Source organism: Papio anubis, chromosome 12 (genome assembly GCF_008728515.1).
Source record: "Papio anubis isolate 15944 chromosome 12, Panubis1.0, whole genome shotgun sequence".
NCBI lineage: Eukaryota > Metazoa > Chordata > Mammalia > Primates > Cercopithecidae > Papio > Papio anubis.
Window position 1 is genome coordinate 48,198,549 of NC_044987.1, and position 144,179 is coordinate 48,342,727.

At 41.1% G+C, this 144,179-nt stretch overlaps 2 protein-coding genes, 1 long non-coding RNA gene and 1 pseudogene across 17 annotated transcripts in view; 2 read left to right on the plus strand and 2 right to left on the minus strand.

Annotated features, from left to right (window-relative positions):
• Positions 1–8,876: 8,876 nt before the first annotated feature.
• LOC101012076 lies at positions 8,877–10,084 on the minus strand (annotated as a pseudogene).
• A 7,757-nt stretch (positions 10,085–17,841) lies between these two features.
• On the minus strand, positions 17,842–89,371 carry CCDC83 (coiled-coil domain containing 83). Of its 6 annotated transcripts, XM_003910504.5 has the most exons (12): positions 89,245–89,371; positions 84,439–84,561; positions 76,495–76,579; positions 61,556–61,718; positions 57,884–58,051; positions 48,793–48,884; positions 45,163–45,231; positions 26,770–26,891; positions 25,433–25,525; positions 22,690–22,769; positions 21,955–22,160; positions 17,842–18,496 (listed from the first exon to the last, which is right to left on the minus strand). In XM_003910504.5, the coding sequence occupies exons 2-12, from the start codon at positions 84,531–84,533 to the stop codon at positions 18,335–18,337; spliced, it is 1,335 nt and encodes a 444-aa protein (XP_003910553.2). In that variant the 5' UTR covers positions 84,534–84,561; positions 89,245–89,371; the 3' UTR covers positions 17,842–18,334. The 6 variants fall into 6 exon arrangements, with proteins under 6 accessions (XP_003910553.2, XP_009185315.2, XP_003910552.2 ...); XM_009187051.4 differs by lacking the exon at positions 25,433–25,525 and having other exon boundaries at positions 21,955–22,157; positions 89,245–89,367; XM_003910503.5 differs by lacking the exon at positions 25,433–25,525 and having other exon boundaries at positions 89,245–89,366.
• A 375-nt stretch (positions 89,372–89,746) lies between these two features.
• LOC103877785 lies at positions 89,747–97,191 on the plus strand. Its single transcript, XR_637616.1, has 3 exons — positions 89,747–89,965; positions 90,507–90,604; positions 96,863–97,191. It is a non-coding gene; the product is annotated as an uncharacterized LOC103877785 (long non-coding RNA).
• A 33,121-nt stretch (positions 97,192–130,312) lies between these two features.
• Positions 130,313–144,179, plus strand: part of SYTL2 (synaptotagmin like 2) — a 122,576-nt gene continuing 108,709 nt past the window's right edge. For 3 of the 10 annotated variants that reach the window (XM_009187049.4, XM_021926374.2, XM_031653068.1), the window contains exon 1: positions 130,313–130,547. The gene's annotated coding sequence lies outside the window, so the exon portion shown is untranslated. Of the gene's footprint in view, positions 130,548–139,989; positions 142,800–144,179 lie in introns of those variants that run through there. The other 7 variants (XM_021926391.2, XM_031653069.1, XR_002517147.2 and 4 more) reach the window with 4 other exon arrangements.

Sequence of the window (144,179 nt, forward strand, 5' to 3'; positions counted from 1 at the left end):
AAGAATGTATTGACCAAGTCCACCACATAGTGGTACTCTCCCAATTTCATCATCAAGGGGTCCATCAAATCCATGATAGAGGGTACAGCTGCATGTAAAAGGGGTGTTACTTTATTTAGTTCTCAATAATCCACCGTTATCTGCCAAGTTCCATCAGGCTTCTTGACTGGCCATACTGGAAAATTGTAGGGTCCATGGTGTTACACACTATCTGCACCTTTTCTAACTTCTTAATAGTCTCAGTTATCTTTGTATGCCCACCTGGCAAGTGGTATTGACAGGTGGAAGTAATCCGTAAGGGTTGTGGCAGGACATGGAGCTAGTGATGAGTATGTCTGCGGAGTACCAGCTTAACCACACATACTCGGAGTCTGAATTCTCTGGCCGTGGTTTGTAAAGCCAAGCTATGTAAAATATCCACCCCCAAAATGTATTCAGGTATGGGAGAAACATCATAGTTTATAAGTGGGGAGCCAAGCAGCCAATGCCAAGGTGCAAAGATACAGGTTTCACTTTCACTGACTGGCATCCATAGCCATCTATATATGCAACCTTGACTGGAAATGTATCAAAGTTCCCATAGACAAGACTACAATCTGTGTCAGTGTCTACCAGCACCAGCACCCGCTGTATGTTGGTGGGGGACCAGTGGATTGTCAATTCCACATGTGGCCACTGGTTGTCCAGTGTCCCCCCAAGCCAGGTACCTCTGCCAGTTCCCTAATCAAACACAAAAAGTTCTGTACCTCCATCAGTCTGCAAGTAGTGCTTGAGCTGGAGTGTCCAGGGGGACTGAGTTGAGCAGCAACATCCTGCCACCTCTTGGGCATTTTCCAGAACTGCTGCTCTAGGGACAGTTGCGTCCACAAATTTAACGGCACTTCATTGGGTTGCCTATCAATTTTCTCTTGGTCAACCCTATCCAAAATCAAATCAATCCATATCTGGTGACTTGCAGGTCATCCACTGGGGCCCGTTTTTGTCCCGTGAGGTGGCCCCCCGCAGAAGGGATACTGTTCCTTTTTTCATGGTGTAGATTCCTAGGTCCCACTAATGGCCCTTTGCTTCCCCAAGGGCCGCCATAGCAGCAGTCACTTCATGTATGTGGCACCCCATATATGGAGTGAGGAGAGCAGTCAGGGAGCCGAAGGCACTCGGCGGGGCAGAGCCCAATACAAGGTCCCTCATGTGGGAGGTAAAGCGTTCATCATCTGGCCCTCGGGTATTCAGATTGAACATAGCCTGCTGTATGCCCGTCTCCCAAATTACTTTGCACCAAATCTGTATACGACTGCCATTTACTCACAGTTTCTGGTATTTCTCTGGTGTCATTCCATACCATTTGTATGGCCACCATCAGCCATTCAATTAGGGTGTGCTCACCTTGTCCCTGGGATAACTGCCTGCTCACCTGCAACTGCTGATGGAGGGAGGGATGGGTCATAATGGAGTCCAACTTTTCCATTTCAGAGGCAGGGGAGACGATACCTTTTGTTCCCTCATTCCAAAAGCAAAGCATCCAGGTGGGTAGGGGTTCCCCTAAGTGCTGCCAACACTGTTTACCTAATTCCTGCAACTCAGTTGGGGTATAGTTAGTGTATGACATGTGCTCCATCATGGTAGGGGGTCTGTGAACCACCCCTGGGATCCCAATGGCTGTTCATGCTCTGTTTCCTGATGGACCACTGGGTGAGCCTATAATAGAGGGTCTTCCTTCTCAGTATCAGACTGAGTTGGGGTCTCTGACTGAGATGATAGGCTCAAGCCCACACTAACAACAGCCCCTAATTCTCATTCCAAGCTGTGTATCTGGGACTCCAGGTACTCTGCTTGCCCCTGGAGGTCCCTGACCTATGTTGTATCCTACAGGGCCGAGTGCACACTTCCCACAGCGCAGTCAAAAGCGCCCATCCAATTCTGCCAGCAAAGGCGTGCTCCTTCTTGGTGCTCTCTGCTACCAGGTATTTCAGCACCTTCTCCATGCTCACAGAGGACCTGTCCACTGCTCCCCATGTTTCCACCAGGGCCCATCCCAGCAGCACTGCTGCCACTGGGTGCCATAACATGTTGGGGCCACATGACTCCTTACCCTGGATCATCAGGGGCTGAGGGCTCATTCTCCTCAGAATCCTGCCGACTATGACAATTATCAGGTTCCAACTCAGGCTGGGGTCTGAAGGGAGCTGGTGGATGGGTGGCAGGTAGCTGAAAGAACACTTGAGGGACCATAGGCAGTTGGGACATGACTTTATTCTCTCCCCCTCTACTACAGAGTCAGTAGTGCAGTTATATTTGTCACAGGGAACCGTGGCTTAAAGCCAGATATAAGCTCACACAAACAGGTTACATTAAATGGCTACATAAATGTGATTACATAGGACATGGGATTGTGTGCCTCTGCTCCAAACCTGCTGTGTCATGCTGTATCAGATGTCTGCCTTGGCCTACTCCTGACTGAAGCACAGCCATTTTCTTTTTCTTTTTTTTTTTTTTTTTTTCCAGTTTTAGAATTTATTGACACTATTAAATGACCACTTAATAATAAACCAATGGGCTTTTTATTACCAATATTAAAATTAGCATGTAGTAGCTCCTACTTTATCTTTTTTTTGTTATTATACTTTAAGTTCTGGGATACATGTGCAGAACATGCATGTTTCTTACATAGGTATACACGTGCCATGCTGGTTTGCTGCACCCATCAACCCATCATCTACATTAGGTATTTCTCCTAATGCTATCCCTCCACTAACCCCCACCCCCGACAGACCCTGGTGAGTGATGCTCCCCTCCCTATGTCCATGTGTTCTCATTGTTCAGTTTCCACTTACGAGTGAGAACATGCAGTGTTTGGTTTTCTGTTCCTGTGTTAGTTTGCCGAGAATGATGGTTTTCAGCTTCATCCATGTCCCTGCAAAGGACATGAACTCATCCTTTCTTATGCCTGCATAGTATTCTATGGTGTATATGTGCCACATTTTCTTTATCCAGTCTATCATTGATGGGCATTTGGATTGGTTCCAAGTCTTTGCTATTGTGAATAGTGCTGCAATGAACATACATGTGCATATGTCTTTATAGTAGAATGATTTATAATCCTTTGGGTATATACCTAGTAATGGGATTGCTGGGTCAAATGGTATTTCTGGTTCTAGATCCTTGAGGAATCACTACACTGTCTTCCACAATGGTCGAACTAATTTACACTCCCACCAACAGTGTAAAAGTGAAAGTGTTCCTATTTCTCCACATCCTCTCCAGCATCTGTTGTTTCCTGACTTTTTAATGATTGCCATTCTAACTGGCATGAAATGGTACCTAAGTGTGGTTTTGATTTGCATTTCTCTAATGACCAGTGATGATGAGCCTTTTTTCATGTTTGTTGGCTGGAGAAATGTCTTCTTTTGAGAATTGTCTGTTCATATCTTTCACCCACTTTTTGATGGGGTTCTTTGTTTTTTTCTTGTAAATTTGTTTAAGTTCCTTGTAGATTCTGGATATTAGCCTTTTGTCAGACGGATAGATTGCAAAAATTTTCTCCCATTCTGTAGGTTGCCTGTTCACTCTGATGATAGTTTCTTTTGCTGTGCAGAAGCTCTTTAGTTTAATTAAATGCCATTTGTCAATTTTGGCTTTTGTTGCCATTGCTTTTGGTGTTTTAGTCATGAAGTCTTTGCCCATGCCTATGTCCTGAATGGTATTATATGTGTTTCCTTCTAGGGTTTTTATGATTTTAGGTCTTACATTTAAATCTTTAATCTATCTTGAGTAAATTTTTGTATAAGGTGTAAGGAAGGGATTCAGTTTCAGTTTCCTGCATATGGCCAGACAGTTTTCCCAACACCATTTATTAAATAGGGAATCCTTTCCCCCATTGCTAGTTTTTGTCAGGTTTGTCAAAGATCAAATGGTTGTAGATGTGTGACGTTATTTCTGAAGTCTCTGTTCTGTTCTATTGGTCTATATATCTGTTTTGGTACCAGTACCATGTTGTTTTGGTTAGTGTAGCCTTGCAGTATAGTTAGAAATCAGGTAGCATAATGCCTCCAGCTTTGTTCTTTTTGCTTAGGATTGTCTTGGCTATATGGGCTCTTTTTTAGTTCCATATGAAATTTAAAGTAGTTTTTTCTAATTCTGTGAAGAAAGTCAATGGTAGCTTGATGGAGATAACACTGAATCTATGAATTACTTCGGGCAATATGACCATTTTCATGATATTGGTTCTTCCTATCCATGAAAATGGAATGTTTTCCCATTTTTTTGTGTCCTCTCTTAATTCCTTGAGCAGTGGTTTGTAGTTTCCCTTGAAAAATCCTTCACATCCCTTGTAAGTTGTATTCCTAGGTATTTTATTCTCTTTGTAGCAATTGTGAATGGGAATTCACTCATGATTTGGCTCTCTGTCTATTATTGGTGTACAAGAATGCTTGTGATTTTTGCACATTGATTTTGTATCCTGAGAGTTTGCTGAAGTTGCTTATCAGCTTAAGGAGATTTTGGGCTGAGACAATGGAGTTTCTAAATGTACAATCATGTCATCTGCAAACAGAGACAATTTGACTTCCTCTCTTCCTATTTGAATACGCTTTATTTCTTTCTCTTGCCTAATTGCCCTTGCAGAACTTCAATACTATGTTGAATAGGAGTGGTGAGAGAGGGTATCCTTGTCTTGGAAGCACAGGCGTTTTCCTTATATAGTCACTTGATATTTTCTTCTGACTCAGATTGTGCACTGAAAAACGGCCACAACTAACAAATTAGGTGGGATTCTTACCATGTTATGACTGACTTGCTTTAATCTCATGATCCAAACTCTCCAAGTGAGAGAGAAAAAATCAATTTCTGTTGACCTGCTGAAATCAGAGTTGCCACATAGGCTGTTTTTGTTGGTTACTAGAAGCTGTTTGATTTGCCCCAGTTTGATTTGTCCCAGTGGAAAGTAATTTTTTTTTTTCTGAGAAAAATAGAGATAAATTTTATCTATAACAAGTTTACCATTCTTTAAAAAATGGCAACTTCACTCCATTTTGAAGTGTAAGATCCACCCGTCAAATACACAAACCTTAAGAGTACTGCTTGATGAATGTTTACAAAGTGAGCACACCCAGGTTAATTACCACTGAGATCAAGATAACCAGAAAAGCCCTTCATGTCTCATCCTAGTCATTACCCGCCACAAAGATAGCCACTGTTTTGACTTCTGTCATCATAGATTTGTTGCTTGTCTTCTTTTTGAGCTTTATTAAATTGAATCATACTGTATGTCTGCCTTCTTTCAATATTACATCTGTAAGATTCACCTATATATTATAGCTACACGTGTCAGTAGTTTATTCTTCTTCATGTGGTGTTATATTCCATAGTGTGATTAGCACAATTTACTTTTTTTTGTTGTTGTTGTTGAGTGCTTAGTAGTGGGAATAGCACAATTGACTTACAGGTTCTATTACTGATAGTCATTGGGGTTGTTTCCAGTTTTTAGCTATTATCATTACAGCTGCTGGGAACAGTCTTACACATGTCTTCTGGTGAACATAAGCATTCATTTCAGTTGGATATAAAGCCCAAAGTGGAATTGCTGTATCATGTAGTATATATATATATGTGTATATACATGTTCAGGTTTAATACATACTGGCAAAACATATTTCAGTGTTCATTCCCAGTTACATTCTCGCCACCAATTATATGAAAGTTTGAGGTGCTCTGTATTCCTGTTGATGTTTAGTTTCTTCAACATTTTCCTTTCTTTTTTAATTTTTACTTTTTTTGGGGGACAAAGTCTTGCTCTGTCACCCAGGCTGGAGTGCAATGTCATGATCACAGCTCACTGCAGCCTCAACCTCCAGGACTCAAGCAGTCCTCTCACCTCAGCCTCCCAAGTGGCTGGAACCACAGGCACATGCCATCAAGGCCTGGCTAACTTTTTAATTTTTATTTTTGTAGAGATGGGGTCTCACTGTGTTTCCCAGGATGGTCTCAAACTCCTAGGCTCAAGCAATCGTCCCACCTCAGCCCCCCAAAGTGTTGGGATTACAGGTGTGAGCCACTGCTCCTGGTCTATTTTTACTTTTTTAGAGACACGGTCCCCCTCTGTCACCCAGGCTGGGGTATAGTTGCATGATCATAAGTTACTGTAACCTCAAACTCCTGGGCTCAAGCTATCTTCTGCCTCAGCCTCCTAAGTAGCTAAAACAAACGACAGGTATGCACCACCACACCCAGCTAATGTTTACATTTTTGTAGAGATGGGGTTTCACTACATTGCCCAGGCTGGTTTTGAACTGAAACTGCCTTTGCAAAGATTATGACAGTGAGAGAAGTCTATCATGGTTGACTTCATCCTGCTTCTAGACTCACAGGCAGGCTGGCCTTGCTTATTCCTCAACATAGGCCAAGCTAACAATGGGAGAAATTTAGTTTATAGTTTAGCATTGAAGCAAAAATAATGACAGTCCTCCGTAAAACTCATCCCCTCTTTGTTCTGGGACTGAAACCAGCTTTGTAAGACCAATGAAAAGTCACAAGATTAGGGTTATGAGAGGAGACTGAATTCTACTAAAATGTAGGTGTAAAGATAACTAACCATTGTTCCCTAGATTGCTTTTCTATAATCCCTTACTGCTCAGGAGTCATGTGGCCAGAGGTCACAAGATTTGTGACTTCTCCAATCGCTCCTATAGAAAACATCACTATTGTAGAACCTAAGATGGGTCTTTTGAGATGTTTTCAGACTTTTGCACTCTGGCTACTGACTGACTCCACATGGACCTGTGGCTCATGACTCTTGTGGCCCCCACGCAGAGGCTGACACAGCACACAAGGACTGGTTTCTACATTTCTACAATGTAATCTCTAACCAATCAGCAGCACTCATACCCTAGCCCCCTGCCCACCAAATTATCTAAAAAAACCCTAGCCTCTGAGTTATCTGGGAAGCTGATTTGAGTAATAAAGTCTATCTTCTGCTTGGCTAGCCCTGCATTAATTAAACTCTTTTCTTTCTTTCTTTCTTTCCTTTTTTTTTTTTTAAGACAGAGTCTTGCTCTGTTGCCCAGGTTGGAGTGTAATGGTGTGATCTCAGCTCACCACAACCTCTGCCTCCCGGATTCAAGAGATTCTCCTGCCTCAGCCTCCCATGTAGCTGGGACTACAGGCATGTGCCACCATGCCTGGCTAGTTTTTGTATTTTTAGTAAAGACAGGGTTTTACCATGTTGGCCCGGCTGGTCTCAAACTCCTGACCTCAGGTGATCCGCCCACCTTGGCCTCCCAAAGTGCTGGGATTACAGGCGTGAGCCACCATGCCTGGCCTAATTAAACTCTTTCTTTGCTGCAAAAAACCTGCTGTTCTCAGTGTGTTGGGCTTTCTGGGCAGCAGGTAAGATGAACCCATCAGGCACTACATTAGGGTTTATCAGAACCAACTTTTGGGTTTGTTGATTTTCTCCTGTGTACATCAGCTTTCTCTTTAATTGGTTTCTGCTTGTGGTGTTATGATATATAGTTTCCATCTGTAATTCCTGGTTCATCATTCCCATATCCATTGTTGCGGTTTTTTTTCTTTTTTTAAAAATTACCTGTTCTAGGAACACCTTGTTACAATCTTTTGTTGTTATAATGTTGGATGTGTTAGACCCAACCAGCAGGCCGCAGTAAACAGAATCTCTCTTCTGTCTTCCTTTCACTTGCCCCAAGGCAGGACTCTAATGTTTCCCCGCCACTCTGATTTTGGGGTTTAAGGGGGGCAGTCTTGGGGACTGAGCCCCCTCAACCTGTGGGTTCTGACACCATCTCCAGGTTGATCGTGTTGGAACTGAATTGGAGAACACCCAGCTGGTGTCTACTGCTTGGCATGTGGCAAAAAAACCCACATTAGAGCACAGAAGTCTTCTGTATTATTGACTATTTTTGTTTTGGGTAAAAAAATATAAAATTTTTAAAACAAGGTCCTCTGTGTTGATTGTTGTGGTGGGAAAGTAAAGGAAAAACACAGTTTGAGACAGTTTTTCCTGAAACAGTGTTCTCATCTGTATTTTCTTACCTTTACTTTGAATTTATTTTTTTCCCTTGATCCTGTGAAAGGAAAATATCTTGGGCCCCCAAAATCACAAACCTAAAGGGAAAAGTCAAGCTGTGAACTGCTTAGGGCAAACCTGCCTCCCGTTCTATTCAGTCATCCCTCTACTCACTGAGATAAATGGGTATCTGATTGCCTCCTTCGGAGAGGCTAATCAGAAACTCAAAAGAATGCAACCTTTTGTCTCTTATCTACCTATGACCTGGAAGCCCCCTCCCTGCTTCCAGTTGTCCCACCTTTCCAGACGGAACCATTGTTCATCTTACATATGTTGATTGATGTCTCATGTCTCCCTAAAATATATGAAACCAAACTGCCCTGACCACCTTGGGCACATGTGGTCAGGACTTCCTGAGGCTGTGTCATGGGTGTGCGTACTCAACCTTGGCAAAATATCTTTTTAAAAAAATTCTGCCTTGGCACGCTGGTCCTGAGAGTGGTGGGTGCCACCCTGTCCTGGGTGGAGGGAGGGCCTAAGGGCCAGTTAAGGCCAAAGGCGGGAGCCGGGGGGTGTAGCAGACCCTGGAATGCGGAGAAGCCAGGGGCAGGCCCAGAGGCAGCAGTGATAGGCCCATGGAGGGTGAAAAGCACGGGACTGGGACCCAGGCCACAGGGCACCCCAGGAGGCGGGGCACCGGGTCACATGACACAGAACCTGAAACACAGGCACAGGCTCACAGTAAGCACATGGACAAGTAGGCACAGGTTCACAGGCCAGATGCATACCAAGCATGGCTGGGCCAGACACTGGGATACAGTGGTGGTGTTACACACAGACCACAGGGGAGACACGGCACTATGGGACACATGGACTTGATGGCCACAATGCACAGACCAGATCACAGAGCTCGAGGGATGTAGGAAGGAGCCTTTTGGCACTACTGCACTGGAATCATGTGAGACAAGGGTGGTGGGGCCTCTGGAGGTGCCTGGGGCGGTCCCCTGTGGCCCCACTGGGCTTAGTCCGTCTTCCACACTTCGTTGAGCAGCTTCACCACCTCATCATAGATGATAAACACTATGGCCACAACCAGGCTGACCTGCCCCGGAGCGGGACAATGCCCTTGTAGAATCCTTGAGCTCCTCCTTTCTCAGGATCTGCCAGAGGCAGTCCATCGAGTTCCAGTATTTGTGCGCCTCCAGGCCCTACCTGCGGGTCTTAATCACGTCCAGAGGAGTGTTTCCAAAGACGCTGGCTGTGCACACCATGGCTCCGAAGACCCCAGTGATCAGCACGTTCATAGGCTTGTTGGGGTTGTCCCCTCCGTACCAACTGTGCAGGGAATGTCATGACGAAGAAGCAGATGGCCTGATTCCAGCCCTGCTTCAGCACCGTGACTGTGAGGCCCTGATACAGCCCCTTCAGTCCTTGTTACCGCACAATCTTCCTAACCCGCGGAAGAATCCTCTGTACTGGGGGTTTAGGTAGGTGTGGCGGCTGAACTTCACCTTGATGGTCTTCATGGGGCACATGATCACCACGGCCTCAGCCACTCCAGCGCCCAGGCAGCACAGCAGCCCGCGTGTGCTGTCCAGCGTCCCTGGGAAACCCGCATGTGGTTGCTGAGGAACCAGAACATTCCGAACCTGGCGGTCGCCTTGGGGATGGAGCCGTAGAGCAGGGAGCTGAGGCCGCGTACAGGCCCAGGACGCCATGGTTGCAGACACTCGGCCACACCGGTCCCGGATGCTCTGGTACCGCAGCGGGTGCGAGCGCTAGTCCAGCTGCCCTGCGTCTTCACATACTGGGTGGGGAAGGTGATGTAGATCTCGATGCCGCCCGCCAGGCCGCCTGCCAGGATCGTCTTCCCCAGGAGCGTCAGCTTGACCTTGCCAGACGCGGGCGCGGCGGCCGCCAGAGCGCGTGGGGTTCGAGGCGCGGCCATGGCGGGCAGGAGGCTGCGCGCAGTGGCGGCCTCGGGTCCGAGACTTTTGAACTCCGCCCTCGAAATGAACTTTCTAAATTCACTGAGACCTGCCTGAAATTTTTGAGGTTCACAATCCTTAAGGTAACAGCTTAAGATTTTTCAGCCTTTCTCTTTTAATACATGAATTTAAAGTTACATATTTATCTTTAAATCCCTATTCGGGGATTCAACTTCTTCCTGGGTTAGTCTTGGGAGAGTGTATGTGTCCAGGAATTTATCCATTTCTTCTAGATTTTCTAGTGTATTTGCACAGAGGTGTTTATAGTATTTTCTGATGGTAGTTTGTATTTCTGTGGGATCAGAGGTGATATCCGCTTTATCGTTTTTTATTGTGTCTATTTGATTCTTCTCTCTTTTCTTTTTTATTAGTCTGGCTAGCAGTCTATTTTGTTAACCTTTTCAAAAAACCGGCTCCTGGATTCATTAATTTTTTTTTCTTTCTTTTTTTTTTTTTGCCATGGAGTCTTGCTTTGTCGCAAGTCTGGAGTGCAGTGGTATGATCTCAGCTCACTGCAACCTCCGCCTCCCTGGTTCAAACCATTCTCCTGCCTCAGCATCCTGAGTAGCTGGGACGACAGGCACATGCCACCACGCCCAGCTAATTTTTATATTTTGAAGGGTTTTTCGTGTCTTTATCTCCTTCAGTTCTGCTCTGATCTTAGTTGTTTCTTGTCTTCTGTTAGCTTTTGAATGTGTTTGTTCTTGCTTCTCTAGTTCTTTTAATTGTGATGTTACGTTGTCGATTTTAGATCTTTCCCACTTTCTCCTGTGGGCATCTGGTGCTATAAATTTCCCTCTAAACACTGCTGTAGCTGTGTCCCAGAGCTTCTGGCACATTGTGTCTTTGTTCTCATTGGTTTCAAGTAACTTATTTATTTCTGGCTTAATTTCGTTATCAGTAGTCAATCAGGAGCAGGTTGTTCAGTTTCCATGTAGTTGTGTGATTTTGAGTGAGTTTCTTAATCCTGAGTTCTAATTTGATTGCACTGTGGTCTGAAAGACTGCTTGTTATGATTTCCGTTCTTTTGCATTGGCTGAGGAGTGTTTTACTTCCAATTATGTGGTCAACTTTAGAATAAGTGCGATGTGGTGCTGAGAAGAATGTGTATTCTGTTGATTTGGGGTGGAGAGTACCGTAGCTGTCCATTAGGTCCACTTTGTCCAGAGTTGAGTTCAAGTCCTGAATATCTTTCTTAATTTTCTGTCTTGTTGATCTGTCTAATATTGACAGTGGGATGTTAAAGTCTCCCGCTGTTATTGTGTGATAGTCTAAGTCTCTTCATAGGTCTCTAAGAACTTGCTTTATGAATCTGGGTATTTCTGTATTGGGTGCATATATATTTAGAATAGTTAGCTCTTGTTGCATGATCCCTTTACCATTATGTAATGCCCTTCTTTGTCTTTTTTGATCTTTGTAGGTTTAAAGTCTATTTTATCAGAGACTAGGATTGCAACCCCTGTTTTTTTTTTTTTTTTTTTTTGCTTGGTAAATATTCCTCTATCCCTTTATTTTGAGTCTATGTGTATCTTTGCACGTGAGATGGGTTTCCTGAATACAGCATACTGATGGATCTTGCCTTTTTATCCAATTTACCAGTCTGTGTCTTTTAATTGGGTCATTTAGCCCATTTACATTAAGATTAATATTGTTATGTTTAATCCTGTTATTATGATGCTAGCTGGTTATTTTGCCCATTAGTTGATGCAGTTTATTCATAGTGTCAATCGTCTTTACAATTTGGTATGTTTTTGCAGTGGCTGGTACCGGTTTTTCCTTTCCATATTTAGTACTTCCTTCAGGAGCTCCTGTAAGGCAGGCCTGGTAGTGACAGAATCTCTCAGCATTTGCTTGTCTGTAAAGGGTTTTATTTCTCCTTTGCTTATGAAGCTTAGCTTGCCTGGATATGAAATTCTGGGTTGAAAATTCTTTTCTTTAAGAATGTCAAATATTGGCCCCCACTCTCTTCTGGCTTTGTAGGGTTTCTGCAGAGAGATCTGCTGTCAGTCTGATGAGCTTTCTTTTGTGGGCAACCTGACCTTTCTCTCTGGCTGCCAGTAACAATTTTTTCTTCATTTCAACCTTGGTGAATCTGATGATTATATGTCTTGGGGTTGCTTTTCTCGAGGAGTATCTTTGTGGTGTTCTCTGTATTTCCTGAATTTGAATGTTGGCCTGTCTTGTTAGGTTGGGGAAGTTCTCCTGAGGAGTGTTTTCCAACTTGGTTCCATTCTCCCCATCATTTTCATATAGTTCCATATTTCTTGGAGCCTTTGTTCATTCCTTTTCATTCTTTTTTTCTCTAATCTTGTCTTCTTGCTGTATTTCATTAAGTTGATCTTCAATCTCTGATATTTTTTCTGCTTGATTGATTCTGCTATTGATACATGTGTATGCTTCACAAAGTTCTCGTGCTGTGGTTTTCAGCTCCATTAGGTTATTTATGTTCTTCTCTAAACTGGTTATTCTAGTTAGCAATTCTTCTAACCTTTTTTCAAGGTTCTTAGCTTCCTTGCATTGGGTTAGAACGTGCTCCTTTAGCTCAAAGGAGTTTGTTATTACCCACCTTCTGAAGCCTACTTCTGTCAATTCATCAAACTCATTCTCTGTCCAGTTTTGTTCCCTTGCTGGCGAGGAGTTGTGATCCTTTGGAAGAGAAGAGGCATTACGATTTTTGGAATTTTCAGCCTTTTCATGCTGATTTTCCTCATCTTCGTGGATTTATCTACCTTTGGTCTTTGATGTAGGTGACCTTCAGATGGGGTTTTTGTGTGGAGGTCCTTTTAGTTGATGTTGATGCTATTCCTTTCTGTTTGTTAGTTTTCCTTCTACCAGTCAGGCCCCTCTGCTGCAGGTCTGCTGGAGTTTGCTGGAGGTCCACTCCAGACCCTGTTTGCCTGGGTATCACCAGTGGAGGCTGAAGAACAGCAAAGATTGCTGCCTCTTTCTTCCTCTGGAAGCTTCATCCCAGAGAGGCATCTGCCAGATGCCAGCTGGAGCTCTTCTCTATGAGGTGTCTGTTGATTCCTGAAGCTGTACCCAATGTCGCCCCTTCTCCCAGGTGCTCTGTTACAGGGAGATGGGACTTTTTTCTATAAGCCCTTGACTGGGGCTGCTGCCTTTCTTTCAGAGATGCCCTGCCCAGAGAGAAGGAATCTAGACTGGCAGTCTGGCTACAGCGGCTTTGCCGAGCTGTGGTGGGCTCTGCCTACTTCGAACTTCCCAGTGGCTTTGTTTACACCGTGAGGGGAAAACTGCCTATTCAAGCCTCAGTAATGGCGGATGCTCCTCCCCTCACCAAGCTCGAGCGTCCCAGGTTGACTTCAGACTGCTGTGCTGGCAGCAAGAATTTTAAGCCAGTCGATCTTAGCTTGCTGGGCTCTGTGGGGATGGGATCTGCTGAGCTAGACCACTTGTCTCCCTGGCTTCAGCCCCCTTTCCAGGAGAGTGAAAGGTTCTGTCTTGCTGGCATTCCAGGCACCACTGGGGTATGAAAAAAAAACTTCTGCAGCTAGCTCCGAGTCTGCCCAAACGGCCACCCAGTTTTGTGCTTGAAACCAGGGCCCTGGGGGTGTAGGCACCTGAGAGAATCTCCTGGTCTGCAGGTTGCGAAGACCATGGGAAAAGCAGAGTATCTGTGCCGGAATGTACCATTCCTCACTGTACAGTCTCTCATGGCTTCCCTGACCCCTTGTGCTTCAGCCCCACCTTGTTTCAGCTCCTCTTCTGTGGGCTGCACCCACTGTCTAACCAGTTCCAGTGAGATGAGCTGGGTACCTCGGGTGGAAATGCAGAAATCACCCACCTTCTGTGTTGATCTCACTGGCAGCTGCAGACCAGGGCTGTTCCTATTTGGCCATCTTGCCAGCCACCATATAATATTATTCTTAAAGTCCTAGCCTACTGACAAATAGCTGGATCATCTGTGGGCATGCCTTGTTTGCTTTTCCTCCTGATTCTTAGTCTTATTTTCCTGCTTCTTTGAACTGTACATGCACACGCACACACAGGTATAAAGTTTAGTGTGCTGAACATTGTGTATACAAGGTGCATAGTGTCTGGGTTGGTATTCTTTATTCCCCAGAGAAAAAGAATCTATCCTCTGTAAGTTATATTAGGTGAGGGGAAAATCATCTCAAACCAATCAAGAATTGAGTGGGGGAATCGAGAGGCTCTGATGAGGAGTAGGTGCCATGTGCAGGTGGTGAGTGAGGAGGGAGAAGGGAGGGAAAGAGAGGAGAGCGAAGAAAAAAAAAAGAATTGAGCTGGGTCAGGGCTAGTTTGCCGTTTTACTTAGATTCAGTCCACCTCTGCTCTGAAATCTCTTGAGAGTGATACCTTTTAGTTTCAAGGCCCACACGTACAGAATGAAGTATTCCAGGTGTATCCATGTCTCTCTTCTCTATTGACACTCAGTCCCTAGGTTATGTCATTTAGGTTTTCATGGCTTTAAATTCAGTTCTGGGCTGTTGATTCCCAGATCTGAATCTCCAGCCTTGACCTTTCCTAGCAGGAAACAAAGGACACATTCAAACAGGATACCTGGAGAAAATTTAACAAAGGCAATATATAAAAAGGTGTGGGCAGGATCAAGGAAAACCAACAGGAATGGTAACATTCCCTGGGGCTATCAACAGATGGGAACTGTTCCACTCCTGGGTCTAAAGGGGCAGAGGGAGGGAGCACTTACCAGACCTAGAGAGTAGCTATACTGATTATTTCTTGTCTGAGATGATTGGGACAAAAAGTGTTTCAGGTTTCAGATTTTTTAGGATTTTGGAATATTTGCATATACATAAGATATCTTGGGGGTAGGACCCAAGTCCAAACGCAAACTTCATTTGTGTTTCAGATACACCATATACACATAACCTGAAGGTAATTTTATATACTGTTTTAAATTATTTTTTTGTGCACAAAACAAAGTTTTTACTGCAACCCATCATCACATGAGGTCAGGTGCGGAATTTTCCACTTCTAGCATGGTGTCAGTGCTTAAAATGTTTCAGATTTTGAAACACTTTGGATTTTGGATTTTCACATTAGAGATGCTCAACCTTTGTTAGGTGACCCTTCCAACAGGAATAGTGGCCTTTGATGGAGGGACCCTGCTAATCTACATGACCTGGTACAGAAAGAGCTGGGGGAAGAAATCTCACCCTTCTCACTTTCTTTGATCTCCTGCTAAAAACTCCCATTAAACAAACTCAGTTGGAGGTTAGAAGCAAAGGACATTGATGCAGTCCATAAAGGTCACCATTTGGGACACAGAGATAAGAGTAGAGAGTAGATCTGGAATGGTCAAACGGAAGCACACATACATGCAAAAATTTTATATTCATGAATGTCTAATAGGTATCTCAATAGATGGATATGTTAGGGAATGGAGTAGAGTGGAAAAGAGGCCTGTGAACCAGGTGCCAAATTAAAGATTATGGAGAAGAGTGATAAGAAGAGTTAGAAAATTATAGCAAAGAATAGTAGTAGAGGGTGACATATATACTGAGCTTCAAAAGGCGTGTTTTTGCATAAGACTGGTGGAATTGTGGTCTACAAGAGGCATTGCATTGGTGAAAGCATGTAAGCCCCACAGAATGTGGGGGCAGAGAAGAATCAATACCATCCACTAGAGAGGGCTACAGGGGAAGTGAGGTCTTTCTGGGGAAAGCCAGGTGCCAGTCAAAACCAGAGAGTAAAAGAAATCTTCAACAGGCTGGACGTGGTGGTTCACATCTATAATCCTAGCACTTTAAGAAGTTGAGCCAAGAAGATCACTTGAGCTCAGGAGTTTAAGACCAGCCTAGGTCACATGGTAAGACCCTCCCACCCTCCCCCCAACACCATCTCTACAAAAAATAAAAAATTAGCTGGACATGGTGGTGAGCTTCTGTGGTCTCAGCTATTTGGGAGGGTGAGGTGAGAGGATCCCTGAGAGGCTAAGACTGCAGTAAGCCATGATCATGCTACTGCACTCCAGCCTAGATGGCAGTAAGACCCTGTCTCAAAAAGAAAAGACACCTTTGAAACCGCCTTTGCAAAATTATGACCGAGACAGCAAAAGAGATCTAATTTAATCGACTCCATCTTGCTTCTAATCTCCAAGCTGTCCTTTTCATTCTTGGGCAGAGGCCCAACTAACTTTGGGAAAAACTTAGTTTATAGTTTAGAACAAACATGATAACAGCCCTTTCCCAAAGCAGACCTCATTCTTGCCTACAGAGTAGATTGCATTTGTAGGACTAACATTAGCCATAAGATTAGAACTTATGGCTTAGGAGTCATGCAGCTGGAGGTTACAAGATTCTGATTGTCTCTAAACTGCTCCTAAGATCAGTGCTTGAGATATTTTGCAGACCCTGCACATGATGAATCAGCTGGCACTACCTAGATTGATAAAATGGCTCATCTGATCTTGTGGCCCCCCCCCCCCCCAACCTAGGAACTGATTCGGTGCAGGAGGACAGCTTTGACTCCCTATGATTTCATCTCTGACCAATCAGCACTCCCGGCTCACTGGCTTTCCCACACCTACCATGTTGTCTTTAAAAACTCTGCTACCCGAATGCTCAGGGAGACTGATTTGAGTAATAATAAAACTCTGGGCTCCCGCACAGCTGGCTCTGTGTGAATTACTCTTTGTCTATTGCAATTCCCCTGTCTTGATGAATCGGCTCTGTCTAGGCAGCAGGCAAGGTGAACCCCTTGGACATTTACACCTTCAACAGTGGCGTTTGTCTTGTTTATTGATTTTTTTAGAGGTTATGGTTGGAAGGTTTGGGAGAGAATGGGAAGAGTCCAGGAAAGCACTGAACACAATGGAGATTAAAGTACAGGAGAGGCTAAGCGGTGGCTCACGCCTGTATTCCCAACACTTTCGGAGGTTGAGGCATGATGATACAGACCTGCAGTCCCAGCTACTCGGGAGTTTGAGGCAGGAGGATTGCTTGAGCCCAGGAGTTTCAGGATGCTGAGAGCTATGATAGTGCCACTGCACTCCAGCCTGGGTGACAGAGTGAGTCCTTGTCTCCAAAAATTAAGTACAGGAGAAACTCAAAGGTGTTCAACTGGTGATGGTACTACCACGTAACACGACCAGTATTTTTGACTTCTACAATGAAGAGTGTTAAGGTAGCAGCATTTGAGATTGAGGGAGCAGGAGTGCTAACATCCTGCAGGCTCAAGACAGTGCCACGCAATTGTCCTTACTTTAAATGCCAATAACATCCCCCACTGATAATTAATTAATCCTTATATCACTAAAGATTACAGAAATATGACATATGATGGTATTATCTGGTCTCGAGGATCCAAATGGAATGCTGATGTCACATCCAGGTAGTCACAGTGTCTTTGGCTTGTGGTAGCCCTGAAAGAAGTGGTATTTTCTTGGGATAGGAACATGGTAGTTTAGGCTAGATATAGCTGGAGGGAGGGAGTGCTCCCTATCAGTGGATATTTTTATATGACAAATTAACACTCTCAAGTTTGTTAACATTCATTTTTTATATTCATTATAAACAGGGTGATATGGTTTGGCTACGTGCCCACCCAAATCTCATCTTGAATTATAGTTCCCATAATCCCCATGTGTCATGGGAGGGACCTGGTAGGAGGTAATTGAATCATGGGGGCAGGTTTTTCCCATACTGTTCTTGAAGTTGTGAATAAGTCTCACAAGATCTGATAGTTTTATAAATGGGAATTCCCCTACACAAGCCCTCTCTTGCCTGCTACCATGTATGATGTGACTTTGCTCCTCATTCGCCTTCTGCCATGATGGTAAGGCCTCCCCAGCCATGTGGAACTGTAAATCAATTAAACCTCCTTTATAAATTACCCAGTCTCAATTATGTCTTTATTAGCAGCATGAGAACAGACTAATACACAGGGTTAAACTAAGAAGAATTGACTTGAATTACAGACTGGCTGTCTATCACATTGCGCATCCTCAGAGGGAAAGATGTGTAGACAATGCTATACAAAGATTTTCTTAGAAACATTTCTAATGGAACTATTTCATATTGGAATCGCAGATTAATCAGTGAATGTTTTGTGTGTGAAAAGGAACCTCAGAGACTACCTTGAAACTACTGTCATGCTTCTGAATACTTCAATGTAGAAATACAAAGTGTGCTTCCATTTTGGTCACTCATACCATGCAAGTAAATGAATAGCTGAATACCTTTGATTTTAAATGTAATTATGACCTTTAGAAATAACAGCTGGTTTAAAAATGAGCCAAAGCGTAAGTAAAATGGGCAACGGATATACTTCAGTTCCCAAAAAACATTTATAAGAAAACGTCGTGTTTCCTTTGCAGCTTTCAGTCTTAGAGAAAGGACTTCATCATCTTATATGTGATGCGACTTTCCGGGCTCCTGACATCTTTATAGAGTTTGACTGGAATTTCCTTCTCTTGAAAATGAATGGGCATTTTCTTGCTCTCCACACTCATAAGCTTCACTCCCAGGGGGCCCAAGTTTACATAATCCTATGGTGAACAGACACAAAAAAGAATAGGAGAGGTGATTCAGCAAATTACCAGCTTTGATAGATTAGGCTTGCTTTATTACAGTTGGCCTTTATCTGACAGAGTTCATTGCCCCCTAATTGCCTGATGCTGTGTAAAACATGAAATATGAGAGCTACTATAAATGAGAAAAAAACAAAACACTCAGTAAACTTATATACCCAGTAAGGCATACACAGTAGGAAAGATCTCCTAAAAAGCAGAGAGCAAGGCTAGAAAGCTTGTCTCATAGTGAGTTAATGGGGGAGGGATGCTGGCTATAGTTAGTGCAAAACTACCTACAGTCTGTGAAAGGAAAACAAAAACATGGGACCCCAATTCACTTTGCCAAAAGGAAAAAATTAAGCTGAAAGCTGAGTCATGTAAGCAACTGCCTTTCCTTTTGTTCCTAAGCAGATACATACAGATAAAAGGTTAACTATCTCCACAGGTAGCTACTCTATGTTCACCTGATCTTTTGTAAAGTGCGAGGTGAATACATAGTTGATGGTTCCCCTACCTGCTCCTTTTCTCTTGCAATATGTGGATGACTATAACTTCCTGCTTTCCCCTCCAGCCCACTTTTCTCCTCTAAATATTGAAGGCCTCCAAGTCATCTTTGGAGACAGGCACAGACCACACACTGTTTCTGTGATTTCGAGGTGTGTTTTTTTTGTTTTTTGTTTTTCTCCCAGGTATTATCCTTAACAATGGCAAAATCAACTTCTAAATTGATTGAGACCTGTCTCAGCTACCTTTTGGTTTACAAGTCTAAGATATCAACAAACAGAATTAGAAGTCTAACTGACATGAAATCCATAGCCAACCCAAAACTGGGTGGACAGAGCTCACGCCCTACCCAATGTCCCTTCCTCCAGGAAGTCTCCCATGCCATAACTCTTGCTTTTTAATTCCTTCGACACATCAGTTTAGCAAACCTCTCCCAGGTGTTGACTATATGCCAGGCCCTGTATCAAGTGCTGGGGTGCAATGATAAGCACAGACTGATCAGGGACACAGGTACAGGTGGTCTGTTTACTCTTATATGGTAATTGTTGATTTTCTTACCTGTCCTCTACAAGTCTATAAGTCATTTGGGTGCAAGGCCTGGTGTATAGGCATATTTGAGATTTCATTTCTTGCTGTTCTCTCCCTTAAACGCACAAGCATTTAACAAGGACCTGGCATGTTGTAGGGTTCTCAATAAATATTTATTTGAGTTTAGAAGAATCAAATAATGAAAAAGGAAGGTGATGTCTTATTTATCAAAATACATATAATTCTATTTAGCTTTCAAAATATGTAGTTGTGATAAGTGAAAGATAGGAAAAAAGCAAGTTGATGGAGACCTACCACGTATTTCAGAATCACTGGGAAGAGGATTCTCAAGTAATACACCATGGCCATAGCAGTTTGACTACATCAAAAACTTTCATGGAAAGTAAGGTCTTTCATTCAACCAAATGGTATGCAATTTCGGGATTTTGTAGACAACTGTCCACTAGCCTGAGATCATCAAGACATTCCAGGAGTCATGATTCCAAGATACTCATGGAGGTGTTTCAGTGCTAGAGGAACTAGAACTTTAGTCTTTAAATAATCACTTGATGGCAGCAGGATTGAATTGTAGTTAGTTAAAATGGTTTGTGTTGGTTTATTCAGTTTCTTCTGCTTTCTTATATCATTTTTTCCACTACCAGACTTTAAGTTCTAGGAGAGCTTTTAAAGTACCAAGAGGGAAAATAACAAGGAATGGCTATGGGAGTAACTGGAATGTACTAGAAAGAAGTTTTAAAATTAAAAGGCTTAATATTCCAGGTTTTAATGAATGGTATATGTGCAATCTGTACTTTCCAAAGATAGCCTAATTCATATCCTATTCCAAGTTCCTTCTTTCTTACAATGTGATACTGACCTTCTCTCCATCAAGATGTAGGAGCTATGTTCCTTCTCTCTTTCTTTCTCTCTTTCTTTCTCTCTTTCTCTTTCTTTCTTTCTTTTTTTCTTTCTTTCCCTTTCTTTTCTCTTTCCTTTTCTTTTTTTCTTTCCTTTTCTTTTTCTCTTTCTTTTCTCGCTTTCTCTCTCTCTCTTTCTTTTTCTTTCTTTTCTTTCTCTCTCTCCTTCCTTCCTTCCCCTTCCTTCCTTCCTTTCCTCCCTTCCTTCCTTCCTTCCTTCCTTCCTTCCTTCCTTCCTTCCTTCCTTCCTTCCTTCCTTCCTTCCTTCCTCTTTTTCTTTTCTCTTTCTTTCTCTCTCTCTCTCTCTTTCTTTCTTTTGAGACAGAGTCTCACTCTGTCACCCAGGCTGGAGTGCAATGGTGCTATCTCTGCTCATTGCAACCTCTGCTTCCCAGGTTCAAGCGATTTTCCTGCCTCAGCCTGCCAACTACCTGGGATTATAGGCACGCACCACCATGCCCAGCTAATTTTTTTTTATTTTTTTGAGACGGAGTCTCGCTCTGTCGCCCAGGCTGGAGTGCAGTGGCGCGATCTCGGCTCACTGCAAGCTCTGCCTCCCGGGTTCATGCCATTCTCCTGCCTCAGCCTCCCAAGTAGCTGGGACTACAGGCTCCTGTCACAATGCCCAGCTAATTTTTTTGTATTTTTAGCAGAGACGGGGTTTCACTGTATTAGCCAGGATGGTCTTCATCTCCTGACCTCGTGATCCACCCTCCTCAGCCTCCCAAAGTGCTGGGATTACAGGCATGAGCCACCGTGCCCAGCCTAATTTTTGTATTTTTAGTAGAGAGGGAGTTTCACCATGTTGGCCAGGCTGGTCTCAAATTCCCGACCTCAGGTGATCCGCCTGCCTCAGCCTCCCAAAGTGCTGGGATTACAGACATGAGCCACCACAGCCGAACTGCTGCTTTTATCTTGGTCTCTAGGATTGCTTGTTTTGGGAGAAGACAGACACTATAACAAAGGAAATTCAAAACACCCTGTGGGGAGGCACATGTGAAGAAGAAGTGAGGCCCTCAGTTTAGCCAGCATCAACATGCTAGCCATATGAACAAACCACCTTGGAAGTAAAGACTTCTGCCTCAACCAAGCCTTCAGATGGGTGCAGCCCTAGCCAACATGTGGTTGCAACTGACTGAGAGTCCACCAAGTGAGAACTGTCTAGTGGAGCCCTTCCTAAATTTCTAACCAACAGAGCCCTAAGGGAGAATAGTTAATGTTATAAGCTACTAGGTTTTTGGGATTGTTATGTAGCATTAGATAACTTACTTTGTATACTATTAATGAAGGCCTATAAAGGAATATAGGAAGAAAATTGGGCAAGAGTAGGAGTGAAAATGGTATCCAAATGAGAGATATGAATGGTAGGCCAATTTTACTAATAATTGCAAATGGAATTTTCAATATCCATATTTTAGGTTAATTTTCTCAATCAATAAAACAGCATTTTCTTGGTAGTCAAAGTAACGTTCTTATGAATCTTACCTTGAAATCCTTCTCATCCTCATATAGTAAGTACTTTATATCAGTGTCCCCAAACTCTGTGCATGAGTTTTCCTCTTTATCTGTCTTTACATACTGGAGATCTTCGATGCTATTTTCATGACTAAGATGTAAGGTACTGCTCTCATCTGATGAGGACATCAAGTCTCTACTTTCTACTTCTATGGGTTGCAATTCTGACTTCTCTTCTTGGATGAATACAAAGGAATTAATTATGTATACATTTTGAACATATAAAAATAAAAATGCAATTCATACTTTGTCACATTTTTAATTGGATAGAACTTTGAGAACTGCAAATGTAGAATTTATGTATTATAGTAAGAGGGAGTCTCATTTGTAGAAACTCCAAGTTGTATTTCTTTCTGTTAGCTAATAAGTTACAGTAATTATATTGGTGCCTATGTATATGTTGCCATTTTGGTTGGCTAAATAGGGCCCTAAACCTTGCCAGTGTAGATAGCAGCCTCATCCCTCTCCGCCAGTATTTATTTAATTTACTGTGAAACATAGTGACCTTCATTTGAAAGTGGTACTACAGACAGGAGATAGATTAGGACAAGCACTGCAAGAGGAGAAATTGAGAGAAGCTGGCAGGTAACTAGTCTCTGAATAACTTTTGTATGTGGGGCCCCTGCTCACAATAGTTAAGTGTATTTTAAATAGAAAAACAAGAGTTTGAAAAAAATCACCATCATTATTGCAATTAAATAATACCTATATGTGTTTCTGGCAATTCCAAAGGCATTTCTTCAGGTGGCACTTCTAGTCCAGCAGCTTGGGTAAGATATAGTCGCCTAAAAGAACAAATAAGAAAAACAGTCTATCAGTCAATAAATATTGTATTGCATGCTTACTAGGGTCTGTCTCTCTACTAGGTGCTAGAAATGCATGATGAAAAATGATACATAATTTCTACCCTGAGGAGCATAAAGTCCAGTGGGGTGACAGACAGCCTTATAGAGTATTTTTAAGTCATGGTGTGTACCATGATGGGTAATTAGCATAATGTGAGAATGCTGGGATGCAGAAAGCAGCAGCACCTGAGTCAGCTTTAGGAGGAAGCAAAGTTTTCCTGGATGAAACCTGAGCTTAGTCTTTGATATGGTTTAGCTAGGCCCCACCCAAATCCCATCATGAACTGTAGTTTGCATAATCCCCATGTGTTGTGGGAGAGGGACCCAGTGGGAGGTAAGTGAATTACCGGGGCAGTTACCTCCATGCTGTTCTCATGTTAGTGAGTTCTCATGAGATCTGATAATTTATAAGGGGCTTTTCCCCAGCCTTCGCTCTGCACTTCTCCTTCCTGCTGCCATGTGAAGAAGGTCATATTTGCTTCTCCTTCTGCCATAAATCTAAGTTTCCTGAGTCCTCCCCAGCCTGGTGGAACTGTGAGTCAGTTAAACCTCTTTCCTTTCTAAATTATCCAGTCTCGTGCAGTTTTTTTATAGCAGCATGAGAATGGACTAATACAGTCTTGAACCTGGAGGTGCTTGCCAGGGAAGAGCTAGGGGTGAAAGAAGAGCATTCCAAATAAGGGAATAGCACACTTAAAGTTCAAAAAAAATGAGAGTGAGCATGGCACCAGTCAGGTCACTGTTGTAGTATTTCAGGTGTGGAATGATAGTGGCCTGAAAGACATGGTTTTGAAATGAAGAGAGAAAGAGAAAGCGAGCAGGAATCCAAGATGCCATCTAGGTCCTGACTTTCGCTTAGTGATAAGCTTCACCTACAAGCAGTGAATTGATGTCCATATGCTGTTGTAGCTCTCTCTACATTGTTTAATTCTGTGCTCTCCTTTTTAGAGTGTCCGCTGAATTTTTAATCAGAAAATATGATGCTTTGAAAACTCTGTATGGCATTTCCATGAGGTTTATCTGAAGACAGCATGAAGTAATTGAACACTTGCAAATGTGCAAGCCACCCTTCATGCTTAGCAGCTAAGCAACCAAAGTGAGTCCCCTAAATTAGAGGCTATCAGTTATTTAAGAACATGAATAAAGTGTTATCCAGATGCGAATGGCTCCAGCAAATACTGTAACTACATAAAATATTTACACCTATGAAACCTTCTAAAAACTTAACTTTAGTTAAGGCAAGTTTAGAAAGGTACCTTAGTAAAGATAAGTTTCACATGTAGCTGTGGTCTGCAGGGAGACAATATCTGAGGCTATAGAATTCTTTTCTTTCCTAGTTTTACCATTGTGAACAATTAAGATCTTTCTAAATGCCATAACCTTCAGGAATCTAGCTTTTTCTATTAATCACTAGTTTACTGTCACTTCTGTACTACTACAGGGTAACAACACTTGATACTTAATGATATGGAAAATAGTTCAAAAGATGTTCTTATGGTAAGTTAGTGTTAGATTTGTAGGTATTGGCCCACTTAGCCTCAGCCCTGTGGCGCTGGAGTCCTGGGCAGTCACCTCTGGCTGACAGTTTCCTCATCTGTTTGTCCCAGTGTGTCAAACAAATCCTATGACATTCTATGTGAGTTGTGATGGGAAAAAGTTTGAGTAGCTCTACATAGGAAATGTGGTAACTCTGTTAACCACAGTATCCCATTCCTCATCCAAATAGGAAAGTAGAACTTCTTCTGTGTCCACTGGAGACAGTTCATGTCTATTTCTTAACACCCTACTAGTATTTTACAAAACTTAATTCTCAACAAAGAGATGGAGGGGGAAGTTACCATAAAATATAATATGTGTAATATTCCTTTGGCTTGGAAATGGGTACAGTAAAAGCTCCTGAACGCCCTCAGGTTGTCTTTCTGCATAAGAAGTCTAGTAGATAACTGAGGGCTTTCACATTTTCTGGTTTCTTTATGCGGGTCTTTCTAAAGTGTCCAAAAACAGTTGCCTCAGGAGTTTACAAGCTAGTAAAGCAGCAGACATTAAATAAATAATCAAAAGTGTGATAAAGGTTGGTTACAAAGGAAAAGTTCAGGGTGTTATGGAAGCATATAGCAAGGACACATATATCAGTTCCTATAAATGTCACCCATGCTGTTTCTTTTCCCTTGGAAATATTTTGACTTCATTTCTTCCAACTCTGAAGCTAAACTAAGCATTCCATTCCTCTCAGTAAGGAAAGCCAGCCCCTAAAGCACTGATGAACAATGTGGATTTTACGGAAGATTTTTACGGGGAAGAGCGAGGATGAGGTTAAATTATATACTGCACAGTAAACAACCCAATGAAAAATCCCCATTAAAAGTTTCTCAATCTCCCATTCTGTTCTTGCCAAGTCCCCTCTGGCCTATGAAATAATTCCCTTTTTTAGAATTATTAGCACTTTACAACCATATCAGAACAAAATCAAATATACCAGACTGAGTTGATCCAGGTAGAGACATGGGTCTGGCAGTTTAGAGGGTAGCTCTTTCCTAAAGTTTAGCCAGTTCAGAAAAGGCGGCAGTGGACGGCAGGTATAGCAGTAGTTAGAAGCCACATACCAGCAGTGCCTGGCAGAGATTAGACATGATTCCAAAGGCAGCAGCAGCAGATGACGAGGATTAGAGGTAGGACAGGAATGTAGCACTGGAGACCTGATCACAGAGAGGAGGGCTGGCAAAAGCGAGCACTGCCTACTGGGCAACAGTGAGCACCTACCCCCAAGGGGCTCTCTAGGGCACCGGCTGAAGAGACTGGAAATACAGGAGTTCAGTAATCAATCCTCATTCAGCTTCACCTCATCTATATTGGTGTCTACTCTCTCTGAAGCACACAAGTAATCATGCAAAGGGGGCAGATGGCCTCTTTCTCTATCCTGCCCCACCCAGTTTATCTCCCAATTTCTCTAATCTTGTATCCTGACACCCATCATTTAGCTTGGCAAAGAAGAAACCCATAATTTACCTGTATCCACCTTTCTTGGAAAACAATAGAAAGTTTAAAAATAACAAATACATGATCATGTCTAAAATAGTAATTTTCCATGTCACACAAACAATAGGAACTACTTGTGTGGAAAATTTTTCCTGGCTATTCCCCCAGGTTCAACTTAACATCTGCTTTAATTCCTAGACCTAGACATTTCTCTCCCATACTTGCACACATGCACCCTACATTTGTGTGACTTACCCTCTCTTCCTAAACATGCTACTATTAGATTTTTTTTTTGGTTTTGACTACTTGTCTACATTATGAGTGCCATTTTGAATTTTAATTTTATATTCAAGGGCCCTAGGTTACTGTCAGGATTAATATATTAAGACTTTTTTTGTCAGATAAGGAAAACAGCTAACCAAACATATAAAGGTGTATGCACCACTTGGTTTCTTGTGTGCAAGAACAAATGTGACTTGAAATGCCAAGCTCTTTTCTTGGCCTCCAGAGTAGTTTTGACTCTTTCAACCAAAAGAAATAATTCTACAATATATAGGAGCCCAGATCACCTCCATGAAGCTTCCGGCAAGTGGATCACCTCCTCCTCTGTGTTAACTCTCTACCTCCTCCATCTTCTGCTGTACTGTTATGTACTTACTTTCATGACCATTCCCCCTGCTGGTCTGGAGGCTCCAGAATGTTGGCAGTTATGATATTCATGTTATGTGCTGGCTATTGGGACTACAGTGCGTTGCAAGAAAAAACAAGTCAAACTTTACATTGTACCAATGGTCAATAGTAATAATCCTATACCTTCATCCATTTTATGTGTCCCTTTCTTTTTGACTACTGCTGGAGCACTGAAGAATTAAATCATCTTTTTTTTTTTTTTTTTTTTTAAAGCAACTTTTTACAATAGATACAAATGTTTACAAAATACTCTATATATATTAACAATTTTCACCTGGGTATCTTGAGATCCACAAGTCTACAGTTGAATAGTTGATCAATAAGCACCAAATTTTCTGCTTCCAGTTCATGAATAGCATTTTCTAATTCTTCAACTTCCTTCCTGTGAATTGCAACCTGTTCTCAGAAGGAGGGAATGAATGTTGGTACTTACTGATTCAATTCTATTAAGTTTTCTTTTCTTTCTTTTTGTTTTTTTAAGACAGAGTTTCACTTTTGTCGCCCACACTGGAGTGCAGTGGTGCAATCTTGGCTCACTGCAACCTCCACCTCCCGGGTTCAAGCAGTTCTCCTGCTTCAGCCTCCTGAGTAGCTGGGATTACAGGCATGTGCCACCATGCCCAGCTAATTTTGTATTTTTATTAGAAACAGGGTTCCTCCATGTTGGTCAGGCTGGTCTGGAACTCCTGACTTCAGGTGATCTGCCTGCCTCGGCCTCCCAAAGTGCTGGGATTACAGGTGTGAGCCACCATGCCCTGCCAAGTTCTATTAAGTTTTCTATAGTAAACTCAACTTCTAAAAGTGCATTTGCCTGAGGGGAAGACCTATTGTGTATCATTTATTACTGGGCTTGCTTTGTTCTTCCTCCCTAAAAAGGAATAGGTGGAAATCATTTTTAGATCATCAGTAGAACTTGTCTGAATAGTTAGGCAGTTATTATAGAATAGCAGGAATTGTCCTTTTCTACCCTTCAAAAACACTGCTGAACTTAGATATGAGACAGAGGCAGAGATAACTAAGAAAACATGGCTTAATGTTTACTGAAGAAATGGACTAACTTTGGTACATCAATTGGGCCTGTAAAAAAGAAGAAGAAAAATAATGTGGCTAATTCAAATAGGAAAAAATGTCCTGGTTCTGTTGGCAGAGTTTTCATCTGTTTTTATTTTTTATTTATTTATTAATTTATTTTTTATTATACTTTAAGTTCTAGGGTACATGTGTACAACGTGCAGGTTTGTTACATATGTGTAGATGTGCCATGTCCATGTGCTGCACCTATTAACTTGTCATTTACATTAGGTATATCTCCTAATACTATCCTTCCCTCCTCCCCACACCCCATGACAGGCCCCGGTGTGTGATGTTCCACATTCTCTGTCCAAGTATTCTCATTGTTCAATTCCCACCTATGAGTGAGAACATGTGGTGTTTGGTTTTCTGTCCCTGCGATAGTTTGCTTAGAATGATGGTTTCCAGTTTCATTCATGTCCCTACAAAGGACATGAATTCATCCATTTTTATGGCTGCATAGTATTCCATGGTGTATATGTGCCACATTTTCTTAATCCAGTCTATCATTGATGGGCATTTCAGTTGGTTCCAAGTCTTTGCTATTGGGAATAGTGCCTCAATAAACGTACGTGTGCATGTGTCTTTATAGCCGCATGATTTATAATCCTTTGGGTATATACCCAGTCATGGGGTTGCTGGGTCAAATGGTATTTCTAGTTCTAGATCCTTGAGGAATCGCCACACTGTCTTCCACAATGGTTGAACCAGTTTACAGTCCCACCAACAGTGTAAAAGTATTCCTATTTCTCCACATCCTCTCCAGCACCTGTTGTTTCTTGACTTTTTAATGATCACCATTCTGACAGGTATGAGATGGTATCTCATTGTGGTTTTGATTTGCATTTATCTGAGGGCCAGTGATGGTGAGCGTTTTTTCATGTGTCTGTTGGCTGCATAAATGTCTTCTTTTGAGAAGTGTCTGTTCATATCCTTTGCCCACTTTTTGATGGGGTCGTTTGATTTTTCCTTGTAAATTTGTTTAAGTTCTTTGTAGATTCGGGATATTAGCCCTTTGTCAGATGGGTAGATTGCAAAAATTTTCTCCCATTCTGTAGGTTGCCTTTTCACTCTGATGGTAGTTTCTTTTGCTGTGCAGAGGCTCTTTAGTTTAATTAGATCCAATTTGTCAATTTTGGCTTTTGTTGCCATTGCTGTTGGTGTTTCAGACATGAAGTCTTTGCCCATGCCTATGTCCTGAATGGTACTGCCTAGGTTGTCTTCTAGGGTTTCTGTGGTTTTAGGTCTTACATTTAAGCCTTCAATCCATCTTGAATTAATTTTTGTATAAGGTGTAAGGAAGGGATCCAGTTTCAGTTTTCTACATATGGCTAGCCAGTTTCCCCAGCGCCGTTTATTAAATAGGGAATCCTTTCCCCATTTCTTGTTGTTTTCAGGTTTGTCAAAGATCAGATGATTGTAGATGTGTGGTATTATTTCTGAGGGCTCTGTTCTGTTCCATTGGTCTACATCTCTGTTTTGGTACCAGTACCATGCTGTTTTGGTTACAGTAGCCTTGTAGTATAGTTTGAAGTCAGGTAGTGTGATGCCTCCAGCTTTGTTCTTTTTGCTTAGGATTGTCTTGGCAATGTGGGCTCTTTTTTGATTCCATATGAACTTTAAAGTAGTTTTTTCCAATTCTGTGAAGAAAGTCATTGGTAGCTTGATGGGGATGGCATTGAATCTATAAATTACCTTGGGCAGTATGGCCATTTTCACAATATTGATTCTTCCTATCCATGAGCATGGAATGTTCTTCCATTTGTTTGTGTCCTCTTTTATTTCATTGAGCAGTGGTTTGCAGTTCTCCTTGAAGAGGTCCTTCACATCCCTTGTAAGTTGGATTCCTAGGTACTTTATTCTCTTTGAAGCAATTGTGAATGGGAGTTCACTCATGATTTGGCTCTCTGTTTGTCTGTTACTGGTGTATAAGAATGCTTGTGATTTTTGCACATTGATTTTGTATCCTGAGACTTTGCTGAAGTTGCTTATGAGCTTAAAGAGATTTTGGGCTGAGATAATGGGGTTTTCTAAATATACAATCATGTCATCTGCGAACAGGGACAATTTGACTTCCTCTTTTCCTAATTGAATACCCTTTATTTCTATCTCCTGCCTGATTGCCCTGGCCAGAACTTCCAACACTATGTTGAGTAGGAGTGGTGAGAGAGGGCATCCTTGTCTTGTGCCAGTTTTCTTTTTTTTTTGAGAGGGAGTCTCGCACTGTCGCCCAGGCTGGAGTGCAGTGGCCGGATCTCAGCTCACTGCAAGCTCCGCCTCCCAGGTTTACGCCATTCTCCTGCCTCAGCCTCCCTATAGCTGGGACTACAGGCACCCGCCACCTCGCCCGGCTATTTTTTTTGTATTTTTTAGTAGAGACGGGGTTTCACTGTGTTAGCCAGGATGGTCTCGATCTCCTGACCTCGTGATCCGCCCGTCTCGGCCTCCCAAAGTGCTGGGATTACAGGCTTGAGCCACCGCGCCCGGCCTTGTGCCAGTTTTCAAAGGGAATGCTTCCAGTTTTTGCCCCTTCAGTATGATATTGGCTGTGGGTTTGTCATAAATAGCTCTTATTATTTTGGGATACGTCCCATCAATACCTAATTTATTGAGAGTTTTTAGCGTGAAGGGCTGTTGAATTTTGTCGAAGGCCTTTTCTGCATCTATTGAGATAATCATGTGGTTTTTGTCTTTGGTTCTATTTATATAATGGATTACAGTGATTGATTTGTGTATGTTGAACCAGCCTTGCGTCCCAAGGATGAAGCCAACGTGATCGTGGTGGATAAGCTTCTTGATGTGCTGCTGGATTCGGTTTGCCAGTATCTTGTTGAGGATTATTGCATGGATGTTCATCAGGGATATTGGTCTAAAATTATCTTTTTTTGTTGTATCTCTGCCAGGCTTTGGTATCAGGATGATGCTGGTCTCATAAAATGAGTTAGGGAGGATTCCCTCTGTTTCTGTTGATTGGAATCATTTCAGAAGGAATGGCACCAACTCCTCTTTGAAACTCTGGTAGAATTTGGCTGTGAATCCGTCTCATCCTGGACTTTTTTTGGTTGGTACGTTATTATTTGCCTCAATTTCAGAGCCTGTTATTGGTCTATTCAGGGATTCAACTTCTTTCTGGTTTAGTCTTTGGAGGATGTATGTGTCCAGGAATTTATCCATTTCTTCTAGATTTTCTGGTTTATTTACATAGAGATGTTTATAGTATTCTCTGATGGTAGTTTCTATTTCTGTGGGATTGGTGGTGATATCCACTTTATCATTTTTTATTGCGTCTATTTGATTCTTCTCTCTTTTCTTCTTTATTAGTCTTGCTAGCAGTCTATCAATTTTGTTGATCTTTTCGAAAAACCAGCTCCTGGATTCATTGATTTTTTGAAGGGTTTTTTTGTGTCTCTATCTCCTTCAGTTCGACTCTGATCTTAGTTATTTCTTGCCTTCTGTTAGCTTTTGAATGTGTTTGCTCCTGCTTCTCTAGTTCTTTTAATTGTGATGTTAGGGTGTCGGTTTTAGATCTTTCCTGCTTTCTCTTGTGGGCATTTAGTGCTATAAATTTCCCTCTATACACTGTTTTAAATGTGTCCCAGAGATTCTGGTATGTTGTGTCTTTGTTCTCATTGGTTTCAAAGAACATCTTTATTTCTGCCTTCATTTTGTTATGTACCCAGCAGTCATTCAGGAGCAGATTGTTCAGTTTCCATGTTGTTGAACGGTTTTGAATGAGTTTCTTAATCCTGAGTTCTAGTTTGATTGCACTGTGGTCTGAGAGACAATTTGTTATAATTTCTATTCTTTTACATTTGCTGAGGAGTGCTTTACTTCAAACTATGTGGTCAATTTTGGAATAAGTGCGATGTGGTGCTGAGAAGAATGTATATTCTGTTGATTTGGGGTAGAGAGTTCTGTAGATGTCTGTTAGGTCCACTTGGTGCAGAGTGAGTTCAATTCCTGGATATCCTTGTTAACTTTCTGTCTCGTTGATCTGTCTCATGTTAACAGTGGGGTGTTAAAGTCTCCCATTATTATTGTGTGGGAGTCTAAGTCTCTTTGTAGGTCTCTAAGGACTTGCTTTATGAATCTGGGTGCTCCTGTATTGGGTATGTATATATTTAGGATAGTTAGCTCTTCTTGTTGAATTGATCCCTTTACCATTATGTAATGGCCTTCTTTGTCTCTTCTGATCTTTGATGGTTTAAAGTCTGTTTTATCAGAGACTAGGATTGCAACCCCTGCTTTTTTTGTTGTTTTCCATTTGTTGGTAGATCTTCCTCCATCCCTTTATTTTGAGCCTATGTGTGTCTCTGCATGTGAGATGGGTCTCCTATATAAAGCACACTGATGGGTCTTGACTCTTTATCCAATTTGCCAGTCTGTGTCTTTTGATTGGAGCATTTAGCCCATTTACATTTAAGGTTAATATTGTTATGTGTGAGTTTGATCTTGTCATTATCATGTTAGCTGATTATTTTGCTCGTAAGTTGCTGCAGTTTCTTCCTAGCATTGATGGCCTTTACAATTTGGCATATTTTTGCAGTGGCTGGTACTGGTTGTTCCTTTCCATGTTTAGTGCTTCCTTCAGGAGCTGTTGTAGGGCAGGCCTGGTGGTGACAAAATCTCTCAGCATTTGCTTGTCTGTAAAGGATTTGATTTCTCCTTCACTTGTGAAGCCTAGTTTGGCTGGATATGAAATTCTGGGTTGAAAATTCTTTTCTTTAAGAATGTTGAATATTGGCCCCCACTCTCTCTGGCTTATAGAGTTTCTGCCAAGAGATCCACTATTATCTGATAGGCTTCCCTTTGTGGGTAACCTGACCTTTCTCTCTGGCTGCCCTTTACATTTTTCCTTCATTTCAACTTTGGTGAATCTGACAATTATGTGTCTTGTAGTTGCTCTTCTCGAGGAGTATCTTTGTGGCGTTCTCTGTATTTCCTGAATTTGAATTTTGGCCTGCCTTGCTAGGTTGGGGAAGTTCTCCTGGATAATATCCTGAACAATGTTTTCCAACTTGGTTCCATTCTCCCTGTCACTTTCAGATACACCAATCAGATGTAGATTTGGTCTTTTCACATAGTCCCATATTTCTTGGAGGCTTTGTTTGTTTCTTTTTACTGTTTTTCTCTAAACTTCTCTTCTCGCTTCATTTCATTCATTTGATCTTCAATCACTGATACCCTTTCTTCCAGTTGATTGAATTGGCTACTGAAGCTTGTGCATGCGTCATGTAGTTCTCATGCCATGGTTTTCAGCTCCATCAGCTCATATAAGGTCTTCTCTATGCTGTTTATTCTAGGTAACCATTTGTCTTTTCTTTTTTCAAGGTTTTTAGCTTCTTTGTGATGGGTTTGAACATCATCCTTTAGCTTGGAGAAGTTTGTTATTACCAGTTATCTGAAGCCTTCTTCTCTCAACTCATCAAAGTCATTTTCCTTGCAGCTTTGTTCCGTTGCTGGCGAGGAGCCACATTCCTTTGGAGGAGAAGAGGTGCTCTGAATTTTAGAATTTTCAACTTTCCTGCTCTGGTTTCTCCCCATCTTTGTGTTTTTATGTACCTTTGGTCTTTGATGATGGTGACGTACAGATGGGGTTTTTGGTGTGGATGTCCCGTTTGTTAGTTTTCCTTCTAACAGTCAGGACCCTCAGCTGCAGGTCTGTTGGAGTTTGCTGGAGGTCCACTCCAGACCTGTTTGCCTGGGTATTACCAGCGGAGGCTGCAGAACATCAAATATTGCAGAACAGCAAATGTTGCTGCTTGATCCTTCCTCTGGAAGCTTCATCTCAGAGGGCCACCCAGCCGTATGAGGTGTCAGTCGACCCCTACTGGGAGGTGCCTCCCAGTTAGGCTACTTGGGGGTCAGGGACCTACTTGGGGAGGCAGTCTGTCTGTTCTCAGATCTCAAACTCCATGCTGGGAGAAGCACTACTCTCTTCAAAGCTGTCAGACAGGGACATTTAAGTCTGTATAAGTTTCTGCTGCCTTTCGTTCCACTATGCCCTGCCCCCAGAGGTGGAGTCTACAGACACAGGCGGGTCTCCTTGAGCTGTAGTGGGCTCTACCCAGTTCAAGCTTCCTGGCTGCTTTGTTTACCTACTCAAGCCTCAGCAAAGGCGGGTGCTCCTCCCCCAGCCTCACTGCTGCCTTGCAGTTCGATCTCAGACTGCTGTGCTAGTAGGGAGTGAGACTCTGTGGGTGTGGGACCCTCCAAGCCAAGTGTGGGATATAATCTGCTGGTGTGTGATTTGCTCAGACTGTTGGAAAAGTGCAGTATTAGGGTGGGAGTGACCTGATTTTCCAGGTGCCATCTTTCATAGCTTCTCTTGGCTAGGAAAGAGAATTCCCTTCCCCTTTGCACTTCCCAGGTGAGGCAAAGCTTCTCCCTGCTTTGGCTTATGCTCCATGTGCTGCACCCACTGTCCTGCATCCACTGTCTGACAAGCCCCAGTGAGATGAACCTGGTACCTCAGTTGTGGTACCTCAGTTGGAAATGCAGAAATCACCCATCTTCTGGGTCACTCATGCTGGGAGCTGTAGACTGGAGCTGTTCCTAATCGGCCATCTTGAGGGGGGAATCCCAGTTGTCATCTGTTTTTAAGAAGTGTATTTTGTTGGGAGGCTGAGGCAGGAGAATCACTTGAACCCGGAAAGTGGAGGTTGCAGTGAGCTGAGATCACACCACTGCACTCCAGCCTGGGTAACAGAGTGAGACTCTGTCTCATTAAAAAAAAAAGAAAAGAGTGTATTTTGATAACTTTTGTCCAAAGAGGGCTTGATAGTGGGAAGAGTATATAGAAGAATGTTACTAGATAGAACCTGCAAACCCACCTCTCCACCACCCAAAGCAGCATGAGCTACACAGGTGCTGGATCAGGAGGTGCTCATGGGGACAGAACAGAGCAACAGGAGAATTAGAAGGAAGAGCATATAATAGAAAGAGGTATGCTGGTGAGAATAGTGGTGATATAAACTGGAGGAAGTAATAAAAGTCTTGAGGGAATATGATGAAAGAAAGAAGGCACAGGGGTTTAGATTCAGTATCTTTTGTCAAGAGCTGCCAAGAGTGTAACTGAGATGGGTACTTAGAAGGAGATGATAACATTTTCTGATTTGTCACTGAGATTTAACTGTATTTTGGTATCTTAAAGCATTCAGTATGTTACCACATGCATATCTCTATCACATGATCATTTATTAAATGCATGAATTCTTAGCAAATAACAGAGAAACCAAAAATAAAAATAAAAAATTAGCCAGGTATAGTGGCGTGCACCTGTAGTCCGCACTACTTGGGAGACTGAGGCAGGAGGATTGCTTGAGCCCACAAATTCAATGTTACAGTGAGCTTGATTGCACCATGACACTTCAGCCTGGGTGACAGAGAAAGACCCTATCTCCAGAAAAAAAAACAAAAAACAAAAAACAAAAACATGAGATAGGGCTTGCTCTGTCACCCAGGCTGGAGTGAAGTGGTATCATCTCAGCTTACTTCAGCTTCAACCTCCTGGGGCTCAGGTGATCCTCCCACCTCAGCCTCCTGAGTAGCAAAACTGCAGGTGTGCCACCACACCTGGCTAATTTTTTTTTTTTTTTTTTTTTTTTGGCGTTTTTTGTAAAGATGGAGACAGGGTTTCATCATGTTGCCTAGGTTGGTCTCAAACTCCCGGGCTTCAAGCAAGCTGCTTGCTTTGGCCTCCCAAAGTGCTGGGATTACAGGCATGAGCCACCCGGTCAATAATTCTTTTATTTATTTATTTATTTATTTATTTATTTATTTATGCTGTGTCGCCCAGACTGGAATGCAGTGGCGTGATCTTGGCTCACCACAGCCTCTGCCTCCTGGGTTCAGGCGATTTCCTGCCTCAGCCTCCATGGGTGCCTAACACGGGCACCGGCCATCATGCCCAGCTATTTTATTTTTATTTTTATTTTTAGTAGAGACGGGGTTTCATCATCACACCTGGGATTATAGGCGTGAGCCACCACACCCGGCCATAAATTCTTATTATGGGCAAGGTTCAGAGCTAGATGTAGAAGGATGCAAGGGTGAATAAGCCTTGGCTCCTTCCCTTAAGAGAGTTTATAATCCAGTGATAAAAACCACCAATAATTATAAAGCAATACCAGTCCCATGGAAAAGGCTCAAATATTGCTGGTGGCTTGAAGTTACAAAGAAAGGCATATATTATTTATCTGCCTCAAACAATTTAGTAAAACCATTTAAGTCCATAATACTAAATTGCAAAGCTAGGGTTTGGTGTTTTAGGATCTCATATGTTGAGAGATAATTATGTTGATTACAAGCTTGAATGCCTTAAGGAAAATTTATGACTTTCAGATGTCAAAGGATGAGAAAAAATATTATAGTTAGACACTGTAAACAGAAGGAATTAATACAATATTTGGGAGATGTTTGACCTAAGGGCCGGCATGCTTGGGAGGTAGCACACACAGTTCTTGGTCTCTTTCCAAAGCTGGAAATAGGGGCCCTTTTGAGATGTTGCATCCACTCTTTCAGGCTAAGGCTCTCCTATGACATCACGTATCCCTTTAGAATAGTAATATGCTCCTCAATAGCTATCCCCCTCAGTCTTTTGAAATGTTAGGGAATAAAAACTAGTTCTTTTTCATAACCCTACAGACACCTTTGGATTTCTGGGGTCAGAAAGTAAAAAGGAGGAAGAAGCGGAAGACCATATTTCCCTCCCTGCCTCAGCTGCCCCCCAGCAAAATGCCCAAGAAATGTACATAGAAACTGGGAGAGATAATTTAGTTAAAACATTAAGTTGGGGACCTGGGATCCTGATTAAAATATATGTTCTTGAAATTTTCTCCTGAAAGATACAAGTTAGCCTTATGTCTCCTCATACTTGAAATCCTGATGGTAACTTCCTTGATTCCCTTTGTCTAGTTTCTCCAGCTTTCCATTTGTTAATCTCAATCATTTGGAAATTCCAGTTTCCTTCATTTTCTAATAAGCATGCTAAATAAAACCAGATAATTAAAATCATGCAGTGTTACTTATTACAACTAATACATGAAAAAAAGAAAATAATTATAAATTAAAACAACAAGAAAGACAATCATGTAACAAAACAGCTCTGTATCCTTCCCAGTGATCTAAATATTTCTTTATTGCTGAGATATAAATGGAGAAATATTTTCATTAGTTCCGTTATTAAATATCCTTTGTTACTCTTTCTAAACTTTCCCCAAAGAAATTAATTAACATGTATTGTTCTGTTTCCAGGCAATTTTCAATTCTTGTGATGGTACCAGAAATAGTTTTAATTACTTTTGCAAGTAAATTTAATAATGTTAAAAATGAATATTTATTAAAACAAAGACAAATTAAATCTATTAAATTTCCATAAAATGATTTGTTGTTTTATTTTATTTTATTTTATTTTATTTTTTTGAGACGGAGTCTCGCTCTGTCGCCCAGACTGGAGTGCAGTGGCCGGATCTCAGCTCACTGTAAGCTCCGCCTCCCGGGTTTACGCTATTCTCCTGCCTCAGCCTCCCGAGTAGCTGGGACTACAGGCGCCAGCCACCTCGCCCGGCTAGTTTTTTTTTGTATTTTTTAGTAGAGACGGGTTTCACCGTGTTAGCCAGGATGGTCTTGATCTCCTGACGTCGTGATCCGCCCGTCTCGGCCTCCCAAAGTGCTAGGATTACAGGCTTGAGCCACCGCGCCCGGCTTTATTTTATTTTTTGAGACAGGATCTCATTCTGTCACCCAGGCTAGAGTATAGTGGCCTGAACATGGCTCAGTACAGCCTCAAACTTCCAGGCTCAAGTGATCCTTCCATCTCAGCCTCATGAGTAGCTGCGACCACAGATGTGTGCCACCATGCCTGGCTACTTAAAAAAAATTTTTTTTTTTTTTTTGTAGAGATGGAGTCTCACTATATTGCCTAGGTTTGTCTCAAACTCCTAGGCTCAAGCAATCCTCCTGCCTTGGGCTCCCGAAGTGCTGGTATTACAGGTGGGAGCCGCCATGCCCTGGTGATTTGTTCTTTATTACAAAGTTCTTTTTGTTCCTGATGCCATTAAACTTAGACTTTTTTTCCTGTCATTTATTTCCATTGAACTGTGAGAAGCAGAAACATAATTTCTGGCTTTAGTAGGAAGAGTCAAGTCATGAAAACAGCCCTTATTAGTCAAATGCAAATTTTTTTGTAGTCATTTTCCCTAAACCTAAGATTTATAACTTCTCATGAGATTAAGTGAATTGAGGCCAGGTGAGGTGGTTCACACCTGTAATCCCACCATTTTGGGAGGCCGAGACTGGTGGATCACCTGAGGTCGGGACTTTGAGACCAGCCTGACCAACATGGTGAAACCTCGCCTCTACTAAAAAATAGAAAAATTAGCCGGGTGTGGTGGTGGGCGCCTGTAATCCCAGCTACTTGGGAGGCTGAGGCAGGAGAATCGCTTGAACCTGGGAGGCGGAGGATGCAGTGAGCCGAGGTTGTGCCATTGCACTCAAGCCTAGGCAACAGAGTGAGGCTCCGTCTGAAAAAAAAAAAAAAAAAGTATTGTTAAATTATTTGATTAGGATCATACTTTGTATTTAATAAATGTATAAGAAGTAAATTTCTCTCTAATACTCTTTTTCTTTTTTTGAGACGGAGTCTTGCTCTGGTCGCCCAGGCTGGAGTGCAGCTGCACGATCTCGGCTCACTGCAAGCTCCGCCTCCTGGGTTCACGCCATTCTCCTGCCTCAGCTTCCCGAGTAGCTGGGACTACAGGCGCCCACCACCACGCCCGGCTAATTTTTTGTATTTTTAGTAGAGACGGGGATTCACCGTGTTAACCAGGATGGTCTGGATCTCCTGACCTCGTGATCCGCCCGCCTTGGCCTCCCAAAGTGCTGGGATTACAGGTATGAGCCACTGTGCCCAGCCCCCCCTAATATTCTTTAACTGTTGAGCTCACCTTGAGGTTTTAAAATTATTACCTTTAAAAAAAATTTTTTTTTTTTTTTTTGATACTGAGTCTCACTCTTGTTGCTCAGGCTGGGGTAAAGTGGCACAATCTCTGCTCACTGCAACCTCCACCTCCCGGGTTCAAGCGATTCTCTTGCCTCAGTCTCCCATGTACCTGGGATTATAGGTGCACTCCACCACGCCCGGCAATTTTTTTTTTTTTTTTTTTTGAGACGGAGTTTCATTCTTGTTGTCCAGGCTAGAATGCAATGGCACGATCTCGGTTCACTGCAACCTCTGCCTCCCGGGTTCAAGCAATTCTCCTGCCCCAGCCTCCTGAGTAGCTGGGATTGCAGGCATGCACCATCACGCCCGGCCAATTTTGTATTTTTAGTAGAGACAGGGTTTCTCTATGTTGATCAGGCTGGTCTCCAACTCCCGAACTCAGGTGATCCTCCTGCCTCAGCCTCCCAAAGTGCTGGGATTACAGGCGTGAGCCACTGCGCCTGGCCCACGTCCAGCTAATTTTTGTATTTTTTGTAGAGATGAGGTTTTATCATGTTGGCCAGGCTGGTCTTGAATTCTTGACCTCAGGTGATTTGCCTGCCTCAGCCTCCTAAAGTGCTGGGATTATAGGCATGAGCCAACAAAATGCCCAGCCTTAAAAATTGTTAATACCTTTTTTAAAATTGTGAATTCATCCTAGTTAGTTTGGGGAGATAGTATGAACTCCTATTCACCATGACTTAATAATGACAATTTAAAGATAATTGTCAATTATCATAGAAACTATATGGATGTTTAAATTCCTTGTTTCCTAGATTCACTATACTCAGTCAAATAGAGAGCAAGAAAAAGGAAAGAGTAGAAGCTGACAGTGACATTTTTATCTTGAGTGTCTGGGCAGATGGTGAAAAAGGAAATGTAAGGAGGAGAGAATATTTGAGAAGAAACTTAATGAGTTCTGCTTTAGGTACATTGAATTTGAAGTGTCTTTGGGACATCCACGTGAAAATATTTGGCAGGGAAAAAAATGTAGTTTCGGAGATGAGGACACACACCAGTTAGTGCTGAAGATGTACGTTTGTGAATCACATAAGAATAACTCATTAACAAGAACTGCGTGTAGCTGAAGTGCGTCCCCTCAAAAGGCAATGAACTTTGTTTCATAGATGGCATTGAAGCACAGGTTGGGTGGCTACTTTGTATCTAAAGAGAATTTCAAGTAGAAGGGTAGATTGGGCTAGATAAGCTTAAGGTACCGCTGTCCTCATAAACCGGAAACAGGCTACTAAGAAATAGAATTCAATGACTCTATTTGACTGCTAGAGTTCAAACTTCTCTGCATGGCACATAATGTGGGCCAGACATACTTCTCCATTTATTATGATAGATGTGCCATACAATGTAAGATGTCAATAATAGAGGAAACTGGCTGTGGTGTATGTGAGAACTCTCTTAGTATCCTTGCAATAATTCTGTAAATTTAAAACTGATTTTAAAAGTTTATTTTTTAAAAAAGCAGTCAAGAGCAAAACCCCTTTCATGCTTCCTGGCATCTCTGAACTTACTGGAGAGTCATTCATTGAACAGTTTTATGCAGAAGATTGACAAGACCAGGTTTATGTTTCATTTATTTATTTAAGTATTTAATTATTTAATCATTTATTTTATTTAAGTTCTAAATTTTTTTAAAATTTAATTTAATGTTTTGAGACAGAGTCTCACTGTGTTGCCCAGGCTGGAGTGCAATGACACAATCTTGGCTCACTACAACCTCCACCTCCTGGGCTCAAGCAATCCTTCTGCCTCATCCTCCCAAGTAGCTGGGACTACAGGCAGGTTTATGTTTTAGAAAGAGGACTCTGAGGCAGTGTGAAGGAGAAAAGGGAAGATTCCAGTCTAGGCAGGAAAGAAAACCAGGTAAGACACAATTGAAAGATCTGGATGAGAGATAATGAGGCCTGAAATAGGACGATGGCAGAGAAGGAGAGGTGGTCAAAGTAGAACTGATGGGATTTGGAGGCCTTCTGAATGTGGTGAGTGAAAAGAACATTTCTAAAATAGTTGGCTCTTTGGCCGGGGATGGTGGCTCACACCTGTAATACCAGCACTTTTGGAGGCCGAGGCTGGTGGATCACTTGAGGTCAGGATTTCGAGACCAGCCTGGCCAACATGGCGAAACCCCGTCTGTACTAAAAATACAAAAAAAAAAAAAAAAAAAGAAAAGAAAAATTAGACGGAGCATGGTGGCATGTGCCTGTAATCCCAGCTTCTTGGGAGGCTGAGGCACAAGAATCACTTGAACCTGGGAGGCAGAGGTTGCAGTGGGTCGAGATCATGCCACTGCATTCCAGCCTGGGCAACAGAGTAAGACTCTGTCTCAAAAATAAATAAATAAATAAAATAAAAATAAAATAGTGCTTGAACAACACATGCAGATTTTTTGTTTGTTTTAGATGGGGTCTCGCTCTGCCACCCAGGCTGGAGTGCAGTGGTGCAATCTCAACTCACTGCAACCTCTGCTGCCTAGGTTCAAGTGATTCTCCTGCCTCAGCCTCCTATGTAGCTGGGATTATAGGTGCCCACCACTACATATGACTAATTTTTGTATTTTTAGTGGAGATGGGGTTTCACCATGTTGGCCAGGATCCACCTGCCTCAGCCTCCCAAAGTGTTGGGATTACAAGCGTGAGCCATTGTACCTGGCCAACATGCCAGTTTTTTTCAACCAAACACAGATAAAAAATGCAGTATTCCTGGGATGCAAAACCTGCCTATACAGAGGTATATACTATAAACATGCTATAACCCATGCTATATACTATAACCCATGCTATAAACATGGGCTTTGCAGGGCTGACTGCCAGATTTGAGTGTGCTTGGATTTTGGTATAAGTGGCAGGGTGGGGGTGGGGGTCCTGGAAGAAATCTCCTGAGTATACACAGGGGGTGACTTAACTCACAAGTTTCTGGCTTGGGTGACTGAATAATGGTGGGATCCTTAAGTGGGACAGATAGAGTAGGAGAGGAGGCAGTTCTGGGAAAAAGGGAAGATGCAGTCAGTTTAGGAGTTTGAGATGTCTGTGGTGCATTTAGGTGGAGTTGCACAGCTGGTTGTTGAATATGTGGGTTTAGAGCCTGGGATTGAGATCAGTTTCAACTTGGACGGCATGCTTTTTAGGCCTGCAACATAATTATCATCCTCAGACACTTCTTCCCTGGTATACTGGGAAGTATACTGTTTCCTGTTTTTCTCTTCATCAGTTTACTTTCTTGTTTTGCTGACATACATGGTTAAGTAAATTCTTGAGAAAGCATGAGAAGTATTGTGAGCCCTTGCATTTCTGAAAATAGCTTTATTTGTCCTTAATCTAGTTTAGCTGAGTATAGAACTCCAAGTTAAAAATAATTTTTCATCTGAACTTTGCTATTGAAAAAATCAAAATGTCAGTTTTGGTCTTATTCCTTTGTAGTTAACTTCACCCCCACCCCCACCTGCTTCTGCCAGAAACTTTTATGATTTTCTTTTTGTTCTTGGTGTTCTGAAAATTCATGTCCTTTTCAGAACCCTGATATTTTCTTCTATTATTTCATTGATGATTTTCTTCCCTCTATTTGCCCTTTTTTCTTTCTTTTTTCTTTCTTTGAGAAAGTCTATCACCCAAGCAGGAGTGCAATGATGTGATCATAGCTCACTGCAGCCTTGACCTCCTGGACTCAAGTGATTCTCCCACTTCAGCCCCGCTGAGTAGCTGGGACCACAGGCATGCACCACCATGCCTGGCTAATTTTCTTTTATTTTTTGTAGAGCCAGGATCTTGCTCTGTTGCCTAGTCTGGTCTTGAATGCCTGGGCTCAAGCAAGCCTCCCACCTCAGCTTCCCAAAGTGTTGGGATTACAGGAGTGAGCCACTGCTCTGGTTCTTATTCTGTCTTTCTGAAATTGCTATGTATTAGTTGGATATTGTACATCTTACATTAGTACTCTATGTCTCTTATTTTTCCTCTTCCTTTTTTTTTGTATTGTGGTCTTCCCTGTTTTGAGAGTTGTTCTCTGTTCCCTATTTTATTTTATTTTATTTTTGAGACAGAGTCTCAATGTGTTGCCCAGGCTGTAGTGCAGTGGCTTAATCACAGGTGACTGCAGCCTCGACCTGCTGAGCTCAAGCAGTCCTCCCACCTCAGCCTCTGGGGTATTTGGGACTACAGGTGCTCACCACCATGCCTGGTTAACTTTTCTAGTTTTTGTATAGATGGGGTTTCACTATGTTGCCCAGGCTGGTCTCAAACTTCTGGGCTAAAGCGATCCTTCTGCACTGACTTCCCAAAGTGCTGGAATTACATGTGTGGGCCACCACGCCTGGTCTTTTCCTGTTTTATATTTTATTTTTGTTCTTAAAACATCTTGTTCTATAAATAAAATACCTTCTCAGATTTAAAAAGTATATATATATATATTGAGATGGAGTTTCACCATGTTGCCTAGGCTGGTCTCAAACTCCTGCACTCAAGTGATCTGCCTGCATTGGTCTCCCAAAGTGCTGGGATTATAGGTGTGAACCACTGCACCTGGCCAGCTTTTGTTTTGTTTTGTTTTTTCCACTCTGTTGCCCAGGCTGGAGTGCACTGATGGCATGTTGGCTCACTGCAACCTCTTCCTCCTGGGCTCAAGCGATTCTCATACTTTAGCCTCCCAAGTAGCCTCCCAAGGTGGCATGCGCCACCTTGCCCTGGTAACTTTTGTAATTTTAGTAGAGATGGGGTTTTGCTATGTTGGCCAGGCTGGTCTTGAACTCCTGGCCTCAAGTGATCTGCCCTTCTTGGCCTCCCAAAGTGCTGGGATTAGAGGTGTGAGCCACTATGTCTGGCCAGATTTTTTTGATTATACTAATAAAAGACCTTTACAGTTCCCTAAATTTTTTCTATTTCTTCCACAGGCTGTTTTTGTTGTTATTGTTTACTTTTTATTTTGTTGTTAATTCACTTGGTCTTTCTCTTCTGTTGTGCTAAATGTATTCAAATGCCTGGTGGTCCTTGGATGTCTATTTATATTAAAGAAAAGTCTAGGGAATGGCATGGATTTTCCCCACCACTGTGTAAACAGGTCTGTTTTCATACCAAATTTTTCCTCTGAATGGGAATGTGGACTGGAGACTGTATGTGGTATGGCAGGTGGTGTTCACTGGCAAATCCCAAAGGATGAGAAGGCAGGAGAGGGATATTAGGTTATGGCTTCCTAAATGCCAACATAGGAAGGATTTTCTGTGGGGCACAGAAATATCTAATGTCTACACTAGAAACCTTTGCCTTTATCTGATAATTTGTTTAGTGTTCTCAGAGGACAGTCATCAGGTTCTTAGTTCAAAAGTAAACACTTTGGTGGTATGTGAGGGAAATTGTAGAGGGTGATGGTGGATGCTTACTGATACAGATGTTCCCTATTCAGACCATCAAGTAACCCTCTTGTTTTCTGCTTCAGTTCCCATTCCCACCATCTATAGCTCACACAGACTCTGAGCAGAGACTCTCCCAGGTTTCCAAAAACATTGAGTTTTGCACATCCTCTGTAGTTCTCTTGTAACATCTGGCCCAAGTAATAGCTTCCCGTTTCATCCAAGAACATACTCTCACATCTGCTTTTTGTCTTTCAGAAGATTTCTGAAATCTCACCTGCTAGTTAACTCCTCTTGTTCTCTTTGTGGATGAGTTCTTTTTGTATTTTTATAATTTTTATAATTTTATTTCAGTGGGCCCTCAGGAGAGGTAGGATGCAGCCTACCATCTTGAACTACAATAAACAATTCACAAAGGTTTTAACCTAGCTGCTTCCTTCACCTATGATCTAAGCTGTTTATTTGATTAATGCCTTCAATGAGTATATCTATATTCATTGACATTCATTCATTCAATAACTAATGAGCACAGATTATTTATCAGGTGCCATGGACATATAGTTGAAAAGCTATAGCCTGCTCTGTGTATTAATGAGACAGATGCATAAATAGACAATTTCAACATATTTTAGCAAGAGTCACAATAAAGTAAGGAAACACTGGGGAAGGAGCACCCAAGATTTCCTGGAGGGATTACAGAATGATTCACAAGGAAATTGGTAATCAAAGTCCAAGCCTGAGGATGAGTTGGAGTTTTCTAGACAGATGAGGGTAAGGAGATATGGAAGTAAGAGCAGAGGACCGGCATGTACAATCTAGGGAAAACAGTACAGTACCTCGTAACAAAGAATTATCTGGTTCAAATGTCAGTGGTACAGACCAAAGGAGACCATGTCATCCAAAAGAGGCAATTTAACCCAGCAGAGAATCAGCTTAGAATGGTCCTTTAGACTTGCCCCATCACCCAGGAGGAAGTAGGCTCATGAGGAAGACCAAATCAAGTTTTAGGACATAAAGAAACTTTGCACATTTGAGTTTACTGTGTGAATTATAAACCCCAACTTTTTTTTTGGTTATTATTGAGATTATTTATGATATTTGTTGAGTAACAGCTTGTAGTGAGATGAGGACTCCGCTTGAATTTTATTTTGTCTCAGTCAGTCAAGGTACCATGCTTTTCTCATGACTTCAGTTCATAATGAAAAGTCATTTCTAGTTTAAAAAAAGTGAGAACGAAGAAATTGCTTTTGATAAATTCCACTTACCTCTTTTTTGAGCCAGTCATTCTCCCAGATCTCTAGATAGCTGCCCTTGTCAATGAGCTTTACAGCATTCTGAAAGAAAGTTTCCGGGTTAAGGAAGAGTTGCCACATGCTGATTCATAATTTTAGCAACAGTGATGTGCAGTTAACCTGCATTTAGATTGTGTCTGCAATTACTTTAGGAACATACTTAAGAACTTTTGGTTTGGTTGTTCATTCTTTACTATCCTATTATATTGCTTTTTCTGATTTACACTGTCTATTATAGGTGATTTGGAGAACTGGACAATGTGTAACTGACCATTCAATTGACCTCCATTGTGACCAAATCTGACTGCTATGGTGAAATCATGTTTCACAATTCAGATGGTTAAACTGCAGTGATCAAACATTCTTTAAGTTTATAGTCACAGACATAATCCAACATATAACAAAAACATGAAGAGATTACTATCTTTTTAATTTGAAAAGATTTTGCATGTCAGTAATAACAACATACATATTTATAAATCTAACAGCAAGTAGTTTCAGGATAGGCTGTAGCTGGATAGTCTCCTGAAGAAAGGCATTTTAGACAAAGAAGGCAAAAATGTCTTACTTTGTCAGTAGGTTCATAAAATATAAATTTATTTTCAATTACATGGATATTGAAAAGAATTTTATAGTGAATAACCAACTATATTTCTCTGCAAGATGATTTTATATGGATACCATGGTACAAGTTCAATATTTAGTAACTGAAGGGCACAACCAAAAGAAGAAAAATTAAGAAAAATAATCTAGATCATAAACATGGACAGAAATGATTGAAAAGTGTGTTAAGGGTAAATTTATGTTAAAGTCTTTTTTTTTTTTTTTTTGAGTTGGAGTCTTGCTCTGTCACCCAGGCTGGAGTATGGTGGTGTGATCTTGGCTCACTGCAACCTCTGCTCCTGGATTCAAGAGATTCTTCTGCCTCAGCCTCCTGAGTAGCTGGGATTACAGACGCCTCCCACCATGCCTGGCCAAGTTTTGTATTTTTAGTAGAGACGGAGTTTTACCATGTTGGCCAGGCTGGTGTTGAACTCCTGGCCTCAAGTGATCCACCCGCCTTGGCCTCACAAAATGCTGGGATTACAGCCCTATTAAAGTCTTTAAGAGTTGAAAGATTTGCCATAAAAATTTTTCTTTAAGTCATGCTTAAATTACCAGTGGACCTATATTTCTTAGGAGCCAGGAATTTTTATACTCCAGCTACAACTAATAATTCTAGTTTCCTCCAACATAGAATTTCATTTGGACAAAAGCAAGAAGCTACTCCCAACTGAAGTTAATTGGCTAATGGCTGGATTCACTAACAGTGGATCGGCGATTTCAACCTTAGTTACACATTTGAATCTCCTAGAAGCACTGAAAAATCCAGAAGCCCACACAACATCCCAGGGCAATATATCAGCCTTCTCTGTGGGTGAGATACAGGCATCACCTGGGTTAAAAAAAATTTCTCAGGTGACTCTACTGTGCATCTGAGGTTGCACAGCATTGTGATTATAGGATGTTGAACTGTATGATAAAATAGCCAGCTAAAATGAGGAAAATTCATTCAAGCATGTGAGTGTTTGACATTATGTGGAGAAAAGAAAATGTATAGTTTAGTGATTAGGAGCAGTGATCTGAAGGAGCCCTCCTGAAATGAATCTGGATTCTCCCACTTGCTCTGGGCAAGTCATAAAACTTCTCTCTGTTCCAGTCTCCTCATTAGCAAGTCTCTATAGTTTACTGGATTGCTGAGGGAGTTAAATGTGAAATGTTTGAAAGAATATTTAGAATAGTCCTCATGATATATGCTTGAAGCTATATGCTTATTTGGCCTATATATCTACTTTGAATCATCTTAACTATGGTCAGATTACTTAATGGTTGATTTCACCATGTGAGTGAGTCAGATTCACTTACAAAGTGACTGAATTGCATGAGCAAACAGATTGCTGATCAGTTTTCCAAAACCTTCTGTATTTGTGTAAATTAGTAAAAATAATGCAATAAGAGAGTAAGACTAAAAGAACAACTAAACCAACAGGGATGCAACAAATAACAGCAACTGAAATTCAGTAAGGAACCTTTTTGAAAAAGACCAGATGTTTATGATTCTGAGAAAAGAATGTCCCAGATGAACAGACAATCTCAGTGGGGACCTCGCCGAGGTGAGGATAGTTTGAAAAGAGGTCAAGACTGTTAAAAAAAAATTTTTTTTTTCAGGTATTTTGTGTAAAAACAAAGGAATTAGAGAACATATAAGATTGAAAATTATGCCTCAAAAATATATTATGTCCCAAATTTTTAAAGTGCCAGCAATGTAGAGTATACTCTTCTAGGTTTAGATATATAAGAAAGTACTTTTTAGACAAATCATATTTCATTTTATAATTCATTCAAAACTTTTATTTTAATATTTTGTTACAACCATTATTACAGGTTGAACATGCAAAATCTGAGAATCTGAAATCTAAAATGCTCCAGTGAACACTTCCTTTGAGCATCATGTTGGCACTCAAAAAATTTCAGATTGTGGAGAATTTCACTTTTTCAGTTTTGTTTGTTTGTTTGTTTGAGACAAGGTCTCACTTTGTTGCCCATGCTGGAGTGCAGTGGTGCAGATACGGCTCACTGCAGCCTTGACCTCCTGGGCTCAAGCAATCCTCCCACCTCAGTGCCCCAAGTAGCTGGCACTACTGAGCTGGGACTAGCTGAGACAGGGTTTTGCCCTGTTGCCCAAGCTTGGTCTCAAACTCCTAAGTTCAAGCAATCCACCCGCCTTGGCCTCCCAAAGTGCTGGGATTGCAGGAGAGTGCCACTGCACCCAGCCCGGACTTCTTTGGATTTTGGATTTGGGGATTTGAGATGCTCAACTGGTATGATACAAATATTCCAGAATCTGAAAAAATTCAAAATCTGAAACATGTGTCAGATAAGGGATATTCAACCTATATTTCTTATACTTAAAAAAATAACTGATTAATAATTCACTGATTAGCCAAGAGTGGTGGCACACACCTGTAGTCCCAGCTACTCAGGAGGCTGATGCGAGAGGATTGCTTGAGCCCAAGAGGTGAAGACTGGAGTGAGCTGTGATTGTGTCACTGCACTCCAGCCTGGGCAATACAGCAAGATCCTGCCTCGAAAAAAAAAAAAAAAAAAAAGAAAGAAAAAAGAAAAAATTCACTGAGCTCTTGTTTCTTGTGAGAGATTATAGTACTTAAATCATCTCATTTAATCCTCACACTATTTCTTTAAGGTAAATACTAGTATTATTCTCCATCTTATAGGTTAGGAAACAGAAGCCCAGAAAAGCTAAGTAACAAATTCATTATACAGCCAGTAAGTGTAGAACTGTAATTTGAACTCAAACTGTCTACCTTCAGAATCCACATTCCTAGGTTTGGATATAAAAGAAAGTATTTTTTAGACAAATTATATTTCATTTTATAAATCATTCAAAACTTTTATTTTAATATTGTGTTACGGCCATTATTACAGGTTGAGCATCCCAAATCTGAGAATCTATCCAAAGTTCTTAACCACTATAATATACCCAAAGAAAAAATAGCAGGAAAATGTTTGTTTTGTTCTGTTTTTAAGAAAATTGAATTATACCTGTGTGGCCCATTCCTTCTTTTGGTCCAGTTGCAACAAAGTTTCTTTGGTTATTTTCTTTCTAGCATCTTCCAAAGTGATTTTATAGTGTTCTTTTTTTAAAAAAAAAAAAAAAAAGAAAGAAAATTAAAAGACTTATCAAGGCTGATTCTAGGTAAAACTATGATTCAGTAAATTTTATTTTCCATCATCCTCAGTTCTCCTTTCTACACATTTTTTTTTCTGAATTTTCAGGGTACATTTTTACTGAAGAATCTAGTTCCTCCAATTGGAAGATAGACTCTAAGAATTTACTAATACGTTAATGTGAATTAGTTTAAGACCTCTTACACAAGAACATTTGTATTTTCAAAGGACTGTCTCTCCAAAGACAGAATTTCAAACAGTTTAGCATTTGTGTGGCAGTCTACCCTTCATACACACAACTTACTACTCCACAACAGAAATATGAAGACTTTATTATCTATTCGAGTAGCATTCTGTCTGACTTCATCTAACTAGATTTCGACTATTCTTGGCATGTGTTTCCTGGGGCAGGAAAGACAGAACAAGGAGAGGTGAGTAGGGAGGGAGTAAGGGTGCTGAGAAAGGTGATAGACCTGGTCATAAGTTAGGCTCAGGTGAGAAAGACAGACAGAAAATGAAGCACAGGATTCTCTGTCCTCTCAAGATTTTCGTATGCTCACAAATGTCATTATTGAGAGAACAAAGAATCATAAAATTTTAGGCCTTGAAAGATGCTTGGAGATCATGTAATCAGTATTCCTTCTTAAGGACTATGAGACACTGTGACAGCAAGGCTGCTTTAAAGAATGGAGAATAAGAAAGCTGGACAGATGAGTCCAATTTTTTCACTCCTTTTTTCAACAAATAACTATCAAATTCTTTCTGTATGCCAAACAGTATGTAAGACACTGCAAATATTACTGGTTAAGACAGAAAAAAACCCTGTCCTTGTGATATGTACATTCTAATGGGGAAGCCAGATCATAAATAAGTAAACAGGTAAATAAATAATATTTCAAGTGGTGATGTATGTGAGGAAGAAAAACTAAAATTCTCAATTTTAGATTGGGTGATCAGAGAAAGCTTTTTTTGAGGAGGTAATCAGGGACTGAGTTAGGTAGTCAGCAATGTGAAAAATGAGGAAACTGTACTACTCCAAATGAGTTAATCTAGGAAAAATCAAGATTAGTTGTGTTTTATTAGTTCCATGTTATATGTTCCCATTAGTTGTGCTTTATTTATATAACATAGGCAGACAATTATTTGGAATTCAGAAAGTGTTTTTCCATACAAAGGATGTTGAAAATCATGGCTGCTAGATTTCTGGACAGGTTCAGAGGCTTACTAAACTTATTCTACAGCTAAACAACAGTATTGTACTAACAGTACCATAGAACCTTATTTCCATTTAGGACAGCAGTCCCCAACCTTTTCTGCATGAGGAACTGTTTTCATGGAAGACAATTTTTCCCCAGACTGGGTGGGAAAGGGGGATGGTTTTGGGATGATTCAAGTGCATTACATATGCACTTTATTTCTATTATTATTACATTGTAATATATAGTGAAATAATTATACAACTCACCATAATGTAGAATCAGTGGGAGCCCTGAGCTTGTTTACTTGTAACTAGATGGTCCCATCTGGGGGTGATGGGAGACAGTGACAGATCATTAGACATTAGATTCTCCTAAGGAGCATGCAACCTAGATCCCTCACATGTGCAGTTCACAATAGGGTTCGCGCTCCTAAAAGAATCTAATGTTGCTGCTGATCTGACAGGAGGTGGAGCTCAGGCAGTTATGCAAGTGATGCAGAGCGGCTGTAAATACAGATGAAGCTTCACTTGCTTGTCCACTGTTCACCTCCTGCTGTGTGGCCCGGTTCCTAACAGGCCACAGACTAATATTGGTCTGTGGCCTCGGGGATTGGGGACCCCTGACTTAGGGCATTGTTTCAAAGGGAAAATTTTCTTCACAGACCAAGTTAGCCAAAGCAGAACCCTCAGGGATTTTATGCTGTAGGGAAGGACATCTGCAGGTCTGGTCTTTCAACTGACCAGGAGCCCAACTAAGGCATCTACCACCGGAACTCTGGCCAGAGAGCTGGGCAAGAGTTATTCAGCCCTCATCTATACTTTGTACTAGCATAGCAGTTTCTCCTATTAGATGAAAATGCTGAGAGCAGAAAGTAAACATTTCTCTTCCATATCTTTTCATTACTGTATCCCTGGGACACAATACATGCCAAAAAATATTTTGAAGAAAATCAAACTTGGTAAACTGCAAGTCTTTGGTGGGCAGTGATCTGAGGCTTCAGCACCAGAAAGCAAATATTGGCTCTTCCTCTTCTCTGGCAGCTTTGGTGGGGAAGGGAAGAGGGAGTAGAGAGAGAGAAAGGGAGCATTCTCCTAACTTGTGGGGTGGCCAGAAAAGGTGGTCAGGAGAGGGCAGTTTCTGCCTCTAACAGAGATGGACTAGAGTGAGGCAGTAGTTCATAAGCAAGAATTCATTAGGTTTTTGGAGTTAGTCTAATTTGACATCTAGAGAATAAGAAGTGGAAGGCTTTATTATTCCAACTTACATATTCCCGTTTATACAGCCTGCATTTTTCTTACTTATATAAACTAATCTCATGAATATTTTAATCCTTTCAAACTCATTTCTGATGGAATTTCTTTTTTCAATTCACCCCAGCCCATCAGCTTAATGTTGGTTATTAATTTGAACTTCTACCCTACAAAACACAATAATCAATCTAAAAGTTGCAATGGATCAGGAGCATAATGGATTTTACATTCTTAGCATCTAAAAGAAACCATAAAACCTAGAGCTTGATAACATGAAATATTAATTCTTTGCTATAAATAATTTAAAAATAGATTATCAAATACACTCTGACTAAAGATGTAGCTTTTTCTATTGCCTTATTAATACTGAAAAAGCAATATTCATATTTGATTCTCTTCTAACTTCCATATAAAACTGTATGGACCGTTTTTCTTCTTAAAAACGCAGTACTCAGCACAAGGGTGAATGTGAGAATCTCATTGTTACCCTTTGTGATTCAGATGATGCTTCTGGTAACAATCATTTATTGGTGAATGCAGCCAAAGAAAGTGGGGGCATGTAAAAGTCTCCTTGTAAAAGCTCCAGACACTGCAAGTGGGAGCTTGGGAGATTAGGACTGTACAGAAGACTCCTTGCTTCTCAGACATCCCATCTAATGGGGTCCTTTCCCAGAAGCTGACCCCAAACTGTACTGGCTAAAGTTTGCTTTGCACTGTTCCGCCTTTCCTGCTCTGTCTGGCTCTGCTTTGGTTTACTCCTCCATGGCCTGTTGAGAGCTTTGTTATCTACTCTTCTCTGACTTCTGGGGTCACGTAGCTCCATTGTGGTGACCCTCTCCTGTGGCAGTGGCCTCTTCTCAGGCCCTTTTGGAGCAAACTGAGCAGGAGCTAGCAGAAACACTGGCCAGGTAGCAATCTCTTTAGAGCCGCCCCAACTCACTGAATCAGATTCAGGGGACTATTTGAAGCAGATGGATTTGGGGCCTAACACATCTTGGTTCAAATCCCTGTTCCATTTGTTACTAACATTGTGAGTTTGGTTAAGGCAGTTAACTTCTCTGGGCCTCTGTTTTCTTATCTTTAAACTGGCCTAATTATATCTAACTCAAGGGAACTTGTAAGGATTAGACAAGACATGGATAAGCAGATGCTAGAAATATAAGTCCTCTTGGAGATCACCTAGGGACTCTGATTTTAGAGGGAAGAAAAGTAACATTCAAAGAATCAATGTTACTTTTTTGTAAGGAGTCTTGAACCTAATTTTAAAAAATTCACTGTTAGTGTACAAAGAACTCTTAAGAATCCCTGTCCTGTGCCCCAGTAAAGGACAAAAATAAAAATGCTCTGTGACTGTAGTTATCTAATGACTTGTAATAACCTCTCACCTTCTGTATTCCTGGGCTTAATCTGAGGTTCCTTTTCCTTTTATTGAGAAGTAGCCTTGGCCTGGATATATTAGTGACTGTTTTCTATACTGGTATCCCAATATCCCATTCTAGCTAAAGTTCCGGGAAGCAGATCTAAGTGTTTTCTGCTCCCACCCCTGGGTTTCAGCGGAGGCTGCTGAATAAGGCAGGTGACTGAGGAACAGTTTGTGCCGGGGCTGACTGGTGACCCATGAGGTGGCATTGACAAAGACTGTTGGTCATCTTTGATGAGGTGGATGATGGCACCAGCTGTCTTTAGAACTGGGCTGGAGAATACTGCAAGAACTGTTCTGTGGGAAGTAGAAGAGAAGGGGGACACGTATGCAGAGCAAAGCAGTGGTCTCAGTGAGAGGGACAGTCACAGATCAGGGGAGAGAAATGTGGGGAGGAGCCATGCCTAGAACCACCGCTGATATTATTCTGTCTTCAGTCTTCCCTTTCCTATTTGTGTTACAGCCAATAAGCATTACTCTTGGGAAGTCAAGCAACTTAATTTTTGTCTCTTTCCTTTAAAACTCATACTGTGAGGCTATTGACTTCTGCTCAATAAAATATATGGTAAATCCTATCACTTCTGGTTTCTTTGTGGTACAAAAGGTCCTCCAACAAGTAATTAATATGTCCAGAATATTGGAACAATTTAAGCTTCTTTCAGAGTTATGCCAATCCCCTTTCCTAACTTGGGCCTGCTGCCATTTCCTCTGCCTTGAGCTTCCATGATTCCTCTCTCAGTGCTGAAGGGAAGAGGGGAGTATGGAAAACGGTAAGAAAGCTCTCACTTGACTGATACTGTCTCAAGCTCATGTCCACTTTCTGGACCTAGATGGCATTTAAGGGTGATGCATTGTCTCATGGGAGTGTTTTAGTAGGTTCTTTGGAGGACAAGCTTCCCATTTCAAATGGTATCTGCATTCCCTTGATCCAGGGCAAGTACTGTCCTTAGAAGTTGGTAACAACTTTTCTGTTGGTCCCTGGTTTTCAATTCTGTACTCCCCTCCCACACAAACAAAATCCCTATTTTTCTGTTGGGGACCTATCACCGGCCCCCAACACCCTAGTCAGCTGTCTCAGGCAAGATTCCACATGACTGTTCCCCAACACTCTCTCATAACAAGTTGACAAGAAACACTCCTCCATTCTCTGCCCTGACAAACTCGGGAGTGCAGGCCCAGCCCAGGGCAACAGCCATCTCTTCTGTGTTCTGCTGTCAGTGCCGTTAGCTCCTCAGCCATGTATTCCCTAGATTTCTCAGGGATGAGTCATAAACTAGACCTGAATGCCCAAACTATAGGGGACACATACTGAACCATCTGAGAATCTCTCTGAAGACCTTTCACCCAGATTTGAGATGGAGGATGAATTACCTTTTACCTACTCCTCGGTGGGGGAAAGAGTAGGACTGATAGCACACCAAGAGCTCTTTTCAAAAGTTGTCCCCTAATTTCTAACAAACTTTTCGTCTCTAACTTCTTGTGTAGACTGGAATTCGATGGTCAGAGGTGTGAAACTGGTTTTCTTCTTCATCAAATTGCAAATCTATGTGGCGGTATCTCATCTCATTTTGCCACCTCATTGTAAACTGAGACTTCAAAAAGTTTTAATATCCTGTTTCACTTACAGCAACCTCCCAGCGCCCAACAATAGCCTGAGTCTATCTCTGTTCTTTGCATATAAAGCAGCCTAACTAACACAAACCCCGTAATCATTGGAGGAGAATTCCAGGAAAATCATGAAAGAAGGAAGCCTGTGTAGAAGGTAGGAGAAAAAGAGGGGATGATGGCAGTAAGCCTTCAGATAGATTGATTTAGGAGTCTTGCTCATATTCATTGTGTCTAGTTAGTGGTCCCCAACATGTTTTAATAGTTCCCCTGGTGGAGTGGCTGCTGCTACCTGGATGGTTAAGAGAAGTCCCTAAAACTAATGGAAAATAATACAAGCCCATAACAACCATTTTCTTATGGCTGCGCCCCATGGCTTGACCAGCAAGTAATTCAATATATAAATGTTTTTACCACCCCAAAGTTGAATACAACTACATGAAAATTTAAAGTCAAAGAAATCATCCTAGTTAATAATTAATTCATTAATTTAAGACAAGGTCTTTGTCTCCCAGACTGGAGTGCAGTGGTGCAATCTTGGCTCACTGCAACCTCTGCCTACTAGGCTCAGGTGATCCTCCCACCTAAGCCTCCCAAGTAACTGGAACTGCAGGTGTGCAGCACCACACCCAGCTAACTTTTCTATTTTTGGTAGAGATGGAGTTTCGCCCTGTTGCCCAGGCTTGTCTCGAACCCCTGAGCTCAGGTGACCCACCCACCGTGGACTCCCCAAAATGCTGTGATTACAGGCGTGAGACACCATGCCTGGCCCAATCATCCAAACTTCTGATCAAGATAATGGGTTAAGTTTATATGAGAAGATCACTTTTCCTACTTTAAAAATGTAAAATAAATACTGGCTAAAATATTTAAAAATTTGGAAACTACCAGAACAATAACTTTTAAAAAGTATTCTACTGTTTAACAAATGCATAGGCAGATCAGTGAATCAGAATAGAGAGTAGAGAAAAAGATTCATATATACATGAGGAATTAAAGTGTAATAAAGTTAGCACTTCAAATCAGTAGGATAAAAATTGATGATATATGATGTTGGAACACCTGGAAAACCATTTGGTAAAAAAGTAAAGTTAGATTGCGCTCTCACACAAAAACAATGACTTAAATGTGAAAACAAAACCATAAAAATTGTAGAATAAAATATTGGAGAATTCATTCGTAATCTCATAAACATAAAATCAAAGACTGATAAGTTGGGCACTTTAAAAGCACAACATTTCTTCATTAAAAAACCCACAAACAAAAAAACTAATGACAAATGGGAAAAATATTTGCAATTTATATCACAGTTAAACAGCTAATTTCTTTAAAATGTAAAGAGTGCCAAAACACAATAGAAAAATGGGTGACGGATGTGAACAAATGGTTCATGGAAAAGGAAATTCATATGGCTCTTGAAGTTATGAAAAGACACATTCAGTGTCACTTTTAATAAAAGAAATGGAAATTAAAACCACAATGAAATAACATTTTCTATCCATAAGACTGACAAAGAACAAAAATTTGGATACCACCCCCTGTTGTTGAAGATGTGGGAAAATAGGTATCCTCATGCGTACATGTAGAAGTACCACTTGGTACAACCTTTATGGAGGGCCACATTTATCACAGTAAAATAAACAGTCTGTTTCACACAACCATTTCTTTCAGAGATACACATAAGTGAAATGACATAAATACAAGAATATTTGTCACAGGACAACGAGATATGTGTAAGGATAGTCATTGCAGCATTATTTGTAATAGTAAAAGACTAGAAACAACCTTAATGCTTATGTGTAAGAAACTGGTCAAAAAAATTATGGTTACCAGCCTGGGAAACACAGTGAGACCTCTACAAAAAATAAATAAAATTAGCTAGGTATGGTGGTACATGCCTGCTCTCCCAGCTACTCAGGAGGCTGAGTTGGGAGGATCGTTTGAGCCTGGGAAGTTGAGGCTGCAGTGAGCTGTGTTCACGCAACTGCACTTCAGCTTGAGTGACAGAGTGAGACCCTGTCTCGGAAAAAAAAAAAAAGGGTACGATAAAACAATGCAACCACTGGAAGAATGAGGCAGTATTAAGATATACTGATTTAGAAGGATGTTCTTATTGTTATGTGAAAAGCAAGTGAGCCATCATATATATAGCATGCTATTTCTGAGAGAGAGAGAGATATATATATATATGCATAGAATATTTCTGACTGCTACATAAGAAACTGGCAATAGTGGGAGAGGATTTGAGTGAGGACAGAGGGAGTAGCAGGCTGGCACTCTCATTCTCTTTTCAGAAGAAGAACCTTTTGACAAATTGGAACTCCAAGCCCAGACTGATATGGGGCCAAGTTTACATGACCACTGTGGTGCAGAGGCCCTAAGCTGAGAAACTTACATACAAATTGGTCCACAAGCAGAAAGCCCTGACAGGGGAACATGGGAACCACCCACAGGAACCCCTCCACAATGCAAGGCACTATTTCCAGCTGGGTCCTGGACTGTCATCCACCCAGAGCAACTCTTTTGGGTTAGATTTCCCCTATTAATTTTGTCCTATGACTCTTCTGTGTCTGGGTCTCTGGTGTTCTTTGAAGCCACTATGCTTGCCTCAGTAGCAGACAGCTGGCCCTCATCGTGTCCATATCCAGTCCTGGTAAGCTTCATTGCTCCTGATGGCATCCTACTCTATAGCCTTTCCACTTCTCATCTCATGTTTGTTCCCCAGTTTTTCCCTGGTTACAACTTAATTGACTTTGACATTTCTCCATGATGATTCTGGCTATCCAGCGTGGCTAAGCTGAATTAGCTTGCCCCACGTGAATTCTCTTTCTAATGTAACCTGGCCTCAGGACACTTCTATCTTAGTGGAATTGCTCCTGCCCCCAGTGTGGAAACATACAGACCCCATCCATTGAATGAAGCTTCTTTCTTCTTTTTTTGAGACAAGGTCTGCTCTGTCACCCAGGCTGGAGTGCAGTGGCACAATCGCGGCTCCCTGCAGCCTTGACTCTGGGGCTCAACTGATCCTCCCATCTCAGCCTCTCAAGTAACTGGGGCTACAGGCATGAGCCACCATGCCCAACTGATTTTTTAATTTTTTTGTAGAGATATGGTCTCATTATGTTGCCCAGGCTGGTCTCAAACTTCTGGGCTCAAGCGATCCTCCAGCCTCAGGCTCCCAAAGTGTTGAGATTACAGGCATGAGCCACCGCATCCAGCCAGAAACTTCTTTCTTAAAGTCAGTTGGTCACAGGGCTTCTCCACACCACGCCCCGCCCGCCCATTTCTTCATTTCCCCTTCTCAGTTTCACAGGTGGTCCTGGGATCATTCTTCTTCTTCCTCCCTCCACCTTTACCCTTAGGCTCACAGCTGCTTGTGCTGACAGCAGAGTAATGAATGATTCAGGGAGTACACACTTTTTTCTTCCACCAATGTATGCCCTACTAAAGATGTTTTTTATTGAACTAGAACTAGTTTTGTTGCAACTGACCTGACATTTTCTCTGCATTCTCTTTAACTGTGTTGATGTCATTTTGTAAGGAGGTAATGAGTTTAGCATGTCGTTCACTCCCTACATTCTTGTACTCCTCCCAATATTCCTTTTCACTGAGTTTCTCAAGAAATAGTTTCTCAGCATTACTTATTTGCATGCGCATATCTGTTGAAAAAAAGACACTGTGTCATTTCTATTTTCCTTGTAACCATTATATGTTGCAATCTGGTTTTAAGAAGTTAAGATCTGATATTAAAATACTGTTAACTCATAAGTACTATTTGATGTCTAAAATTTACGGAATTCTAAACTATTCAAACTATTGTTATCTATCTCTCCTGATTCAAAATCTAAGTAAAATTAAACTTCTGATTATAAAGTAGATGTGTGGTTTGATGGTTGATTGAAATACATAATAGACAACCCATATGCATAGGAAGCTGCAAGTTTACATCATTCCTGTGATAGCTTAATAAAGGTCCTATTTTGTATAGTGTATCATATGATGTGTATTCTTTATTAGTAAAATATCATTTTTCTGGCCATTATACCCTCTGAGCAAAAGTGATTTCAACTTGTGTCCTTCCCAGGTCCTTGGCAACCATTTTTGTAAGTAAATTGTTTGATGCAGTCATCTAAACTTCATTTGTTTGGATTTCTCTTGTATGAAATAATAGCCTCTGATGGTCATACTAACATGTCTTCTCCCACCCCTCTTTGGTAAAACCAGAGTGATAGGTAAGTTCCCAAGTTAAATATACAAATATTGAACTATTTCAAGGATATAAACTTTGTTTGCTAAACATGATATTCTATTCAATCTTTAGGCCAAATATCATGTTGCTGAATATTTTTGAAAAAGAAGCATTACAAAAGAGTCAAGTACAACGAACTTAATGGCTGTTTGTCTCATCACCATATATCACCTTGTTTGAGAGTTCTTTGAAGGCAAGACTACATTATATTCATCTCTGTAAATCCAGCACTTAGCACAGAGCCTGGCAATTAGTTGGTGCTCAATAAATGTGTGTTGAATGACTGAAGCGTTTCAATCAGGCCAGGGTGATATTCTTCAGTTCAGAGGTCCAGAAGGACTCAGGACTCATCTTTTTCCAAAGATGTACACGAGATACTAATTTTTTTTTGGGGGGGGGATGTAGTTTCACTCTGTTGCCCAGACTGGAGTGCAGTGGCATGATCTCAGCTCACTGCAACCTCCGCCTCCCAGGTTCAAGTGATTCTCCTGCCCAGCCTCCCAAGTAGCTGAGATGACAGGCACCCACCAACACGCCCAGCTAATTTTTGTATTTTTAGTAGAGACAGGGTTTCACTATGTTGGCCAGGCTGGTCTCGAACTCCTGACCTCAGGCAATCTGCCCGCCTTGACCTCCCAAAGTGCTGGGATTACAGGTGTGAGCCACCGGGCCTGGCCACAAGATACTATATTTAAAATCTCTTAACAAATGGTGCTTGTTATTTTCATTAAACAATTATTAATACTACTATAACCTAGATGGGCAGTTGCTCTCATTCGAGCAGACTGCTACTGTCTCAGCCTGTGCCCCATTTGGCCTTTGAGGGGAGGGTTGGTAGATGTCACTGAAGATTGTAAAAGGGAGATGGATGTAGTGGCTGTTTTTCTACTTTCTTAGAACCTTTTCCCTTCCCTTCTAGTAACACACACGCCCCAGAGATTTTTGTTTGTTTAAGCTGAGATCTGACAGCATATGAGGCCTTGCATCTAGGTGAGAAGCACTCTGTCTTTCTGTGTTAAGTGATGTGAAAAGACTAACATCCCCTTTATGCTTAAGCTAGTTTGAGTTAGATTTTTTATCCTTGCAACTGAAAGAGTCCTTACTAAAAGTTGGATGAAAAGGGTTGCAGCAGTAGTTTTCAAACCTTACTGTGCATAGGAATCCCCCAGGATCTTGTCAGAATGCAGATTCTGATTCAGTAGGGCTGGGTGGGGCCTGGGAATTGGCATTCTAACAAGCTGACAGGTGAAGCACCTGCTGCTGCTCCACACCAAAATGAGTTGCAAGGGACTACCTGGGACATAAAGTGACTACCTTGGAAATGTTTTCCAGACACTTCTGTTCTTTTACTTTCCCTTTCTTCCTGCATGTCTGTGAGCTTCCTTTCTTCCCATACATGTCCAGTCCTCCTCTACTGTGCTTAGCCATGCAGTGTGGCCCAGTCTTGTATGACACATCCCCATGCTCAGCCCAAACCATAAACAGGCACATCTCAACTAACTGGGCCCATTCCTTTAGAAGGCAGTTTAGCGAGTATACCTGAGCATCCTTTAGGGTCTCACTCCCATCTCAAGGGACTTATTAAAGTATTCCTTCCAAACATAAGCAGAACTCTCTTGGAAAGAAGTCGTGCAAAATATACTATCTACCATGTCATGACATCCCTATTGCCAGTGAAGAGACTTGGGTAGGAGGAGGTCTATGGGAACAGTTTTGGACTCCCCTAAAAATGAAACTTGCCTATTGATGTTTGGTCTTGGAAATGATTTCACTCAAAACAACAAATATCTATTGAGTGGAGGGTCTGCTTTGTGCAAAGTGCTCAGCTAAGTAGGCACTTGCAGAAATCCAGAAATACGTGGATTTCCTAAGGGCTAACAAATGATAGCACTTTGGTCTCTTTCTCGTGTTTTCCAGCTTCCTAGCAGGGATGTTATTTATGGAGGTTTTGGAAAAAGTGGTCCTAGAAATCTTAGCAGCAAGTTTAGAATGAAGGAATAGGAATTTCAAAATGAGTATGTCAGAACTGCATGATTTACCCTCAGTACCATAGTATTTCCTAAGCCTACAACAAGAGTATGCCCTGGGTCTTTCATTGCCTGCACCTAGTGTCATTACTACCCATGTTCTCCAGACTTCCCCTTTCCCAACTCTAATCCCTATTTCCCCCTAATGGGGTGCTTGGCTCCCTTAGAGATATTGGGGGAAACACTTTTCATGGTTATATTCGCCTTATCATTCCCAAATCTAAACTGAAGCTGAAGCCAGTGAAACCACCAAACAACAGAATTAAAAAAGAAAAAGAAAAAGAACAAAACCCTACTATGAGTAACGGTGTTTAACAGGATACTGTCCTGTTGTAAGAGTCAGATGAGGCCGGGCGTGGTGGCTCATGCCTGTAATCCCAGAACTTTGGGAGACTGAGGTGGGACTATCCCTTGAGCCCAGGAGTTCAAGACCAGCCTGGGCAACATAGCAAGACCTCATCTCTACGAAAAAGGAACAAAATTCCCAGGCATGGTGGTGTGCACCTGGAGTCCCAGCTACTTGGGAGGCTGAGGTGGGAGGACTGCATGAGCCTGGGAGGTTAAGATTGCAGTAAGCTGAGATTGCACCACTGCACTCCAGCCCTGGGTGACTGAACTATACCCTATCTCAAAAAACAGTCAGATAAATTTCATCTGTTTTTGATCACTACCCTTCTTCCACCTCCTTGTTTGGCTTAATTACCTCTACTCACTTTATTATTTCCCTCTCCTGCCCATTTACCTACATGTGTTTGTGGTTGTGGTGGTAATGATGCCATTTAAAATACACTCACAGCACTTTGAACATATTGGAAGAATAAAGCATTAATATATTCAAGAAATAGCTTGGCACAACTCTATGATAGTTTTCTATGTTCCTAAATCACCTCTCAAGTTTTTTTCCTGGTCTCTTTCAAACTTCCATTTTTCCTTCATTGCTTCTTCAACATCCTCTCTTGTTACAACTGGCAATCCCTCTGCCTTCTCTTCACTCAGTTCCTTTAGTAGATGCCGTATGTGCCAAATCTGTTCTTCTTTTAAGCGGCTATTCTATCATGAAAATCAACAGTAATTCACGTTTGATCAACTATGTACACTGTTTTTCCTCAAAATAGAGTCAAGAAGCTCCCCGCCTTTGGGTGTCACGGGAAGCCAACTGGGAAGCCTGGACTTCTACTTCCACCAGGCATGATGAGGTGGTATCCCTACTTCCGCTGGCAGAGCAATGCCAATAAAAGCTAGGTAAAACAGAAGATTACAAGTAAGATCTAGAGTCTTATGACATTATACAAAAATGTCCTACTAAGGTGGCTGACATTTTAGAATTATTATTTTTAATCCTTTTTTTTTTTTTTTAGAGATGAGTTCTTGCTATGTTGCTATGCTGCTCTGAAACTCCCTTGGCCTCTCAAAGTGCTGAGATTACAGGTATGAGCCAGCAAGCCTGGCCTATAACAAAAGATTCATGTTATTGGAGTATTAGAGGGAGAGAAAGAGGGTGGGACTGAAAAAGTACTCAAATAAATAATGGCTGGAAACTTCCCAAATTTCCAAGAGACATAAGCCTATGAATTCAAGAAGCTGAGCATACCCCAAACAAGATAAGCAGAAAGAAATTCATGTTAAGACACATCATAATCAAACTTCTGAAAACTAAATACAAGGGAAAAGTCTGAAAAGCAGTCAGAGAAAAGCCACACCTTACCTACAGGGGAAAAAAAATTAGCGTACAGGGCATACCTAATTAGAATATTCAAAATCTGGGCAGCGTGTAGTGGTTCATGCCTGTAATTCCAGTGCTTTGGGAGGCAGAGGTGAAGGGATTACTTGAGGCCAGAAGTTCAAGACAAGCCTGGACAACATAGTGAGACTCTATCTCTACAAAAAATTTAAAATTTAGTCAGGCATGGTGGTGCCTGTAGTCTCAGCCACAGGCTGAGGGAGGCATCGCTTTAGCCCAGGAGTTTGAGGTTACAGTGAGCTATGATTGCACCACTGCACTCCAGGTTGGGTAAGAGAAAGACCCGGTTTCAAAAAATAAAAATAAGAAAATTCAAAATCTGAAATGCTCTAAAATCCGAAACTTTTTTTTTTTTTTGAGATGGAGTCTTGCTCTGTCACCCAGGCTGGAGTGCAGTGGTGTGATCTTGGCTCACTGCAACCTCTGCCTCCCCAGTTCAAGCGATTCTCCTGCCTCAGCCTTCCAAGTAGCTGGGATTATAGGCGCCCACCACCACACCCGGCTAATTTTTTTTTTTTTTTTGTATTTTTGGTAGAGACGGGATTTCACCATGTTGGCCAGGCTGGTCTCGAACTCCTGACCCCAGGTGATCCATCCGCCTTGGCCTCCCAAAGTGCTGGAATTACAGGCATGAGCCACTATGTCCAGCCTAAATTCTGAAACTTCTTGAGTACTAACATGATGCCACAGATGGAAAGTAACACACCTGTTGTCATGTGACAGGTTGCAGTCAAAATGCAGGCATGTCAAACACAGTTTATTCAACATCCCCAAGGGAAAAATAAAGTTAACTTCAGGCTATGTGTATAAGGTGTATATGCAACATAAATGAATTTCATGTTTAGACTTGAGTCCCACCCCCAAGATATATCATTCTGTATATGCAAATATTCCAAAATCTAAAAGAATCTGAAACTGGAAACACTTCTGGTCCCAAGCATTTCAGTTAAGGGGTACTCAAACTATGTCAGCACATGTTTCATCAGAAACCATGCTAGCTAGGAGAAAGATAATAGGAAGTGGCACATTATTTTTTATGTGATGAAAGTAAAGAACTGTCAATCTAGAATGCTAGACCCAGTGAAAATATCTAACAAAACATGTATAGGACTTGCATAGTGAAAACTAGAAAATGCTGATTTAAAAAAAAATCAAGATCTGGGCCCGGCACAGTGGCTCCTGCCTGTAATCCCTGCACTTTGGGAGGCCAAGGCAGGTGCGTTGCTTGAGCTTAGGAGTTCAAGACCAGCCTGGGCAATATGGTGAAACCCTGTCTCTACAAAAAATTTAAAAATTAGCCAGGTGTGGTGGTCCATGCCTGTAGTCCCAGCTACTTGGAAGGCTGAGGTGGGAGCCCAGAAGGTTGAGGCTGCAGTGAGCCGTAATTGTGCCACTGCACTCAAGCCTGGGTGCCTGAAGGAGATCCTGTCTCAATAAATAAATAAATTAAATAAAAATAAAACAAGGTCTAAATAAATGGAGAAACATATCATGTTCATGGATTGGAAGACAGCATAGTAAAGATATCCCAATTTTGATATACAGCTTTAATATAATCCCTATGTAAAACTTAGTAAGTTTTCTTTGGGTGGGGGGGCAAATATATACAAGATAATTCTAAAATTTATATGGGAAGACAAAGGAACCAGTATAGCTAAGATGATTTTGAAAAACAAGAATAAAGTAAGAGGAAATAATTTACCTTATTTCAAGATGTATTATATAGCTATAGTAATCAAGACTATATGGTATAGACAGAGGGATAGGCATAGAGATCAACTGAAGAGAACAGAGAACTCAGAAACAGACCCACACAAGATGGGGCGTGGTGGCTCACGCCTGTAATTCCAACACTTTGGGAGGCTGAGGCGGGTGGATCACTTGAGGTCAGCTTAAGATCAGCCTGGCCAACATGGTGAAACCACATGTCTACTAAAATTATAAAATTAGCCGGGCATGGTGGCCAAATAGGAACAGATCCAGTCTACAGCTCCCAGCGTGAGTGACGCAGAAGAGGGGCGATTTCTGCATTTCCAACTGAGGTACTGGGTTCATCTCACTGGGGCTTGTCAGATAGTGGGTGCAGGACAGTGAATGCAGCCCACCGAGCATGAGCTGAAGCAGGGCAAGGCATTGCCTCACTCGGGAAGTGCAAGGGGTCAGGGGATTCCCTTTCCTAGCCAAGGGAAGCTGTGAAAGATGGCACCTGGAAAATCGGGTCACTCCTGCCCTAATAATACTGCACTTTTCCAACGGTCTTAGCAAACGGCACACCAGGAGATTATATGCCGCACCTGGCTGGGAGGGTCCCATGCCCACGGAGCCTCACTCCCTACTAGCACAGCAGTCTGAGATTGAACTGCAAGGTGGCAGCCAGGCTGGGGGAGGGGCGCTCGTGATTGCTGAGGCTTGAGTAGGTAAACAAAGCAGCCAGGAAGCTCGAACTGGGTGGAGCACACTACAGCTCAAGGAGGCCTGCCTGCCTCTGTAGACTCCACCTCTGGGGGCAGGGAATAGCCAAACAAAAGGCAGCAGAAATCTCTGCAGACTTAAATGTCCCTGTCTGACAGCTTTGAAGAGGGTAGTGGTTCTCCCAGCTTGGAGTTTGAGATCTGAGAACGGACAGACTGCCTCCTCAAGTGGGTCCCTGAAACGCGAGTAGCCTAACTGGGAGGTACCCCCCAGTAGGGGCAGACTGACACCCCACACGGGTGGGTACCCCCCTGAAACAAAGCTTCCAGAGGAACGATCAGGCAGCAACAGTTGCTGTTCAGCAGTATTCGCTGTTCTGCAGCCCCTGCTGCTGATACCCAGGCAAACAGGGTCTGGAGTGGACATCCAGCAAACTCCAACAGACCTGCAGCTGAGGGTCCTGACTGTTAGAAGGAAAATTAACAAACAGAAAGGACATCCTAACCAAAACCCCATCTGTACGTCACCATCATCAAAGACCAAAGGTAGATGAAACCACAAAGATAGGGAAAAAACAGAGCAGAAAAGCTGGAAATTCTAAAAATCAGAGCACCTCTCCCCCTCCAAAGGAACACAGTTCCTCGCCAGCAACGGAACAAAGCTGCAAGGAAAATGACTTTGATGAGTTGAGAGAAGAAGACTTCAGACGATCAAAATTCTCTGAGCTAAAGGAGGAAGTTCGAACCCATCGCAAAAAAGCCAAAAACCTTGAAAAAAGAATAGACAAATGGCTAACTAGAACAAAGAGTGTAAAAAAGACCTTAAATGACCTGATGGAGCTGAAAACCATGGCATGAGAACTACGTGATGCATGCACAAGCTTCAGTAGCCGATTCAATCAACTGGAAGAAAGGGTATTGGTGATTGAAGATCAAATGAATGAATTGAAGCAAGAAGAGAAGTTTAGAGAAAAAAGAGTAAAAAGAAACAAACAAAGCCTCCAAGAAATATGGGACTATGTGAAAAGACCAAATCTACATCTGATTGGTGTACCTGAAAGTGACGGGGAGAATGGAACCGAGTTGGAAAACACTCTTTAGGATATTATCCAGGAGAACTTCCCTAACCTAGCAAGGCAGGCCAACATTCAAATTCAGGAAATACAGAGAGCGCCACAAAGATACTCCTTGAGAAGAGCAACTACAAGACACATAATTGTCAGATTCACCAAAGTTGAAATGAAGGAAAAAATGTAAAGGGCAGCCAGAGAGAAAGGTCGGATTACCCACAAAGGGAAGCCCATCAGATAATAGTGGATCTCTCGGCAGAAACTCTATAAGCCAGAGAGAGTGGGGGCCAATATTCAACATTCTTAAAGAAAAGAATTTCCAACCCAGAATTTCATATCCAGCCAAACTAGGCTTCACAAGTGAAGGCGAAATAAAATCCTTTACAGACAAGCAAATGCTTAGAGATTTTGTCACCACCAGGTCTGTCTTACAAGAGCTCCTGAAGGAAGCACTAAACATGGAAAGGAACAACCAGTACCAGCCACTGCAAAAATATGCCAAATTATAGAGGCCATCGATGCTAGGAAGAAACTGCAGCAACTAACGAGCAAAATAACCAGCTAACATCATAATGACAGGATCAGACTCACACATAACAATGTTAACCTTAAATGTAAATGGGCTAAATGCTCCAATCAAAAGACACAGACTGGCAAATTGGATAAAGATTCAAGACCCATCAGTGTGCTTTATATAGGAGACCCATCTCACGTGCAGAGACACACATAGGCTCAAAATAAAGGGATGGAGAAAGATCTACCAAGCAAATGGAAAACAAAAAGAGGGGGTTGCAATCCTAATCTCTGATAAAACAGAGAGAGACAAAGAAGGCCATTACATAATGGTGAAGGAATCAATTCAACAAGAAGAGCTAACTATTCTAAGTATATATGCACCCAATACAGGAGCACCCAGATTCATAAAGCAAGTCCTTAGAGACCTACAAAGAGACTTAGACTCCCACACAATAATAATGGGAGACTTTAACACCCCACTGTTAACATTAGACAGATCAACGAGACAGAAAGTTAACAAGGATATCCAGGAATTGAAATTACCTCTGCACCAAGTGGACCTAACAGACATCTACAGAACTCTCTACCCCAAATCAACAGAATATACATTCTTCGCAGCACCACGTCACACTTATTCCAAAATTGACCACATAGCTGGAAGTAAAGCAGTCCTCAGTAAATGTAAAAGAACAGAAATTATAACAAACTGTCTGTCAGACCACAGTGCAATTAAACTAGAACTCAGGATTAAGAAACTCACTCAAAACCGCTGTATGACATGGAAACTGAACAACCTGCTCCTGAATGACTACTGGGTACGTACCAAAATGAAGGCAGAAATAAAGATGTTCTTTGAAACCAATGAGAACAAAGACACAACATACCAGAATCTCTGGGACACATTTAAAACAGTGTATAGAGGGAAATTTATAGCACTAAATGCCCACAAGAGAAAGCAGGAAAGATCTAAAACCGACACCCTAACATCACAATTAAAAGAACTAGAGAAGCAGGAGCAAACACATTCAAAAGCTAGAAGGCAAGAAATAACTAAGATCAGAGCAGAACTGAAGGAGATAGAGACACAAAAAACCCTTTAAAAAATCAATGAATCCAGGAGCTGGATTTTGAAAAGATCAACAAAATAGATAAACCACTAGCAAGACTAATGAAGAAGAAAAAAGAGAAGAATCAAATAGACACAATAAAAAATGATAAAGGGGATATCACCACCGATCCCACAGAAATAGAAACTACCATCAGAGAATACTATAAACACCTCTATGCAAATAAACTAGAAAATCTAGAAGAAATGGATAAATTCCTGGACACACACTCCCAAGACTAAGCCAGGAAGAAGCTGAATCCCTGAATAGACCAATATCAGGCTCTGAAATAGAGGCAAATAATTAATAGCCTACCAACCAATAAAAGTCCAAGACCAGACAGATTCACAGCCGAATTCTTTCTACCAGAGGTTCAAAGAGGAGCTGGTACTATTCCTTCTGAAAGTATTCCAATCAATAGAACAAGAGGGAATCCTCCCTAAGTCATTTTATGAGACCAGCATCATCCTGATACCAAAGTCTGGTAGAGACACAACAAAAAAAGAGAATTTTAGACCAATATCCCTGATGAACATCGATGCAAAAATCCTCAATAAAATACTGGCAAACCGAATCCAGCAGCACATCAAAAAGCTTATCCACCACGATCAAGTTGGCTTCATCCTTGGGATGCAAGGCTGCTTCAACATACACAAATCAATCAACGTAATCCATCATATAAACAGAACCAAAGACAAAAACAACATGTATATCTCAATAGATGCAGAAAAGGCCTTCCACAAAATTTCACAACCTTCATGCTAAAAACTCTCAATAAATTAGGTGTTCATGGGACATATCTCAAAATAATAAGAGCTATTTATGACAGACCCACAGCCAATATCATATTGAAGGGGCAAAAACTGGAAGCATTCCCTTTGGGTTTTTGGGACAAGGATGCCCTTTCTCACCACTCCTATTCAACATAGTGTTGGAAGTTCTGGCCAGGGCAATCAGGCAGGAGATAGAAATAAAGGGTATTCAATTAGGAAAAGAGGAAGTCAAACTGTCCCTGTTTGCAGATGACACGATTGTATATTTAGAAAACTACATTTTCTCAGCCCAAAATCTCCTTAAGCTCATAAGCAACTTCAGCAAAGTCTCAGGATACAAAACCAATGTGCAAAAATCACAGGCATTCCTATATACCAATAACAGACAAACAGAGAGCCAAATCATGAGTGAACTCCCATTCACAATTGCTTCAAAGAGAATGAAATACCTAGGAATACAACTTACAAGGGATGTGAAGGACCTCTTCAAGGAGAACTACAAACCACTGCTCAACGAAATAAAAGAGGACACAAACAAATGGAAGAACATTCCATGCTCTTGGATAGGAAGAATCTATATCGTGAAAATGGTCATACTGCCCAAGGTAATTTATAGATTCAATGCCATCCCCATCAAGCTACCAATGACTTTCTTCACAGAATTGGAAAAAACTACTTTAAAGTTCATATGGAATCAAAAAAGAGCCCACATTGCCAAGACAATCCTAAGGAAAAGAACAAAGCTGGAGGCATCACGCTGCCTGACTTCAAACTATACTACAAGGCTACAGTAACCAAAACAGCATGGTACTGGTACGAAAACAGAGATGTAGTCCAATGGAACAGAACAGAGCCCTCAGAAATAATACCACACATCTACAATCATCTGATCTTTGACAAACCTGAGAGAAACAAGAAATGGGGAAAGGATTCCCTATTTCATAAATGGTGCTGGGAAAACTGGCTAGCCATATGTAGAAAACTGAAACTGGATCCCTTCCTTACACCTTACACAAAAATTAATTCACGATGGATTAAAGACTTAAATGTTAGACCTAAAACCATAGAAACCCTAGAAGACAACCTAGGCAGTACCATTCAGGACATAGGCATGGGCAAAGACTTCATGTCTGAAACACCAAAAGCAATGGCAACAAAAGCTGAAATTGACAAATGGGATCTAATTAAACTAAAGAGCTTCTGCACAGCAAAAGAAACTACCATCAGAGTGAAAAGGCAACCTACAGAATGGGAGAAAATTTTTGCAATCTACCCATCTGACAAAGGGCTAATATCCCGAATCTACAAAGAACTTAAACAAATTTACAAGGAAAAATCAAATGACCCCATCAAAAAGTGGGCAAAGGATATGAACAGACACTTCTCAAAAGAAGACATTTATGCAGCCAACAGACACATGAAAAAATGCTCATCATCACTGGCCCTCAGATAAATGCAAACCAAAACCACAATGAGATACCATCTCACACCAGTCAGAATGGCGATCATTAAAAAGGTAGGAAACAGCAGGTGCTGGAGAGGATGTGGAGAAATAGGAACACTTTTACACTGTTGGTGGGACTGTAAACTGGTTCAACCATTGTGGAAGACAGTGTGGCGATTCCTCAAGGATCTAGAACTAGAAATACCATTTGACCCAGCAATCCATGACTGGGTATATACCCAAAGGCTTATAAATCATGCTGCTATAAAGACACATGCACACGTACGTTTATTGCGGCACTATTCCCAATAGCAAAGACTTGGAACCAACTGAAATGTCCATCAATGATAGACTGGATTAAGAAAATGTGGCACATATACACCATGGAATACTATGCAGCCATAAAAACGGATGAGTTCATGTCCTTTGTAGGGAAATGGATGAAACTGGAAACCATCATTCTAAGCAAACTATTGCAGGGACAGAAAACCAAACACCACATGTTCTCACTCATAGGTGGGAATTGAACAATGAGAACATTTGGACACAGGATGGGGAACATCACACAGGGGCCTCTTGTGGGGTAGAGGGACGGGGGAGGGATAGCATTAGGAGATATACCTAATGTAATGGGTGCAGCACATCAACATGGCACATGTATACATGTGTAACAAACCTGCACGTTGTGCACATGTACCCTAGAAATTAAAGTATAATAATAAAAAAAGGTCCACAGAAATCTCCAACTGTTTTTTTAAAAATTCTGCTAAAATTTAAATATTTATTTTAAATTGAACAATTCATTGGCATTTAGTACATTTATAGTGTTGTAGAACTGCCACCTCTATCTAGTTCCAAAACATTTCCAGCATTCCAAAGTAAAACTCCTTAGCCATTAGGCAGTCTCTCCCTCTCATCCCTTTCCCCCAGCCCTTGGCAACCAGCAATCTGTTCTGTCTGTATGAATTTATCTATTCTGGATATTGGAATAAATGGAATCATACAACATGCTGACCTTTTGTGTCTGGTATATTTTACTCAGCATATTTTGGATGTTCATCCACATTGTAGCACGTATCAGTACTTCATTGCTTTTTATGACTACATAATATACCATTGTATGTATATACCACAATTGGCTTATCCATTCATCTGTTGATAATGAACACCTTTGGGCTTTTTCAGTTTGGCTGGGCATTTATTCCAAAGAAATGGAAACTTTTGTTCATACAAATACCTGTCCATTAATGTTTATATTAGCTTTACGTAAAATGTCTAATAACTGATGCTATCAGAATGCATGTAACATGTACTCGAATACTTGTTTTTCATTCTTTTGGGAGTAGAATTACAGGGTCACATGGTAATCCTATATGCCTTTTTGAGGAACCGTCAAATTGTTTTCCAAAGTAGCTGAACAATTTTACATTCCCACCAGCAATGTATGAGCGTTCCAATTTTTCCACATCTTCATCACCACTTTGGTTACAGCCATTCTAGTATCTGCAAAGTGGTACCTCATTGTGGTTTTTATTGGCATTTCTCAAATAACTATGTTGAGCATCTTTTCTTGTGCTTGTTAGCCATTTGTATGTCTTCTTTGGAGAAATGCCTATTCAATGTTGAACTGATTTTTGACAAAGGTGTGAAAGCAATTCAATGCAGGAAAGATAGGTTTATCAACTAATAGTGCAGATGCAACTGGACAGCTGCAAGTAAAAAAAAAAAAAGAAGAATCTTGATCTAAGCCTCACACCTTATACACAAGCTAACTCCAAATGGACCATGATTTAAACGTAAAAGGTGAAACTACAAAAATTTTAGAATAAAACGTAGGAGAAAATCTTTGGGATTTAGGGCTAGGCAAAGAGTTTGAAAACTTGACACTGAAAGCATAATCTATAAAAGGAACAATTGATAAACTGGACTTCATTAAAATTAAAAACTTTTACTCTGTTACCCTTTTATGAGGATGAAAGACAAACTACAGACTAGGAGAAAATATTTGCAAATAACATATCCAAGGAAGGATTGGTTTTAGAAGATTTTATATATATATGTAAAGCTCAAGAGTACAACAAGTCTAATTATAAAATGAGCAAAAGACAAACAAGCACATGAAAAGATATTCAATGTCATTATCCATTAGGGAAATGCAAATTAAAACCATACTGAGATATTACTACACACCTACCAAAAGGCTAACATAAAATAGTGCATAGTGACATCACTAAATTCTGGAGAGGATTAGGAGAAACTGGCTCTGTCATATATGATGGTGGGAATGTAAAAGGTACAGCCAGTTTGGAAAGTAGTTCAACAGTTTCTTTAAAAACTAACACTATCATACTACCCAGCAATTGAACTCCTGGGCATTTATTCCAAAGAAATGAAAACTTTTGTTCATACAAATACCTGTCCATTAATGTTTATATTAGCTTTATGTAAAATATCCAATAACTGGAAACAACCCAGATGTTCTCCAGGTGAATGGTTAAACAAACTCTGGTACATCCACACCACGTTACTAGCCAGCAATGCAAAGAAACTAACTGATAACATACACAACAACCTGGATATACCTCCAGGGAATTATGCTGAATTTTAAAAAGCCAGTACCAAAGGGTTACTTATTGTATGATTCCATTTGTATAACATGCCTGAAGTAACATTATAATAATGGAGAACAGATTAATGATTGCCAGCGTCTAATGAGGGGGCAGAACTGGGAGGGGAGTGAGTGGCTATAAAGGATCACATGAGGGATACTTGTGGTGATGGAAATCTTCTGTATCTTGACTTTCCATGTTAATCTTGTCAATATCCTAGTTATAATATTGTACTGTGATTCTGTAATATGTTATGAGAAACTAGGTAATAGGTACATAGGACCTTTCTCTCATTTTTATAACATTTTTATAACTAAGTTAATCTATACTTATTTCAAAATGAAGTTTAACTAAAAAATGAAGGCCAATGAATATTAACAACTGAAAAATAAATAATTTACTACTCTTTAACCAATTCTCAGATATTCTGTTTTCTGGAATGAAATAGATTCATGTTTTATTTGCTTATAAATAAATTGAATTATTTTAGTTTGACATGTTATTTTAAAATGAAATATAGGAACTTGAATAATAGTAATGGAAATATCACTTGCCAAACTATTGCACTGCTAATACTTTTTCTAAATATGGACTTCTGCACTTATTTTTGTAGAAGTAGAAAATTCCTTTATCAGGTATGTTTTGAATCCTAAGTAAAGATATATGATTTTACTTATGTTAATTTTAGTAAGACAACAATAGCCTCTAAATTCAATCCCAGCTCAAAAATATTTACCATTATATACAGGCAAAAAAAAAATCCACAGATAGTGATAATTTTAAAACCACTACATACAAGTGACAAATAAATGTATATAATGTACAAAGACTTACTTTTCTTTCCACACTTGGCACAATACTTCTTAAAATAAATCCAGTTCTCCTAGATCAAATATTTAACACAATGACTATTCTTTTGAAGCATGTGATGGTTTTCATTTACAAAATTAAAAAAAAATTTTGTTTAATTTTTACGTTTTTAGAGACAGGATCTTAGTCTGTTACCCAAGCTGGAGTGCAGTGGCATGGTCATAGCTCACTGTAACCTCAAACTCCTGGGCTCAAGCATCTTCCTGCCTCAGCCCCCTGGGTAGGTGGGACTACAGGTGCACACCACGGCACCTGGCTACTTTTTACAATTTTTTGTAGCGACATACAGATATGAAAATTATTAACAAATAGATGGTTATTTGAAGCCATAGTGTTAAGTGAGATGACCCCAAAAAAGAATTAGAGTGAGAGAAAAGGGTTGAGATCAGAACTCTGGTAAATGTGATAATTAAGGGATGTGTCTAGGCAAAGAGCAGTAAATCAAAAATGAGAAGAAATGTTCAGAGAGGTAGGAGAAAAGTTAAGATAGAGTGAGGTCCTGGAACCCAAAGGAGAAAAGGGTTTTAAGATAAAGGGAGTGGCTGCTGAAGAGATGAGAGGTAAAGTAAGGACTAAAAAGAGTCTATTGGATCTGGCAAATTGGTCATTAATAACTTTTGCTAGAGCAGTTGTGGTGGAATAGTAGGAATGAAAGAATGAATGGAGAGTATGGAAGTAGACAGAGTGAACTATGGAACAGCTAATGAGGTAGCTGGAGCAATGAATGCATACTGAGAGAAAGAAAGGTAATAAATGAGGTGATAATCCAAACAGAACTAAATATACATAGGAAGAGATGATGTGTGGAAAAGAAGAGGGGCATTTCTGATTTTGGAATAACTGAAGAGAAAACATGAGTCATGTTAAATATCTATGACCTCAAAACATTTTTCCTTTTACTAGTGTTAGCATGAATTAACTCAACAAATATTTATTGAACACCTACTCAAGCTGGACTCTTCCGGAGAAACAAAGAAGTAACACTGAATTGCTGCTGCCTAAAAAGCTTGCAATTTAATAATGGAGATATAATTTTACACAATATTCCAACTTAGGTTGGCGGAATGAAAAGGAGCTAGCCAAGAAAAAAGCATTCCAGGAAGAGGAAACAGCATGAGTAAAGGCATAAATAAATAGATTGGTTTTTCAAGATTTCAAATAAGAGGTGGTAAAAGGTGGAGAAGTGATACAGGCAGGAGGCAGACAAATGCCTAGGCAGCTGGGGCCTGTCCCCTGTGAAATCCAACCTTCAAGCTGGAAACTTGGGTAAATCCTCCAACCAGATTGAGAACACACCTTCCTGTTTGGCGTGCTTTCCTCTGATTGGTCTTCATCCTTCACCTGTTTTACATATACCTACCCTTTCCTAATTGGTTTTCTACACTATTGTGCCCACCTTAACCTTTTTTGTATACTCAGAAACCAATCAGCACACACTCTCTACCCTGAACCCATAAAAAGCCCTGGGCTCAGCCATATTGGGAACCCTCCTGCCTTTGCGTAGGGGGACCACCCCTGCATCCCCTCCCTGCTAAAAGCTGTTTCATCACTCAGTAAAATTTCCTGCCTTGCTCATTCTTCGCATGTCTGCATGCCTACTTCTTCCTGGCTGTGAATCAAGAACCCAGACCTAGCTGAGCTAAGGAGCAAAAAATCCTCCACCAGCAGCTGGAGACAAGGTTTGAGAGGTGAACAGGGGTTAGATTTTGAAGGACCCTGAAGACTTTAGTGAAGACGATAGGTTTTATTCTCTGTGCAATAGGAAGCCACTGAAGGATGTTAAGAGATGAGAGGTAAAGTAAGGACTAAAAAGAATCTATTGGGCCTGTCAAATTGGTCATTAATAACTTTTGCTAGAGCAGTTGTGGTGGAATAGTAGGAATGAAAGAATGGACCTGGTTTACAATATTCAAAAGGTAATTCTGGTTGCACTGTGGAGAATATACTTTGAGGGAAGGATGAGTAAGAAATTGTGGTTTAAATTATAGCAATAACAACATAAAAGGAAAGAAATGGATGATGTTCAGTTACAGAGTTATAGTTAGAATCTACCTCTCCTTGCTACTCACTGCTGGGTCCACTAATGTGCATTCTTGAGCCAGTCCTCATGGAAACAAGAAGTTTAACTATTTCTGGCTCTAAATGATGGGCTAAGGGGAAAATGATTACTCAGTCCTGATTTGTTGTACTTTCCACAACTGAGTCCTGATCTACAAGTCCCCGTGCTGATCACTGGAGGATGTGCATGGGTGCCTTGATGGGACTCACTTCTCTTTAGTGCTCTGGATCTCATGTGGAGCCTGCATTCAGGCACCAGGCCAAACTGAGCTTCTGTTTTAGTCCCTATTACAAGTGAATGAACCTTGAGAATTGTGACAGTGTCAGAGTCACAGTTATATTACTGGCTTGTCTTGTCCACTAAATATTTACTGAATGAACAAACAAATTAGCCCTGTAGGGGAGACAGGAATCCCCATTTTAGAAGAGTGAAATTGAGGCTCATACCAAATCTGGCCAAAATGACATCAGCAGTAAGCTGTACAGTCAGGATGCAAACTCAGGTCTCTGACTCCAGACTCTATTAAAATTTGTAGATATATTCTTTTTAGACAGAAGCCAAAATAAAACAGTTAACTGTGGAAGTTTCAGGGCCCATGTAAAATAAATGTGTTAAAAGGGGGCACCCTCAGTATTTCTTCATTCATAAGATACCTTGAGGGATAAATTGTGTTAATTATCATTGATTGCTTCCAAACTTTATTTCTGTTGATCTTTAGTCCCGATAGTCATATATAGCACCTTTTTGATATTGATTTTAATCTGATTTTCTAAAAACAGTATATCATCTTAAATATGCAATTAATAATTTTAACAACTGAGATTGTGCTTTTCAGATGGTATTTACATATGCTTACTCTCTGAAAATCTGAAAGAAAAAAGACAGATTTAAAATGGAGAACCAATGTTTTATAGTTTGGTTAAATAAAAAGTCAAAAGACAAATGTAGTTTCAAAGCTTTAAAATTTTGAACATAAGATTCAGTGTCTTCAGGGTCTAAATAACATAATTCAACCCAATTTCCACTGACATTATAACTAATATAATGGCAACAGCAGTACCCACCTGCCTCACCTGTACAAAGAAACTGAAATAGATTGTAAATAAATCAATTCCAAGCTTTGAAGAAGATAATTTCCTACAGTATATTTCACCATAATCCACAAGTTTTTAAAGTCTGAGTGTAAATGTTTAACAACTATATATAGGTTCTAAATTTTATACTCACTCTTTCATGGTATTTTTGGTTTTTTTCCCTAAGTGTCTTTATTTGAAACATAAATCGCTCCACTGCATTTTCCTTTATTTGACATCTGAGAATCAACAAAGATAAAATGTGTTAGAGTCATTTATCTTAGGAAATAAGAAAAAAATTTTAAAGTATTTGAAGTGAATTATTAAAAGTATTATGAAAACACATTTAGGGATAAAAACCTCTCCTGAATGGTTCTGAATCTATTTTACTCACTAAAATATATATTGTAGAGATAACTTCAAGGTTGTTTTTTTTTTTTTTTGAAAAAAATCTCTGTTCATGTTTTATATTTGTAATTTTATACTTTCTAATTGTTTATAAATAATTTAGCCTAAAGGAAAACTAGGAGAGGGCAAACAGAAAACATGCTTTCTAGAATTCTAAAAACATTCAGACAAAAATGACAAACAAAGCTAAGAATTTATAAGGGCAAGCTCACCTGCTTGAAATACTAAGGTAAACTAGGTATGCCTATTGGTTCAAGTTCATTAGTGTGCTATCTCGTCTACAAATAATAAAAACTTCTTTCCTGGCACAAATACATTTCTTTAACACTCAACAAGTATTTGTTGAGTGGCTGTAAGGTATGAAAGAGAGATAGAACAGTGCAGAAAGACTTCCTTATAGGCTATTTGATAGCTATTTGAGGGGTTTAGTATATCTCTTTAAAAATGGGCTGGGCATGGTGGCTCACACCTGTAATCCCAGCACTCTGGGAGGCTGAGGCAGGTGGATCTGGTTTTGTTTATCTGTTTGTTTTTGAGACAGAGTTTCACTCTGTTGCCCAGACTGGAGTGCAGTTGCATGATTTCGGCTCACTGCAACCTCTGCCTCCTGGGCTCAAGTGATTCTCCTGCCTCAGCCTCCCGAGTAACTGGGATTATACGTGCCCGCCACCATGCCCGGCTAATTTTTCTATTTTTCGTAGAGAAATAGAGTGATCTGCCCGCTTTGGGCTCTCAAAGTGCTGGGGTTACAGGTGTGGGCCACCGTACCTGGCCAGCAGGTGGATCTCTTGAGGACAGGAGTTCCAGACCCGGCTGGCCAACATGGCAAAACCCTATCTCTACTAAAAATACAAAAATTAGCCAGGTGTGGAGGTGAATGCCTGTAGTCACAGCTACTCGGGAGGCTGAGGCATGAGAATCGTTTGAACCCGGGAGGCAGAGGTTGCAGTGAACCAAGATCATGCCACTGCACTCCAGCCTGCACGACAGAGTGAGATCCAGTCTCAAAGTAAATAAATAAAATAATTTTTAAAAATTTATAGTATATCTTATATCACTATGATCTAATAAATCTTATAACTTTAAATCTGAGATCAAAATAAGGCAACAGAAATGTGTTACCTAAACCCTTTGGCTCAATTAAAACCAAAATAAAACAAAAACAGAAATATAGTACCTCTGTAGTAGAGCAAGAGTAGTTAAAGAATGAGAAACTCTGGTTTCAAATCTTGCCCTTACCACTTCTTGTCTACATGATCTCAGGCAAGTCAATTCCCTGGGCCTAAATGTCCAAGCTGTCAAATGGGATAACAATACCTAGCTCTGCATATTATCATAAGGATTAAAATAAGAAATCATATGTGAATGTTTCTAGCATAAAGTAAATGCTTAGTAAATTTCAGTTGAATTAAACCTTATATCCTTAGCCCTTTCCCCTAAACATCAATTATATTTGTAACATTGTATACTCAGTAGAGAGAAAAACTAGGCTCTTTCTTTCCCAATAATGAGAAAATGCAACATTAAAAAAAAAATCCTTTACTGGTCAAAAACTGCTCTGTTTGGATACTATGGAACTTGAATTTTAGAGCTGATTTTCCAGTTCTCTAAGGATATTTAACCTCCAGAAATAAGAGGATTGATGGAGATGAACTCTATACTTCCTTTTCAGTTACAAAATTCTGCAATTTAAATGGACCAATATTCCCTTTCAAACAGTCATACATATAATGTAGATTTAAAGAGCGGAAAGGTGCCCAGCATGGTTTTAGGCATTATATAGTTTTTTTTTGTTTGTTTGTTTTTTTAACAGAGTCTTGCTCTGTCATCTAGGCTGGAGTGCAGTGGCATGATCTCGGCTCACTGCAACCTCCCACTCCCAAGTTCAAGTGATTGTCCCACCTCAGCCTCCCCAGTAACTGGGATTACAGGCACATGCCACCACACCCAGCTAATTTTTGAATTTTTTGCAGAGATGAGGTTTCACCATGTTGGCCAGGCTGGCCTTGAACTCCTGGCCTCAAGTGATCCACCTGCCTCAGCCTCCCAAAGTGCTAGGATTACAGGTGTGAGCCACTGTGCCTGGCCTACAGAGATAATTTTGAACAACCCTTCATGATCCTTGCCTTCAAGGAGTACCTTTTACTGGATGATAAGGAGTAAACACATAAACATATTGAAACATATTGTTTACACATTATGATAAATACCATGGGGAAAAATAACAGGATATAAGAAGGACCATAAATGGAGGGAACTACTATAGTAGATAGGGCAGGCTCCACAAAATAATAAGAAAATAAGGCTCTATGCTGCCCAGGCTGGGCTTGAACTCCTGGGCTCAAGGAATCCTCCAGCCTTAGCCTCCCAAGTAGATGGAGTTACAGATGTGCACCACCACGCTTGGCTCATCTTTGACTTCTTACCTAAAGCTTACATTTGTTCAAAGATTTTGAAGGAGTGCCTTCTCTACCTCCCATTTTTCAGGAGATTAAAAAAAGTATTATAAATGAAAATTATCGGAAAAGAACCTATGCAAATGTCCAAATTACTCATATAATTTCTGCAATTATAAATATAGTAATACTATTTCTTTACATGGGTAGAGCAGGCAAATGAATCTCAAGATGTGGTCTTCTTTGGTTAAACTGAGTCTACAGATGGGCTCGTTAATAGACCAATTCCCTGGGTGCAGCTGAGAGCTTCCGTTGGTGATGACTGGGCATGCAATGATTGGGCTGGAGACCACGTTCAGCCCCAACCCCATTGCATGGGTCATATTTATACTAAAAAAATTATTTGCTGTTTATCTGAAACTCATATTTAATTGGGCATGCTTTATTTCTATTTGTTACATCTGGCAACCCCACACTTAAGCCCACCACCCCTCCCTCAGAGCATTTAGGAGCGAATGGCCTCGGGCTTTGTCTCTTCTCCATTTGTGGAGTGAGCAGTTCAGGATGATGTGAGTGGCAGCAGCAGGCCTCAGAGGGGAATTCTGAGATGCCCTAAATGTTTTGGCAGCTTCACTGGCCCTCTTGTGGAGCTCATGGTAGCTATGGGTCTAATTTAGCTGAGCCTCTCTTTGAAATCAACTTCAGCCTTCTCTGGCTTCACGAAGAGGTATGTTTTACCAGGAAGCAGATGAAGCTTAACTTCAGAACTCAACGCTTTATGGGGACTTCAAGCATCATTGTTCCTTAAACACTTTTTCCTTTTTAATATCTCCCCCATCTAGTCTCCCACCTAGAATCTGACATGTCATACTAGGTGCTGAAGCAAGTGGGGTGATAATACACCAATATACATTAAAGCAGTTTGAAAAGGATATGGTACAATTCTAAAGCACAGTGATATTAAATTGTTAGTAAGACAATATGTCATCTTTCTCCCACTCTCTATATTGTTAAAATGTTAGTAATGTGTCAATGTTCCCTTCAATCATGCAATTTCATTGAAAATTCTGGGAAGGAAAACAAATACATTTGAATTCCAAAAAAACCTATATTTTTGTGTTTTGTTCTTTAAACCCATAACCATATTCACATGTTTTTATATATCTATCCATATTCATTGTAGAAAACTGGGAGACAACAAGTATAAAGGAGAAAATAAAAACTACCATTACTTAGAGATGATCACTTCATAGATTTAGTATTGACAGTATCAGTTCTTCATAAACAACCATAGAAGTTCATGACCTATGTTCTGGGAAAGACTTCCTATATCCACGAAATTACCTGATAAAAGGGCAGGATTGCTTTGTTGCAGATGTTTTCAGAATATTTGAACAATTTATACTCAAGAGTGGGTAAGAAAGAGCTTGTTTATTGGTGGACATTTCATCACCGAGTTTAAAAATTTGTTTCCTGTATCAACAGGCAAAAATAACATTGTATTTGTTTCGATGAGTGTGATTTTGCTTTCAGACAAGATTCAACAACATTTACTCAACAAAGAAATTCTGAGCTCATACTATAAGGCTGTGCTAGATACTCGAGGTAGAGAGAGGAGTAAAGAATAGTCTTCAAGGAGCTCACAGTTTGTTGAGGGAGAGACAAACACAAATGACCCACCATATTTTTTCCTTCACTTCAAATATTCTAACTGCCTTATCCATATAAAAACACAAATCTGGGCTGGGCACAGTGGCTCACGCCTGTAATCCTAGCATTTTGGGAGGTTGAGGTGGGCTGATCACCTGAGCCCAGGAGTTTGAGACCAGCCTAGTCAACATAGGGAGACTCTGTATTTATAAAAATAAACAAACATGGCTAACACCTGTAATCCCAGCACTTTGGGAGGCCAAGGCAGGAGGATCTCCTGAGATCAGGAGTTCAAGACCAGCCTGGCCAACATGGCAAAACCCTATCTCTACTAAAAATACAAAAAATTAGCCGGGTGTGGTGGCGCATGCCTGTAATCCAGCTACTGGGGAGGCTGAGGTGGGAGAATTGCTTGAACCCGGGAGGCGGGGGTTGTAGTGAGCCGCGATCATGCCACTGCACTCCCGCCTGGGTGACAGAGCGAGACTCTTGTCTCAAAAACAAACAATCACTGATCGAAATAAACTTGACTTTCAAAAAATCTATATCATAATCTCCATTTTTTCACTCACGACCATATTGTCACCTATTTCTATATCTATATTCATACTTATTATAGAAAACTGGGGGCAAGACAAGTATAAAGGAGAAAATAAAAACCATCATTATTCAGAGACAATAATTTTATAGACTGAACATTGGTAGTATCAGCTCTTCACAAACCACCATAGAAGTTCATGACTTTCTTTTCTTGGGATAAATTTGAAAAAAGGTCAGGTGCTCAAAAACCATGAATTAACTAACTACTACATGCTCATTGATTTGTTAGGAGCTGACAGAGATATAAGAGGCTGCCAGGGAAGTCCTGGACAATCCTTCCTCTGATGGTGAGAGGGAGTGTGTTGGCTATTTGTCATGTGACAACAGTTCTGTCACCGAGGAATACATGGAATGCATAAACTGTCATCAGTAGAGCATGGTACAGAAGACCGTGGCTGTTCCAGTCCATGAGATTATTTACTTAGTTTTAACAAATACAAAAGAACAAGGGTATGAGATGTCCGTTATGCACTGGATCATGATAATTTTTAAATGTATGCCTCTTTGTAAACCTTTGTTAAAGAGGGGAAAGACTGGTTTCTGGTTGACCCAAAAGAGAGAGAAACAGCTGTTAACTGGATGCCACCAGTTACACCATGGGAGCAAATTAGAGACCAGGTTGCATTCATAGAGTCTGGCTTTTTGTCCACTTCTCCTAAGATGAGATGAAGGAAGTTTTCAGTTATGTTGAGAAATGAGTATGAATAGTATCTAGTTATTAATGTTACTTCAAGCAGAAAGTAAAAGGAAACAGATGAAAGCCTCTTCTCTCTTGGTGTTCTGATCCCTTCACTCACTGCATCCTAAAAAGTATATACGAATATATTGGGGTCTCCGAAGGAGATAGATTTTCCCTGAATGTTGTTAAGAACACCATACATTTTTTATGGTACATTTTAGAATAAATCCTTCCTTTAGATTTTAAAATCGAAAATCTTTCTTGGCCAGGTGAGGTGGCTCATGCCTGAAATCCCAGCACTTTGGGAGGCTGAGGCAGGTGGATCGCTTGAGGCCAGGATTTTGAGACCCAGCTCTACCCAAAATTTAAAAATTAGCTAGGCATGGTGGTAAATGCCTGTCATCCCAGCTACTCAGGAATCTGAGGCAGGAGGAACACTTGAGCCCAGGAGTTTGATACTGCAATGAGCTATAATCAGGCTACTACACTCCAGCCTGGGTGAGAGACTGAGACTCTGTCTTTAAACAACAATGACAACTCTCTTAAACAAAGACCTAGTCACTAGCATTATGGGCTCTCCATTTTCAACCTTATACTCCTCTAATAAAAACTTAAGTGTTCTTCTTGATCTGATCCTTGCCTAAATCACCAGTGTCTGCTCTTGCCCTGCCTCCCTCACCCTCCCTTCTCTCAGTTCCCAGTCTGATAAGCTCTTTCCCACCCTCCTGTCTTCCATAAGTCATGCTCTCCACTGTTCTGTGTCTCCATAATGCCTGTTCCTTTTCCAGAAATCAGCTCAAAGCTTTCTCAAACAAGCTTTTCCTAACTACTCTGACTAGGTCAAGTCCTTTAGTTACGCTGTTAAACAGCAACCTACAGTTTTCTTTCATAGTACCTTTGTTATAGCCATGGGTTTTTTGTTTGTTTGTTTGTTTTGAGACAGGGCCCCTCTCTGTCACCAAGGCTGGAGTGCAGTGACACAATCATGGCTCACTGTAACCTTGACCTGCCTGGGCTCAGGCGATCCTCCCATCTCCACCTCCTAAATAGCAGGGACTAATTTTTATTTTGTAGAGATGCGTTTTCATCATGTTACTCAGGCTGATCTCAAACTCCTGGGCTCATCCACCCGACTTCGCCTCTCAAAGGGCTGGGATTACAGGCATCAGCCACCACACCATCCTGTCACTTTCTTAAAAGCTCAAATTCGTGGTTTATTGTCTGTCTCCCATGCTTCATCAAGGCAGGGACCATGTAGTCCTGCTGCTACACTCCAGTACCCAGCACTTGACTTGCACTTGGTAAACACTCAAGTGCTTATTGAATGAGTACATGAATGAAGTACATTTCAGCCTTATGTAAGAAAAGACTAGCACTTATCTATTAATTCTCTAAGAATTACACATTAAAACACCTACCTCGTGCCAAAAGCTAAGGTTCACAGACCCTCAAGGAGCTATTTGTTGGAATAAAACATAAACATAGAATAAATGTTACCTATGGTTTTGTCTCCAGCTCCTAGGATTGAGACATTATAAAAATTTATTATTATTAAAAAGAATTTTCTGTAAATCATTTGGATTTGATATGTAGCCATTTAGGAATAATGTAAGTCAGAATGTCTAAGAAATAAAGGGTCACATAAAGGGAAATTTTCTCTTCTACTCTCTCTCTCTCTTTTTTTTTTGAGATGGAGTCTCAATGGAATCTTGCTCTGTTGCCCAGGCTGGAGTGCAGTGGCATGATCTTGGCTCACTGCAACCTCTGCCTCCTGGGTTTGAGCAATTCTTCTGCCTCAGTCTCCCGAGTAGCTGCGATTACAGGCACGCACCACCATGCCTGACTAATTTTTGGATTTTTAGTGGAGACCTGGTTTCACCATGTTGGTCAGGCTGGTCTTGAACTCCCAACCTCAGGTGATCCACCCACTTTGGCCTCCCAAAGTGCCGGGATTACAGGCGTGAGCCACCACACCCGGCCTCTTCTACTCTATAAATGCAAACTAACCATTCTGTGTTGTATTTTAAGAGGTAAGGTAGCAAGCTGTTGTATGCATAGGTGAGAGTAACCAATAAACAACGGAGGGAGCCAATACTACATTAATGAAAGCTGTTTCATAGCAGCTCTCATTTCATTTCATAACATAGTCCAAGTAGTTGTAGCTACTACTTGGACTATGTTATGTTCAAAGTTTCAAAAACCTTTAAAAATATGTGCATAGCACAAGAGTGCCATTAGGCCTCCAAATCCACCTCTATTCTTTTGGCAGCTGCTGCATGCATTGTTTGCATTTGGAGTTATATGAGCCTTAACAATGACTGCCCTTTATCTATGGCAACTTTTGGATTTCAGAATAAAAACTTACTGATAGTCTAGAAGTGCTTCACTGGTAGGCAATTTAACTTCTTTTGGTGGCCCATCATGTGTATCCTTTTTATTTGCTTTCCCTGAGTTTTCCATTGTGCTTGTTAGCTATTAAGAAATATACCTGTTTAGAAAAGAGACACAGGAAAAGTGAAAAATTCCATCTTTGCCTCCCTACTTTTGTTTACTCTAGATAAGGTACCTCTGGGACTTAATACTGGCTTTCTATCCTGATTGCTTCCATGACCCCAGATCTAACATTCACCACAATGGTGGAACATCATGAAGTGATTGGATTCTTGATTCTGGTGAATTCCATGTTTATCTCAGGTATAGCATTCCCTCCACCCAAAACTTTCTAAGATACTCCTTCTCTTATGTTTTTCATCTATATCTGTTGCCCCTATCTAGCTCTTTTAAGAGCAAAGAACTGAGCTTTTTCAATCATTTTATTTCTCCACAGTGTTTGGCAGGAGAGATTAATTAAATGTCTATTAAGTTTTCAAAGAAAATGAAAACAAAACCACAATTTTCTATGAGCACAAAGAAGCTAGGATCCAAAAGACTAAAGAATTCTAATCAAGATCCAAAAAAAATTAGGTTTGGGCAGGGTTCATATAAAGAGCAAATAAAAGCACACATTGAAGTACTTTTAAAATGATTGATATTTACAAATGCGAATAATAATGTATTAATAATAACTGCTCATCAGCTATTAATTGGTTTAATACCTAATGATAATAAATCAAAAATACATTTTAAAAGGGAAAATCAAGACGCACTGTTCACAGATGTTTATAGTAAGCAGGAGTACTTTCATAGGTTTGGTTTGGGTACTAACGTAGACTTTTCAGATTATGGTCTTCCTTAATATACTTTTATCTTTTAATTTCCACTAATCTTAAAAGAATAAGTACCTAGCCTTAAATAAATGTATCAGTAGTTAGGTATGGTGGAAAGCATATAATATAACCTTTGTAATTATTTCTTTAGATGGCTGGAAACTCTCATGAGAGTAGGAACGATGTAATTCTTGTGCACTATTGTATTTCCTCACCAAGCACAATAGACACACAATAAGTGCTTGTCAAATGAACACATGAGTGGATGCATGAACGAATCAGGCAGACATGGGCTTTAATCCTAGATCCATCACTATTTTCTGTGTGACCTTGCATAGGTTAATCTTTTTGAAGAACTTCAGTTTCATCATCTGTCAAGGGAGAAGGATAACAATTCTACTCTAAGAGCTATTGTAAGGATTAAATAAGCTAATATTTAAAGCACCTAGCATAGTGTCTGAGATATAGAAAAAGGGCATATATCTCTAGCTCTATCTCCGTATAGTGCCCCTTCCTCTTTCCCTTCAGTTGTTTCTCCAGGTCAAGCTTCTTCAGGTTCTGGGTAACTAAAGCATAGAATGTCTGCCTGCTGCAAGTACAATGATGTGTGGGAAGACTAATCCATGAGGCTTGCTATTGTCAACCTTCATTGATTTGGATCACTGAATTGGCAATCCATGTAAATCTTTGTAGACCATTCAGCTCCAAAGTGGAAAAACTTGTTAAAATGAAAACACGCTTTTTCTCTGTAGACATGCTGCCTGCACACTCAGACTTCCAGTAAGGCTGTCTTTATGTCTGCGACTTTTCAAACCAAGTTTGCACTACTGTGTATGCTAATTAATTTGAGCATATACATGAATGCAAATATACCACAATACTTTCCAACTGAAAAGCACACAGATGACACAACAAAAAGATTTAATACATTGGTACATTAGTGTCCTCTAAAATATGAAAGTGTTGATAATAATTTAATAGGCTCCACACCAAAAGGTGTCATCATGATACCACCACAATTCACAGAAATTATCAGTTAAGAAAAGATTATTCTTTTGTTTCAGATGCAGAGTTGAATTTTTATATTATTTTCCATTTTAGAATTAGAATTTTAAACTTTATGGTTGCACAAAAAGCATAGTGACAAATGTTTCATTTTAAAACAATAACTTACTATTTAGTAATAATTTTTACCATAAAATATTTTATTTAAAAGTTAAAACAAATGTCAACATTTATCTCTTTCTAAGTCCCATGGAAGAGATCAAGTGTTACAGTTTTTACCCGCGGTACCCATTTGGTGCTAGAGGAAAAATGACCTCATCCTGCTCAATTACCTCAGTTACCTGGCTTTTATGTTTTTAACTTTCTGACTAATGTATAATTACTTTCCTAACTGCAGCTTATGGCAAAGGATTTTAATAAGATATGAGTGAAAATGTGGACCCATTAAAGCACAAATGCTTCATGCATAAACTCTATTAAGATTCACTGTTTCACACACTTCAAGAAAATTGGTAAGCCAATTGGACTGCCTGCTTAATAGCTGCATTTTTGCAATGGGCTAATGATAGTACCTCAACATCTATTTTTGCATTTGATAATGTGCTATAAGCCATGGGGACTTTCATAAACATTTACAAGGATTCACAGTTCCTGACCACCCAGAAGATTTCTCTCAGTAAAGGGTGAGAATCCTAGAAAAATATTCACAAAGTAAATGCAGTTATCTTCCAGGAAGGTTACACTTAGAATATCTGACAAATAGACGTCGAATCTGTCAGTAACTACAAACATCTATTCAATGCCTGCTCTGCATGGTGCTTTACCTGGCCCCCAGTTACAAAGTATAGATGAGGCAAGACGCTACTCAGACAGATAGGAAGAAAGAAGCGCACTGCAGCAGAACTTTAAAAAAAATGCCCTACAAGAGCTGTGGGTACTTTGTGTGGATGAGGTTGGTGGGGGCCCCAGCGACATCCAGAGTCATGTTGAGGAGCCTGTCTTTGAAGTATAACGTCTGCTTGGTGCACCACAGCTACTCCTCCTCCTTTATTTCGCCCTTCCAGGCGAACAACTGGAATGCCAGCCTTGGCAATGGCAGCTGCCACATGGTCCTGGGTGATGTTGCAGCTGGACCACTGCAGCTTGGCGCCCAGGGTAATGAGGGTCTCAATGAGGATGGCCATATCCATGGGTCACATGGAGGCAGCTGGCAATGTGGGTGCCCTTCAGGGGCTTGGAGTGTTGAGTACAGCTCCCACAAGCACATCAGGGCCAGCACCTGGTTCTCCACGATATCCAGGGTTTTGCATCCCGAGGAGGCCAGGCCAATGTTGGCGACTTTGTAGGGCAGTTTGTCAGACACGCTGGTGGTGCTTGTGATAGACACAGCTGAAGGGGCCCAGGCCTTGATCTGGGGACAGGCACTGGGGATATGACACCGGACAGGGGGTTCCTAGGTATTTTATTCATTTTGTGGCTACTACAAATGAGATTGCACAGAACACATTTTTAACTCCATTAGAATTGGTCTCCAGTAAATGTTTTTAAAAATCCTGAATTAATTTAAAGCCATTCAGTGGTAATAGTACTGCCTAAGCATTACTTTTAAAAATTGAGACATCTTTTTGTATTGATTATGTATATATGATAGGGCCCAAAATCATTAGTGTTAAAATGTAAAATTTGTCTTGTTTGGAAATATGTTAAAATCATGTATTAAAATCAAGGTATTTAAAAATATCTAGATGAGTGACATTTTCAAGTTTCACTTGGATGATTGATGAGGTACATTACATTAGCATGTATTTTCTTCACCAATGCAAATCCTTTCGTCATGGCACATTTTTCTACTGCAGTACCCAAATTATATTGGAGTCTTAGCTTTAAAATTAGTCTGTCTTCTGATCCAGAATTGCTAATATCAAATAGTTTGAAATGCAGTATATTACACTAACTTCTCTAGTAACCAGAACTACATTTTTTCCAATTCTTACTGTCCTTCAGTTTTAGAATTATCAACAAAGAAAAGAAAAATAACTGTGAGAATATTATTATTAGGATAAGGGAAAAATATGCAATAATGATGGTATCTCAAAAAGGGTTTCTTTCTACCTTCAAATAGCAGTAGTGAGTCTAAAGAGGATCTTCTGGAGGTGGCTGTAAGGCAATCCATGAGCCATTATCACATAGACTGATAAATATCCAGTCATTATTTTTCTCCTCTGTCATTACAGGAATCTTTCTTTTCCTTTTTTTTGGGGGGGGGGGGCGGGCGCTTAGATAGGGCACCCTTTCCCATCTCTTAATCACTTCCTCAACTCTCTCTTGCCCAGCAGAAAATTATGGGATAAGGGAGTGAGGAAACAAACATGGTACTGTACAAATGTGACAAATTCATAAAAGAAGCCAAGTTCTCTTTAGAAGAATGTTGTGGTATCCAGAGCAAGAAGTTGAAACCAATCTATGAATTGGGATATGAGGGTAAAGGACATCAGTAACACACTTAGCACATATGAAGTACCTACAGGGGAAGACCATTGCACTGATACTGAGAAGGATGCAAGAATATGTGAGGTTCTCACTTAGAAAGCATTCACTAGACTCAGAATTTGGTGAGAGGGGCACTAAGAGAACAAGACCGAGCTTGGTCCTCGCTCCTGCACGGAGTTGTATAACCTCGGCCAAGTCTCTGAACTTCTGACCTGTTTCCTCCTCCATCTGTCCTAGCTGCTGTCCGGGCTATTATGAGGCTCCAGACACTTTGGGAAAACTGTCAAGTGATAAAGCCTGCAAGAAGGGAAGGCATTCTTAGTCTGCTCTGCGTCTGCTGTGTGCTAGCGCCTGTGTGGGGGCACCGTGAAGGTTACAAACCTGAATCAAATTCAGAGCCTGCCTTTAGAGAGGGCAAATAATGTATCCAGGGATTCTACCGCAGTGGAGAGATGGGTTGACATTCTTACCAGATTAAAAAGGCCTGCCCTCCTTCTCATCTCCTGGGTGGAGAAGAGGGGTAGGCCTATCAGAGCCCTTCCCAGCAGCTCCTAACGGCCCAAGAACGGCGCTTCGCCACAAGACCAGGAGGGCGCGACCCCCAGGCTGATCTCGAAGCGGCGCAAGCCCAGGCCCGGGGACAGGGGCGCCCGTGGACAGGGGGGCCCGTGGACAGGGGGGCCCGTGGAGGAGGGGGGGTCCGTGGAGGGTGGGCCGGGGATGCTTATAAAGTCTTCAGTGTCACACTGGAAGGAGTCGGGGACCAAGAAAAGAGGCCAGCCAGTCTCCTCACATCCCCTCCACAGCCTCCAGCGGTGGATACCCCGCCGTGGGCCGATAGTTAGCACTTTCCTTCAGCCCGCGGACCAGGCCCACCCACTACACCGCAGCCGGTGCCGCGCCCTGCGTTTCCAAGGCAACCGACGTCCTCCTCCCCACTCCCTCCCCACCCGCCCTAGCTTAGCCGCGAACGGCGGGCCAAGCGCGCCATCTGGTGGCGGCGCAGGGAAGCGTCCCGGCCGAAGGCCCGCACCGCCGCGGTGGTAGCCGCGGTCGCTCTCTCCAGCCTTTTTCCGCTGACTCGGCTGGTCTCAAACGCTCACGAGCTGCTTGGCTCCCTTTAGTCGCAAGCCCGGAAGTTGGTGACTGTAGACACAAGACCCACGGACTTTGTGCTGTTACCGTGAGCAGGTCATTTGAGTCTCAGAGTCTGTGTCTTCTGCTGTAAAATGAGACGCCTGGACTCGGTGGTGGTTTCTGCACAGTTCGGGGGACGCCGACGGGGACGGGGACGGGGACGGGGACGAGGCCCGGTGGTCTGTGAGGCTTCTGCGCGCCTCTACCCCGCTCCGCTCCTTCCAACGTGGCGGCTTCTCTTCTTTCCACTTTTGTGCACTCATTCTTTGGTTTTAGCTCTTAATAAGAATGGCAGATCCCTGGACTAAATGCTTATAGGACAACTTCCTGCTGTACAAGTCCTTGATTCTGTTTTCCTTTTCGCTTTCCTTTTTTGTTCCTAAACCTTGAGAAAGGAATTTAAGTCCAGTATTTCCCACTCTTCGCTTTTTGCTGTTCTCTCCTCCGAGAGAGAGAAAGAAAATCCTACACGTAACCGCCTTTAAAGTTCCTTCTTCCTCTCCTGCATTATTTCTCATTATCTGCCTCAAGATAATTTTCTTTGTTTTGTACTTTGACACTGGCTCTAAATGGACAATTTTCTTTTACATCCTAGGAGCGTCTATGTCCTGGTAGTTACATTTCAGTCAATTACTTATCCTTTTGTCCCAGGAAGACAGAAATGAGGCTCCTTTAGGCTTCCCTGCTCCCTTCGTAAGTCACCTGTTTGGCATTCTTGAATTTGTTTTTTTAAAAATGGATTATAATATTTTTTATTCATGCTGTGTTATATTAATAATGTATTAAGAACTTAAAGAAAGGGAACTGAAGCAGTTAATGAAAATATTAAGCAGTTTTTGGTTAAGGGAGGTTTTCTCATCAGTAAAATACCAAAAATTAACCATTATTAGAGATAATTTATGTGTTCCACCTCATTTAAACCTCCCTTTAGTCTATCAGTGTTGTATTTATTAAGTGCCAGGAATTTGCTATGATCTACACATCTGATATAAAGGTTCTTCTGTTAACCTGGTTTTCCCTAAAATAACATTGTCAGATGGGATTATAGGATAAAATTATTAAGAGTGCAAATTCAGGAGAAAAAGCTACCACTGGAAAATTTTTAAAGCATGGAGATTTTTTAGTCAAATATAAAAGCAATTTGTGATTCTTCAGCACTTTGAATTCATTCCTACATCATTTCCTATAAATCTTAGGCCTGCTTCTTTTATGAGAGCCTGGGCCCATAGTGAAAAACTGTACTTCTACCTATCATTTGGATCCTGCACAGTTTTTCTTATGGTGTTTACCAGTTGGTGGTCAGTGTGAAGCCAGATAAAAACCATTTGCTGAGTTTCCTCATTTGACCTTGATTTTCTGTTAGCCTTGCCGTGTTGAATGATATAGAAATAGACATAGGAAAGTATCTATGGTAGAAAAAGCCAAATACGCTGTCTGTTTTGGCAAAACCACAAAGAACCTGTTTGATATGAGCAATTGCTAAACAAAAACAACTGCAGGGTCTTATTATTATTAAATCTCACAATAGTTTCTAAAGACCTGAACTAGAAATGAACTTACTGCCTTTGCGAACCAGTTCAAACTTTTGGTAAATCAGACATTTTACCTACAGTAGTTACTTTTGAGAAATAGAAAAGCTGTGCTACAACTTCCTATCCAATAACTTTATTCCTCACAAATTTGAAACAATTAAATAGATGCTTTGCAAAAATAAATAATTATGAACTAAAATATTCTCTTAAGATGAAAAAAGTATATGCTACCTTTAAGAAGGAGATTGTTTTAACCCAACATCCATTGTCACGTTGCAATATTATATTACAAAACGGGATGGTGTCTCACTATTTATAAGGGTCATATTTTTTCACTTTAAGCCAGAGACGTGTACCTGCAGTTCACTTTTTTTTTCTTTATCTCTCCAAACCAAGTTTAACTTAAATAACCAGAATTCCAGCAAAAAAAAAAAATCACATCTCTTTTTTTTGCTTCTTACTTCCTCTGCCTAATTAATTTTTGAAATTACTTTTATGATCTCTCTGTTTTCTCAGGTATAAGAGGAACCCAGGACAGTAAGCTGGAGCCAGGGTTTCTTATCCCAGGAACCTGGGCTATATTATTTGAATTGTGCCTGAGGGTTTTAGCATGTGACATCACAAGAGCATTTAGCAACAATGAATTGCTGCATGCTTGCTGTAGTTTTAAAATATGAACACAAAAGGACAAACATATAGACCAATAGAATATAAAAAATCAAGAAATACACTTGTACGTATATGATCAGTTGCTTCAGACAAAAGTGTAAAAGTAGCTCAATAAGCAAAGCATAATCTTTTGAACAAATGCTACTGTAACTATTGGATATCTAGTTGGGAAAAAAAAATGAAGCTTCACTCTGACCAAACACCATACAAAAAATTAACTCAAAATGAATCATAAAGGTGAAAACAATAAAACTTCTAGAATAAGACAAAAAATCTTTTTGACTTTGCATCAGCCAAGTCTTACATAGGACACAAAAAGCATGATTCAAAAAAGAAAAAAAGAACTTGAACTTCATCAAATTTAAATTTAAAACATCTGCTTTTGAGGTTTTTTTTTCTGTTTTTCTTCTTTTGGTTTGTTTGTTTTTTGAGTCAGGGTCTTGCTCTATCACGCAGGCTGGAATGCAGCAGTATGGAAATGGCTCACTGCAGCCTCGAACTTTCAAGCTTAAGTGATCCTCCTGCCTCAGCCTACCAAGTAACTGGGACCACAGGCACGTGCCACCATGCTCAACTGATTTTTTAGTATTTTATTTTATTTTTTTGTAGAGATGGGGGTCTTGTCATGTTGCCTAGGCTGGTTTCAAACTCCCAGCCTGAGGCGATTCTCCTGCCTCGGCCTCCCAAATTGCTGGGATCATAGGCATGAGCCACCATGCCCAGCCTGTTCTTTAGTTTTAAGAAGATGAAACGGCAAGCCACGGTCTGGAAGAAAACATTTGCAATACATATACCTGCCATAAGACTGTGATCTAGAATTTATAAATAATTCCTCAAACTCAATAATAAGAAAAAAACCCAACTAATTACAAATGCTTAAAGATTTGAATAGACATTCCAAAAAGTAGATATATTCATGGCCAATTAGCACATGAAAAGATGCTCAATATCATTAGTTATCAGACAAATGCAAATTGAAACCACAGTGAGATACTACTACACACCCACTAGAATGGCTAACCCTAACAGACTGACAATACCATGTGTTGACAAGGATGTGGAGTAACTGGAACTTTCATATATTCCTGATGGAAAAACAAAATGGTGCAACCATTTTGGAAAACAGTTTAGCAGTCTCTTATAAGGTTAAACATATATTGTATGACCCAGCAACCCCACTCTTATTTATCCAAGAGAAATGAAAATGAATGTTCATAGCTGCTTTATTTATAATACTACTTAATAAAAAAAGGAATGTTGCCAGCACTTAGGAATGGAAAAAAAAAGGGGTGGGGGGGAATGAGCTATTGATACATGCAGCAACCTGGATGGGTCTCAAAAGAATTGAGCTAAGTGAAGAAGCCAAGTGTGAAAACCTATATGGTGTATCATATGAAATTCTAGAAAAGCCTGGAAGCAGATCAGTGGTGGCCTTGAGCTGAGAGGCTGGGGTGTGGGATTGACTGCAAGGGGGCAGGAGAGTACTTCTGGAATAAAGGAAGTGCTCTATATCTTGATTATGGTGGTGGTTACAAGGGTGTATAGATTTGTTAAAACCCATTGAACTATGTATTTAAAATGGGTACATTTTATTGTAAAGGAATTGTACTTTAACAATGTTCCTAACAATTTAATTTTAAAAATTTAATTGTACTTTAACAATTTAATTTTTTAAAAATGGTTTCAGGCTGGGCATGGTGGCTCACGCTTGTAATCCCAGCACTTTTGGAGGCTGAGGCAGGTGGATCACCTGAGGTCAGGAGTTCGAGACCAGCCTGACTAACATGGTGACACCCCGTCTCTACTAAAAATACAAAATTAGCTGAGTGTGGTGGTGCATGCCTGTAATCCGAGCCACTTGGGAGGCTGAGGCAGGAGAATCGCTTGAACCCGAGAGGTGGAGGTTGCAGTGAGGTGAGATCGCACCACTACACGCTCCAGCCTGGGCAACAGAGTGAGACTCCGTCTCAAAAAAAAAAAAAAAAAAAAAAGGTTTCAGCTTGGGCGTGGGCATGGTGACTCACCTCTGTAATCCCAGCACTTTGGGAGGCTGAGGTGGGTGAATCACCTGAGGTCAGGAGTTCGAGACCAGCCTGACCAACATGGTGAAGCCCCATCTCTACTAAAAATTCAAAATTAGCAGGGTGTGGTGGTGTATGCCTGTAATCCCAGCTACTTGGGAGGCTGAGGCAGGAGAATCGCTTGCACCTGGAGGCAGAGGGTAGAGTGAGCTGAAATTGCACCATTGTACTCCAGCCTGGGCAACAAGAGCAAAAACTCCGTCTAAAAAAACAAAACAAAACAACAACAACAGCAAATAAATAAATGTTTCATATTCTATTGGGGGAACCCGCCCCTGATAGTTAACATGGGTTCTTTTCTATTTCCCTAAGTGTCCGCTGATTTGAGAAATAAAGAGAAAGAGTACAAAAGAGAGAAATTTCAAAGCTGGGTGACCGGGAGAGACATCACATGTCAGCAGGTTCTGTGATGCCCCTGAGCTGTAAAACCAGCAAGTTTTTATTAGCAATTTTCAAAAGGGGAGGGAGTGCACGAATAGGGTGTGGGTCACAGAGATCACATGCTTCACAAGGTAATAAAATATCACAAAGTAAATGGAGGCAGGGCAAGATCAAAGGACTTACAGGATGGGGCGAAATTAAAATTGCTAATGAAGTTTTGGGCACGCATTGTCATTGATAACATCTTATTAGAAGACAGGGTTTGAGAGCAGACAACCTGTCTGACCAAAATTTATTAGGTGGGAATTTCCTCCATCCTAATAAGCCTGGGAGTGCTGCAGGAGACCGGGGCTTATTTCATCCCTTCGGCTTCGTCTGTAAAAGACAGCCACCCCCAAGGAGGCCATTCATAGGCCTACCCTCAGGGGCACATTCTCTTTCTCAGGGATGTTCCTGCCGAGAAAAAGAATTCAGTGATATTTCTCCTATTTGCTTTTGAAAGAAGAGAAATATGGGTGTGTTCCGTCCAGCTCACTGGCAGTCAGAGTTTAAGGTTATCTCTCTTTTCCCTGAACATTGCTGTTATCCTATTCTTTTTTCAAGGTGCCCAGATTTTATATTGTTCAAACACACATGCTCTACAAACAATTTGTGCAGTTAACGCAATATCACAGGGTCCTGAGGCGACATACATCCTCCTCAGCTTATGAAGATGATAGGATTAAGAGATTAAAGTAAAGACAGGCATAGGAAATCACAAGGGTATTGATTGGGAAAGTGATAAGTGTCCATGAAATCTTCACAGTTTATGTTCAGAGATTGCAGTAAAGACAGGCGTAAGAAATTATAGAAGTATTAATTTGGGGAACTAAGAAGTGTCCATGAAATCTTCACAATTTATGTTCTCCTGCCATGGCTTCAGCTGGTCCCTCCGTTTGGGGTCCCTGACTTCCCACAACAATATTCTTTAACACTCCTCTCTTCAAGAGGTAGCATCTCTGTTCCCTCTCCTTGAATCTGGGTGGTCTTATGACTACTGTAAGCAAGAGAGTATGGAAATGACTCTGTGTTCCCTCTGAGGCTAGTTTTTAAAAAATCATGCAGCTTCCTCCTGGTTCTTTTGGGATACTTGCTCTAGAGGAAGCCAGCTGCAATGTAAGAAGTCCATCTCCTGTGAGACAGCCATGCTGGAGTGGCCAAGTATACGTACTGTGGTCCACCATTCTAGCTGACCCCACCTTATAACTCACAAAGTGCCAGACATGTGAACAAAGTAATCTTGGACTGTCCAGCTGGCCCATCCATCAGCTAAGTATTGCTGAGTTAATCTCAGTTGAAGCCACAGGAGCGAGAGATCACCAATTACTAACCTACAGGATCTGTGAGCTGTAATAGAGTGGTGGTTGTGTTATTTTATTTTTAAATTTTTTTGTAGAGACCAGGTCTCACTGTGTTGCCCAGGTTCATCTTGAACTCCTGGGCTCAAGTGATCCTCCTGCCTCAGTCTCCCAAAGTGCTGGGATTGCAGGCATGAGCCACGGCACCCAGCCCAGGTTGTTGTTTTAAACTAATTAGTTTTGTTAGTGTATTTGTTGTCTATTATTGCACAACAAATTCCTCCAAAATGTAGCAATTCAAGACAGTAATAATCATTTATTATCCCACAGTTTCTATGGATCAGGAATTCGGGAGCAACTTCACTGGGCAGTTGTAGCTTGTTGTAACTCATGAGGTCAGATGTTGGACAGATTCTGTCTCTGCCTGAAGGAGTTCTCATTCTAGGGGAAGTGAGGAGCTATCAAGTTATTCTGCAATTATAAAACAGTTGGATACTTTCCAGAAAAGGGGTAAAAGCAAGGTGCCATGGAAAACCTAATCCAGTCTTGCGAGTCAGGGAAAATTTTCCAGAGGAATTGAGATATAAATTAAAACTTGACAATGAGCAGGAAGTTTGGAGCATTGAGTGGGAGGGCCTGGGACAGAGGGCATTGCAAATACAAAGCCCTAGAGGTAAAAATGAAAATGATGAGTTTCTAATGAAGCAGAAGAGATTACCATGGTTGGATAATAGGTTCCCAGGGATAGGAGAGAAGTTGAGACAGGAGGCTGGAGAAGCAAGTAGGGACAGATCATGGTGGGTCCTCTGAGCCATACAGAAGATTACAGGCTCTGTGATGATGACAGAAGTTCACTCTGGCAAGTGTGGAGGAGGGTGGGAACAGGCAGGACAGGGTCAGGTTCCAGAATGAGTTCCACTGACCACAGTTTCAATCTTTCTTTTGCCTAAGGGTCACTCACTTGGTTCCAGTTTCTGGTCCAAGGAGCTTGTCTCAGGCTCTGCCCTTTGCAAGATTGCAGTGACTGGCAAAAAGAATGACCTCATCTCTTTGGCTGAAGTTGTCAGCTTGCCTAATCTCTGGAACCTTCTATGGCTCAGGTGAGATGCCCACCTCCACACCAGGAAGTAGTCTATGAAACTACTATCACCACACCACCAGAGAATATGTGGAGTAACACTACCTCACATCTGGAGAATGAGGCAGTATACACTCTAACTTCCATATTTTAAGAACTGTATTTGTTTATGGAAAAGAAAATAAAATTACATTTTCAGGAATATCTACCAATATTAGCAAACCCAAGGTAGTGTGCTCCACTTTTAAATAAGGGAGTAAGAAGTTTGTGAATTACTCCCTACACACTTCATATGGTTTTGAGGACATACTATTTTACCCTTTATACAGCACACTACCTAAGAAAATCCATTGCCAGAAGACCACTTTCTTATTCTATGTAAATGAAATGTCTAGAAAAGGCAAATTTACTGAGACAGAAATTGAGAGGCTTCAGCTAGGGCTTACATGATAGAGTCACCAGCAGGCGGACTGCTTGGAGAGGAAGCTGTCCAAGTGAAGCCATGAGCAGTTGAAAGGGGTATTGCAGAGAAGAATAGTCTTTGACCCTGAAATTGAAAAATCCTTCTTCTGTCGAATGCCCCTGACTTTGGGAAGTACCCATTGAGGCATCTGGTGAGACTGAGAGATATACTTCCCATAAACATACTTTGTTGATGCTTATTTTGTTTAAGAACATGAAATTTGGAGTCAGTTCAGGGTTCTGAAACTGCTTACTAGTTGTGTGACCTTGGATGAGTTACTCTACCTTTCTGTATCTCAGTTTCCTGATCTAGAAAATGGACATAATATTGCATACTTCTCAGGGCTGCTCTGAAGATTACTGGGTACAATTCCTGGCACACTGTATGTCCTCAATAAATGTTAATTCTTCCTTGTAGCCTTTTAACTGTTATATGAGAATGCTGGAAAGTAGGAGAATGTGAAACTTTTCTGTGTCATATTTTCCGTGTAGCCAGAGAGGGCTTTCTCCACCTAGTTAGTGTCTAAATTTGATGGGACCCAAATATGCATCTTGGACCCAGCTCCAAGACTACACACACACACACTCAGCATCAGTTAGATGGCTCACAGTCACACCATGCCCCAAACTCATTATCTTCCACCCCCTCCAATTTGCCCCTTCTCCTTGAGGCTATGTTCCATATTTGGAAAATGACACCAGCCTCCACTTAGCTTTTCAAGCCTGAAGATTAGGAGTCATTCTAGACTTTTATTTTATTTTATTTTATATTTTATATTTTATTTTATTTTATTTTGTTTTGTTTTATTTTATTTTTTGAGATGGAGTCTTGCTCTGTCACCCAGGCTGGAGTGCAGTGGCGTGATCTTGGCTCACTGCAAGCTCTGCCTCCCAGGTTCAAGTAATCCTTCTGCCTCAGCCTCCCAAGTAACTGGGATTTCAAGAGTGTGTCACCACACCCAATTTGTATTTTTATTAGAGACAGGGTTTCACCATGTTGGCCAGGCTGGTCTTGAATTCCAGACCTCAAGTGATCTGCCCGCCTTGGCCTCCCAAAATGCTGGGATTATAGGCATGAGCCACCATGCCTGGCCCATTTTAGACTCTTTAATTTTCCTTACCTCCAAATCTAATCAAGCTTCAAGTTTCAATAGTCTATTGACAGATTCCACTGGCCACAGCTGGAATTGAACACATTCTACAGTAGATTTAACCTAGTCATTAATTTTCATCCAAAAGTATTTTAGATTATATTTGTTGGGCAGCTACTATGAGCTAGGCACTATGTCAGGCTTTCTCTTCACTACCTCCACCCTAGTACAGGTCCCAGGCTTTCCTGAGTTGACTGATGAAATAGTTTCCTATCTAGCCATCCTGAATTCAGTCCTTTCTTCACATTCTTCCACAGACCCATTCCCTTAAGACCATAAATGGCTTTCCACAGATCTCTTAGGAAAGGGTTTCTGACATGGCTGATAAGGCCCTCCAAGATCCAGGCCCACCCAGGTCTAGGTCAGGTCCCCTTGTTATATGCTCCAGTTGGGTTCCCCCAGAAACACCTTTATATGGGGGTTTGAGTGCAAGTAGTTTATTAGGGAAGTAGTCTTGGAAAGCTATGGTAGGAAAATGGGGACATGAGGGAGGAATAAAAGCCAATTCAGGATATGTTAGCAAACAAGTTATTGGGAGATGGGTAACAGGAGCTTGGTTTCACTGGAAACCCTGGGAGATAGCAGAGAATACACTCAGAATTGTCCCACTCAGAGGGTGAGGAAGCTGGGTGGTTAACTCTCATTTGTCATCAGTTGAGGACGCTCCTGAGGGCATTGATTCCCAACCCCGATAGCCTGCAGGGGCTAACCATGCCCCTACCCACTGCGGGTCAGAGAAGTCCTCACTCAGGACTGAGTGTTGAGGTGCTTGCAGGAAGAAGCCCTTAGCTTGCCTGGTGAATGCTGTGGGGATAGGGGCAGCCACTAGTGTGACCACAGCTTTCAGAATGCACTTGACCTCCCCTTTGTAGCTGTCCTTGCCCTTGAAATGAACTCATTCAGTGTCAATCTTTCAAGCTAATATCTTAGCTCTGTAAGGGTGTAGACCATGTCTCTCTGCTTCACCATTATACCACCAGTACCTAGCACAGAGCCTGACATGTAAAAGGTGCTCAGAGATATTTAGCAAATGTTTGGATAAATGAATAAATGGTTATTCTTTCCAGAAAGTAAACCAGGCATGCCATACTGTGAGAATGCCAGAAAGTAGTACCTGACAAATAAGTTACACATGCATGATAACACCTCTATGTTATTGTGACATCTGAATTCACATAAATCACTGATTTTTAAAAATTCAACTTTTATTTTAAGTTTGGGGGTACATGTGCAGGTTTGTTATATAGGTAAACTTGTGTCATGGGGATTTGTTTTACAGATTATTCCGTCACCCAGGTACCAAGCCTAGCACTCATTAGTTATTTTTCCTCATCCTCTCCCTCCTCCCACCCTCCATCCTCTGATAGGCCCCAGTGTGTGTTGTTCCCCTCTATGTGTCCATGTGTTCTCATCATTTAGCTCCCACTTATAAATGAGAACATGTGGTATTTGGTTTTCTGTTCCTCCATTAGTTTGCTAAGGATAATGGCCTCCAGCTCCATCCATGTCCCTGCAAAGGACATGATCTTGTTCTTTCTTATGGCTGCATAGTATTCCATGGTATATGTGTGCCACATTTTCTTTATCCAGTCTACCATTGATGGTAATTTAGGTTGATTCCATGTCTTTGCCATTGAGAATAGTGCTGCAATGAACATACGCATGCATGTGTCTTTATAACAGGACGATTATATTCCTTTGGGTATATACCCAGTAATGGGTTTGCTGGGTTGAATGGTATTTCTGTTTTTAGGTCTTTGAGGAATTGCCACGTTGTCTTCCATAATGGTTGAACTAATTTATACTCCCACCAACCTTGTATAAGCATTCCTTTTTCTCTGTAACCTCACCAGCATCTATTTTTTGACTTTTTAATAACAGCCATTCTGACTGATGTGAGATGATATCTCATTGTGGTTTTGATTTGATGATCAGTGATGTTGAGCTTTTTTTCATGTTTATTGGCCACATGTATGTCTTCTTTTGAGAAGTGTCTGTTCATATCATTTGCCCACTTTTTAATGGGGTTGTTTTTTGCTTGTAAATTTGTTAAAGTTCCTTATAGATGCTGGATATTAAACCTTTGTCAGATGCATAGTTTGAAAATATTTTCTCCCATTCCATAGGTTGGTCTGTTTACTCTGTTGATGGTTTATTTTGCTGTGCAGAAGCTCAATTTTTGTTTTTGTTGCAATTGCTTTTGGTGTCTTTGTTGTGAAATCATTGCCTGTGCCTATGTCCAGAATGGTATTACCTGGGTTGTCTTCCAGGGTTTTTATAGTTTTGGGTTTTACACCTAAGTTTTTAATCCATCTTGAGTTAATTTTTATATGTGATGTTAGGAAGGGGTCCAGTTTCAATCTTCTGCATATGGCTAGCCAGTTTTCCCAGCACCATTTACTGAATAGGGAGTTTTTCCCCATTGTTGGTTATTGTCAACTTTGTTACAGAACAGGTATTTGTAGGTGTGTGGCCTTATTTCTGAGCTCTCTGTTTTGTTCCATTGGTCTATGTGTCTGTTTTTGTACCAGTACCATGTTGTTTTGGTAGCCCTGTAGTATAGTTTGAAGTTGGGTAGCATATCTCTGATATTTTTTGACAATACCCAATTGAGCGCAAGCCCTCAAAGTGTGAAACTACTGCAAGAAAACATTGGGGAAAATCTCCAGGACATTGGACTGGGCAATGCTTTCTTGAGTAATACCTCACAAGCACAGGCAAGCAAAGCAAAGACAGACAAGTGGGATCACATCAAGTTAAAAACCTTTTGCACAACAAAGAATACAATCAACAAAGTGAAGAGATAACCTATAGAATGGGCAAAGATATTTACAAACTACCCATTTGACAAGGGATTAATAACTAGAATACATAAGGACCTCAGATGACTCTATAGGAAAAAAATCTAATAATCTGATAAGAAATGGGCAAAAGATTTGAATAGACATTTCTTGAAGACATACAAATGGCAAACAGGCATATAAAAAGGTGCTCAACATCATTGATCATCAGAGAAATGCAAATCAAAATTACAATGAGATATCATCATCTCACCCTAGTTAAAATGGCTTATATCCAAAAGACAGGCAATAACAAATAGTGGTGAGGATGTGGACAAATGGGAATCCTTGTACATTGTTGGTGGGAATGTAAATTAGTACACCCACTATGGAGAACAGTTTGGAGGTTCTTCAAAAAACTAAAAATTGAGCTACCATATGATGTAGCAATTCCACTGCTGGGCATATACTCAAAAGAAAGGAAATCAGTATATTGACAAGATATGTGCACTCTTATGTTTACTGCAGCACTGTTTACAATAGCTAAGATTTGGAAGCAACCTAAGTGTCCATCAGGAGATAAATGGATAAAGAAAATGTCATGCTTATACACAATGGAGTACTATTTAATCATAAAATAATGAGATTCAGTCATTTGCAGCAACATGGATGAAACTGAGTATCATTAAGTTAAGCGAAATAAGCCAGGAACAGAAAGACAAACATTGCATGTTCTCACTTATTTGTGGGGTCTAAAAATGAAAACAATTGAACTCATTGGAGTTCAACCATCCCCACCTCCCCTCAATCCCCCATTACCCTTCCCATCCTCTGGTAACTATCCTTCAGATGGGCTTCAGATGTGCTGGGGGGAGGTGGAGATGGTGAAATTGAGAAAGCCTGGTTTGGAAAAGATCAGTTACAAAAGGGTGAATATCACTGTGGGATAGCAGACGGTAAAGTGTTCCATCATAGTTAGAAAGACTGAATAAGACTTGCTATTTGATAGCACAACACGGTGACTACAGTCAATAATAACTTAATTGTACATTCGAAAAAAATCAAGAATGCAAGTTCCTATAGCTGTTTGTTTAAAAAGGAGGTAAAGTAGCATTTATTTTTGTATGTTCATGGGATAACTCATGAATATCCCCCATATATATCATATGACTTTCTCTGAAACTAATAAACTTTGTGCTTCCCTTAAAATTTTAAATTAAAAAAGGCCCAACACAGTGGTGGGCATCTACAGTCTCAGTGTTCGAGAAGATGAGGAGGATCCTTTGAGCCCAGGAGTTTGAGGCCAGCCTTGGCAACATAGTGAGATCCTGTCTCTAAAAATAAGTAAATAAACAAATTAAAACTTGCTTTTAAATGTTCTATATCTTGATTGTGCTGTTGGTTTCATGAGTGTGTACATATGTGAAAACTCATATGACTATTATATATGTGGAGATATCTATGCTGATAGAGTTTGGATATTTATCCCCACCCAAATCTCATGTTTAATTGTAATCCCCAATGCTGGAGGTTGGCCCTGGTGAGAGGTGTTCGGGTCATGGGCGTAGATCCCTCATGGCTTGGTGCCGTCTTTGCCATAGTGAGTTCTCCTGAGATCTGCTTATTTAAAAGTGCGTGGCACCTCCCCTGACTCTCTCTCTTACTTGTTCCTGCTTTCACCTTGTGGGGTACCTGCTCCTCATTCGCCTTCTGCTGTGTTTAGAAGCTCCTGAGGCTTCCCTAGAGGCCAAGCAGATGCTGGCACCATGATTCCTGTAAGGCCTGCAGCATTGTAAGCCAATTCAACCTCTTTTCTTTACAAATTACCCAGTCTCAGGCATTTCTTTATAGCAAAGCAAGAACGTCCTAATACATACATCTATGTCTATATCTGCATCCATATCTATGTTTATATCTCCAGAGAAAATAGCTTTGTGCAATACAAAATATGGATACATAATATCTCCCAAGAAATAATATATTTCCTGCTGGTATCACAAGAATTTTTTTCTCTTCACAAATTCCTGTTCCAATGCTTATATTTGAGGGGGGAATACAGTATTACTTTTCATTATCACTTATTTTTGACACAGTGGTTTGTCAGAGGTTGACAGGTTTTAATAACTGTAGCCCAGAAGAACTAAAGGCTAAACAGTGGTTCTTAACCAGGGTGATTTTGTTCCCCTGGGGACATCTGGGTATGTCTGGAGACATTTTAAATTGTCATGACTGGGGAAGGGGTACTAGTGGCATAAATAAATAAAAACTTGCTTTTAAATATTCTATAACATTTGTGGGTATAATTAGTGGGTAGAGGCCAGCGATGCTGCTAACCATCCTGCAGTGTACAGGATGCCCCCAACAATTGGCCTAAATTTCAACAGTACTGAGATTGAGAAAGCGTGGTTTGGAAAAGACTGGTTACAGAAGGGTGAATATCATTGTGGGATTGCAGAAAGTAAAGTGCTCCATCATTATTCACCTATTCTTCATCTGCTCTTTTAAATAATCAGAGGCTCCATTCTGAGGGACGACTAGTCATTATAATGTGTGTTCCTCCAGGGTAGAAATCAGATTTGGAGTCATAGCAGTAGAGGCCCTGGTTCTGCAGTCACTAGGGCTTAATTCTGTTGTCAGCAATCATCAGGAGAGTAGCTCCATCATATGGCTTCCCAGCCTCATCATTTTGACTTAAAAAGGATGTAATCAGAAAAATAGGGGGAAGTATTTTTTTCTGCTAGGGCAGCCATAACAAAATACCACAGACTGGGTATAAACCGTAGAAAGTGGTCCAGATTAAGGTGCCATAGGGTTGGTGTTTTCGGGTTGGTGTTTTCTTCCTGACCTGGGGAGGGCTTTCCTCCTAACTTACAGATGGCTGCCTCCTTAGTGTGTCCTCACATTGCCTTTCTTCTATTCACATGGAGAAAGACAGAGATCCCTGCAAGGTCTTCCTCTTCTTATGAAGATCCCAGTTCTACTGAATTGGGCCACACTCTTATACCCTTCATTACCTTAATTGCCTCCTTGAAGGCCCTGCCTCAAAATACAATCACATTGTGGGTTAGGGCTTCAACATACGAATTTGGAAGGATACAATTCTGTCTCTAAGAGAAGCATTACACATAAATGTGAGATATAATAATGACTGAATTTGGAGCCTGATTTTGTAAATGGAGTGTTAGAAAAAGGGTTCATATTGATTGCTTGAGGAGAAAATTTGGAATTTTCTGTCCTAACTACTTTTTGGGTTAGTTACAGAAAGGAGCAAAAGGTTGAAACCAAAACAGAAAAAACAACTTCTGTAACAGTGAAGCCATGGAATGGGGTGGAGAAATAGTCATTTCTGAGGGTTAAAAATGCCAGAAGGAATATATGTCTATGTATCTAAATGACCTTGTCTATCTATTAATCATCTATCTACATATCTGTGTGTGTGTGTGTGTGTATGTATACACATTTCCAAACAGATCTAAGGTCACATTATTACTTTGGAGGCATAAAGTATACTAAATATAACTAAGTTTGTAATAAAATATGATATGTAATATATCTCATTTATTAACTGGAAATATGTTTTCTTTCAATTACTAATTGTAATTATTTTTTACTTCTCAACTCATCTCTTTGTTATATCATATGCATCAAGAGCCATGATGCATATCTACCCTGAGAAACTCTGGGATGTTAAAGGCCTGTTTGTAAGAGGGCCCCTGGGGCTTTGGGAGAAATGGTAGAATGGGGCATTTACGGTTGATTACCATTATTCTTAATATATTATTATCATGATAATTTTATATACCTCATAGTGCTACACATATATACATATATGAGACTATAAGATTAGAGATTTTCAGTTAAACATGGCAGAGTTTAATCTCCTCTTCCTACTGAAACCTCACTAAATGTATACGTGTGTGGTGGGGTTGGGTAAGTATCAGGTGTGGTAGGTGTGGGGTGTGGTATAAATCCCAAAAGACAGAGAATTGGAAAGGAGACATCAGCTATTAGCACCAAAGGACATCTTCCCCATCTCTTGATGCTAAGCAACTACCCTCCACAGGTGACAGAAGACAAGTTCTCTGGAGACAATGAACCAGAGAGAGCCCAGACAGACTCAGGAACACCACACATGTAGGGGTGAGGTGGAACTGAATTTATGGCAGGAGGCTGAAACATGCTGATTATGGGAAAATTCGAGTAATGAACAGCGAGATCCTCAGCCTTCTTTCTCAAACCTTGTCCCAGAAAGACCCTACTACCAAATAGCGACTAAACATATGCTGCCCTCCCCTGCAGGCAGGAGATTGGAAGCTTTTTCTCAAGAGAAAACACCTCTACATACTGACATTTGAAGCCTCCAACACAAGAAAGCAGTGAAGGAAATCCCTGATAGTTGATATAGTTATGATATCTATTATTATGATAGTTCTGCAGTAGATCTAGAGAGTAATAACCCCAACTGGAGCAGGAGAGTTGGAGGGTTCTGTGAGGGAGATTGCCAGGAAAACAGTGGAGTAGAAAGATATTTGATATATTTGAGTATTTGGAAAATAATAATAGGTCCTTGACAGGCCCAAATAAGCATTTGTATAGATTCACAGAAAACTGTGCAACTGAAAATAACAAGGCAAGTATTAACACTTGGAAAAATAAAAAGTTGTTCAAGAAAGGAAATATAATCATAGTATACTACCTGGCTCAACCCTGCATAATATTTGCATGCATTTTTGTTATATAAATAGTGACTAATGATTTAACCAAAAATTGGGAGGCTAGAGGACGGAGTAAGTGAAGTTAGAAGTTGTTGGATAACTTAATTCTCATCTACCATAACAAGAAATTAATTTAGTTTACGTTGGAAGTGATACTTCAAATTAGTGAGAAAGAAAGGTATATTTAATAAGCAGTGCTGGAATTTCCAAATGTAATCTATTAAAAATAAAAATTAGACTCAATATAAAATCCATATTTAAATAATTAAAGTACAGATATTCCTCAACTTATGATGGTATTATGTTCTAATAAACCCATCATAAGTTGAAAATGTTATATGCCAAAAATGCTTTTAAGGGCTGGGTATGGTGGCTCAGTCCTGTAATCCCAGTACTTTATAAGGTTGAAGTGGGAGGATTGCTTGCAGCCAGGGGTTCAAAACCAGCCTGGTCAGCATAGTGACATCCAGTCTCCACAGAAATTTTAAAAAGTAGCCAAGCATGGTGGTACGTATGTAGTCTTAGCTACTTGGGGTGCTGAGGTGAGAGGATCACTTGAGGCCAGGAGTTTGAGGTTATGGTGAGCTATGACTGTGCCACTACATTCCAACCTAGGTGACAGAGAAAGACCCTGTCTCAAAAAAAAAAAAAAAAAAAAAAAAAAAAAAAGAAAAAGAAAGAAAAAGAAAAGCATTTAATATACCTAACCTACTGAACATCATAGCTTAATCTATCCTGCCTTAAATGTGCTCAGAACACTTACATTAGCTTGCAGTTGGGCAAAATCACTGAATATAAAGCCCATTTTATAATAAAGTATTGAATATCATGTAATCTATTAAATACTGTACTGAAGTACAGTTTCTACTGAAGATGTATTGCTTTCACAGCATCATAAAGTCATAAAATTATAAGGTAGTTATTATTAATTTGAACATCATCAGGTGAGGACTGTCTGTAATAAACATTTTACGATAAGGATTTTAAAAATAACCTTGGAATAGAAACAGCTTTGCTAAGCAAGAGACAAGCTGCAAAGCCATAAAGAAAAATGATGGACAGGTTTGACTTCAAAAGAATGAAAAACTTAGAAGTAATAAGAAACAAAGTAAACAAAAGCAACAAACTTGGAAGAAAATATGTGCAACATATTTAAGAAATAATGGATTAATACTATTTAGCTACATATATACTTTTTATTAACAGTAGTCCTATTTCGTTCTTTTCAATCTATCTTATATTGTGGATGTGATAGTATCTGCAGTATTTGTAGTTCTGATTCTACTTTTTATTGTTTCTGTTAACTGTTGTGCATGGTAGCTTGTTTCCTTGTGTTTTAATTGCAAGTTCATGTTCATTAAAACCTCATATGTGAGAACTCTTTGAAACTTTGGCTGGATGTAGTGGCTCACACCTGTAATCCCAGCAATTTGGGAGGCCGAGATGGGCAGATCACTTGAGGTCAGGAGTTTGAGACTAGCCTGGGCAACCTGGCGAACCCCCATCTTTATTAAAAATACAAAAATTAGCTGGGCATGGTGGCATACGCTTGTAATCCTAGCTACTCAGGAAGCTGAGGCAGGAGAAAAGCTTGAACCCGGGAGGTGGAGGTTGCAGTGAGCCACGATCGTACCACTACACTGCAGCCTGGATGACACAGTGAGACTCTGTCTCAAAAAAACAAAAAACAAAACTTTGACTCAAAGATCCTTTTCCTGAAAGTTTACTTTACTAACTAAATGCCTCAGAGCATTACCAACCCAGAACCACTTTGAAGGATATTTATGTGTGAGGTTTTCTTATGCTACACAGATTTGTGGATTCTGGTTCCAAACCTGCCTGAGGGCTGAACTTGTAGATAGCAATTTTCCCCCTTCATTTCTCCCCAGTGTCCAAATTGCTTACCCATTATTAGTCTTGCAAATCTGATCATGTCACTTTCCTCTACTTAAAAACATATATATAAAATATATAGTCATATATATGTGGTATACATATATATGTATATATGATATATATATGATATAATGATGTACCCAAAGACATACATAATGGAGTCTGGCAATGATAGATGTCCTATATGATATATGATATATATCATACATCTGATGTATGATATACATCATATATCTGATATAATTTTTTTAAAGGATTGTTTCCTTCCTTCCTTCCTTCCTTCCTTCCTTCCTTCCTTCCTTCCTTCCTTCCTTCCTTCCTTCCTTCCTTCCTTCCTTCCTCTCTTCCTTTCTTGTTTTTTAAGAGACAGGATCTCCCTGTGTTGGCTAGGCTGCAGTGCAGTGGAGCAATCATAGCTCACTGCAGCCTTGACCTCCTGGGCTCAAGTGATCCTCCCAGCTCAGCCTCTCAAGTAGCTGGGACTACAGGCACACGCCACCATACCCAGCTAATTAAAAAAATTATTTTTGTAGAGACAAGGTCTCACTATGTTGCCCAGGCTGGTCTTGAAGTCCTAGGCTCAAACAATTCTACTGCCTTGGTCTCCCAAACTGCTGAGATTAGAAGCATGAACCACCACACCAGGCCTTAAAAACCTATAAACCAACTCATTTGCCTGGTCTCAGCTTGAATATTACTTCCTCATAAGTACCTCCTCTAACTGCCTGTCCTGAAACTAAGTCAGATTTCCAACGCATGTTCTTACACCTCCTGGTACTTCTTCTCATAGCATTCATGACACTTGAATTCAATTATTTGTGTAATTATATTTCAGTGACTCTCTTCATCACTGGCTGTAAAGTTACCGTTGTTGGAACTTTGTCAACAACCTTCACTGCTATATGTCTAACATCTAACTTAGGGCCTGGTGCATATTTGTTGAATGAATACAAAAATAAATTAATAGTTTGGGAAATATTACCATGGAACAAATTTAGTTCCCAGCTCTGCAATGTTCTCGCTATATAAATGTATCTAAATTATTTAATGTCTCAAAGTCTTGTTCACTTATAAAATAGAATTAGTAATACCCACCTCATACAGTTGTTATGAGGGTAACAAATGATGTACCCAAAGACTTACATAATGGAGCCTGGCAATGATACATGCCCAATAAGTGGTAGCTTTTATTATTATTTGCCAGATATGCCTCCTAAGTTCTGCAGAGTTGTGCCAACCAGTTTTTTGCACATATGCACTTTTAGCATACTCCTGTAGTATTTCAGATACAGAATAATGTAAAGAGTTTTCAGCCCTTGATGAGTCACTATAAAAAGATAATAATTAATGGATTATTCCAGAAATTGTCATTTAAAAGTGATATAGACTTAAAACTAGGTAAAATTTACTTTTTGAAAATAAACCAACGTGATGGTTTCACTGAGGTATACATATGTCAAAATTTATTAAGTTGTACATTTTAAGTATATGCAACTTATTATTATGTGTAGCTTCCAAGTTTGTTGCTTATGTTTAGTTTATTTCTTGTCTCTCCTGAGTTTTTTGTTGTGGTCAAATCTGTTCATCATTTTCCTTTATGGCTTTTGCAGTTAGTGTCTTGATATGCAAACAATTGTACACATTTAATGTATATATCTTTATGAGTTTGGACATGTGCATACCCTATGATACTATCACCACAACCAAAGTACTAAACATATCCATCACCTCCAGAATTTTTCTTATGTTTTTTAAAATCTGTTTTGTTTTAAATAAGAAAAATATTAAGCCACCACCATGTAGAATGAACTACATGAATTAGTTCTACTATTTAGGAGGAAGTTTGATTTTATTTTTTTTAACCAAAAAGATCTATTTCCATTATTTGGCTTCAACTTGAGGAGGACAGTTTGTTTTTCAGATGGGTTTTTCTCTTTGAGATTTGCTCTGCGGTTTGACAAATGTCAATGCCATCACTGCTTAAACTCCACTCCTCAAATGTAAATATTTGCTGAAGGTTAATCTTGCTTTGATAGCACAAAAGCAAACTTTCTACATTTCAAAGTTGGCAGGTGCTTTTCACAGTGCTGCCCTGAAAAATCTGCATAATGCCAGTTTTGTTTTTTGTTTTTGTTTTTTTTTTTAAAGCTGGTATCCTTCATAGATTGGATACTGGTGAACTTGAGCCTTTTTCTGAAGAGTGACTACTTAAGCATACAATTGATGAATTAGGAGTATACACATATGACTCAATAGTCTGTATTTCCGCTATTGTTTTTAAGGCAGCAACAATCTGTATTCTTTATTTATTAAGACTCATTGAATACACTCAACTTGGGTTAGCGAGCCCAAAGACCCATGAATAAAACCCCAGGGCATAGAACTAAAAGTTGATCAAGAGCAGGTGCTGCTTTCATGAATCTGGTGAAGAACTTTGAGATATAGTGGTCTAGTTTTTGTTGCCCCCAAAGCTGACCCTAATGCAAGAACTTGGGGTGTCAGTAGTTTTTTTAGGAAGTGATTCCAGGAAGCATAAATCAGGAAGTAGAGGAAATGGAGAGGGAAGGGAAAAATGTTAATTGAAAAAATGTGTTAATGAGTAAGTTTCTGCTGTGAGAAACCGGGCTCCATCTCACTAGGGATGCTGTAAGGACACTGAAGGAAGAAGCTTCAAAATTGTCTCACCATGGAATAGAGAAGCTAGAGTATTTATCCACATACTCCTATCTTCATTGTTTGAAAGATGCCCCTGAGAATTAGGGGCATCTGTCCCTTTACCCCACCCCTTTGTGGACTGAGCAAACTCTTGTGAGCTGAAGAAAGTCCTAGATGAAGACACAAAGAGACATCAGCCACTGAGATAGAGCTGCAGGTAAACTCAGAGGTTGGACAAGGGGATATGTCTGGAGCATAAACACCACAGGCTGCGTGGAAGGTTTAGGATCTTTGATGTGACAGACTATCAGTGCAATGTGTCATTGAATGTGTAGTGGCATGGTTAAAGCAATGGGTTTATAAACTCTGAAGGAGTCCTTCACCATTTTTTTCCCCCAGAATGAAAATTGATGAAATGCACAATTGGCTAGTCAACTCAGTTGTTTGGTATCCAGTAGACCACTGGTTTTCAGACCATGGTCTCCAGTCCTGCAACATCAGCATCACCTAAAATTAGTTAGGAATGAAGTGAATAGGGGCCCACCACAGCCCTATTGACTCAGAAACTCTGGAGTGGGACTCAAAAATCTGTGCCAAGCCCTCCAAGAAATCTTGATACGCACTGAAGTTTGAGAATGATTGGTATAGACAAAACACTGTACTGTGAGATGTAACTTTATCCCAACCACAGGGTAGTTAATTGTGTGTAAAGAGAACTGTTTGGTTTCTGGTCTTAGCTGGGTGTGAATATGGACAAATTACTTTATATTTAGAAATCATTTCCAATCTGTAAAATGAGAAGTTTGGATTAGTGTACTGCTGTTTCAAACTTTTTTAAGAAGTGGAATACCTACCTTCTTCCAAAGAAATTTTACTTGAAATATCAACCCTTATATACTGAAATGTCAGTATATAAGAAAATAAAAACAGAGCTCCAACATCATTAATCATCAGAGAAATGCAAATCAAAACTACAATGAGATACTATCGTACACCAGTCAGAATGGCAATTATTAAAGAACAATGGATGCTGGGGAGGCTGTGGAGAAAAGGAAACACTTATACACTGTTAGTGGGAATGCAAACTAATTCAGCCACTGTGGAAAGCAGTTTAGAGGTTTCTCAAAGAACTTAAAACAGAACTACCATTCGACCCAGCAGTCCTACTACTGGGTATATACCCAAAGGAAAGTGATTCATTCTATCGAAAAGACATGTGAACTTGTATGTTCATTTCAACACTACTCACAATAGCAAAGACATGGAATCAACCTATGTGCCCATCAACAGTGGATTGGATAAAGCAAATGTGGTACATATACACCATGGAATACTACACAGCCATAAAAAATAACAAAATCATGTCCTTTGCAGCAACATGGATGGACCTGGAGATCATTATCCTAAGAACTGCATGTTATCACTTATAAGTGGGAGATAAAGATTGAATACACATAAACATAAAGATGGGAACAGTAGACACTCAGGACCACCAGATGAGGGAGGCAGCGGGGCATGGGCTTAAAAACCACCTGTTTGGTACTATGTTCACTACCTGGTGACCGGATCATTTGTACCTCAAACTTTAGCATCACACAATATACCCCTATGACAAACCTGCACATTTACCCCTTAATCTATAATACAAGTGGAAACTACAAAACAAAACAAAACAAAAAACAAAACAAAAAAAACCAGAGCTGTTGGTTGGGTATAGTGGCCCAGTATCCTGTCTTCTTACCTTCCCTAAGGTGGCTTCCCATGCACCACTATGGATCTTCAGGGTTTTAAGAAGTATAGTTTGAGAACCACTGCAGTAGAAGATCAGGGTCCTTCTACAATATGACCTGAGACAGCAGGCAGACTTAACCACTATTTACTTGATGATGATGACATTAACATAGACCTGGGATCACAAACCTTGGGTTCAAGGCCCTGGCTGTACCCCTACTAGCAGGACAACCATGGACAAATCATGTAGTCTCCGTGGCCTTAAGCATCCTCATTTATTAAATGACATTGACTCTGATTCTTGTCAAACCTGTCTTAGAGGGCTGTTGAGAGGATCAAATGAAATCATGCATGTGACCATAGTTTATAAAATGCTAAGTCTTGTTTAGTTGAAAGGGATTATTGTGGAAGAAATTATCCTTCCAGGTAGTTTTCCTTTGTAACTGGTGCCAAAGATAGGTAGAGATAAGAGTGTAAGTAGTTAAATGGTGTGTAGTTTCTCCCTTATCTTAGAGGGATGCAAATATAATTTTCCTTTTTAATTAAAAACCTGTTTACCATGATGAGTCACTTAAGCAGAGACTTGAGTTAACCGGTTGAATCATTCTACAAAGCTTGTAAAAGTAATGTTTGAGTAATACTATCTAAAGAGATCATTTTTCTTAACTATTTTCTGCCTACATACTAATAATTTGAACATATTTTGGCATATGTTGACCTTAGTGTTTGCAGCTGCTTGCATACGCAGAAAAAATTTAGTATAACATTAATTCATATTTATTTAATTTATTTTTCTGTCAGATAAGTCTTCTGGGAGTGACTCATTCATCCACCACAGAGATGCCTGAGAAATACCAAACAGTATGTTTTATGGCTGTATTTTGCCATCAGGGAAGTTATAAATAATTCCTTGTGGAACTTTTGGAAGACAATCTAGTAGGAACACCAAATGTAGTCACTACAGTTAGCTAGTAGTCAGGTTTAAGACCTATTTATTTCCAAACCCTCAGGATGGCAGAGGGTTCAGATAATATCTGAAAACTGTCATCCTAAGAAACAGATATTTGCCAGTAACTCTCAATGGCCACATTGAGGTCGCCTGGATCTAGCAACTTTTTGTGAGTGTGTCACTTTGCATTTGCTCAATGCATTCTTATCACTACCTAGATCTTCAACCTAACACCGTCGTACTCCAATCAAAACTCTCTGAGTGGGAATCAACACAGACTTGACAAAGATTTTCCTATGACTACCCCATATCTGGGTGGAGGGGCTGTCAACATTTCTGAACCTTGGAGCTAGCTAGGAAGACACGGAACAAGCTTCCTGTAAGTGTCCTCATTCACTCATTCAAAAAAGAGACAGATACCCAGGACTTACGATTTATAAGGCACTGTGCTGGCCACAATGGACAAAACAGGCCTTTGCTAAGACCCATAGAATATGGAGGAGTCAGCAGACAGGAATTGGGGGTGGGGAGACAAAGAAGCATGGAGGGGAACAGAGAGTGCTTCCAGCAGAGAGAACAGCACTTGGAAAGGCCCAGAAGAGAATGAATGGCATATTCTGAAGACTGAAGAGAGACCACAATAGATAAAGTACAGGGAGCCATAGGGGTAGTGAGGTGAGCTGGTGCCAGATGCTGGAGGACCTTGTCATCATGGGCTCCCTTTTCCTCATTTCTTTAAAGCTAGGACTGGTGCAGAGCAGTGCTTCCCAACTGCTCCATGGAATCCAATGGGATCCACCTAGGGGCCTCAGAGGCCCTTGGGGAATATAGGTGGGAAGGGAATGGATCTGGGATCCAAATTCTGCCTCAATAAGAACAGCGTTGCTAATATTCATTTCAAATGTTGGGGATCTGAGTAAGATCACATTGGAAGACAGGGCACTGTGGATTAAGAAATGATTGCAAGCCACGAGGTCCCCTCTGGCTCTGACATCCTTGGATAATAGTATTCCATGCTGATCCCTCAGAGACTATGCTATCTGGGTTACTGAGTCCTTCGGCTTATTATCTCCTAAGGAGGAGCCCATTCCTGGCTGAAAACACTCAGGGTTGTAGTGTGAGCAAAGGTCCCGGGACTTTCTAGCCTGTTTTTCACAGAACTTTCAGAAATGGTCCCTGAAATTTCACTTCCTCACTTTCACTGTTCATCTCTTCATGTCAGCAGGAGAGAAGACCTTCCGGCAGGACTCATACCTGCCTTCATGAGGAGCAAATGTGTCATGATGCTGAGTCCCTGCTGACTGTGAACATAGAGCTTTGTAGCACATCCACCTCCAGGCTGAAGGGAGTTAGACAAGCATGGGTAGCAACTTCTCCTAAAGTGAGAGCTCTCTCTCTGACATACTGTTAGAGGCTCAGCAAATATCAGCAGAATTATCTGCTTTCTGTTTCTCCCCAGCCCCTTGTCCTCCAGACGCTGGCTTCCTAGACCAGCACAGCCTGTTTTAGCTTCTCTCTTACCTGACTCCCCTGGACTTGACTTCTTGCCTCCTTGACTTCTGGACATTGCCTCAAGATCAGTCTCCTGTTCTGAAACTCAACCTTTGCGTACATACACATGCAATCTGTAGACTGTCTCTGCACAGATGGATTGAGGCCCTGGTTCCTCTGATGCAGAACAGCCTGGCCATCTGCCCAAACCCTCACAGACAGTGGTCTTAGTTTAGGGTATCAGTTTGGACACTACTTGACAGCTCTGCTGTCCCCAGCCGCTCCCAGCTGCAGCCACTAGATGCCTTCCAGCAGGAGATGCAGGCTTCCTCATTTCCTCCTGTGCATCCTGACATAAGCAGTGCTTTTCAATGTTTAATGTCAAAAGACTCACCTGGGGATCTGGCCAAAATGATAGGTCTGGGGTAGGGCCAGAGAGCCTGCAGGTCTAAGACGTTCCCAGGGGATATCAATGTTCATTAACTCCACTTTGAGTAATAAGAAAGAGAATGTGTATAGACTAGCAGCCTCAGCCTCACCTGGGGATGGGATCTGGAATTAGGTTCTCGTTTTTCACTTATTAGTACACATTTATTAAACACTCTTTCTCCTGTAGCAGTTGCTATGCTGCTAAGACCCATTCTTTGCTTTCAGAGAGCTTACAATCTAACAGAATAATATTTTGAGCATATATACTTTCTATAGCTTAATTCTCACAAGATCCCTATGAAATCATGATTAGTGCCATTTTATACATAAGGAAACAGTCTTAGAGAAGTTAAGAGATTTGTGAAAGGTTACACTAATAGGAAATGACAGCCTGGATTCCAGTTAAAACCTTGCTTTGGCTCTGGGCCTTCATGCTTTCTATGATATCTCATGTACCTTTTTCTTGATATTTTTGTGCTGTCCAAATCCATGCAGTTGGGTTTCTGCCTGTTTCCTCGCCTAACACTTTAGTTGTGGATTAGGTTGAGCTCTGCTCTAATCCTCTTCCCCCAGTCTTGCTAGAGATCAGGGACCCAGCTCTTTCCAGTCTTTCCTCACCTACCCATCCCCTGTGGGGTCTTCCTTTAGATAGTCCAGTTGCCTGGAAACACAAACCATTGCTCCATGTTGCAAAATACCTTCTAGGAACTAGTCAGGGAAATGTTCCCTTCCCTCTATAACTCACCCTCATGGGCCTTTAGAGCTGCACACTCAGCATCAGGCCCTTCAAAACATAAATAAGCTATGTATTAGGCATAGTGAACAAAGAAAGAAGTGACACTGATTTATGCAGCATTCATTCTCCAGCCTCTTAACCCAGGACAGTACACTAATGATCCAGACACCCTTTTCCTAGGGATGGACGTAGCAGCTAGTGAGCTCCTGAAGTGACTTGTCCCAAACCCTATCTCAGCTGTGCTAGTCTCTCTGCCAGGGCTCTAGGGAGAGCAGAAAGGGTGGGATAGATTCTGGAGGAGTCATCTTCACAGGATAAATGTTACACAGACCATAAGCAGCTCAGCTCTGTGGTCATGGCTCTGACTTCTCCTAGTGCCCGCACTTTCTTTTCCCCTGCCCTGCTAAGCAGGAACTGCTTCTCAAGCAAGCAAGGAACTTACTTTCTGTTGGCTCCCTTACTCATTTAGTTTTCCTGGAGGGTAGGGAAAAGGAGAAATGTTTGCTATGGCCTCAACTATTTTATCTTAGAATGGCAGAATTTAGAAATAGTTAGGAATTGGGAAATGTATAATTGCCAGTTCTCACCAAACATTGCAACATTTTCTGTTGCTCAATACAAACCATTCTACCCCAAGACACTCAGTGTGACTTTTAGTGGGAAATCTTCAATAAAATTCTATAAACTATACTCAGGCTGATACTTTCTTTCACATTCTAATCTCCCAGGAAAGATGATCATAAAGCAGATACTAGGTAAATCTTCTGTGGATGGTATGTCATTTTGAATGATGCTTCCCGCTTGTATATATGTTTCTTCCCTCCTCGCGCACACCCAACAGACAGTAATACCTATCCTGCACAAACCCAAGTTTGCCGTGGACCTTCAGACCCTGTAGCTTCATGTCAGCTGGATGCTCTGATCCCACCCTCTCCAATCTCCTTCCCCACCTCTGCATTGTTGAGGCTGAGCATATACTACTCAGCAGCCTGCTGGAGGAGTTACATGATTAGACTGTTTTAACCACATCATAGTTAAAACAGTGCTCTGTAAGTCACTGAGACTCCATTTGCACTAACCTGCACTCAGACAAAATGTAAACATGTTCATGGGCGGCAGTGTGGTGGCCTGTGGTTTCCCTTAATTCAAAGTTAAAGTCCCATTCAGGGTTTCCCATGGTTTCTTTGCAAGTCCCAGAATTGTTATTTGTTTACTCTGAACATGAAGGTGGCTGATGGAAGTTCAACCTGACTAACCACAGCATCCTGTAGTCAGCGCATAGATGATTGGAGCTTACATAGAGTTTACATGCATCTTGAAAACTTCTGAGTGTTATTTGAGCTAGTGCCTTAAGAAGTAACCAGGAGTAAAATCTCAAAGCTTTGCATCAATATTTTCTTTTTGGGACTCCACTCAAGTATAAAAAGTCTTGTGGTCAAACTCTATAATTTTTGAGCTGCAGGGTTGACTGTACAATTTTGGCAATTTCCAGGCATTTTTCTGTGGAAAATTACTTTGAAGCCAGTAACAGATACTTAGTAGTATTGATAGAATTGACCACAAGTTTTTTAAAAATAGTAAACTTAAAGAAACAAAAAGGGAAGTAAATTAGTACATTTTAGATGTTTTAAAAATGGATTAAAGTACTAATATAAAGCATAAACTATATCTTTACCTGCTTTCAAGTCCACATGCTATTTCTTGTCTTAGAAATTTGTAAATGATCTTAATGTAGGAAGTATCTGACTGAAGACTGTGCAAGCTGGCAGCTGCTAGACTACTAAAATCTTGAATTTTACTGTTGGTGAATATCAGCCGGCAACATGTACTTGATATTCTATTTAAGGCTATTGGCACACCAGAAGATAATCTAGGACTCAGCACATTTCCCAAACACTCATCAATTATTTATTCATTCTACAAATATATCCAGTGCCTACTATGTGTCAGAAACTGCTCTGGATTTTAAGCCTTAAAATGATGAAAAAGACAGTGTTTCTGCCTGCATGGAACTTATATTCTAGTGGAGGCTCAAATGTTTGTTAGTTGAGTAAGTGAACAAATGAAGGAGGGTGGCGAGAGGGAGGAGGCTGGGACTGGGCTGGATTGTGGTGAAAGCAACCAATGTTCCATGATAATGCCTGAGGGCTTAGTCAGAGCCACAAGGTCAGGTCCAAATGTTTAAGCCAGCGTGGGGACCTTACTATTCTCTCCACACTCAGAGGCCTACAAGAAAGCCCTGCCTTCACATTCAAGTGTTTGCTTGGGAAGTCATTGCTATTTTCACCTCCATCCTCCCTTTTGCATGCACTTGTTCCTTAATGTTGGCGTCAGTTACAGTCCTACTCCCTGTCAGCTGGTCTCTCCTCTCTGTCAGGCTTGGATTGATATGTCTTTGGCCTGGCTGTGGTTTCCCCTCCTTGCCTTTGTCCCTAAATACTCTCCTTGGGATTCCTTCTTATCTTTATCTACTACTTCCCACAGCTAATGGCCAGCTGTATCCCAATCTGAGCACAGCTATAGTTTCTGGTTTGAAGCCTTAGATACTCCCTGACCTAACGGGAAATCAGATGTCAGGGAGTGGGACTTAGCAGCAGCAGTTTCCAGACAGTGATGGCTCTCAGATCCAGGCAGGCAGCAAGGCTGAGGTTGCAGGGGTTCATCTAATTTGGAATAGGACCACAACTGGAAGGAGGAGGTTGACAGGAGAAAGTCAATGGGTCAGGGATTTAAGACAGGTTCTCTGCCCTGGCAGAATAATTAAAGTGCAGAGCAAATAGTAAGATCCAGTCTTATAGATGCTTGAGCATGGCCAAGGTTGGGGCAAGGCTGTAATTTTCTGCACAGGGGTGGGCTCCAAGCTCAGTTTTTGTTAGCACTAGCCATTCCAGACCCCATGACTGGGAGTCCGAGATCATTGATCTGGCAGTCTCCTTACACCTGAGACTCACAGAGAAGACTGGCTAAAAGAACAGACTTTGAGAGGAGACAGACTAGGGTGTGAATTTCTTCACCTCTCTGATCCTTAGTGTCCTCATCTGTAAAATGGGAGTGGTAACACCTACCTTATAGGGATGTGGTAAAGATTCAATAAATTTGGTATAACTATCAGAACTCTTTAAAACAGAAGGCAGATAAATGAGTCTTTGAGCACCTAGGGCTCTCTATGAGGCCCAACTAAGTGGCAGAGATGGCCAGGGCCCCAGTGCTGGTGTGGCTGGCTCTGCTGCCAATGGCAGGGTCTAGCACAGTCATTCAGGTAGAGCTGTTCAAGAGCAACAACACCCAGTGGGTGTGCTCTCCCACCGGATTCTGGGGAGTGGTTGGATGTTGGCTCATTCATCTCTGCCACATGCTCATGTGTATGTAGTCATCTTATATTTGTCTTGGCTCCACTGTGAGCACATAAACTCTCTGGGTACTGAATCTACTTCCTTTAATCTCAAAATCGTTGACCAAAAATTGAAAATGGACGTATATATAGCTCCTGTCCTCCTGTCCCAGAGTCCATTCCACATACTTAAGCTCTTTCATTCTTCTGCTCAGAAATCTTCAGTTGCTTCTTATGTTTAACTGTACCATTGCTGGACTTCCCAGGCCTTTTATAATCTGATTTTAACATGTCTGGCCATTCAGCTCCCTTCGCTTCCTAACACTCCCCTTCTTTGTCCCACTGGAACCTGTGTCTCTCAATCACGGCTTGCTCCTCCCAGCTCTGGTGCCTTCACCTCCAGTTGTCCCTGTTATTCCTCTTTTAAAAATCCTACTCTTTCTTCAACCTGGCTCAAGTCTCACCTTTCCCTTTTTTGACTCCTGGAATTCTTATTGGTCTACATCTCTCTGAACTCCTGTGATACTTAATATTTTAGAATCTATAAGACGCTCTAAACTGAAGATAAACCATTACTTTACATAACATTAGAAAAACACTTTAAGTTAAACTGGCAATTGTAGAATGCAAAACACATCCTTATTTCAGAAATGTTAAGCTATACAAAAGATGTGCATCTTAGAATCAGTGAAATATGGTAACTAGCATGCATATTATTCATAATTAATAGGTGTTATCACTGTTTCAGAGTTGCCTGTTTATTTCTCTGACTCTCCCACTAGAATGTATACTTCATGAGGACAGACTTCATGCCTGGTTCATTTGCTCTTGTATCCCTCAGCATGCAGCACCCTGCCTGGCACTCAATAAATGATTGGATAAATGGATTTCTAAAGTGATTGAAGAGTTCGTTGAAGGCAGGGATTATGCATTGAACTCTTATATGTCTCCTACAGTACACTTATTTTAAAAATTGAGATATAACATGCATTTAGTAAAGTGCCCAAATCTTAAGTGTGCAGCCTAAATCTTTTTATATATGTACACATCTGCATTATCATCACTCAAATGAAGATGTAGAACGTTTTCCTGTGGTACCTTTCCCAGTGCTGAGGAATAGGAGATACACATCATGATTTATCAATACTTATTGATTGATTAAATAGGCTTTAGCAACCCCTGTATACCTCAGTTGCAATTCACTATTTTTCCTAGTTTAATGGCTCTTAAACTGTTGTACATGCCAGAATCACCTGGAAGGCTTATAGAAGCGCAGACTGCTTGGCCTCACCCCCAGAGTTAGAATGTCTGTGGTAGAGCCTGATAATCTGCTTTTCTAACATGTTCCCAGGTGATGCTGATGCTGCCCCTGTGGGGTGGAATATTAAATGTCTTCTGGGTATTAAATGTCTTCCAAATCAGGTGCTCACTCTAGGCAGGGGTTCTGTATCTTTATTTTGCCATGGACAGTCTGGGAAGTTTGGTAAAACCCATGCATTCCTTCTGACAATAATGTTTCTAAATGAAATAAAATAAAATACCCAGGATTACATAGAAAATCAATTATATTTAAATCATCGTTCAAAATTTTTAAAGTTATTTTAAAAAATTTAGTATTTAAAATATCTGCAACAAGCCAACTGTAGTGTTAAATAAAAAATTTTATTGGTAATAAAGTTGCATCTACTGATAATACTACTGTGGGTTGTTGCTTACATTTATAATGGAAGGAAATGCTAAATTTCAAATAGGCATTGATGAAAATAAAGAACCTAGGTTAGGAATCCTTGCCCTGCTGCAATCTTAAATGAAATGATCTACCCTTTGCATTTGATGAAGTTCTCAAAAATTCAATTCAGTGCAGTGTCCCTCATGCAGAGACATTGATGCTGAACATTCAGAGAGGAATAAGACACTGTCTCTTCCCTTATTCATGAAACTTCCATTTTGGAGAGTGAAGGCCAAAATATAAACAATAATTAAAGTGGAGTGTTACATATGCAGAAATACAAGAATGCACAAAGCATGTAAGTAGAAGATGAAATGATTTATGTTAGAGCATGAGAGAGAGGGATGAGATCTCAGTTAGCTAGAATCCAGTTGAATGGAAGTTGTGGCAGCAGACTGTTACATTGGTGGTCCCTGATGAAACATGCTTCCAGATATTCAGGTCCTTCCACATTGATACTGAACTTGGCCACAAAACATGCTTTGGCCAAATGAACATTAGCAAGCATGACATAAACACTTGCACATTGAGGCTTGACTCTTGCAATGCTTGGGATCCAGCAGCCATGTGAAAAGCTTAGGCTAAATTACTGAATGAGAGGACATATGGGGAAAGGCCCAGGAGGAGAGACCATCTTGGGGGTTCCACCCTCAGCTGAGCCCTCAGCTGAATGCAGCCACATAAGAAATCCCAAGTAGTGAGTACAGCAGCAGGACCACCCAACCCACGGAATCGTGAGAAATGATAAATCATCATTTTAACCACTGCATTTTGGAGTGGTTTGCAGCAAGCACACCAATAGATAACTGAAACAGTTGTTTTAAGTTTCTTTAACATTTTTCCTTTTCCGTTTGTCTTTTAAAGATGCAGAGGGTAACACAATCTGAAATAGAGATTTTTCTGCAAACAAGCAAGCACAATTTTCAGAAAACCTACTAGTATTTCATACATTTAAACCCTATAAGATATATGACTAGATAATTGATATGAAAATTATGACAGGTAAATTTAAATGCTGATCTTCAGAGAATGACTATCTTAAAAATCATAAACTCTTAAAACGTGGGATTTTGAGGTAGAAGAGATCTTGGAATCTATGTAGCCTGACTTCTTATTTTTAGAGATAAGGACACCGAGGCAGGAGAGGTTAAAAGACCTATTCAAGGCCACACAGAATGTTGTTAGCAGGGTCCAGAAGAGAAGACAAATCTCCTGACTTCAAATTCAGTATCTTTTAATAAATACAAAATATTAGCCATGCATGGTGGTGCATGCTTGTAGTTCCAGCTACTCTGGAGGCTGAGGTGGGAGGAATGCTTGAGTTCAGGAGATCAAAGCTGCAGTAAGCTATGATCACACCACTTTCCTGCAGCCTGGGTGACAGAGCGAGACCCTGTCTTAAATAGATAGATAGGTAGATAGATAGATAGTAATTTATACATTACCATGATCTCATTTACATTTTTACTATAGGCAAGTAAATATTTTAATTCATCCTTTCCAATTTTTATTGATGGAAAATCTGAGATTCAGAGTTGAAGAGACCTGCTGATTTTTACATAAGACCAGAACTAGATTTTTGGCCATATGACCCCCTGGTCCAGGGTTTTTTACTTACGTTGCCTGTGATATTCAATATAAAAAGCAAGGAAGTAAACTATTTTTGAAAGAGAATCAACAGCAAACCCTAATCTGATTCATCTTTGAATTCTTCATAGCAATATACCATATATAATGGTCATTCAATAAATATTTATAATATGAAATAAGTACATGAATGAGTAATTGAGTAAACAAGGGATGGAACAAAATTATGTTTTATGTGTATGTTTCATGTGCACCAGGCACTTCATCCTTGTAGTATATGGTTAATCAAGGTTCCTCTGGCCAGGCATAGTGGCTCACGCCTATAATACCAGCACTTTGGAAGGCCAAGGCAGGTGGATCACTTGAGGTCAGGAGTTCGAGAACAGCCTGGCCAACATGGTGAGGTCCTGTCTCCACTAAAAATACAAAAATTAGCTGGGCCTGGTGGCGCACGCCTGTAATTCCAACTACTTGGGAGGCTGAGCCAAGAAAATCGCTTGAATCTGGGAGGTAGAGGTTGCAGTGAGCCAAGATCACACCACTGCACTCCAAAAAAAAAAAAAAAAAGAAAAGAAAGAAAGAAAGAAACAAAGGAACAAAGGTCCTTCTGTCCTTCTGTACTTGAAAAGAACAGGGGATAAAACCCCAGTCAGTAGCAATGATAACATTTTGTAATTATTGTGCTTTGAATTCTAAAGCAGAGTAACTAACACAGAGGTAAGATCTTTCAACATGACTCTCTTATCCTGTATACAATAACTCATAGGTGCCTCTCTGGATGTGGCACCATGGTAGGAAGGAGGTGATGGGAGAACTTGCTACTGAAACAATGAGAAACAGAGCTGACTGCCTCTTCTCCCAAGTGGGAAAACTGAGGTAGAGAAAGTTACCCAGTCAGCTTTAAGCAGCCCTTTCCAAAAGAAATATAATATAAGCCACATATTTAATTTAAAATATTCTAGTAGCCACACTAGGAAGTAAAAAGAAACAGATGAAATTAATTTTGATAACATTTAATTTAATATATTCAAAATATCATTTCAACATGTAATCAATACAAAATTATTGATGAGGGGGGTGTGTGTGTGTATTTTATACTTAACAATATATCTCAATCTAGACTAGTCACTAGCCCCAGGGGGCTGGTGGCTACCATTTTAAACAGCACAGGCTGTGTATCCTTGGGTAAGTAACTAAACCCTCATATAACTCAACTTCTCATCTGTAACCACTGAGAGCTGTTTAGATAATTACATGAAATAATGGGTATACATGAATTTAGTCTAGCTCCCGGCTGGTAGGAAGCACTCAAATAGTAGTAGCTGTAATAGTCTACCAGGATCTCACTCTGTCACCCAAGTGTTCAACCCCATTCTGGATTATTTTAAAAAGTTAGTAAGAGTCCCTACACAGATTACTGTTTTCTCTTCTGTAGTAGGTGCAGAGGGGCTCTTGGGTAAGATGAATTTCAAAGATTAAATAAATAAAACTAAAAGGTCATGGGTTATGACATTATAACTAGCCTTCTTCTACCAGAGAGACTCTCTTATAAGATGGTCTTTGTTTGTTTGTTTGTTTTTTTGAGATAGGGTTTTGCTCTGTCACCCAGGCTGGAAAGTTTAGTGGCATGATCATGGCTCACTGTAGCCTTGACCTCCCAGACTCAAGCGATCCTCCCACCTCAGTCTCCTGGGTAGCCGGGACCACAGGCATGTGCCACCATGTCCAGCTATTTTTTATTTTTATTTTTATTTTTTGTAGAGAACAGTTCTCACTATGCTGCCCAGGCTGGTCTCAAACTCCTGGGCTCAAGCAGTCTTCCTGCCTCAGCGTCCCAAAGTCTTGGGATTACAGGCATGAGCCACCATACCCAGCCATTCTAACCATTTAAAAATGTACAGGTCTGTGGTATGAAGTACACTCACATTGTTCTGCAACGTGCATGCAGAACATCTCCAGAACTTTCTCATTGTCCCACACTGAGACTCTATATCCATTAAACAGTAACTCCCTAATACCTTCTCCTCTCTAGCCCCTGGTAACAACTATTCTACTTTCTGTCTCTTTGCTTTTGACTATTCTAGGTACTTCATATAAGTGGAGGTCTTCTATTTTTTGAAGTAATATTTGTTTTGTCATTAAACATTAAAATAACAAAACACTTATAGAGGAAACCTAGAGGTTTTTTAAAAAGTAGAGCGTTGACAGTCACAGATGAAAGACATTGAAGTAATAAGTAATGATGACGACACATACGTATCTGAGGGAGGTGATCACTACAAAAGTTGTTCTTTACTTTTTCTTTTTCTTTCCTTATTTTTCATGTATTGAGAAGGAGTCTCACTCTGTCACCCAGGCTGGAGGGCAGTGGTGTGATCTCGGCTCACTGCAACCTCTGCCTCCCAGGTTCAAGCGATTCTCCTGCCTCAGCCTCTCAAGTAGCTGGGATTACAGGTGTGCACCACCACACCTGGCTATTTTTTTGTACTTTTGGTAGAGATGGGGTTTTACCATGTTGTCTAGGGTGGTCTTGAACTCCTGAGCTCAAGCAATCCACCAGCCTTGGCTTCCCAAAGTGCTGGGATTACAGGAATGAGTCACTGTGCCTGGCCAGTTTTTCTTTACTTTTTAAAGGAAGGCCATATGAAAATACATACACATGGTTACAAATTATAATATATGAGATTGTTGCTCATAAAGATGATAAATAATGATGCCATAGTCTTCACAAATATATGAAATACCTCTGGTATAGTAGATCCCTGGGTTCTAACCTTGACTTTGTCATTTGCCATTTGGCCTCGGTTTAAGGGCCTGATCCTCTCATGTGCCTCCTATCTTCATCTGTAAAATGCAGACAGTAATAGCTGCCCTTCCTACATCATAGGGTTGAGTGAAGATCAAACAAGATAATCAAAGTGAAAGGGCTTTGAAAAATACAAAGAGCTGTAGAAGTTCAAGGCATTATTAAAGACTGTGGAGAGATTGCTAACACAATTTGATTCAAGGCCAAAGTTTTGTACTTTTGAAAGTTAAAAGGATATTCAGCATTTACAAATTATTTAAAAAACCAAATTCTTGCTTTGGTGACCCACTACCATGACTAAAGTGTGTTTTATATGCTGTACATTTGATACCTGACTGGTATAAGTCATCTAACCACATTACCATGCCAGATATAATTATATAGCATTTTAGCAATATCTACAATTTCTGGTGGTTAAGAAGTTATAAATTCACATAGCTTAAAGACAAAGTCATGTCTTTAAGAGAAAGGTTCTTTTACTTTTTCACTGTGGCAAAAGTGCCGCTCTTTGTAACATGCATACTATGAGAGACCTGCTTGTCAATGCAATTTATCAAGTATTTATTTAGTGCGTATTGTGTATAAGTCATTTTGGGTAGAGATGAGGTGGGGAGAAGGATGGAAGTGGTAAGAAGAAATACAAGAGAAAGAAGGGGTCCCTGAGGTGGGTGAGCTTTAAAACTAGTCAGGAGTGGCAGATCCTGTGACAAGTAACTATAAAGACAGGATGAAATCAATGTCAAGAAAATGCTTGAGGAATACACCATGGGAATTGGAGAAGTTGCAAGGATTAATTTATTCAGTCTAGGAGGGCGAATCTTGTGACATTTGTCCTAGGCCTTGATGCATAAGAATGATTCCTTGCGTCAGAAATAGAGGGGAGGATATTTCAAGCTTGAAGGAACCACACCTAGCCTATGCTACCAATGAATATTTACTTACTAACTAGCTGATAAAACTAAACAATTTAGCAATTTGCCTGTGACTCTACAAAGTCACTGTTGGATCGTGTTAGGGGTTAAATTTCAGATGCTCATTTAAAAGCACCAGCCTTCCACCATTCCAAGAAGGCAGCTCAGAGAGTGGTCATACACAATTCTGCAAACAATATTCCATTTTGTTCAGTTCCATAGAGCTACAAGAATCTCATCCTTGTTCAGACAGGAGTTCTCAACTTAAATAAGTCTACCTACAAAACTCTTCCAAGCCCATGCCCCACCTGCAGTTTTCTAAGCTCACTTCTACTCCTGTCCCAGTTAGTTTTCACAGATCCAGCACCAACTTTTACATGTAGGTTTAGTTTTTTCCAGGATTACACTTCTGCTTTCCAATATATTAGTTACAGTCACATACACTGAAGGAGGGGAACAATAAAAGCTTAAATTCAAATGTAACCAAGGTAGATCTTGAAGGAGGGCTATAAGTTAGGTCAGATGGAAGGGGTGACAGAAAACTGGGGTACAGAGAGGCAGGCAGAGGCATGGAGATTATTCTTTCCAAAAACTATAATAACTCTCTTCCAACCATTATCACACCATTAGCTAACATGAATTGAGATCTTACCTTGGGCCAGGCAATGTGCTATATGTGTTATGTGTTATCTCCTTGGCATGGGGCAGGTAATATGACTACTTCTATTTTATAGAAGAACAATCACTAACAGAAGTGACTTAGGCTGGGTGCAGTGGCTCACGCCCGTAATCCCAACACTTAGAGACGCTGAGGTGGGCAGATTGCTTCAGCTCAAGAGGTCAACATTGTGAAACCACATCTCTACCAAGAATACAATAATTAGCTGGGTGTGGTGGTATATGCTTGTAGTCCCAGCTACCTGGAAGGCTGAGGTGGGAGGACGGCTTGAGCTTGGGAGGTTGAGGCTGCAGTGAGCTGTGTTTGTGCCACTGCCTGGGCAGCAAAGTGAGACCCTGCCAACAAAGGAAGGAGGGAAGGAGGGAAGGAGGGAAGGAGGGAAGGAGGGAAGGGAGGGAGGGAGGTAGGCAGGAAGGAGACTTGTCCAAAGTCACCCAGCGAAAGAAGGAAATTTAACTGACTTGTCCAAAGTCACCCAGCGAGTTCTGTGGTAGAGCCAGGAGATGCACCAAAGTCTGTGCATTTAACCTTACACCATGGTATCCCTACCATCTTGCCTTCCCTTTCTTTTTCTTTTTTTTTTTTTGAGACGGAGTCTCGCTCTGTTGCCCAGGCTGGAGTGCAGTGGCCGGATCTCAGCTCACTGCAAGCTCCGCCCCTCGGGTTTACGCCATTCTCCGGCCTCAGCCTCCCGAGTAGCTGGGACTACAGGCGCCTGCCACCTCGCCTGGCTAGTTTTTTGTATTTTTTAGTAGAGACGGGGTTTCACCGTGTTAGCCAAGATGGTCTCGATATCCTGACCTCGTGATCCGCCGGTCTGGGCCTCCCAAAGTGCTGGGATTACAGGCTTGAGCCACCGCGCCCAGCCCTTGCCTTCCCTTTCAGTGTCAACCTAGAATTCTGTGAAGTTTAAGTGTCACTTATATGCAAACCATTTTGAAGGGTTCCTATGGGATAAGTGGAACAGGCCACTGCCGACTTGATATGATCATGTTAACCAAGGCTTATTCAGCACTCTATATGTGCAAGGCATTGTGCTAAACATGTGCATCTTCTTTTAATCTTCACAGTAGGCCTGAGAGAGCAGTGCAATTATTTTCTCTCTAACAAATGAGCAAACTGAAGCACAGGGAGGTTGAGTAATTGGTCTAAGGTCCTATTAGAAATGGACATTTCTAATAGCATTTGGACCTTGGCCAAGAGCTCTAAGGTTTAGTCTCTGAGTCATACAAGATTTGGATGAATTGGGAGCCATAACAAGACCCTGCCTTAAAATTTCTCCCCACTTGCCTGCCCCACAACCTGAAGCGAGTATCCTGTGACCCTCTCTAGCATTTAGGCATTGCTATTTGTTTCCAGGGGAGGAGTGATACTGGGAACAGCATATATTTAGTTCCTTCAAAGCCCTATGCTAGGTGATGCAAGGCACCCAGAGGTGAGCAAGACCCAGTGTCTGCCCTCCAGAGCTAGAGAGGGGCAGGAAGGGTATAACCAAGACAGGTGCAATCAACAATAAAAGTGAAGTACCAAAAGCATCTGAGGTCATGCTACTCCCCTGCCTAAAATCATTTGCTAGCAGCCATCACCAGCAGGACACAGCCTGCTTCCCTAGGCAAGGTAGGTACAGCCACTCCTCCAACATCTGCCCACCTACCTCCTTAGCTTCATCTCTGCCTCATTGTCCCAAATCCTGTGCAATAGCCATGACATATAACAGGCATCTCCATGTCTCTGCCTGCCTCTCTGCACCCAGTGTTCTGTCACCCCTTCAATCTGACCTAATTTGTAGCCCTCCTTCAAGACCTACCTTGGTCACATTTGTTTCGTTTTTAAGTTTTTATTGTCCGCCTCCTTCAGCATAGTGACTCTGCAACACTTTGTAAACCTATTATAACACTTACCCTAAAATGAAATTATTTACAAATTTGTCTCTTCAAAGGCAAGACCAGTGGCTTATTCCTCTTTTGCATGTGGAGTGCTCACCCAGCACAGGGACATACCAGGTTCTCAAAGGCTGAATGAAAGCCAGAATATACATCTCTGCACAGTGCCAGGACTCTTGGTCCAGGCTAGCAGCCTGCACTGGGCACTACATGAGGTCCTTGAGGGTAAGTATTTGTAAGTTTGGGAGAAGGAAGACCTTTGGAAGAACCAAAGGCAGACCTGGGCCACCCTCAGTTGAATGGACAACACTAGTCCAGGAGATGATAAGGAAAAAGGCTCTAAGGTTCACCTGCTGAGGTTTGCCTGGGCTGGCCCCATCATGGGTAACTTGTAAAATGGGCCGTGATACATTTTCTAAATTATTTTATTTATTTATTTATTTTTTGGGATGGAGTCTTGCTCTGTCACCCAGGCTGGAGTGCAGTGGTGCGATCTTGGCTCACTGCAGCCTCCGCCTCTCGGGTTCAAGCGAGTCTCCTGCCTCAGCTTCCTAAGTAGCTGGGACGGCGGGCGCTCACCACCACACCCGGCTAATTTTTCTTTTTTCTTTTTTTCTAATTAGAACAGAGTTTTGCTGTGTTGGCCGGGCTGGTCCCGAACTCCTGACCTCAGGTTATCCACCTGCCTCGGCCTCCCAAAATGCTGGGATTACAGGCGTGAGCCACCGCGCCCGACCACAATATTGTATTTACTGTATTGTATTGTCTGCCTCCCTGCCAGACAGCGTCTTCTAGGAGCTTACCAGTGCACTGTGCATACCCTAGTAGGTAGCTCAGGCAGTACATGACACCCTCACCTTTCTGTAGGTATTATTCTATTTTAAAGCATCACTTCATTTAGTCCTCTCAACAACCCGTAAGCCTTTATTGTTTTTTCCCCCTTCTATTTCACACGTGAGGAAATTGACATCCCGAAGGTTAAAGCAACTTACCCCATGACCCGGCTCCATACCCTCCGCGCCCCTTTCCCTGTGCGGTGGCTGTCCCCTCTCTGAGTGCCGGGGCTCCTAGTGCTCCACGCTCTCGGGCTCCAAGGCCCCCTAACGCGCCGTGATAAAAATAATAATAACAATAACGACAGTGCTGCTTTATTTGCACAGAAAACAAGTTGTTTCGGGGCAAGGTACACTTGAGAAGGAGGCTAGGAGCGGGAGAGAAGCAGCAGGCGGGGGCGGAGGGCGAAGAGAGGGAAGGGGAGAGGGCTGGCGCTGGCGGGCGCTGGGTGCCGGCGAGGAGGCAGGGGAGGGCCGGGGCGGGGAGCAGGCGAAGCGCCATTGGCCCGAGCATCCGGGACCACCCCCGGCGCGCTGCTAGCCGCCCGCGGGGCGGGGGGGTGGGACTCGCGCACGCCGCTCTGCGTTGACAGGGCCGGGCTACACCCGGGCCGCGCCGCGCGCGTGCGAGCCGGGCAAAGCCGCCAGCGCCCGTCGGGAGAGTGAAGGCTTGCAGCGCCCAGCCCTGGGGAAGGTAACGCGCCGCGCCGGGGGCTGCGCAGTTTGCTCCGCCAGGCCGAGGGCCGGTGGCCAGAAGACGAGAGAGACGGCGAGGCGCGCTCCCTGCCCGGCAGCGACTCCGAGGTGCGCACTCGGGTTCCAGTCATTACTTTGCCCACTCGCTGTGTTACCTCAGGCAACTTTGTTTCCCTCTCTTGGTCTCTGCTTCCTTCTCTGTTAAGTGAGGGAGGTGGTGTACAATGATGTTCCTTAGTCTTCCCAGTTCTAAAATGGGAACTGCGTTTTGGCACCGGGAAAGCTCCTTTCCTCAGTTTCCCACCTACTCCAGAGCCACCTCCGCTGCCCAGGCGGCCAGGAAGCTGGGATGCCGGGGTAGGCGAGGGTTCTGCGGAGCTGTCGCGTTTTCTGGGGCTTTCAGGGACTGACCTGGGCTTGAGGCTGGGTGCTGGAGAGACCTGGCTGCAGAGTAACTGCCCCTCAGATTGCTCAGGTGCAGAAAGGTAGGAGCGTCAGGACCTGTTTACAGGTGGGGTGTTGGGAGGGGCCGGCCAGGGGATGATGATTTCTCCTTTGAAAATAGGACTCGTTTTGAAATTCTCTTCCATACCCACACCTCGTCCCACGGCGAGCTATAAACTACACGAGTGGGCTTTATCATCCTTCAAAGTGGAAAAACGACTGTTTTTAGCTTCTAAGACACAGGGCTCTACCAGCATATAGGAAGTGGGTCTCTCTTTCTCTGCACCCATCCTGCCGCCTCTTCCCTTTCCTTCCTCCTCTCTTTATAAATCCCTTCTGACCTGGAGGGGCTCCATTTCCTGCCTTAATGAAAAGTTCTTCTTTTCAGTTAGTGCTGGTTTGTGACCAGCAGCCTCCAGGGCTTTGGGCTCAGGGTTGAGATAGAAGCCTAGATAAGAACAGGCTGTGAGTCACACTGTCAGCCCGCTGAGCCACACAGCCCCGCAGGGATGTGCAGATGAAGCCCGGTGGGGCTTCAGACAGACAGACCCTGGAAGGCGGGGTGGATGCAAACTGCCATCCAGCTTCCCGTCCCCCTGTTGGCAGCCATTCCCCACCAGGATGGTGACCCCTGCTGTCTGCTGGATGGAGCAGCCAGATAGGGTAGGATGATTGAAAGGAGCTGAAGACTTGGCTGGATTTCTATAGAAGGTCTCCAGCATTTCCCTCCCCTCACTTTCCTCCACCCCTGAAGTTCTGCCTCTTCTCACCCTTAGTGTGGTATCCAGGTGAAATCAGATTGCAGAACCCATCAAGAGCAGCTAGGAAGGAGAAGAGAAGGTGTGGGGACGGCAGTAGGGCAATGTTGACTGTTGTTTACTAGGCACTTACCATGGCTCAGACACTCCTTTGTATGTGATATATCTTTAATTCTCACAAAGTTACATGAGGGGTGATATACTATACTCTATTTTATAGGTGAGAAACAGGCTCAGAAAGATTGCTTCCTTGAGTCACTTAGCTAGGAAGTAGCATAGCTGGGATTCAAATCCAATCTCTGATTCTAAAACCTTTGTATTTTACACTTTCTTTGTGCTCCTTAAGTAAAAGCAAGCTGGAATAAGGACAGCAAAAATGTCTAACATTATTGAGTTCTCACCAGGTGTCAGGCACTATGCAAAACATCTTAGAGCTATTATGTCGTGTATGGTGCAGGAGTTTCCGTTATTCTGGAGGTAATCCGTGACTGCCTTAGCCTCTCAGCAGCAGTCCTGTTCTAGAAGGCCTACCCTAATCCTGCCCAGCTGCTAGTGCGTGGGTGGGGCAGGGCCCTGTTTGCTTTATCCTAGAGGTGGTTTGGGGTTTAATGAAAGATTGATTGTCCACATCTGACCCGTTAGCCCTAACCGTTGGTTGGTGAATGATTCCACTGTCCCCTAAGAGGACTTTTTCAGGTTTTGCTCAATAAACACTTGTGGAATGAATGAATTAGCACCTTGTGCAGAGTAGTCTGCTGCCTTGTAGAAATGTGAGGCAGCCTAGAGGAAGCCCAGGTTCCACCATCTTCAAAACCCAGATGCTAGTCTAGGTGTTTCTCCTCTTTGGGGAGGTAGGGTGAACTGTGCCCTTGTAGGCTTCCAGAGCTCCCTGGTAATATGTTTGCTTGTCACCTGTTCTACAAAGAATTTTTAAACATACAGTAGATGAAGAAAAATGTGGCTTTTTTTTTTTTTTTAAATTAAGAGGAGAACTTACTTGGTATTAATGAGGTTGTCTCTCTCTCAAAAGTTGGGGGGTATAAGATTATAATGTTTGTCTTAGGGCTTACCAAACTTTTCCATAGAAGATCCTGCAATGGAAGAGAAGACCAACGCGTGCTCCTGCACTTATGCAATTTTTTCATTTGATTTCATAATATATTGACTTTGATTTAAAAATGTAAAGTTTTTTCTTCAAAATATCTGAATAAAACTGGTGTCCTGGCAGATTGTTGTATATTCTTAGGGGCTTCAAGTACCCAGATGGTGAAGTAGGACCAAGGTTCTAGAGGGCTTAGACTACTGTTTGAATTTTCCACAATCTGGTTCACAGTAATAGAGCTTCTCTAGTCTCTGGGGAGACATCCACTTTTTCCCACTTTTCAGAATGAAGAATGTTTTTAAAATAAAAATATCCTTTATTGTTTTTCTGGTTACCAAAACTAAACATATTCATTGCAGGAGAAAAAATAAGATCCAGATTAACATTAATAATAATACCAGGCCAGGTGCAGTGGCTAATGTCTGTAATCCCAGCACTTTGGGAGGCTGAGGCAAGTGGTTCACGAGGTCAGCAGTTCGAGACCAGCCTGGCCAATATGGTGAAACCCCATCTCTACTAAAAATACAAAACTTAGCTGGGCGTGGTGGCGTGCGCCTGTAGTCCCAGCTCAGTGTGATACTCAGGAGGCGGAGGCAGGAGACTCTCATGAACTCGGGAGGCGGAGGTTGTGGTGAACTGAGATCATGCGACTGCACTACAGCCTGGGTGACAGAGCAAGACTCTATCGCTAATAATTATAATAATGATATCAATAAATCTATACTCAGAAATAATTAAAGCGAAACTTGGGATATATCCTTCCAAATCTTTTTCTTTGCATCTATATTAATAAATTTTAAAAACACACAAGTAAATACAACCCTTTTGACTCAATTATTGTCAGAGCTAAGAGCTATCTCAGATTGTTTTTGAAAGAATGTAGAAAATAAATTATTAAAATTAAAAGCATCATGAAGGTTAATTTTGTTTGTGAGCCCCGAAGTTCACCCCTCATAATTTCCCTGTATTTATCTTCTGGGAGAGATGAGTGCTGGGCCATATGGCTGCTGTTGAAAATGCAGGGTTGAACTGTACTCCTTGCTAAACATCTCAAATATAACAGAAGGTAGCTCTTTAGTGTTGCTGATGTGCCAAATTTGAGCAGAACATTCACAAACTAATTTGCAGAAAATTCAAAAGGGACCTAGAGAAAGTCATTGCCCCAGCATTACATTTTGTTACCTGTGTGACCTTGGGCAAGACAGATGGCTTCTCTGAGCTGGTTTCCTCTTCTGTAAATTGATGATAATGAACAAATTCTATCCTCACTTACCAGAGTCACTATAAGGATCAAGTGTCAGATGCTATTGTTTGTTACTTGGATTGCATGCATGTGTGTATGGTATTAATTTTTTAAAAATTTTTTAATTTTTTATTATACTTTAAGTTCTAGGGTACATGTGCACAACATGCAGGTTTGTTACATATGTATACATATGTGCCATATTGGTGTGTTGCCCCCATTAACTCGTCATTTACATTAGGTATATCTCCTAATGCTATTCCTCCCCCTTCCCCCATCCCCACAATAGGCCCCGGTGTGTGATGTTCCCCTTCTTGTGTCCAAGAAATCTCATTGTTCAATTCCCACCTATGAGTGAGAACATGCGGTGTTTGGCTTTCTCATCTTGCAATAGTTTGCTGAGAATGATGGTTTCCAGCTGCATCCATGTCCCTACAAAGGACACAAACTCATCCTTTTTTATGGCTGCATAGTATTCCATGGTGTATATGTGCCACATTTTCTTAATCCAGTCTGTCACTGATGGACATTTGGGTTGATTCCAAGTCTTTGCTATTGTGAATAGTGCTGCCATAAACATAGTGTGCATGTGTCTTTATAGCAGTATGATTTATAAACCTTTGGGTATATACCCAGTAATGGGGTGGCTGGGTCAAATGGTATTTCTAGTTCTAGATCCTTGAGGAATCGCCACACTGTTTTCCACAATGGTTGAACTAGTTTACAGTCCCACCAACAGTGTAAAAGTGTTCCTATTTCTCCACATCCTCTCCAGCACCTGTTGTTTCCTGATTTTTTAATGATTGCCATTCTAACTGATGTGAGATAGTATCTCATTGTGGTTTTGATTTGCATTTATCTGAGGGCCAGTGATGATGAGCATTTTTTCATGTGTCTGTTGGCTGTATGAATGTCTTCTTTTGAGAAGTGTCTGTTCATATCCTTTGCCCACTTTTTGATGGGGTTGTTTGTTTTTTTCTTGTGAATTTGTTTGAGTTCTTTATAGGTTCTGGATATTAGCCCTTTGTCAGATGAGTAGATTGCAAAAATTTTCTCCCATTCTGTAGGTTGCCTGTTCACTCTGATGGTAGTTTCTTTTGCTGTGCAGAAGCTCTTTAGTTTAATGAGATCCCATTTGTCAATTTCGACTTTTGTTGCTGTTGCTTTTGGTGTTTTAGACATGAAATCCTTGCCCATGCCTATGTCCTGAATGGTATTACCTAGGTTTTCTTCTAGGGTTTTTATGGTTTTAGGTCTAGCATTTAAGTCTCTAGTCCATCTTGAATTAATTTTCCTATAGGGAGTAAGGAAAGGATCCAGTTTCAGCTTTCTACTTATGGCTAGCCAATTTTCCCAGCACCATTTATGAAATAGGGAATCCTTTCCCCATTTCTTGTTTTTGTCAGGTTTGTCAAAGATCAGATGGCTGTAGATGTGTGATATTATTTCTGAGGCCTCTGTTCTGTTCCATTGGTCTATATCTCTGTTTTGGTACCAGTACCGTGCTGTTTTGGTTACTGTAGCCTTGTAGTATAGTTTGAAGTCAGGTAGTGTGATGCCTCCGGCTTTGTTCTTTTGGCTTAGGACTGTCTTTGCAATGTGGGGTCTTTTTTGGTTCTATATGAACTTTAAAGCAGTTTTTTCCAATTCTGTGAAGAAAGCCATTGGTAGCTTGATGGGGATGGCATTGAATCTATCTATTACCTTGGGCAGTATGACCATTTTCACAATATTGATTCTTCCTATCCATGAGCATGGTATGTTCTTCCATTTGTTTGTGTCCTCTTTTATTTCACTGAGCAGTGGTTTGTAGTTCTCCTTGAAGAGGTCCTTTACATCCCTTGTAAGTTGGATTCCTAGATATTTTATTCTCTTTGAAGCAATTGTGAATGGAAGTTCATTCATGATTTGGCTCTCTGTTTGTCTGTTACTGGTGTATAAGAATGCTTGTGATTTTTGCACATTGATTTTGTATCCTAAGACTTTGCTGAAGTTGCTTATCAGCTTAAGGAGATTTTGGGCTGAGATAATGGGGTTTTCTAAATATACAATCATGTCATCTGCAAACAGGGACAATTTGACTTCTTGTTTTCTTAACTGAATACCCTTTATTTCTTCCTCTTGCCTGATTGCCCTAGCCAGAACTTCCAACACTATGTTGAATAGGAGTGGTGAGAGAGGGCATTCCTGTCTTGTGCCAGTTTTCAAAGGGAATGCTTCCAGTTTTTGCCCATTCAGTATGATATTGGCTGTGAGTTTGTCATAAATAGCTCTTATTATTTTGAGATACATGCCATCAATACCGAATTTATTGAGAGTTTTAGCATGAAGGGCTGTTGAATTTTGTCAAAGGCCTTTTCTGCATCTATTGAGATAATCATGTGGTTTTTGTCTTTGGTTCTGTTTAAATGCTGGATTACGTTTATTGATTTGCATATGTTGAACCAGCCTTGCATCCCAGGGATGAAGCCCACTTGATCATGGTGGATAAGCTTTTTGATGTGCTGCTGGATTCGGTTTGCCAGTATTTTATTGAGGATTTTTGCATCGATGTTCATCAGGGATATTGGTCTAAAATTCTCTTTTTTTGTTGTGTCTCTGCCAGGCTTTGGTATCAGGGTGATATTGGCCACATGAAATGAGTTAGGGAGGATTCCCTCTTTTTCTGTTGACTGGAATAGTTTCAGAAGGAATGGTACCAGCTCCTCCTTGTACGTCTGGTAGAATTCGGCTGTGAATCCATCTGGTCCTGGACTTTTTTTGGTTGATAGGCTATTAATTATTGCCTCAATTTCAGAACCTGCTATTGGTCTATTCAGGGATTCAATTTCTTCCTGGTTTAGTCTTGGGAGGGTGTAATTGTCCAGGAAATTATTCATTCCTTATAGATTTTCTAGTTTATTTGCGTAGAGGTGTTTATAGTATTCTCTGATGGTAGTTTGTATTTCAGTGGGGTCGGTGGTGATATCCCCTTTATCATTTTTTATTGCATCTATTTGATTCTTCTCTCTTTTCTTCTTTATTAGTCTTGCTAGCAGTCTATCAATTTTGTTGATCTTTTCCAAAAAAACCAGCTCCTGGATTCATTGATTTTTTGGAGAGTTTTTTGTGTCTCTATCTCCTTCAGTTGTGCTCTGATCTTAGTTGTTTCTTGCCTTCTGCTAGCTTTTGAATGTGTTTGCTCTTGCTTCTCTAGTTCTTTTAATTGTGATGTTAGGGTGTCAATTTTAGATCTTTCCTACTTTCTCTTGTGGGCATCTAGTGCTATAAATTTCCCTCTATACACTGCTGCAAATGTGTCCCAGAGATTCTGGTATGTTGTATCTTTGTTCTAATTGGTTTCAAAGACCATCTTTATTTCTGCCTTCATTTCGTTATGTATTCAGTAGTCATTCAGGAGCAGGTTGTTCAGTTTCCATGTAGTTGAGCGGTTTTGATTGAGTTTCTTAGTCCTGAGTTCTAGTTTGATTGCACTGTGGTCTGAGAGACAGTTTGTTATAATTTCTGTTCTTGGACATTTGCTGAGGAGTGCTTTACTTCCAACTATGTGATCAATTTTGGAATAAGTGCGATGTGGTGCTGAGAAGAATGTATATTCTGTTGATTTGGGGTGGAAAGTTCTGTATATATCTATTAGGTCTGCTTGGTGCTGAGTTGAGTTCAATTCCTGGATATCCTTGTTAACTTTCTATCTCGTTGATCTGTCTAATGTTGACAGTGGGGTGTTAAAGTCTCCCATTATTATTGCGTGGGAGTCTAAGTCTCTTTGTAAGTCTCTAAGGACTTGCTTTATGAATCTGGGTGCTCCTGTATTGGGTGCATATGTATTTAGGATAGTTAGCTCTTCCTGATGTATTGATGCCTTTACCGTTATGTAATTGCCTTCTTTGTGTCTTTTGATCTTTGATGGTTTAAAGTCTGTTTTATCAGAGACTAGGATTGCAACCCCTGCTTTTTTTTGTTTTCCATTTGCTTGGTAGATCTTCCTCCATCCCTTTATTTTGAGCCTGTGTGTGTCTCTGCATGTGAGATGGGTCTCCTGAATACAGCAAACTGATGGGTCTTGACTCTTTATCCAATTTGCCAGTCTGTATGTTTTAATTGGAGCATTTAGTCTGTTTTCATTTAAGGTTAATATTGTTATGTGTGAACTTGATCGTGTCATTATGATATTAGCTGGTTATTTTGCTGGTTAGTTAATGCAGTTTCTTCCTAGCATCGATGGACTTTACATTTTGGCATGTGTTTGCAATGGCTGGTACCGGTTGTTCCTTTCCACGTTTAGTGCTTCCTTCAGGATCTCTTGTAGGGCAGGCCTGGTGGTGACAAAATCTCTAAGCATTTGCTTGTCTGTAAAGGATTTTATTTCTCCTTCACTTATGAAACTTAGTTTGGCTGGATATGAAATTCTGGGTTTAAAATTCTTCTTTTTAAGAATGTTGAATTTTGGCCCCCACTCTCTCTGGCTTATAGAGTTTCTGCCGAGAGATCTGCTGTTAGTCTGATGGGCTTCCCTTTGTGGGTAACCCGACCTTTCTCTCTGGCTGCCCTTAACATTTTTTTCTTCATTTCAACCTTGGTGAATCTGACGATTATGTGTCTTGGGGTTGCTTTTCTCGAGGAGTGTCTTTGTGGTGTTCTCTGTATTTCCTGAATTTGGATATTGGCCTGCCTTACTAGGTTGGGGAAGCTCTCCTGGATGATATACTGTAGAGTGTTTTCTAACTTGGTTCCATTTTCCCCGTCACTTTCAGGCACACCAATCAGACGTAGATTTGGTCTTTTCACATAATCCCATATTTCTTGGAGGCTTTGTTCATTTCTTTTTACTCTTTTTTCTCTACACTTCTCTTCTAGCTTCATTTCATTCATTTGATCTTCAATCACTGATAATCTTTCTTCCAGTTGATCGAGTTGGTTACTGAAGCTTGTGCATTTGTCACGTAGTTCTCATGTCATGGTTTTCATCTCTATCGGTTCTTTTAAGGTCTTCTCTGCATTGATTATTCTAGTTATCCATTCATCCATTCTTTGTTCAAGGTTTTTAGTTTCTTTGCGCTGGTTACGTAGTTCCTCCTTTAGCTCTGAGAAGTTTGATCGACTGAATCCTTCTTCTCTCAACTTGTCAAAGTCATTCTCCATCCAGCTTTGTTCCGTTGCTGCGATGAGCTCCGTTCCTTCGGAGGGGGAGATGTGCTCTGATTTTTTGAATTTCTAGCTTTTCTGCACTGCTTTTTCCCCATCTTTGTGGTTTTATCTGCCTTTGATCTTTGATGATGGTGACGTACCGATGGGGTTTTGGTATGGGTGTCCTTTCTGTTTGTTAGTTTTCCTTCTAACAGTCAGGACCCTCATCTGCAGGTCTGTTGGAGTTTGCTTGAGGTCCACTCCAGACCCTGTTTGCCTGGGTGTCAGCAGCAGAGGCTGCAGAAGATAGAATATTGCTGAACAGCGAGTGTTGCTATCTGATTCTTGCTCTGGAAGCTTCGTCTCAGGGGTGTACCCAGCCATGTGAGGTGTGAGGTGTCGGTCTGCACCTAGTGGGGGATGTCTCCCAGTTAGGCTACTCAGGGGTCAGGGACCCACTTGAGCAGGCAGTCTGTCTATTCTCAGATCTCAACCTCCGTGCTGGGAGAACCACTGCTCTCTTCAAAGCTGTCAGACAGGGACTTTTACATCTGCAGAGGTTTCTGCTGCTTTTTGTTTAGCTATGCCCTGTCCCCAGAGGTGGAGTTTATAGAGGCAGGCAGGCCTCCTTGAGCTGTGGTGGGCTCCACCCAATTCGAGATTCCTGGAGGCTTTGTTTACCTACTTAAGCCTCAGCAATGGCGGGCACCTCTCCCCCAGCATCACTGCTGTCTTGCAGTTAGATCTCTGACTGCTGTGCTAGCAATGAGGGAGGCTCTGTGGGCATGGAACCCTCCGGGCCAGGTGTGGGATATAATCTCCTGGTGTGCCATTTGCTAAGACCCTTGGTAAAGTGCAGTATTAGGGTGGGAGTTACCCGATTTTCCAGGTGTTGTGTGTCTCAATTTCCCTTGGCTAGGAAAAGGAATTCCCTTCCCCCTTGTGCTTCCCAGGTGAGGCAGTGCCTCACCCTCCTTCAGTTCTCGCTGGTTGGGCTGTACCCGTGGACCAGCATCGACTCTCTGACATGCCCCAGTGAGATGAACCCAGTACCTCAGTTGGAAATGCAGAAATCACCCATCTTCTGTGTCGCTAATGCTGGGAGCTGGAGGCTGGAGCTGTTCCTATTTGGCCATCTTGGGTGCCCCCCTGCTCTTAATATTTTTAAAATGTTTAAACATAGAGGCAATAAAAACATCAGTCTTTATAAAATTCTGGAATCCAACTCTTGGTATTAGTAGGACTTAATCATGATATAAATGCTCTATTAGGACTCAAGTTTTCTTCAAAGAATGTAGGTTTCCTTGGTGGCTAGTATCTCATTGATCTTCATCACAATCCTGAACAGAAGAGGACAGAAGATAGTCCCATTTTATAGAATGAAAGCAGGCTTCCCACTCGAGGGAGTTGTTGTTCAGTTACACAGGGAGTCTCAGAGCTCCTGGGAGCTGTCTTGAGTTGCCCTAAGCAAGGCAGAGGCTTGCTAGGAGGAAGCAATGAAAGTAACTGGAAAGGCAGTGTACCCATGGGGGCATGTGAGTGCTAGTAGCCATTGCCTCAAGGACTGCTTTTTGGCATGTGCTGTGCTCCTGGCTGCTCTAAGGAGACAATGGGCCCTGCATTGGGAGGCAGGTGGCTTGGTTTCAGCTTCTGCATCTGTCAAAGACAATCTGCAATCTGGGTTTAGTCACACTTTCTCCATGAGCCTTGGTTTCTTTATAAAGTTAGAGAGTTGGACCAGATAAGGTTCCTTCCAGTCTTAAAAATCTGATTCTGGGTTATTTTCTATTCATGGTTACAAGTTGAAGTCTGGTAGAGAATTTCCACATCCAGATGAATCAGGTGTCAGAAAATGTTTCCACTTTCTGTTGCTTCAAGCTTTTGATGCCTCCTCCTGATTTTCTAAGGGTCTCCTCTATTGACTGCCCTCATGCGGGACACATGATCCACAGATCATTGAGAGGAGAGTGGTTTCTGCTCATTTACTTGTTGTTATTAATCTGTAACCTCTTGAGATTGTTAGGAGAACTGCTTTGAGAGAATTGGGGGAAGGTAGGTTGGCAGAAATACAGTATAATGAAAACAGGTTTAAAAAATGGTAATAAAGCCATGTGTTTCACTAAATATTTGCCTCTTAAGTCACTAAATACAGTATTTTTCCCTAGTGCCCATCTGGGCACTTGGACCTGTGCTAGAACTTTTGCAGAATGTGGGAGAAGCACATGACCTCACTCTTAAGTGGCTCAGACCTGGAGAGGTGGAGAAAGAGAAGGAAAAAGGGAGCAAAGAGACGTGCAGCTGTGGTTGGAATAGGATGGAGATGAAAAGAACAATTTGGGAAAAGATTGAGCTCCTGAGGACTCAGACTTTGTGGTTTATTTCTGTATCTACATAGCCTGGCACTGTTCCTGGCACTCAATGGGAACTTAGTATAAGTATTTTAAATTAATTAGTAAATGAACAAATAAAAGAATGAATGAATCACTCTGCTGAAATGTGGTGCAATGTCCTCAGATGACTGCAGTGACTTCTTCACATATGTGAACTACCTGCAAACTACAAAAACACTTTCCTATGTGTCATCCCTCGTATTGATGATTGAGATAAAAGAAGTCAAAATAATAGCATTTCCTAATGTTATACTTTCTAAACACTTTGTAACTAGTAGTATAGGTTTGGTTTATTATTCCTAGATAAGTTGTCCTCTTTCTATAAATGCATCAGGAAATATTTGGGGGTAGGTGGATATAAGACCTAGCAAACAATTCCACATATTTGCCTTCTGAGTTAGAGAGGGGAAGAAAGGCATCACTTGATTTCTGAGTGAATATAAGTTTCTTTTTTTCCTTTGCAGAAGCATTGTTTCACTGTAAGTCTTGACAGAATGGATGCCAGCGCCACTAGCTTCTGATTAGACAGATGTGTTTTGTGCTGCCATCCCTCCCAGCCACAGGCGCCTGGGCTCTCCTGCCTCTGGCTGAGTCACTTGATTAAAACACAGGGCTGTGAGGCTGAGGGCATGGGCTGGATCCCAGGCCAAGCTAAGTTGCTCAGTCAAATCTATTCCCTGACAATTCCCATTCCCTCTGCCAGTGATCTGTGTTGGGAGCAAGGCTGAGCTGTAGTGTGTTAGATTTCTTAGGGCAGATTCTTTACCACTGTTGGTTTTGGACTAGTCATTTGAGTTTTATAAAAGGTTTGGGTTTTCAGTTCTGTTTTTTTTTTTGTAGAGATGGAATCTCACTGTGTTGCTCAGGCTGGTCTTGAACTCCTGGGCTCAAGCAGTCTTCCCACCTTGGCTGCCCAAAACACGGGTTACAGGCATGAGCCACCACACCCAGCCCCTTTTCTTTTATTTATAGTCTAGGGTTGTTTCAGTTCTGCTGTTTTGGAACATGTTCAGGGTTTTCATCCTGAGATCTTTGCTATCCCCAAGACTGCAACTATTGTCATAGCATATAATTCCCTCCATGTGTCTATAAGATTTGTTTTACAAGATCAGATTTGTTTTACAAGATTGTTTAGAGGGTTAAATATGGTTCTGTATTTAGTGAAAACCAGCAAAAACAGATTGAGATGCTGTTGCTGAGTGATTGACCAAAGACTTACCAGCCAAGGACTCACCACCTCATTCCTATCTGGTGCTACTCTTGATTTAACTACAATTTCTACATGACATCTTCAAGGTAAGTTATGAATAGTTGGAGCCACAGACATTCAATCTGCAAATACGATAGATCTACTGCTATTATGGCACCTAGAGATAGTAACTGGTTAGGTAGATTCATTTTCTTCAGTTATTTTAAAGGTATTTTACCTGATCTGGTATTTTTGGTTGCTAATGTAACAGACTGTTTTTTTCCAACCCTGTAAGGCAAGGGAATGATGAGGATGTGTGACATTTACTGAGCACTTACTATGTACCAGGCAGTATTCCAAGCACTGTACCTACATCAATTTATTTAATCCTCACAATAATCTATTATTGATACTATTTTTGGTACTATGATTGTTTCTATTTTATGATGAGGAAATTGAGGCCCATATAAATTAAATAACTTGTCCAAGGTGACACAGCCAATAAGAAGAACAACAGAGATTTGAATCCAGGCAGTCTGATTCCAGAGCCCATGCCTTGGATCATTGGAAGATAATCTGATATGATTGTATGCTATCTGTACCCTACTTGTATTCTACTCTTCTGTTCATGAAATCATGAAGTTGTAAAGTGAGTTCTAGATGCAGAATGAGGGTACATAGCTTGGGATAGTGTTTCGACTACACAGGATAACCCTTGAAAATGGGCTTGTTGCAAAAATTTAGAAAATTTTGTTACACAGAGATAGTAATAATTAATAAAGTTTAAGTATTTCAGGAAGTATTAGGGGATGACACCAGACTACAAAGTGATGAGTCAGCAACTTAGTATACTATTTAAGAATCAACACCACCTGGAATGTAGTAACTGAAGTGTTGCATTTAGGAAGTTGAATACAGGTAAATCACATAATTTATAGTCCTTTACTTAGAAGAGCAAAAATGGTATCTTTCTTTTCCATTCCTTTTAGGGATGCTACAAATAACAATAACAGAATAAACAGAGTGTCCATTATCTATCGAGTACATACTCTGTGTCAGTCTTTGCTATATCCTTGTTCCTCTAATTGGCAGGACTACTCTCTAAAGTAGGTGATAATTATTCACTTTACTGATGAGGAAATGGAAGCACAGAGAAGTCCTTTGCCCAAGGTCACAGAGGTAGTAAATGGCCAAACAAACAATTGAGCCCAGGTTACTTTGACTGGAAAACCTGTGCTCTTTTCACAACCCAGTATTGCCTCTTTTGGGGGAGTTCTTTAAAGGAAAGATGTTGTATTCATGCTTACTGAATCCTGTGTTAAGACATGTGTTTGTCACGAGTCTTGAAACAGATTATAAATATTCAAAACTAGGACGATTCTAGAAAACCCGGGATATTTCTGTTACCATAGAGATGTAATGATGGGCTTGACATAATCTTCCAGGAAAAACAACAGGGTTCTCCCAATGCTCCATGGCCTGAGGAG

What these genes read in the sequence shown, in the direction of transcription:
- CCDC83 (XM_003910504.5), bottom strand. Translation starts at nt 84,533, where the DNA reads ATGGAAAACTCAGGGAAAGCAAATAAAAAGGATACACATGATGGGCCA. An exon ending in GAAGCACTTCTAGACTATCA is followed by an intron (nt 76,580 to 84,438) that starts GTAAGTTTTTAT and finishes GTTGATTCTCAG; the next exon opens with ATGTCAAATAAAGGAAAATG. An exon ending in ACCAAAAATACCATGAAAGA is followed by an intron (nt 61,719 to 76,494) that starts GTGAGTATAAAA and finishes TTTTCATGATAG; the next exon opens with AATAGCCGCTTAAAAGAAGA.